At 43.4% G+C, this 124,936-nt stretch overlaps 6 protein-coding genes across 17 annotated transcripts; 5 read left to right on the top strand and 1 right to left on the bottom strand.

The window, feature by feature from the left end:
• The first annotated feature begins 5,754 nt into the window (after positions 1 to 5,754).
• pip5k1ba (phosphatidylinositol-4-phosphate 5-kinase, type I, beta a) lies at positions 5,755 to 19,827 on the top strand. 3 transcript variants are annotated; one of them, XM_045691451.1, is made up of 15 exons: positions 5,800 to 5,926; positions 9,504 to 9,560; positions 9,927 to 9,954; positions 10,971 to 11,101; positions 11,481 to 11,598; positions 11,807 to 11,959; positions 14,074 to 14,370; positions 15,124 to 15,317; positions 15,462 to 15,542; positions 15,628 to 15,676; positions 15,751 to 15,835; positions 15,944 to 16,081; positions 16,208 to 16,331; positions 16,524 to 16,611; positions 18,664 to 19,827. In XM_045691451.1, exons 4-15 carry the CDS (start codon positions 11,061 to 11,063, stop codon positions 18,676 to 18,678), a joined length of 1,383 nt encoding a protein of 460 aa, XP_045547407.1. In that variant the 5' UTR covers positions 5,800 to 5,926; positions 9,504 to 9,560; positions 9,927 to 9,954; positions 10,971 to 11,060; the 3' UTR covers positions 18,679 to 19,827. The 3 variants fall into 3 exon arrangements, with proteins under 3 accessions (XP_013990382.1, XP_045547404.1, XP_045547407.1); XM_014134907.2 differs by lacking the exon at positions 9,927 to 9,954 and having other exon boundaries at positions 5,755 to 5,926; XM_045691448.1 differs by lacking the exon at positions 9,927 to 9,954 and having other exon boundaries at positions 5,787 to 5,926; positions 18,659 to 19,827.
• A 4,850-nt stretch (positions 19,828 to 24,677) lies between these two features.
• Positions 24,678 to 62,802, top strand: LOC106566671 (tight junction protein ZO-2). Of its 5 annotated transcripts, none has more exons than XM_045691440.1 (25): positions 24,678 to 24,943; positions 34,432 to 34,570; positions 36,319 to 38,561; positions 41,812 to 41,865; positions 46,298 to 46,422; positions 46,542 to 46,644; positions 46,812 to 47,553; positions 47,697 to 47,800; positions 47,961 to 48,114; positions 48,784 to 48,895; positions 49,066 to 49,208; positions 52,330 to 52,414; positions 52,589 to 52,739; positions 52,920 to 53,028; positions 53,137 to 53,356; positions 53,470 to 53,651; positions 53,889 to 53,984; positions 54,205 to 54,284; positions 54,765 to 54,975; positions 55,851 to 55,951; positions 58,426 to 58,653; positions 60,783 to 60,884; positions 60,992 to 61,282; positions 61,484 to 61,569; positions 61,731 to 62,802. In XM_045691440.1, exons 3-25 carry the CDS (start codon positions 38,502 to 38,504, stop codon positions 61,897 to 61,899), a joined length of 3,708 nt encoding a protein of 1,235 aa, XP_045547396.1. In that variant the 5' UTR covers positions 24,678 to 24,943; positions 34,432 to 34,570; positions 36,319 to 38,501; the 3' UTR covers positions 61,900 to 62,802. The 5 variants fall into 5 exon arrangements, with proteins under 5 accessions (XP_045547396.1, XP_013990421.2, XP_013990414.2 ...); XM_045691442.1 differs by lacking the exon at positions 24,678 to 24,943 and adding an exon at positions 32,923 to 33,187; XM_014134946.2 differs by lacking the exon at positions 36,319 to 38,561.
• LOC106566682 (amyloid-beta A4 precursor protein-binding family A member 1-like) lies at positions 62,537 to 71,231 on the bottom strand. Of its 2 annotated transcripts, none has more exons than XM_014134956.2 (13): positions 70,754 to 71,231; positions 67,995 to 69,974; positions 67,466 to 67,669; positions 66,702 to 66,741; positions 66,347 to 66,492; positions 65,828 to 65,860; positions 65,615 to 65,698; positions 65,166 to 65,381; positions 64,839 to 65,018; positions 64,350 to 64,562; positions 63,948 to 64,067; positions 63,697 to 63,837; positions 62,537 to 63,471 (listed from the first exon to the last, which is right to left on the bottom strand). In XM_014134956.2, exons 2-13 carry the CDS (start codon positions 69,903 to 69,905, stop codon positions 63,400 to 63,402), a joined length of 3,360 nt encoding a protein of 1,119 aa, XP_013990431.2. In that variant the 5' UTR covers positions 69,906 to 69,974; positions 70,754 to 71,231; the 3' UTR covers positions 62,537 to 63,399. The 2 variants fall into 2 exon arrangements, with proteins under 2 accessions (XP_013990431.2, XP_013990435.2); XM_014134960.2 differs by having other exon boundaries at positions 65,166 to 65,378; positions 70,754 to 71,230.
• Positions 71,232 to 80,752: 9,521 nt separating this feature from the next.
• On the top strand, positions 80,753 to 90,567 carry LOC106566689 (MAM domain-containing protein 2-like). Its single transcript, XM_014134978.2, has 14 exons — positions 80,753 to 81,061; positions 81,168 to 81,278; positions 82,978 to 83,273; positions 83,834 to 83,918; positions 84,320 to 84,457; positions 84,841 to 85,124; positions 85,283 to 85,376; positions 85,550 to 85,696; positions 85,945 to 86,210; positions 89,058 to 89,154; positions 89,257 to 89,412; positions 89,527 to 89,780; positions 89,950 to 90,034; positions 90,146 to 90,567. Exons 1-14 carry the CDS (start codon positions 81,031 to 81,033, stop codon positions 90,196 to 90,198), a joined length of 2,097 nt encoding a protein of 698 aa, XP_013990453.1. The 5' UTR covers positions 80,753 to 81,030; the 3' UTR covers positions 90,199 to 90,567.
• Positions 90,568 to 91,141: 574 nt separating this feature from the next.
• smc5 (structural maintenance of chromosomes 5) lies at positions 91,142 to 115,092 on the top strand. 5 transcript variants are annotated; one of them, XM_014134992.2, is made up of 24 exons: positions 91,142 to 91,377; positions 104,905 to 105,046; positions 105,233 to 105,285; positions 105,377 to 105,539; positions 105,668 to 105,802; positions 105,917 to 106,057; positions 107,970 to 108,131; positions 108,538 to 108,609; positions 108,724 to 108,979; positions 109,122 to 109,276; positions 110,334 to 110,447; positions 110,624 to 110,718; positions 110,834 to 110,966; positions 111,115 to 111,288; positions 111,600 to 111,769; positions 112,166 to 112,289; positions 112,401 to 112,523; positions 112,618 to 112,746; positions 112,847 to 112,942; positions 113,022 to 113,126; positions 113,443 to 113,562; positions 114,203 to 114,382; positions 114,476 to 114,571; positions 114,641 to 115,092. In XM_014134992.2, the coding sequence occupies exons 1-24, from the start codon at positions 91,223 to 91,225 to the stop codon at positions 114,770 to 114,772; spliced, it is 3,225 nt and encodes a 1,074-aa protein (XP_013990467.1). In that variant the 5' UTR covers positions 91,142 to 91,222; the 3' UTR covers positions 114,773 to 115,092. The 5 variants fall into 5 exon arrangements, 3 of the variants coding, with proteins under 3 accessions (XP_013990467.1, XP_045547389.1, XP_045547387.1); XM_045691433.1 differs by having other exon boundaries at positions 91,156 to 91,377; positions 105,201 to 105,285; XM_045691431.1 differs by lacking the exon at positions 91,142 to 91,377 and adding an exon at positions 101,922 to 102,171.
• Positions 115,093 to 115,887: 795 nt separating this feature from the next.
• Positions 115,888 to 123,126, top strand: zfand5b (zinc finger, AN1-type domain 5b). Its single transcript, NM_001141628.1, is given in 6 exon segments — positions 115,888 to 115,984; positions 121,634 to 121,806; positions 121,941 to 122,040; positions 122,223 to 122,320; positions 122,458 to 122,586; positions 122,741 to 123,126. Coding segments are annotated over 5 exon segments (630 nt in total). The 5' UTR covers positions 115,888 to 115,984; positions 121,634 to 121,652; the 3' UTR covers positions 122,890 to 123,126.
• Positions 123,127 to 124,936: the final 1,810 nt, after the last annotated feature.

The following is a 124,936-nucleotide window of genomic DNA, read 5'->3' as shown; positions in this document are numbered from 1 at the left end:
CATTTTAATGAGGGAAATAAGTATTTGATCCCCTCTCAATCAGAAAGATTTCTGGCTCCCAGGTGTCTTTTATATAGGTAACGAGCTGAGATTAGGAGCACACTCTTAAAGGGAGTGCTCCTAATCTCAGTTTGATACCTGTATAAAAGACACCTGTCCACTGAATCAATCAATCAATCAGATTCCAAACTCTCCACCATGGCCAAGACCAAAGAGCTCTCCAAGGATGTCAGGGACAAGATTGTAGACCTACACAAGGCTGGAATGGGCTACAAGACCATCGCCAAGCAGCTTGGTGAGAAGGTGACAACATTTGGTGCGATTATTCGCAAATGGAAGAAACACAAAAGAACTGTCAATATCCCTCGGCCTGGGGCTCCATGCAAGATCTCACCTCGTGCAGTTGCAATGATCATGAGAACGGTGAGGAATCAGCCCAGAACTACACGGGAGGATCTTGTCAATGATCACAAGGCAGCTGGGACCATAGTCACCAAGAAAACAATTGGTAACACACTACGCCGTGAAGGACTGAAATCCTGCAGCGCCCGCAAGGTCCCCCTGCTCAAAAATACATATACATGCCCGTCTGAAGTTTGCCAATGAACATCTGAATGACTCAGAGGACAACTGGTGAAAGTGTTGTGCTCAGATGAGACCAAAATGGAGCTCTTTGACATCAACTCAACTCACCGTGTTTGGAGGAGGAGGAATGCTGCCTATGACCTCAAGAACACCATCTTCACCATCAAACATGGAGGTGGAAACATTATGCTTTGGGGGTGTTTTTCTGCTAAGGGGACAGGACAACTTCACCGCATCATTTGACGGGGCCATGTACTGTCAAATCTTGGCTGAGAACCTCCTTCCCTCAGCCAGGGCATTGAAAATGGGTCGTGGATGGGTATTCCAGTATGACAATGACCCAAAACACACGGCCAAGGCAACAAAGGAGTGGCTCAAGAAGAAGCACATTAAGGTCCTGGAGTGGCCTAGCCAGTCTCCAGACCTTAATACAATAGAAAATCTGTGGAGGGAGCTGAAGGTTTGAGTTGCCAAACATCAGCCTCGAAACATTAATGACTTCGAGAAGATCTGCAAAGAGGAGTGGGACAAAATCCCTCCTGAGATGTGTGCAAACCTGGTGGCCAACTACAAGAAACGTCTGACCTCTGTGATTTCCAACAAGGGTTTTGCCACCAAGTACTAAGTCATGTTTTGCAGAGGGGTCAAATACTTATTTCCCTCATTAAAATGCAAATCATTTGATAACATTTTTGACATGCGTTTTTCTGGATTTGTTTGTTGTTATTCTGTCTCTCACTGTTCAAATGAACCTACTATTAAAATTATAGACTGATAATTTCTTTGTAAGTGGGCAAACGTACAAAATCAGCAGGGGATCAAATACTTTTTCCCCCCACTGTATATATATTTGAGATTCTTCAAAGTAGCCACCCTCTGCCTTGATTACAGCTTTGCACACTCTTGGCATTCTCTCAACCAGCTTCATTAGGTAGTCACCTGGAATGCATTTCAATTAACAGGTATGCCTTGTTAAAAGTTAATTTGTGGAATTTCTTTCCTTAATGTGTTTGAGCCAATCAGTTGTGTTGTGACAAGGTAGGGTTGGTATACAGAAGATAGCCCTATTTGGTAAAAGACCATCTCCATATTATGGCAAGAACAGCTCAAACAAGCAAAGAGAAACAACAGTCCATCATTACTTTAAGACATGAAGGTCAGACATTTCCGAAAATGTCAAGAACTTAACGTTTCTTCAAGTGCAGTTGCAAAAACCGTGATGCGTTATGATGAAACTGGCTCTCATGAGGACCGCCACAGGAAAGGAAGAGTTACCTCTGCTGCAAAGGATAAGTTCATTAGAGTTAACTGCACCTCAGATTGCAGCCCAAATATATGCTTCACAGAGTTCGAGTAACAGACACATCTCAACATCAACTGTTCAGAGTAGACTGCGTGAATCAGGCCTTCATGGTTGAATTGCTGCAAAGAAACCACTACTAAAGGACACCAATAAGAAGAAGAGACTTGCATGGGCCAAGAAACATGAGCAATAGACATTACACCGGTGGACATCTGTCATTTGGTCTGTTGAGTCCAAATTTGAGATTTTTGGTTCCAACTGCTGTGTCTTTGTGAAACGCAGAGTAGGTGAATGGATGATCTCTGCATGTGTGGTTCCCATCATAAAATATGCTGCTGGTGAGTCTCTGATCCACCTCTAGGCAGACGACACCATTCTGTATACTTCTGGCCCTTCTTTGGACACTGTGTTAACAACCCTCCAGACAAGCTTCAATGCCATACAACTCTCCTTCCGTGGCCTCCAACTGCTCCTAAATACAAGCTCTTCAACCGATCACTGCCTGCACCTGTCCGCCTGTCCAGCATCACTACTCTGGACGGTTCTGACTTAGAATATGTGGACAACTACAAATACCTAGGTGTCTGGTTAGACTGTAAACTCTCCTTCCAGACTCACATCAAACATCTCCAATCCAAAGTTAAATCTAGAATTGGCTTCCTATTTCACAACAAAGCATCCTTCACTTATGCTGCCAAACATACCCTCGTAAAACTGACCATCCTACCGATCCTCGACTTCGGCGATGTCATTTACAAAATAGCCTCCAATACCCTACTCAACAAACTGGATGCAGTCTATCACAGTGCCATCCGTTTTGTCACCAAAGCCCCATATACTACCCACCACTGCGACCTGTACGCTCTCGTTGGCTGGCCTTCGCTTCATACTCGTCGCCAAACCCACTGGCTCCAGGTCATCTACAAGACCCTGCTAGGTAAAGTCCCCCCTTATCTCCACTCACTGGTCACCATAGCAGCACCCACCTGTAGCACACGCTCCAGCAGGTATATCTCTCTGGTCACCCACAAAGCCAATTCCTCCTTTGGCCGTCTCTCCTTCCAGTTCTCTGCTGCCAATGACTGGAACAAACTACAAAAATCTCTGAAACTGGAAACACTTATCTCCCTCACTAGCTTTAAGCACCAGCTGTCAGAGCAGCTCACAGATCACTGCACCTGTACATAGCCCATCTATAATTAGCCCAAACAACTACCTCTTCCCCTACAGTATTTATTTATTTTGCTCCTTTGCACCCCATTATTAATTTCTACTTTGCACTTTCTTCTACTACAAATCTACCATTCCAGTGTTTTACTTGCTATATTGTATTTACTTTGCCACCATGGCCTTTTTTGCCTTTACCTCTCTTATCTCACCTCATTTGCTCACATTGTATATAGACTTATTTTTCTACTGTATTATTGACTGTATGCTTGTTTTACTCCATGTGTAACTCTGTGTTGTTGTATGTTGTCAAACTGCTTTGCTTTATCTTGGCCAGGTCGCAATTGTAAATGAGAACTTGTTCTCAACTTGCCTACCTGGTTAAATAAAGGTGAAATAAATAAATAAAATAATAAATAAAGCATGGAGGAGGAGGTGTGATGGTGCTTTGCTGGTGACACTGTCAATGATTAATTTAGAATTCAAGGCACACTTAACCAGCATGGCTACCACAGCATTCTGCAGCGATATGCCATCCCATCTGGTTTGCGCTTAGTGGGACTATCATTTGTTTTACAACAGGGCAATGACCCAAAACACACCTCCAGGCTGTGTTAGGGCTATTTGACCAAGAATGAGAGTGATGGAGTGCTGCATCAGATGACCTGGCATCCACAATTACCCGACCTCAACCCAATTGAGATGGTTTGGGACGAGTTGGACCGCAGAGTGAAGGAAAAGCAGCCAACAACTGCTCAGCATATTTGGGAACTCCTTCAAGACTGTTGGAAAAGCAATCCTCATGAAGCTGGATGAGAGAATGCCAAGAGTGTGCAAAGCTGTCATCAAGGCAAAGGGTGACTACTTTGAAGAATCTCAAAATATATATATATATATATATATATTTTGATTTAGAACTTTTTGGTTACTACATGATTCCATATGTGTTATTTCATAGTTTTGATGTCTTCACTATTATTCTACAATGTAGAAAACAGTAAAAAATAAAGAAAAACCCTTGAATGAGTAGGTGTGTCCAAACGTTTGACTGGTACTGTATATATACACACTGCCATTCAAAAGTTTGGAGTCACTTAGAAATGTCCTTGTTTTTGATAGCCAAGCATATTTTTTGTCCATTAAAATAACATCAAATTGATCCGAAATACAGTGTAGACATTGTTAATGTTGTAAAGGACTATTGTAGCTAGAAACTGATAATTTTTTATGGAATATCTACACAGGCGTACAGAGGCCCATTATCAGCAACCATCACTCCTGTGTTCCAATGGCACGTTGTGTTAGCTAATCCAAGTTTATAATTTTACTGTACAAATACATTATATTAGAGTAGGTTTGTTTCATCTCGTCTTTTTCCCAGTATAAGTTTGTCTCGTCTAATAGCCCACTATGGTACACTCAGAGTCCGATCCTATTCCTTAGTGTAGCATGTAGTGTGACCTGGTCACTCTCCCTCACACATGTAATATGAGCCTGTCCATAATCAGAGCACTTTCTCTCAGCAGCTCCATTCCCTGCCCTCTGCCCCCTTGGATCCTACCGTTAATCCAATAATCACACTATCACATTGACTTATCAAAACCATTGCCGTCTTTCCTGATAGATGTCGCTGCATTTGGCAGCGGAGAAAAGACCAAGCTGAATTGTTATACTCAGAAAATAATTCTAGACTTACCATTGATTTGTCTATTAGCACTTTGTTTCCTGATAATTATTCCCTTATAGGTAAATAACATCTGGATTGCATGTTCACTGTTTCCGTCTTTGCAGCCGAATGCCACAGGAAGAAGGGGTGGTAAGAGACTGAAGCTTTTCACTCCTCTATAAATCAGGTTTTATGAGTTGACATTGTGTAATTTGTGTGTTACTCTTACTTCACAACAATTCAAAGAGCGGTTTGTTGATATGTCCCCCAGTGACACAAAGCAGCTCTTCAGTACTGCTGTGTGTGTTGGAAGCCATTCTCTCTCTTGCTCTCTCTGGTGGAACATTTAGGTGGAACACTTCTTAGGTGTCAGTATGCAAATTAAATACTGTAGTATTTACTATAGTTAAAAAGTGTTGTGTTTTTGCAGATTGTAGTGTTTTTGCGGACATTACTGTAGTATTTACTACAGTGTTGTTTTGCAGATTATACTGTAGTATTTACTATAGTATTCTACAGTATACTACAACATTCTATAGTAAGTACTACACATGTTAGAGATATTACAGTGTGTAGTATAGTATTCTACAGTATACTACAGAATTCTATCGTAAGTAGCCAACTGTCGTATTATATTGTAAAACGTATTGTATCTCATGTCGGGATGCTGAGCTTTAGAGTATAGTAGGCCTAGGTTATTATGATTCTGAACCAATTGCACCCCCTACTGACTAGACTACACCTATACAACTCACAGTTCTGAACAAAGAATGATAATGGTTCATGGCTAATTATAGGCTACAGTCATCTCCCGGTCATAACCAATACAAACAATATAGTAGTCTAATATTTAAACACTGTTGGTTTGTGCATTTACTAAATAACAACTCATAATATGCCTACTGGTTGCAGGCTATTTGACTTCAATTCCATGGGAGTACCGGAATGCATTTAACTATAGGTTAAGTGTTTCAATTTATTTGTTCATTAGAGAACAGTTTCGAATATGTAGGCAGCAACCTCCGGGTTGTAGGCCTAGGCGACATAAAGGTACGTGACAGTAGGCGGAGAATGGCACGGAAGCACAGAGGATGCTCGCACGTCACTGATTACCACAAGCCTTCAGACGAGCCAGAAACGATGAAGCCTGGTTGCAAAGTTACCTGTCTTTGTATTTTCATTTGACAACGGCGATAATATTCAAGGTAAGGACAAACATATTTTATAAGCGAAAAGACTGTGTTGTCTTCTTGTCACCAATTTCTTTTGCCAACTTGTCACCACCTGAAGATGTCGGTCATATTGTTGGTGCCGCCACCTGCCGACGTTTTGGGCGTCAATGGAATACGCTACCTTTTTTTGTTTCATAAAACAACTATTTTCTTGACAGTCGAAGTTCGCACTCAATCACTTCTCTTTTGCAGTTGTTGGTAACGCCTATTCAAGCAGTCTTAGTAGGATTTTACTTGCTCATTGTAAGGCAAGCTATTGATGACACAAGAAGCTGACTTGCTTATGCCGCGTTCAAAACAACTGTGAACTCGGAAATCTCCGAATTCTGACCTCAGTTTGATCAAGACAACTGTGAACTCTGGAAAAAAACGAGCTCGGGAACTTGGCCTGCTTTCTAGAGCTCCGACCTGAAGATCACTGACGTAATGATTTCACCTCGTTTTCTTTCAGAGTTCCCAGTTGTCTTGAAAGCACCATTAGCCCTAGCAACAGGCAGAAATACATCTGGTTTGTCACTTCCCCATAACCTAACAGAAGGAACTAACTACACGTTGTAGAAGAACGTAGGCTACCTACGATTGTTCACCTGTTCATGCATCATTATGACCGCTATGAATATGATTAGCCTGTGCTAAAAGTATACACAATTCAGTAACAGGAGTTGTTGACCTGCTTATGATATTATTTAATAACAGGACATGATGCCTATACTATTTGGGCTCTGTGACTGCCTTTCAGCATTCAGGCATAAGATATACAGTAAACCAGATATTTCTATGAACTTCTACTTGATTAGAATAGTCCCCATGGACAGCTCTTAATAGGATTGCTTTCAGAGATTTCTTTGTTCAAATTTGGCAGGGTTCCTCCCTCTGGTTAATCTGCTCTCCTGCCACCTATCCTACAATTCATCCAGTCCATTGTTTGCTTAGGTGATCTCGTGCCTTATTTGCGTAATTTATTCTCTGTTCTCGCCCTCTCCACACACCAAATATTAACTTTGGAAAATGTTTATTGCATCCCCTCTCCGCCACTCATAAAGAGACATTGTACCACGTGGCTGACTTGGTAGAGCATGGTGCTTGCAATGCCAGGGTTGTGGGTTTGATTCCCATGTGGGACCAGTACGAAAATGGAAAATGTATGCACTCACTACTGTAAGTCGCTCTGGATAAGAGCATCTGCTGAATGTGTGTGTACCGTATGACTATAGCATGGTCAACAAATCTTCAGCTCAGATAACAGAACCCCAGTACTAGCATTATACATCAACTCCTGAATGGCATTCAATCTAAAGTCTGACCAAGCACCACTTTTCTTTACATCATTGTTTTTGATGGGGAGAGCCTTTCACGACTGGTCAACTCTTAACACTCAACTTATTCTAAGTAGAATAGCAATGACTGATCAAAAGTTGCATGTGTTTACTCACGTTATGCTGTACATAATGTAATCCAGAGACAGGGTCATGAAGAGCAATTTGAAGGCAAAACAGGAAAACTACCACACTAACTGATACCCCAAGCCCTTACCATAACCCCAACACTCAAACCCTAAATCTGACTATAGGTCCCACTGTAGTCCTGCTTCTGCATTGACATGATTTGGTTCTGACACATTATTTTATACATTTAACAAGTTAACCAGTTTGAACTGAAACCCCATCATAATGAAATGTTATCTAACACCATTCACAGTACGTGAGTCCAGTACAGTGACAAACAAGCAGGGAACGTGAGCTATAATAAACACATACCCACAAGGAAAAGTCATCTATTCAACATTGGTTCAGCGTAATTTCATTGAAATGACATGGAAACAACATTGATTCAACCAGTGTGTGCCCGGTGGGTATGAAACAGTCTGATTTAGCTCTGATCACAATGATTGTTTGAGAATGCAATCTCATCAGACCTCTCCAAAGAATAAAACCCTTCGCACACAGTTTTGCACTTTGAAGCAGGTCCATTGGATGCATATTTGATGATGGGCCCCAGTCAACTTATGAACACTGAGATGCTTGCTTGAGGCAGTCACTTATGTTAGCTCCTTGAGAATGTGAGTGGTTCATGGGTTGGTATGAGGCTAGCAGATGAATAGCATTCACATTGAAAACATGATAAAGCAGCACAATATATATATTTTTTCATTTTTCTCAACACAATGTGGGTGTGTAAAATAATTGCTTTCCAAGATTGAGAGCCATACGTACCTCTCTGCACAGTGCTGTGTTGTGAGGAACTGTGGGGCAGAAAGGGTCTATAACTCTATTCTGCTGACTTGACCCCTCAACACAACCCTTGATCCCAATTAAGGAGGATTGAAAAACCAGTGGAGGCTAAATCTCCCCCAGGGACATTCCAAGAAGTCTGAAATTCACAATTTAAAGTCTCTGCCTATATGTCGACAACTAGAACCTTAAAATCATGATTAGGCCCATATAACAATGGGTCTCATGTCCACTTCACTAAGCAACTTTACCTCTGGAGCTACTTGTTGTTTTGTTTCTTTGGGCAGAGGTAGCCTAATTTAAAGAGCTTTGAATTTCAGACTTCTTCTTGGAATGTCCCTGGAGGTGATTTAGCCTCCACTGGTTTTTCAATCCTCCTTAATTGGGATCAAGGGTTGTGTTGAGGGGTCCAGTCAGCAGAGTAGAGTTATAGAGCCTTTCTGCCCCACAGTTCCTCACAACACAGCACTACCCATAGAGGTACGTATGTCTCTCTCGCATTCTAGACTACAAGATGGCATAGGTATTGGACACTAGCAGAAACTATGGAAAATACGCAGAAGACATTGGAGTATACTGTGTGGCTGGGAATGGAAGATTGTTTGTTATGGAAGAAGCCTTTCAGAGCTGAATAATATTCTCACAGGGAAGCCTCAGATGGATTTAGTTCAGGTGTACTTCTTTCCACTATTGATGTTGGCGTTAGGAGATATTTCAGATTTTTGGTCACCTGAGTACTCTTGACTTTGTTTGTTTATATTTGCTACAGTAATATGCAGAAACCTTCATTTTTGTCGATGGTGATTAGAAAGATAAACTTCAGTGCAAGTGGGATAGTAGATACAAACATCTATATGTTAGCTATGGTGGTATACAGTGCTCAGAATGTTCTGGACTTGACTATCTCCTCTAGGAATTGTGTAACTGGGATATGCAGTAATTGCAAAATATTTTCTGTAGATGCAACCCTCATATCACACGATTTTATTGTGTCATGGAATAGGAACTCTCCTGTTTCCCGTTTTTCTGCTTAACAAAAGAAGCAGAATGGTGGCCTAGGGAGTTTTTCCCTCACTGTGCAATGGCCTCTTAGGCGGCATTGCTTGCTCTTTAGAATTTTAGGCTGGATATCTGGAAAGCAATTTGTGACAACTTCTGAATAAAATAAATTAGATTTTTATCATACATTTGATTGGTGGGTAATAACGACATACCAGAACCATGATTATAATACATCTATTAGTAGATCATGTTAGAGGGTGAAAAGGTGTATACTTGAACTTGCTTGTAAATTAATCTATATTCTTTCTATCCAAAAGATGGCAACAACAACCACTGAAAGTGGAGGAACCAGTGGGTCAAAAGATTACAAAAAGGTATGGAGTCTTTGGGCCCCGATAGTTTATTTATACTGCATGGCACACATGTACAAATTCTGTATCAAGTCCTTCTGAGAATGAACATGGTCCCATTGGTGAACTGAGCTTCAAGAAGGATAACTGCTATTCCTCTGAAATATTGGTCAATTCTTTGTCCTCATGAGACTAGAGATGGTGGAGTGTTATATAACGGTGCTCAGTCTGTTTGTGCTTGCTGATGAAATCAAATGTGCTTTGTAAACAGCATGTAGACTAACAGTGAAATGCTTACTCCGGGCCCTTCCCAACAATGCAGAGAGAAAAATAAAGTTAATACGAGGAATAGATGCACAATGAGTAACGATAACTTTGTTATATACACAGGGTACCAGTACCAAGTCGATCTGCAGAGGTAGATATGTATAGTACATGGATGGGGATAACGTGGCTAGGAAACAGGATAAATAATAAGCAGCAGTGTATGTGATGAGTCAGAAGAGTTGGCGCAATGGGGGGTCAATGCCGATAGTCCAGTCCAGGTAGCTATTTAGCAATCTTATGGCTAGAAGCTGTTCAGGGTCCTGTTGGATCCAGAGCAGCCGACGACGTGACTAGGTAGATCATCCACTGTGTTGAGGCATGCTGACTGCCCTACAGATTGTTTTTGACTTTCCATTGGTTCAGGATGAACAACTCAGTGTCCTTGTGGTTAGTGTCCACCCTGAGATTGGAAGTTGGTTTATAATGGGTAAGGTTCCAGATGAAACCATAACCATCATATTTCTGTATATCTGATGTCGGGACCACCTTCAGCTTTAACTGATTTGGGCTTTTCCATCCTATACCAATGTAGGTAGCCAAACACCTCTGTAGCATGAGGCAGCTTGAAGTACAAGTACACCCCCTGGACAGGACGCTAATCTATCGCAGGGCCTTACCCCGAATCTATCTCCCTAATGCGGAGTGCCAAGCAGATACGCAACAGGTCCCATTTTTACAGTCTTTGGTATGACTCTGCCAGGGATCATACTTCCAATCACATGGCGGACACTAACCACAAGGCCACTGAGTTGTTTATCCTGAACTGATGGAAAGGCAGAAACAATCTTCAGGGCAGTCAGCGTGCCTTGTGTGACTCAACGTAGTGGCTGATCTACCTAATCATGTTATCCGCCGCTCTAGAACCAACAGAACCCTGAACAGCTTCTAGCCCCAAGCCATAAGACTGCTAAATAGTTAACCAAATAGCTACCTGGACTATCTACATTGACTCCCCCTTCCATTGCACCAACTCTTTTGACTGATCACACACTCTGCTGCTACTGCTTAATATCTATCCTGGTTTATATGTACTGTATCTACCTCAATTACCTCTGCACATTGGACTTTTCACTGGTACCCTGTGAGAACATGTCTGTGTGGTCCCAGCCCACAGCAGCTGCCCTGAAAGGAGCCATCCAGCTGGGCATTGGGTATGCTGTGGGGAACCTGACATCCAAGCCTGACAGAGATGTACTCATGCAGGACTTCTACATGGTGGAGAGTGTCTTCCTACCCAGGTACAGTACACAGCACTGGCATCACTCAGCAGGGTTCTACACATCACTAGTCAGTGACACTAATACAGCACAAACCCTGTAAAAGAAGCATATCTACACCGCATTGGTCAAATTTTCCCATTGACACAGAAGTCCCTTCCACTACAAGTGTTAACTACAACATTTAGCGCGACCCTCTAAGCGTCACTGAAAGACGCACGTCTGTTGTGGCATCTGTTAGGCACTGCATATCACCCAACTGATGCTTAGTGTACACTTCAATAGCTTCCTTGCGTCACTCAGTCAATATTCTCTGTTGAAAATGTACATATTTTCAGTCCTAAATGAGTGTTTGTATATAGGTGTTGTTGTACTAACACTAATCTGTTTGTGCCGTCAGTGAGGGGAGCAACATGACACCAGCGCACCACTTCCCAGACTTCCGTCTCAAAACCTACGCCCCTCTCGCCTTCCGCTACTTCCGAGAGCTCTTTGGCATCAAAGCAGATGACTACCTGGTTAGTGTGGAAAGCCCTTTACAGAAAACACTCCTACATACCATGTTCTTCACTGATAATGCAGCATACAGTCATGTAGCAATTCACACCGTTAGTTGTCCATGATGTATCAATAAGAGCACAATTTTGTTTTATTCGTTTGATACTTCTTTATTGCATTCCTGTCTATATGAATGCGTGCTAATAGCTCATCCTGTATGAATTCCAGTACTCCATCTGTAACGAACCTCTGCTTGAGCTGTCCAACCCCGGGGCCAGCAGTTCCTGGTTCTACCTGACCAGCGACGATGAGTTCATCATTAAGACTGTGCAGCATAAAGAGGCTGAATTCCTGCAGAAACTCCTTCCTGGTTACTACATGGTGAGCCTCTCCCTTTACACAAACACCATAAATGGGGCAATTCTTATCATCTCTAGTACTTTCAGAAAATTCCAATTCATAGATTGTAAAGTATTATTTAAAGAGACATTCCGGAACATCTTTTTTAAACCTCACTCTTTGGGCAATTTGTAGTTCATACATGCATAATATGAGAAGAATTACTGTCTTCAATTAGCCATGAAATCCATAGTTTGAAAGCAACTGTTTTCTGGAAGTTGTGTGGCGCTATTTTGAGTACTGCAAGCTTGGCCCACATGGGCCAGTCCCTTAGCAATTCGATTTCCAGCCAATGAGCTTCAGCCCCTCACCATTTGAGTGACAGCAACCAAGATGCATATCGAGGAGTTGCACAGTGAAAGGAGGCTGGCTCAGGCCTGCCGAGCGTTATCCAATGAGGTTGCAGGGCAGGCTCAACGGCTTAGTGACACAGCAGATAGAAAGAGGGCAGTGACGTACTGCACATACAGTGCCTTCGGAAAGTATTCAGACCCCTTTTCCACATTTTGTTAGGTTACAGCCTTATTCTAAAATGTATTAAATAGATTCTCATTAATCTACACACAATACCCCATAATGACAAAGCAAAAACAGGTTTAGAACTTTTTTGCTAATTTATTAAAATAAACATTACATTTACATAAGTATTCAGACCCTTTACTCAGTACTTTGAAACATCTTTGGCAGTGATTACAGCTTCGAGTCTTCTTGGGTATGACGCTACAAGCTTGGCACACCTGTATTTGGGGAGTTTCTCCCTTCTCTGCAGATCCTCTCTAGCTCTGTCAGGTTAGATGGGAGTGTTGCTGCACAACTATTTTCAGGTCTCTCCAGAGATGTTCGATCGGGTTCAAGTCTGGGCTCTGGCTGGGCCACTCAAGGACATTGAGACTTGTCCCGACGCCAATCCTGCGTTGCTTTGGCTGTGTACTTAGGGTTGTTGTCCTGTTGGAAGGTGAACCGTCGCCCCATTCTGAGGTCCTGAGCGCTCTGGAGCAGGTTTTCAACAAGGATCTGTAGTTTGCTCTGTTCATCTTTGCCTCGATCCTGACTAGTCTCCCAGTCCTTGCCGCTGAAAGATGCTTGGCATTCAGGCCAAAAGTTCAATCTTGGTTACATCAGACCAGAGAATCTTGCTTCTCATGGTCTGAGATTCTTCAGGTGCCTTTTGGCGAACTCCAGACGGACTCCTCTGCCTTTTTATTGAGGAGTGGCTTCCGTCTGGCCACTCTATCATAAAGGCCTGATTGGTGAGATGGTTGTCCTTCTGGAAGGTTCTCCCATCTCCACAGAGGAACTCTGTCAGAGTGACCATCGGGTTCTTGGTCACCTCCCTGACCGAGGCCCTTCTCCCCCGATTGCTCAGTTTGGCCGGCAGCCAGCTCTAGGAAGAGTCTTGGTGGTTCCAAACGTCTTCCATTGAAGAGTGATTTAAATAAGCTGTGTTCTTGGGGACCTACAATGCTGCATACATTTTTTTTGGTACCCTTCCCCAGATCTATGCCTCAACACAATCCTGTCTCGGAGCTCTAAGGACAATTCCTTCGACCTCAAGGCTTGGTTTTTGCTCAGACATGCACTGCCAACTGTGGGACCTTATATAGACAGGTGTGTGCCTTTCCAAATCATGTCCAATCAATTGAATTTACCACAGGTGGACTCCAAGTTGTAGAAACTTCTCAAGGATGATCAATGGAAACCGGATGCACCTGAGCTCAATTTGCAGTCTCATAGCAAAGGGTCTGAATACTTATGTAAATAAGGTATTTATACATATGCCAAAACATTCTAAACCTGTTTTCGCTTTGTCATTATGGGGTATTGTGTGTAGATTGCTGATGGTTTTTTATGTAATCCATTTTAGAATAAGGATGTAACAAAATGTGGAAAAAGTAAAGGGGTCTGAATACTTTCTGAAGGCACTGTATATGACGTAGTATGCAATTTTCGGAGACCCGTTTTGGCTCGTGAGCGCTACTTTCAGAACTACTTGCTAAAGATTATGCAAATTTTCCAGAAAGTCTCTTTATTTAAGTGTTAGTAACACACTTGATCATATCCTCATATGAACATTTATCTGTTTTTCCCTCTGTCAGAATCTGAATCAGAACCCGAGGACACTGCTACCTAAGTTCTACGGCCTGTACTGCATCCAGTGTGCCGGGGTCAACATCCGTCTGGTGGTGATGAACAACGTGTTACCCAGGGCCCTTAAGATGCACTACAAATACGACCTGAAAGGCTCCACCTACAAACGGCACGCCTCGCGCAAGGAGCGCGCCAAGTCCTCGCCCACCTTCAAAGACCTGGACTTCCAGGAGACGCTCGAGGGCCTGCACTTTGATGGCGACACGTACAGTGCCTTGATGAAGACTCTGCAGAGGGATTGCAGGGTGAGGCCACTCACAGTAGATTCACTTACATATTGGTATTGCATATTCAAAACAGGAAGGCTAGTCAAATTGGTGTTGTGACAGGAAAATAGTAGTTCCTTCAGTAGCATTTGGTTGGCTATATCGCTGACGTCATTGAACTTTGAACCCCCATTGTCGATTAATATTATGAAAGGATGACGGACCTCTTCTGCATCACCTTAAGCTCTTCTGAATGACCTCATTAGTACTGTATGTTGTTTGATTACTGGGAAAGCACAGTAGACCCCTCAACAGGGATTACTTTCAAGAACAGCCCAGAGCAGAACACCTGACTCATTACAAGGCTTAGGAACTGGACTGCGGCAGAATAACAGTCACCCAACACAATGTGGTATGTAGGCAGCAACACAGTATAAGCCTACAGTAAATGTGTTTGGTAACGCAGGCACTGAAAAGGCCTTTGTTTAGAGGAGTTACAGCTTCACATCAGTGTTTGGTCAGAAGGCTGGAGGTTTGAGTGTGTTTGGTTTGATAATCCAGCTCTTGCTTTTACAGCTTTCAGCATGGGTGGTTTTCAAAGGTCACGTGGAGATGCCAATTAAGAGGATTGTTTATTAATTAAGTGGGAACAAAATGTGCTCATGTTTGTGCTTTGTTCACATTGTAGGACCAGGAATCCTTGGCCAGAAGCATGTGTACTGCATGTGTTGCGGCTCTTTTATGTTCCTGTCATATTCATGTGTGTGGATTGTGTGGTTATGTCTCGGTCAGGTCCTGGAAAGCTTTAAGATCATGGACTACAGTCTCCTGCTAGGGGTGCATGTTCTGGACAAGAGTCTGGAAAGGGGGTCCAGGGGGGACAGTAAGCGCCTCAACGGCCAGAGGGTCCTCTACTCCACCGCCCTGGAGTCCATCCAAGGGGAAGGGGATGGCAAGGTTGCAGAGCCAGTGGCAGACGATGACACGTGAGCGAACATTCACCTTAATAAGGCCCTTTAACCAATGACATGTCATTGTAAACGTTAGTACATTGTATTATTCACACCATGATCCAGTCATACAGTGCATAGCAGCTGTGAGATGTAAATGTATTTTTGATAAATTATCAGAATGGGTGGAATTCCAGCAAAACACAAAGATGAGAAGCTGCTGATCTTCTTGGGGATCATTGACATCCTACAGTCCTACAGGTAAGAGCTTTTCATGGAACCACTGTTGGCACTGCCATCAAGAAAAACATATCTATGTAACGTAACATCTGTGCTTCTTTTCAAGGTTAATTAAGAAGATGGAACACTCCTGGAAGGCCCTTGTACACGATGGGGTAGGGTAGTGTGCATGTGTGATTGTGTTCATATTCCATTTGTCATAGTGGCCTGACACCTGTTTGTGTTTCAGGACACAGTGTCAGTTCACAGGCCCGGTTTCTATGCAGACAGATTTCTTAATTTCATGGGTGGCACTGTATTCAAAAAGATTCATCGTAAGTGACTTTGACTCACACACACTGAACTGGTTGCCTCATGTCCTTTTATATCATATTTTCCCATTCATTTGCTTAGTCATTTCACTAATGCTCTCTCTCCCTCAGCTCTAAGAGGAGCATCCTCCAAGAGGAAGAGGAGCTCCATCCATGCGATGAGGTCAGCCTCCCAAGAGGTGCTGTCCCCCCAAAAGGAGGAGAAGGATGAGAGGAAGGCCCAAAGCATGGAATGCCTGGACAGACCATGTAGTCACCCTTTATAAACTACACAACCCACAATCTATTGGGCCTGTACATAAACACACATCATGCAATCTCTGCTTTATCCTTTCTTTATGCTTTTTTTTTGTATTTCTCTGTTTTGTTCAACAGTAATAAGTTCCTCCAAGCACCCTGACCTAGTTACGCTCCCTAAAAGTTTAAAGCAGGCTGTTTCCTTCTCCTCCTCCGCTCTTCAGACTATCAAGAAAGACCTCGAGGAGCACCTGGAGAATAGGTACAGTGTCAACTGCTCATACAGTGTTTACACCTTCAATACCCTGATTGTACACTGCCCCACTTCATATAGACCTTAACCACCTTAGCACCCATATACAGTACCTTTCAAGGCTCATCCCTTGATGGAATCAACCGTTTGTTCTGTAAGACAGTGATGGAGTTATTGTTTCTCTTCCCACTGTCTCCCCAGTGCCTCTTGTACGATTGTGGCCCTGGATGACACTGTCCCCTTTCCCCCTACCCAGGGCAGCCCAGACTCTGTACATGATGTCTACTTGGTGGGTGTACAAGATACAATATGTATTTAGTTAGAAGTCAGAAATTGCTTAATAGAATATATATTTTTCCATTCTCTATAACATCACCGCTTGTTTTGTCTCTGATATCATAAATATTCCATGCCCTTTGAAGTCACTCATGGGCCCAGTCGGTATTAGAACGTTGTGACCCTGTCCACCTGTGGGGAAAATAACCTGTGGTTACCTAGGTTCTCATTGGCTCACAGGAAAAACACTTTCCTTGTCTGCTTGTTTTAGTCAATTACAAAACTACATTAAGAAAAGTACAACACGTCTAAAGATTACGGAGCAGGCAAAATGTTGAAAAGTAGCGTTCTCACTTCTTAGAGAAACGGAATATTGTAAGGCTTCCCTCATGCCCCTTTTCATGAGGATGCTAGCAGCCACTTGAGTGAGTGCTAGCTTACTACCGACCGGAACATTAAGCTAGCCAAGACCAACAACAGAAACAAACAGACTATACAGATACAAGTAGTGAGTGGAGCATTGCGAACCATAGGTCGGGATTTTTGATTTGGCTACATGTACAATTGTGGCCAAAAGTTTTGAGAATGACACAAATATTAATTTTCACAAAGTCTGCTGCCTCAGTTTGTATGATGGCAATTTGCATATACGCCAGAATGTTATGAAGAGTGATCAGATGAATTGCAATTAATTGCAAAGTCCCTCTTTGCCATGCAAATGAACTGAATACCCCAAAAACATTTCTACTGCATTTCAGCCCTGCCACAAAAGGACCAGCTGACATCATGTCAGTGATTCTCTTGTTAACACAGGTGTTAGTGTTGACGAGGACAAGGCTAGAGATCACTCTGTCATGCTGACTGAGTTTGAATAACAGACTGGAAGCTTCAAAAGGAGGGTGGTGCTTGGAATCAATGTTCTTCCTCTGTCAATCATGGTTACCTGCAAGGAAAAATGTGCCGTCATCATTGCATTGCACAAAAAGGGCTTCACAGGCAAGGATATTGCTGCCAGTAAGATTGCACCTAAATCAACCATTTATCGGATCATCAAGAACTTCAAGGAGAGAGGTTCAATTGTTGCAAAGAAGGATTCAGGCTGCCCAAGAAAGTTGAACAAGCGCCAGGACCGTCTCCTGAAGTTGATTCAGCTGCGGGATCGGGGCACCACCAGTACAGAGCTTGCTCAGGAATGGCAGCAGGCAGGTGTGAGTGCATCTGCACGCACAGTGAGGCAAAGACTTTTGGAGGATGGCCTGGTGTCAAGAAGGGCAGCAAAGAAGCCACTTCTCTCCAGGAAAAACATCAGGGACAGACTGATATTCTGCAAAAGGTACAGGGATTGGACTGCTGAGGACTGGGGTAAAGTCATTTTCTCTGATGAATCCCCTTTCCGATTGTTTGGGGCATCCGGAGAAGACAAGGTGAGCGCTACCATCATTGTCAATAAAAGCCTTTGACACTTATGAAATGCTTGTAATTATACTTCAGTATTCCATAGTAACATCTGACATATCTAAAGACACTGAAGCAGCAAACTTTGTGGAAATTAATTTCTCATTCTCAAAACGTTTGGCCGCAACTGTACATTGAAGAACTTTGCGGCATGCTTCGTTAAGCTCTTGCCAATAATCTAATCTCTGACGCAAGCTAAATTACATGCTGTTTGATTAGCTATCTTAAAATACATGATCAATTGATGTTTACTGATCGTAAAAAGCATGCATAACTCTGATAGATAAATCTGCTCAATTGGAATAACAAATGTGTAGTTCAATAGGTAGCAAAAACCCAAAAAATTAAACGGCACATGGTTGTCAATGGTTTTAGCGAAGCTGGGGGTCTCCTTGCCCCCCAGCAGCCAAATCTAAAGCTCTGCACCGTGACGTTTATTGATAACCTATTTCCTGTAAATGTCTTTTTTTTTCACTGACATCAGCATGACTTTTGTTCTTCTCTGACCAATCCTGTGTGAAATCACTACCAAACAAATAATCTATGAAGTCATCACCAACAATGCTCCTCTGTTACATCACTGATACTCAACCTCTGCGTTCTAGTGAAGACTGGTGAAGACTGAAGTCCCATCCAACAGCACCACAAAATAGACGATGACCTCTAAGCATCAACTGCACAACAAATGCTATCATGACAGCACTCCTTTACAAACTGTCCTGCCTTTTTAATGTCGTGACCTGCACTATGAAGCTGCTTTCTCCTGCTACAGTACACTTTGCTGCTACTGTAACAGAGACAGCCCTAAGGTTTTCAGATGGAGACTACTAGCAACAGTCACATAGGCTGTTACAAAGGCAGCCCAATTCTGATCTTTTTTTCACTAATTGGTCTTTTGACCAATCAGGTCAGCTCTGAACAATATCTGATGTGAATAGATCTTGATGTGATTGATCAAAAGACTAATAGAAAAAATATCAGAATTGGGCTGTTTGTGTAAACGCAGCCCTTGTGGAGCATGTCAAATCACTTATATTCATTGCTTCTCTAGCAGAGCTCTGTTTGTATGCACATCCATGTGATTGATTCTTTTAATATTGACATCACTAACAATATAGTTCAAATCTCTGAGGCTGGATCCCTGAAAGATAAAATCCATCAAATATTTTTATTTGAAGCATACAAAAAGTATATACATGCACAAAGAGACACTTTTTTTTTGCATAAGATTGCATTAAGATAAATAATCTAAAATGGTACCAGAAAATACTGCATTGGGCAAATGCTTTATTTACATGACATACCTCTGAGTCCTCAGAAATCAAGTCACTTCAGAATCAGTGCAACAGGCCAATCAATGTTCAATGACTTGGTCAAGATTTTAAAACAATGCCATGGTGAAGGAATACCATCCAAGGCTTATGTCATGTAGCTAATGATTTGTGAATATGCCATATCAATTGTCTTCCTTTCATGATCACACATTTCATGTAGCTGTTGTCCTATTAATGATCAGTCATGATTATACATTCTTTGTGAAATGATGTATTTAAGATAATTAAATGTACAGTTGGCCTAATGTATATTGTAATAAATGTTATATTTATAGAAAATACTAATTGGTTGAGTTTATACACCAATTTTGTTTCTGATGCTAAATTATTGGCAAAAGATCTAATCTGATTGATCAAAAAATTTTAGGCAAAAAAATCTGAATTGGACTGCCTGTCTGGATGCAGCCAAAGTAAAATAAAATCAGATTGTATGCAATAGCGTTATGTTTTCATCTCTAAATTCTTCAGCCCTAAGAGGGCAACATAATCATTTCCATAAATGATCAGTAGGTGGCATAATGTGAATAGAATTACTAATCTATTTCTTCCAGGATTGTTATGAATAGATGCAAATGCTATCAGAATTCCATATAGAAGAGGCTTTTTCAGTAAAAACTGAACATAGAAAGTAACTGAGTTTTTAAAAGACAACTGCTTCTGCAATAAGTTGATCAACTGTTTACAGCCTCAATCTGATTACTTATTTGAAATAATCATAAATCTTTGATTGGAAAAATGTTGGTGGAAGTCAGTTGAGTGTTGTGCAATATAACCCATAGGGTAGTATTTTCCAAATGGTGAGTGAGATGGGCCACGGTGGTCAGGACCCCTGGTGATTCACAGCCAAGTCCTCCTGGGTCACGGCTTAAGACTGGGCTGTTTTGGCTTAAAACATTGTTTTGATTATCTGGAGATGTACAGGCAAATTCAAAAGGTTTTAGGTGGATCACAGTTTGGAGACCACTAAACCTACACATCAGGTAATCTCGCTATTACTCTCCTATGGATATTGTTGGACATAATGCTGTCAATGTACCCTGTTTAAATACAATCAAGCCATGCATACAGTGGCGTCATGCCCATGGGGGGCACAAGCGTACATGCCCCTCAGATTTCTCCTGTTTTTGCATTTTTCAATGTTAAATTAATTACTAAACTACAGTGCATTTAAGGCCATGTTTTATCATAATTATTGATAGAAATTTGTGCGGTTTAAAAAAAATTTTTTTTTTTTTTGTGGTTGTGTAGTAAATAGGATGCTATGATATGCCTGTATTATGATCCCATGTACTGTGTTGCAATTTGGATGTAGTATCCTAGGTATGTTAGTGCAGTAGTAGCGGTGCGTGAGTAAAATCAATGGGGAAGCCAAGCCAAGACAGAAAGCCATATTACGGAAGTTAAGTCGGAAGTTTACATACACTTAGGTTGGAGTCATTAAAACTCGTTTTTCAACCTCTCACAAATGTATTGTTAACAAACTATGGTTTTGGCAAGTCGGTTAGGACATCTCCTTTTGGCATGACAAGTAATTTTTCCAACAATTGTTTACAGACAGATTATTTCACTTACACTTCATTGTATCACAATTCCAGTGGGTCAGAAGTTTACATAAAGTTGACTGTGCCTTTAAAAAACTTGGAAAATTCCAGAAAATTATGTCATGGTTTTAGAAGCTTCCGATAGGCTAATTGACATCATTTGAATCAATTGGACATGTACCTGTGGATGTATTTCAAGGCCTACCTTTAAACTTAGTGCCTCTTTGCTTGACATCATGGGAAAATCTAAAGAAATCAGCCAAGACCTCAGAAAAACAATTGTAGACCTCCACAAGTCTGGTTCATTCTTGGGAGCAATTTCCAAATGCCTGAAGGTACCACGTTCATCTGTACAAACAATATTACGCAAGTATAAACGCCATGGGATCACGCAGCCGTCATACCGCTCAGGAAGGAGACGCGTTCTGTGTCCTAGAGATGAACGTACATTGGTGCGGAAAGTGCAAATCAATCCCAGAAGAACAGCAAAGGACCTTGTGAAGATGCTGGAGGAAACGGGTACAAAAGTATCTATATCCACAGTAAAACGAGTCCTATATCGACATAACCTGACTCAGCAAGGAAGAAGCCACTGCTCCAAAACCGCCATAAAAAAGCCAGACTATGGTTTGCAACTGTACATGGGAACAAAGATCATACTTTTTTGGAGAAATGTCCTCTGGTCTGATGAAACAAAAATAGATCTGTTTGGCCATAATGACCATTGTTATGTTTGGAGGAAAAAGGGGGAGGCTTGCATGCTGAAAAACACCATCCCAACCGTGAAGCATGGGGGTGGCAGCATCATGTTGTGGGGGTGCTTTGCTGCAGGAGGGACTGGTGCGCTTCACAAAATAGATGGCATCATGAGGAGGAAGATTATGTGGATATATTGAAGCAACATCTCAAGACATCAGTCAGGAAGTTAAAGCTTGGTCGCAAATGGGTCTTCCAAATGGACAATGACCCCAAGCATACTTCCAAAGTTGTGGCAAAATGGCTTAAGGACAACAAAGTCAAGGTATTGGAGTCAAAGTGCTGACCTCAATCCTATAGAAATTTGTGGGCAGAACTGAAAAGGTGTGTGCGAGCAAGGAGGCCTACAAACCTGACTCAGTTACACCAGCTCTGTCAGGAGGAATGGGCCAAAATTCACCCAAGTTATTGTGGGAAGCTTGTGGAAGGCTACTCTAAACGTTTGACCCAAGTTAAACAATTTAAAGGCAATGCTACCAAATACTAATTGAGTGTATGTAAACTTCTGACCCACTGGGAATGTGATGAAAGAAATAAAAGCAGAAAAATCATCATCTGTACTATTATTCTGACATTTCACATTCATAAAATAAAGTGGTGATCCTAACTGACCTAAGACATGGAATTACTAGGCATTACTGACATTACTAAGATTAAATGTCAGAAATTGTGAAAAACTGAGTTTAAATGTATTTGGCTAAGGTATGTAAACTTCCAACTTCAACTGTATGTGTTGTGATAATTGCGTTGTTTGCTCTATAATGTTAGTTCATATGCCTTGCCACTGTGAGATATATATATATATATAAGGTCGAGACAATAAGATGGTGTCAGAATAAATTCAACCACACCTTTGTTTCATCACAAAACTGCAGAGCAACATTGTCCGGTGGAGTCTACAAAGCATATTGTAATTAAACAGTTACATGACCTACAGCATGGTCAATCAAGTTAATATTTCCAACATTTTTGGACTACAAAACAACTTTTGATTTAGAACACCGGAGAGTTAACGCAAGTCACAATAAAAAGAAGCTGCCTCCACTATTCCAGCACCATTTCAACATCGTCAAATCACCTATGCTTACTCTAATACAGTAACAACTAAAATATTCCACAAACAATTTAGTCCAATCAACGTAAGCTAAATATCGTGTGGCTGTCCATGGGACTGATTTATGTGCGTGTAAGTAGAAAAAACATGTTGACTCACCCTACTAGGTGAGAAACACCAATGCCATCCTCCTCTCTGTCATGTTGCCGAAACGGTCTATGACTCTGTCATACAGTACACACTTTTAGTTTTTGTTGTCCTAGGCTACCTGGCTAAAATGCTCGCTCGCCTAACTTCCTTTCATGGGCAACGATTAGCCAGCTAGTTAACATTAGCCTACTACATCTAGCTACATTTTGAACTGTCATCCTCTCAGGCCAGAGGCACAATGTATGAATATATGGTTGGATCAGAATCGCCATTATAATCTTTGGCCAGTATGGAGAATTAAGTAAAATCACAAGTCCAAATCCCCATCTCCACCCATGGCTAATTTAGGAAAGGGCTCATTTTAGCTAGGTAGCTAGCCACTGGAGGACCACAACACAACTAGATAAAACATTTGAATTGTTGTTTGTCAATGAAGTTTGGTTTGATGTGAAGCTAAATCCAAACTTTTGACACTTTTCACAGTTGATCACTCAGTTTAGCTCAACACTGATTGGCTATTATTGTATAATTATTTTTTATCAAGGGAGGCCAAATGCTTGCTGGCTTCCCTTACATTCAATGCTACGGGCGGCAACAATATAATTATATTTTTGTCCAGACAGCATCAAAAAGATGGGCTACACATAATGGAGACAGAGGGGTGCTGTTTTGTTCGCTTGGATGCTTTCTCCGGTGAGATACATTCAGCCTCTTGCTAATTGAAGGAAAATTATGAAACACAGAGAGACGAAAGATAAATTTGATCTTTTTTTCCTGGCAAATTGTTTGGGGAATCCTGGCTTCTCTTAGCATCCTGGAATACACACCATTGTAGGACAATATATTGAGATGTGTGATTTACAAAAGTCAGAATGACATCCTTAACAGTTAAAGAGGTATGTTTAGATAACATATGCAGAGAAATATACACATTTTTTGTACATAGAATGGCACAATGATTATGGCTCTAGATTGCAGGAAAAGGCTGTTTCATCCTTACATACTTTGTACCCCCTCTAAAATAATGGGTGCATTACAACCCTGCATTCATGATTTTCATATGCATTAAAGCAAAAGCTGACATCTTGGGAACATAGCGTGCTGTATGCATTGTTTCAACTTACCTGTGCATTACTTGATTCTCGACAACCCAAGTCAATGACTCGAGTAACAAAATAATAGTACAAGTCCTAACACATCCAGCTCAGGATGTGATTCAATTGAAGCCCTTATAACAATTGTCATGCTCATTTAGCAAACTGAACTGTGTGCTATTTAAGCCATACATAGGCCTTCTGTCTGATAGACATTGGATATGCCACAGGGTCCTCCTCTTACATGACAAGTGAAACCAACTAGGCAGGTATTCAAATTGTAGCCTACTGATAAAAGGTAGGGGTTGGAGTGTGCTCATGGTTAAGTAAAATTGGTTGTGGAGGATGTTTCCTTTTATGTTCCACTTCCCAGACATGATTCATACAGTTTTAGTGTGGATTACTTTGAATTCAAAGGAGTGAGTAGTAGAGATGAGCGAATAGGCATTCCCCCACCTCACAAATATTTATGAGCTGACATTAAGTTTCTGTACAATTCACTGGAGAGTGGACATCAAACGGAAAGTGGGCCATAAGTAAACATTTGTGGTGTGACTCGTTCCCTTGGTCGAAACTAGGGTGTAATCATTACTCAAAACACAAAAACAAGCGTTTATATTGGTCATGTTCAGCAAACAGGGCGAGACCTACCTGAATCTGTCAAATAGAAACGCTAGTTTTCGTTGCAAAACAGAACGTTTTGCAACTGTTTGGTGTAAGGATTACACCCCTGAACTCACCCACCTACGCTCACGTGGAAGCTTACGGTAGCGTGTGCGACTCACCTTCAGTTTCAACGCCACGCCCATACCTGCAGAAACCAGGAAATATAAAGCTTTGATGGAAGACGAACTGCTTATTTTGTTACTTCAAAACTCACATTCTGTTGGTGGACTATCATATTCGGTATTTAATTGTGCATTTCCATAGCAAACTATCAAATATCCAGAACTTCCATTAGGTAAGTCAAACTTGTGTCGAACTTCGAAACTGACATGTCCTTTTGTAACCTAGCCTACTGTCTGCTTGCTTCTTTTGCCTTATTTGGGCATTGACCATTCTTTGCAGTAGCCTCTGTTGCGCTTATTCAGTAGCCTTCTCATGCGCTTAATTCATAAGGAAAACAAAGCTTCTGAAAATAGAGTACAGTTATAAGTGACCAGGCTTGGGCGGCTTCAGAGTTTGTCCTTTGTTGCCCACAGCGAAGTGCTATGCTGTAACGATTTGGTCTACATTCTGAGACCTCAATGTTGTTGACCCCTCCCTCCCTAATAGTTGATGTATTTATCCATTCTGGCTTTTCTGTTTGGGCAACCAAAACCTATTTAATCTTTAAATCATGTGTAATTTATGACCTTTTGGGGTTCACAACAAAGCTGTGAAACCTTTTTGTTGTTGTTGACATAATCAAATAACTCAAGCATAGATTGGTAACTTTAAAAAAAAAACATTGAGGACATGAGTGACTTTGGTAAAAATAATGCCACTGCTATAGGTGGCGCTGTTTATAGGCAGTCTTGCATAAACCCTTAACTTAAAACTTCGTATGTCGGTGTCTTTGCTCGTGCGGAACAAATTTGCCAAATAATTTCCCCATAAGGTCCGTCATCGTTTCCATCTTGGGAAACGTTTGAAAAAACCTCTCATTAATCATTAGCCTAAATAACAACACATTTGGTATTGATAAATGAAACATCTGATTTCAGACATTACCGTGATGAACCATGTTAAGTTTAGCATAGTTTACTTTTTTTTAAAGATATCAATCAAATTTTTTTGCCAATGTAACACTAATGCTTACATTTTTTATTTATTTATATTTTCTGGTGGAGTAAAAGTCAGATTCACTCCAGATTTGGTTTTTGGGCTCATCACAATAGTCCCTAAAGAGTTTCCGAAAATAAAGTTGATGCATTCAAAGATGGCAATGCTGTGAAGCGATGCTCCCCATCCAACCTGACAGAGCTTGAGAGGATCTGCATAGAAGAAATGGGAGAAACTCCCCCAAATATAGGTGTGCCAAGCTTGTAGTGTCATACCCAAGAAGACTCTAGGCTGTAATTGCTGCCAAAGGTCCTTCAATAAGGTACTGAGTTAAGGGTCTGAATAGTTATGTGAATGTGATATTTCAGTTTTTTATTTTGAATACATTTTCAAACATTTCTAAAAACCTGTTTTTGCTTTGACCATTATGAGGTATTATGTGTAGATTTATGAAGGGAGACATGTCAAAGGAAAAATGATGACCCCCCTTAGAATCCCTAACTTAAATTGCAAGTCCTGAAAAGTGTGAGGAACTAGGTCTTATACTGTGAGAATTGTCTAGACACATTTTTGCATTTGATGCGGTTTGATTTGAGTATCAGAATGTGCTGGTGGAGTTCTGGTAAGGATGCTTTAGATGAAAAAAGGGTTGGATCACATCCAACTACGTGAATAATTTTAATTGGCTGAGACAGAATTTGTTACTGGATATAATTTATCTGCTCAGCTGGCTGTCCTCAGCATTGTTGCTAATTAGGCCAGGTTGGCCTATGTGAAAGCATTTTAGACCATGGTCTAAGCAAAAGTTATAAGCACAAGTATAGTCCCATGATTTCATTCTGGTACCATCATTCTGTTACCGGGTGTTGATCCACTTCACTTACTGTAGTTCAATAACGAAAATAGATTTTTTTCAAAAGTGTCATTATAGCTGACGTCCCATTCTTTCTGCAGACATCTTTCAATCTTAATTCGGGGGTAATGTATTGTGTCATTTAGGAGTCAATTTAATTGTAAATAAGAATATATGTTTCTAAACACTTCTATATTGATGTGGATACTACCATGATTACGGTAATATCTTGAATGAATCATGAATAATGATGAGTGGGAAAGTTCCAAGACATGCTAACCTTACCTTTTATTGGTAATGGTTAGAGGTTAGCATGTCTTTGGGTTATGGTCTTTGACCCTTTGACTTTCTCATTCATCATTATTCACGAGTTAAGGATTATCCACAATCATGGTAGCATCCACATGAATGTAAAAATGTTTAGAAACCTTCTGTTCTTATTTATAATAAAAGTGACTCCAAAATTACACAATACATTATTTACCTTAAATATCTATTGGGCACAAAATAATCAGAAACGCAACCAAAACAAACTGCAAATGCATTCAACTTTGTAGTCAAAAGCTTGATGTAGTCATTACGTGCTAGGAGTATGGGACCAAACCAACTTTTAATTATTTTATTTCTAAGAATCTTTGGGGGTGTCAGTAATGTTGACTACCTTTTTTGGGGAAAAAAAATGTAATGTCTTTATTGAACACACCGTGTAAACCTTCACAGTGCAGGTTGGGAAAAGTATGTGAACCCTTGGATTTAATAACTGGTTGACCCTCCTTTGGCAGCAATACACTCAACCAAACGTTTTCTGTAGTTGCAGATCAGACCTGCACAATGGTCAGGAGGAATTTTGGACCATTCCTCTTTACAAAACTGTTTCAGTTCCACAATATTCTTGGGATGTCTGGTGTGAACTGCTCTCTTGAGGTCATGCCACAGCATCTCAAATCAGGATGAGGTCAGGACTCTGACTGGGCCACTCCAGAAGCTGTGTCTTTCTTCTGTTGAAGCCATTTTGTTGTTGTTTTACTTCTGTGTTTTGGGTTGTTGTCCTGTTGCGTCACTTAACTTCTGTTGCACTTGAATTGGCGGACAAATAGCCTTACATTCTCCTGAAAAATGTCTTGATAAACTTTGGAATAAATTTTTCCGTTGATGATAGCAAGCTCTCCAGGCTGTGAGGCAGCAAAGCAGCCCCAAACCATGATGCTCCCTCCACCATAGTTTACAGTTGGGATGAGGTTTTGATGTTGTTGTGCTGTGCCTTTTTTTTCTCCACACATAGTGTTGTGTGTTGCTTCCAAACAACTTTAGTTTCATCTGTCCACAGAATATTTTGCCAGTAGCGCTGTGGAACATCCAGGTGTTCTTTTGCGAACTTCAGACGTGCAGCAATGTTTTTTTTGGACAGCAGGGTCTTCTTCCATGGTGTCCTCCCATGAACACCATTCTTGTTTAGTGTTTTATGTGTTGTAGACTCGTCAGAGATGTTAGCATGTTCCTGAGATTTCTGGATTTTCTTTAGCTGACACTAGGATTCTTCTTAACCTCATTGAGCATTCTGCGCTGTGCTCTTGCAGTCATCTTTGCAGGACGTCCACTCCTAGGGAGAGTAGCAACAGTGCTGAACTTTCTCCATAGACATTTTGTCTTACCGCGGACTGACTTTTTTTAGAGATACTTTTGTAACCCTTTCCAACTTTATGCAAGGCAACAATTCTTAATCTTAGGTCTTCTGCGATCTCTCTTGTTTGAGGCATGATTCACATCAGCAATGCTTCTCAAATTGAGGGTTTTTTATTGGGCAAGGCAGCTCTAACCAACATCTCCAATCTCGTCTCATTGATTGGACTCCAGGTTAGCTGACTCCTGACTCCAATTAGCTTTTGGAGAAGTCATTAGCCTAGGAGTTCACATACTTTTTCCAACCTACACTGTGAATGTTTAAATGATGTGCTCAATATAGACAAGAAAAATACAATGTGTTATTAGTTTAAGCACAGTATGTTTGTCTATTGTTGTGACTTAGATGAAGACCAGATCAAATTTGGTCACATTCATGTAGAAATCCAGGTAATTCCAAAGGGTTCATATACTTTTTCTTTGCACGTTGTATATATGTAGGTACACAGTACCAGTCAAAAGTTTGGATACACCTACTTGAGAGAATGCAAAGGGTGGCTACTTTGAAGAATCTCAAATATAAAATATATTTTGATTTCTTTAACACTTTTTTTTTGGTTACTACATGATACCATATGTGTTATTTCATAGATTTGATGTCTTCACTATTCTTTTACAATGTATAAAATAGTCAAATAAAAACCCTTGAATGAGTAGGTGTGTCCAAACTTTTGACTGGTCATGTATAGAAGACAGAAGTTTTAAGGGGGGAATGTCCACCAAAGCTGTTTCCAGAGAATTGAATGTTCATTTATCTAACATACTTTTTGGGAATTTGGCAGAGCGTCCAAGACAACGTGCAACCACTCCAGCCCAGGACCTCCACGTCTGGCTTTTTCACCTGCGGGATCATCTGAGACCGAAGAATTTCTGCACAAACTGTCAAAAACTGTCTTGGGAAGCTCACCTGCGTGCTCGTCATCCTCACCAGGCTCTTGACCTGACTGCAGTTTTGGCGTCGGAACTGACTTCAGTAGGCAAATGCTCCCTTCGATGGTCACTGGCATGCTGGAGAAGTGTGCTCTTCACGGATGAAACCGGGAAGATGGCAGACAGCGTGTATGGTGTCGTCTGGGTGATGTCAACGTTGTGAACAAGAGTGCCCCATTGTGGAGGTGGGGTATGGGCAGGCATAAGCTATGGACAAAGAAAACAATTGCATTTCATAAATGGCAATTTGAATGCACAGAGATACCATGACGAGATCCTGATGCACATTGTCATGGCATTCATCTGCCGCCATCACCTCATGTTTCAGCATGATAATGCACGGCCCCATGTCACAAGGCTCTGTACACAATTCCTGGAAGCAGAAAATGTCCCAGTTCTTCCATGGCCTGCATACTCACTAGACATGTCACCCATAGAGCACGTTTGGAATGCTCTGGAACAACGTGTATGCCAGTGTATTTCTGCCAATATCCAGCAACTTTGCACAGACATTGAAGAGGAGTGAGACAACATTCCACAGACCACAATCAACAGCCTGATCAACTCTATATGAAGGAGCTGCATCGCGCTGCATTAGGCAAATGGTGGTCACACCAGATACTGAGTGGTTTTCTGATCCATGCCCCTACTTTTAAGGTACAGTATCTCTGACCAACAGGTGCATATCTGTATTCCCAGTCATGTGAAATCCAGAGATTAGGGCTTGATGAATTTATTTCAATTGACTGATTTCCTTCTATGAACCATACGTCAGTAAAACGTTTGACATTGTTGCGTGCTGGGTCTTATATTTTTGTTCAGTGTATTTCCACACTGAGGTTGAAATAATATTGTGAAATGTATGATGATGCCCTTTTAATGGAAGAGCTGTTTTGGTGGGATTTAATTTTGGCCTGCCTGCTAAATTTGTTAATAGACCAATAAGAAAGATGCAGTATTTCCAAACCTGCCAATAACAGCTAGTGTTCAGTTTTCCCCTCCCCACTCAGACCATTCCCAAACAGTCCTACCAAACAGTCAGTTCTTGCTTGAGAAATTGGTCTTTGCTAAGAAGCTATTTTTGAACATTTTAATTTAAAATAATCACATTAAGGCACTTAATTGTTACCCAGAAACGATTTGATATTTAGATTTTTTTTTTTAATTAAAAAAAAGAACCACACCCGCATTGGAGTAGGGTCCTAGAAAATCTGCGTTGCGGCAAAAGAGGACGTAATCATGGAATCCAGATATTTAAACGTAATTCAACAGTATTCAAAAATGTATTGAGCTTAGTAGGAAATCAAACAAGTTCAATACATTTATTTGTGAGTGACATGGCTCTCCGTCTGGCATACTGTGTGCATTCCATAGGGACAATGCATAATCAAGTGAAAGCCGAGCGAGAAAAATACAACAATAATTCTACAAGTGGTAATTGGTGAGAGACAGGGTCGCAATAAAACAGACTGCTTACGTAAAGCCATAAAGACAATCAAAACATGACATAAAACAACTTGCAAACAGACTGGCTACCGATTTTAGAAACCACCACCAGTAGTGGAAAAAGTATCCAATTGTCATACTTGAGTAAAAGTATAGATATGTTAATAGAAAATGACTCAAGTGAAAGTCAGCCAGTAAAATACTACTTGAGTAAAATTATTTGGTTTACTTTTTTTTGTTTACTTATGATACCTAAGTATATTTAATTGCTAAAATATACTTAATTCCTTTTCTGGTTTTGAAAATTTACGGATAGCCAGGCGACACTCCAACACTAGGAGATTATTTACAAACTAAGCATTTGTGTTTAGTGAGTCTGTCAGATCAGAGGCAGTAGGGATGACCAGTGATGTTCTCTTGATAAGAGTGTGAATTTGACTTTTCCTGTCCTGCTAAGCATTCAAAATGTAACGAGTACTTTTGGGTGTCATGGAAAATGTATGGAGTAAAAAGTACAATATTTTCTTTAGGAATGTAGTGAAGTAAAAGTAGTCAAAAATATAAATAGTAAAGTACAGATAACCAAGCATCTTTTATCCTTTTCGCTTATCTGAGCATGTGGCACTCACGCTTGTGGTAGGCATTCGGATGTGGGTATTTTATTATGTTCCCCATTAGCTGCTTCCAAGGCAGCCGCTACTCTTCCTGGGGTCCAAACAGGTAGGCCTACCTGTCCTCCTGATCCAAGTGATCTTTTTTATATTGAGGGTGGTTTGGGTACTTTGCTGGCTTCTGATGTTCATTCATCTCATTGTTATTTTTTGGAACATGCAGAATAGAATGTGACTAAAACGTTAACTAGTATAAATAAATGTAGCAACCCAAACACTCATCACCACAAGAGACTTTGAATCACAATGCGCTGGTCAAATTGCATCACTTTGCAGCTTAGGAGATGAGCTGTTTTGATTTGAGGGAAATGTTATTTGATGTAAAACATATTCTCATTCCCCCTGTTGTGGTGTCACTGCTTTTCAGATGTCAATAAAGGCTTATCTTAAACCAGTTTAATGCTGAATTCAGTGATTACATCATGTAGAAGACATATTGTGATATTTGGGACAGCATGGTGGAGGGGTTAGTGTGTGTGTAGTAATGTGCCATGACACGGGTCCAGCTGGTGAGATTTACAGTAAAAGACTGAACGAGGCCACAGGATTAATGCTTTTGTTCTGCTGACATCCATGCTCAGCAAGAGAGAAGTGAGACACTTGTGCGCATGTGCCACCGACTACATGGATTAATACTAGAAATGTATTTGATGAGATTACTATAAAGTTTTTGATTCTATGGGACCATGCCTTGTTTATTAAGATGTTCTGTGAGGTAGTGAGGGTTTTAGATTAGAATCCTAGTCATCAGTCAGCACAGTGGAAGGATCCTACATGCTCTTTGTCCTGTATGCCCTTTAGGCAGTGCCTGCTGCCTGGATGATGCACAATGCATAGCCATTAAAGTTATTCCATTCTGTAGTGTTTTTGTTACCTAACTGGGTATAAATAGTCTGTTACTTATGGGCTTGCTGCTGGTTTGGGGCCCTTAGAGTGCCAAGGGATTTCTGTGCCCTGCTCTTTCGCAGTGAAATCTCCTGCTCTCATGGTCCAGACATATAGAGAGCAGTAATCCAGACATGCAAACTGCTGGGATATAATTCCTATCCAGAGGTTTGTATTGGCTGGCAGCTCTCCAGCTGCATTTATTTCTTTATTTCCCCCCTCACGGGACATGGCTGCATGCTGTCAGTGGGTGACAGGGAATGTGAATGTTGAAGTGAATAAAGAAGTGAATGGTCTGCTAGATGGAGAATAGTTTTGGGGATGGGAGAGGGTATGGTGTGATGATGGAAAGTTTAGTGTGTGAGATGATGATGGGGGGGCTCTGGGTTTTAATGGGGACTAAACCTACATAGGGATTTTGGGAAAATGGGGCGGTGTACATACATGATCTGTCAGGGCTTCGTACCACAATTATCCCGGCGGCAGCAGCAGTGTTTTCATTAGTGTAATGTTTAGAGATCTCCAGAGTTATGTAACAGTGACGCGCTGTCATCCCCTCTGGGCCTGCCCACCGCCAGTAGCATGACTGTTGTCCATTTCGTTTCTCTGAGGGGAAAAACCATCTGTCAGAGCCGACGGTAGGGGACACAGGGCTCGTGATTGCGAACCTAGTAGCAAGTGGGCAGGGCTCAGTGGGTTCAGTGTAGTGTGTATGATGGCAGTGAGCACAGTGGTGGCAGAGAGGGTTAGAAGTCAGGGCTTCCTTTCAGAATATTGCGGAGGGAAGTGAGATGTTAGTGGAGCCGTTGTGAGTAGCATGGGGTGTATGTAATGCAGTTGTAAGTGGAGAAACAGCCGAGGGCTCAAATATGAAGTTTAAGAAGTTCATTACCATCATGCAGGCGGCCATGGGGATTGTCCCCCTCAACAAACGAGAGCTCCTACCACCTGGGAGGAAACTATGGAGACCCCCAGGGTGAGTTAAGCAGAGGTGTAAATATGAGCTTGTATGCATAAAATGAATGTTTGTCTACTGTCTGTATGTAGCTTTTGGTGTATTCAAGTACAAGCATCTACTGTACCTCTTCAATATTTGAATCTTTTGCACAAGTATTCAAAATGTTGCCAATATCGCTGGGTGAATCACAACCATGATTTGGAATATATGTTTCTGCTTTGCTCACCAGATGGTACTAGCCTACATGCTACAGCATGAGCATGTCTGTTGCCATTAGTTACTGCTCAGGTCATAGATGCCGCATTTTGATTGTGACTCTGCTATTGGAGCACAGCAGATTAATGAATGTAGCAGAGATCCTTCTGTGAGTAGCATGGCTCTCCTTAGCTGGACCAATCCAGCATACAGTCACTCACTGGATCCATTATCAGATCCACTGTGGAACCATTCTTTAGTCCATGGCTGCTACTGTATTTATTGTTGCAAATAAAATTTGCAGTGTATTGCCACTCAAGCGGTTACTAAGTTGTCAAGGAAGGTTTTTTGTTTGTGTGTATATTTATGTGACCCCCCCTCACTCACTGTGAGGTTGACGTTGTGGATCAATTATTCAGTATACACAACATTGCTCTTAGTAATTCTCCCAAGGTACATGAATTCCATTTTGGACATGAATGTGATCTAAGTTTGGAGATGTCCTAATTGTGTGGGTCTCATGCTGACAGAAGCTTGTCTATCGCTTCCCTGCTCAGCTATAATACGGCTAGGGTAGGGGATTGGGGAGTTCATTGGAAAGGAAAAGTCAAACAACACAAGCTGAGCATTTGGTCAAAGATCACGACAAGGTCAATCACTTTATTTAGTACTATTCTGACATGAGGTCAAATGGCTGCGGAGTAAATGTTTGGCTCAAGCGCAAACAGATTACAGCTGCATTGAGGCCTTAAGTTTGTGTGTGCGCATGCCTGTGCATCAGACTGTGCCTTTACATGTGTGTGTTTGTATGGTTGTGACCAGGGCAAGGCTTTGTTTTGTTACGGATTGGTGTTTGAACCAATACCTTTCACTCTTTTAATGTTTCACTTCAATGGCCCGTCAGTGTTTTAATTCTCTAATGTGGAATGAAATTCATTTCATACAGTTTCTACTCTTTTCACCTGAGATTTTACATAGGTTACCAATAACAATTCTTTATACAAAGTTGAACTCTATTCCTAATGTTGAGTAATGGTCATCTAAAGCCCTGCTGTCTCTCCCAACAGGGACACACCCAGTACTGACCAGTCCAACACTGACCTGTTCAGGTCCAGCTGCTCCTGGGATAGGTTCTACTGGACCAAGGAAGCCCAGTACCTGTGTCTCCGTCGACTCTCTGCACGCAGCTACTCTGCTATTCTGAGGGTACCTCATCCTTTCTGCTTACTTTGTACATGTGTTCTTTACCCATCCTATTCTGCCCTAACACTGTGAGCATGTGTGGTTGGACGTATGATTTATATGGTGCCGTGTGATCTAGTCTTTAGGCAAAACCATTCTGGATTTCCTGTTTATGTTTTAAGTCAGTTGGAAAAGCTCTGATGGTTATCTATTTCCTTAGGTCTTCCTTCAGGTATTCATGTTCCCCATTCACAAAGTGTATGTATCCAAGGCCTTTGTCCCATTGCCCTATTTGGAAGTTGCTGGTTCTCTCCCCTCCCCCAATGCAAATTTAACCAGGAAGACAGGACTCATCCATAGAAGCGGTTCAAAGAGAACTCCGAGTGAGAGATTCAGGCCAACCATCACAACACGTATTGTTGTGCTACGCTGAACAAAAATATAAACGTAACATGTAAAGTGTTGGTCCCATGTTTCATGAGCTGAAATATATCTCCCAGAGATTTTCCATACACACAAAAAGCTTATTTCTCTCAAATTTTGTGCGCAAATTTGTTTACATCCCTATTAGTGAGCATTTCTCCTTTGCCAAGATAATCCATCCACCTGACAGGTGTGACATATCAAGAAGCTGATTAAACAACATGATCATTACACAGGTGCACCAACTGGGGAGCCAGGCCCAGCCAATCGGAATGAGTTTTTCACCACAAAAGGGCATTATTATAGACAGAAATACTCCTCAGCATCCCTCCCACCTCTCATCAGACAAAAGCCGGATGTGGAGGTTCTGGGCTGGCGTGGTTACACGTGGTCTGTGATTGTTAAGCCGGTTGGATGTACTGCAAAATTCTCTAAAATAGAAGTTGGAGGCAGCTTATGGTAGAGAAATTAACAAAATTCTCTGGCAACAGCTTTGGTGGACTTTCCTGCAGTCAACATGCCAATTGCTAGCTCCCTCAACTTGAGACATCTGTGGCATTGTGGTGTGTGACAAACTGCACATTTTGTAGCGGCCTTTTATTGTCCCCAGCACACACAAGGTGCACCTGTGTAACGATCATGCTGTTTAATCAGCTTCTTGATATATGCCACACCTGTCAGGTGGATGGATTATCTTGGCAAAGGAGAAAAGCTTACGTCTTGGTAAAATATCCCTTACACAGCCTGGAATGTGTGTTGGCTCATTGTCCTGTTGAAAAACAAATGATAGACCCACTAAGCCCAAACCAGATCGTATGGCGTATTGCTGCAGAATGCTGTGGTAGCCGTGCTGGTTAAGTGTGCCTTGAATTCTAACTAAATCACAGTGTCACCAGCAAAGCACCCCCACACCATAACACCTTCTCCATGGTTTCCCACACACGCGGAGATCATCCATTCACCCACACTGCGTCTCACAGAGACACGGCGGTTGGAACCAAAAATCTCCAATTTGAACTCTAGACTAAAGGACAAATTTCCTCTGGTCTAATGTCCATTGCGTGTGTTTCTAGCCACAAGCAAGTCTCTTCTTCTTATTGCTGTCTTTTTAGTAGTGTTTTCTTTGCAGCAATTCGACCATGAAGGCCTGACGTGTCTGAACTCTGTGATGCATTTGTTTGGCCTGAAATTTCTGAGGCTGGTAACTCTAATGAACTAATGTAAATCCTAGGTCTTCCTTTCCTGTGGCGGTCCTCATAGCGCCTGATGATTTTTGCGACTGTACTTGAAGAAATGTTCAGTTCTTAATTTTCTGGATTGACTGACCTGTAAATTGAAATGCTTTCCAGGTGACTACCTCATGAAGCTGGTTTAGAGAATGCCAAGAGTGTGCAAAGCTGTCATCAAGGCAAAGGGTGGCTACTTTGAAGAATCTCAAGTATATTTTGATTTGTTTAACACTTTTTTTTGGTTACTACATGATTCAATATGTGTTATTTCATAGTTTTGATGTCTTCACTATTATCCTACAATGTAGAAAATAGGAAAAATAAAGAAACGCTGGAATGATTAGGTGTTCCAAAACTTTTGGCCGGTTGTGTGTGCGTGCCTGCGTGTGTGCGCTATGCAGAAATCGCTCCGCCATTTCCTGGTTGCTAAAATTTGAATAGTTCACCTAATTTCAGGTTGTGACAAAACAAGCAAGTATAGTGTAGTGCAGCCAAACTCAACTGGCGGTCCGAGTCCAGACCCAGAGAACAGTCAATCCGGATGGGACAACATATTGCATTTTGTTATATAAAAGTCAATACATTCTTTTTTTGACAGCTTTTAAAAAATCTACCGGCGCAGCGGCCTCTTAAACTCGGCAACCTCTCACTCTCTCTCTCTCTATTGAAGCAACGCTCACCTCTACTAGTGCCTACTAATCCGATCGCGTGGTTATGTGCAAATACAAGAGGCCACGTCTTACACAATCACATTAATTCAAATATCCTTTGCAGAACCTTGGGACAAGCAGGCAGAAAGAAGCAGATTTTACCGCAGTTCAACTGTAAATATGACAGAAGGAGCTTTGTTACCAGTATCTTTGTTTAATATGGCTTGTTAAATAAAAAATAAAGTTAAACCATGTATTCAAAGACGAGTGGACGGAACAGTATTCATTCATTCTCCCTGCAACTAGCACAAAACCAATGTGTCTGTAGCTCTTGTGAAAAGTGTCAATGTTAAGTGCCATTATCACACCAGGCATAGTAAATTCGATCAGATGTGTCCCCTGAACACAGAGGTGAGAAAAAACAAGATTAACTTACTCAAATCCCACACCAAAGTCCTTGTCAATTCCCTGGCAGCCCAACAACGTGCAATGGAGTGTTCACTGAGGATAGCTTGGGTTTTGGGGGAAAAAAACTTTTTCAGATGCTGAGATGGTAAAAGAATGCATGTGTGAAGTTGCTGACACCTTGCTTGAAGGTAAACTAAAAGATGAGCTCATGGAAAAGATGAAACTGATCCCACTGTCAGATTCCACAGCAATGAGGAAAACTGAAATATTAGCTGAAGATATAACTTAACAACTTGAGGCCATTCAGAGTTAAATGCATGGTGCATTCTGTAGTGGGATCTGTTTGATCTTTTCCATGAGCTCATCTTTTAGTTTACCTTCAAGCAAAGGTGTTTGCATAGATAATTATGCAACCACTTTTGTTCTTCAGCATGTTTACAATCGAAATGAGTTGTAATTCAAATTCTTAGTCTAATTTAATGTACAGACCTGTTTATTACTATGCTGTACCACAGCGCCAATAAAGGACAATATCCATCAGGACATTTGCCACCAAGGACATTTGTCACTGGACCTTCTGAAATAGTAGTTGAGTACCCCTGGTGTAAAGCATCATTGTAGCATCTAAACCATTGTGAAATGACTTTTCCATAACAACAAATATTGTATTTTCAGCTGTTTGAAGCTTGTGTACAAAACTGAAAGTAAAAAACGAAACTTAAGCATGTGAAACATGCACACATAGAAGAGATACCACTTCTTGACTTGCTTTCTATAATGACAGATCTATACCTCATAATTCTATGTGAATGTGGTTGCTTTAAGTAATCTGGAAGGATCCATTTTGCCCGAAAATTTACAGCATTCCAAGCAAAAATGAATGCGTGTTTTATATTTTTTTTGTAAAGGTAAAATGTACATTTTGAGCATTTCTATCAGTTATTTGATTTTTTTGTTGTAGCAATGGACTGCAATTCCTCTACATATTTGTCGAGATGAAAATATCGAGACCACTTAGGTTACCCCATCTTGAATTGGTACATCCTAATACTGTCGTCCCTTTCAGGGGCTCTCTAACTGACTCAATTTGCTGGGTTGTTTTACTGATTATTTAAAAAAACATGGGGGCATTTTAAAAAATATATTGGATGCATGTTACTTTGCATGTTACTATTAACAATGGTCGTTGCCTAATTTCCTTTGTTTGAATCACAAGAAAAGTGGTCTCCGGTTTGAAAGTGCATAATGCCCGTAAATGGAGGGAGACTCTTCAGTCTTAGTAGATATGAGACACATTATTTCAAAGTAAGTAAAACTAACGATTCTAAGGTCCATTTAGAAATTATTCCATATTGTTTAATTATCTTGTTGCAATGTTAATTTCGCTGACACACACTAGAGCACAAATGTTTTACAAAGTTTCAAGTCTGTCACGGGACCCTTACTGGAATGTTTCCACCTGCTGCTGCTAACGTTACATAGTATCACGAAGGAATGAGTTCACTCGTAGCAACCATTGAAAGGCTGTGCCTGTCAACTTTTGCAAGCCACGTTGTGATATTCCGTAAGAAGTGAAGATATTACTTAATATGGTGTTTGAAGTCATTGCACAATGGGCAGTCAAAGTTATAATTCAGTAATAATTCATTCACGATTGCGTCTGAGCAAGTGTGGCAATATTTGGGAGTCATTATCCCCCCCCCAAAAAAAATCCTACTAGTGGTTTTAATGGATTGCTGTTGGTAGAAGTTACCTACCCTGAGGTGATGTACAGTGTAGTTATGATCCTTTTTTAATGTTCCAGTGTATTTAATAGACAGTGCGTAGTCACTCCATGTAATGTGGCTGTACTGCAAGTAGAGGGCGTACTACAACAAAACAATCTAGAGTGGATTAGACTGATGGCTAGGATGGCTACCCTTCAGATAAAACCACATTACTTCTCTGCCATAATGGGAACTATAGATTTTCATTGCCGGAGTTCTAGCTGTCATGTGTGTAGATTAGTTTCTTTTAGTATGGTTGGTTGCCTTGCTTGTGCTGTCTTTGCAGTGTGTGTGTCTGTGTGTTTATGATTGAGAGCGCTGCATGCACTTAAAGGATCTGTTCTTCTAAGCCACATCCCATGAGGTTAGCTCAGTGTTATTTCAGCCATTTCAATGTAGAAATGCTCAATCTCATCAGAGAAACTGTGTTCTCGCGTAATACTCACAGGAAGCCAAGACTCAGCCACCGGACCTGCCAGTGAACTAAATGACATCACACAGCAGAAAAACGCAATTTGACTCACTGTGCCACTGGGCTTGCCTGTTCCCTGTTCTCATCACTGTTCAGGAGAGACAGACGTACAGTAGGAGCAAGCAGACTATACGCACTTGATTCTCTCTGTGCCTACATACTCAATACCACTGTCCTACCACTAGGGTGTAGCACCACTCTCACCGCCAGATGGTCAGGCAAATGAAGGGAAGAAATTGTTATGAGTGGTTTTAAGAAGCTGTACTGTGGGAGATGAAATATGTGTGTGGTAAATGTTGGTATTATAGGTGAGCTCCTGTCCTGTAAAATGTTCCCTCGCTGATCCACAAGCTGGATACTTTTTCCATAATGCTGGCTACTTCAGATATTTGAGAACGCACTGTTGCGCTGCCCAACATTCCATGTCTCTGCTTGGAGGTATACACTCTACAGACCCCCAGACTCCCACGCTCTGGTCTGCTAACTGCTATCCACACAGATTCCAACTTTCTAATCTCTTTTTTTTTATCATGGTGGATTTTGCAATATCCTCCATCACGTGTGTGGCAATATCCTGATTCCTCACACTTAATCACAAGTGATTTACAATGTAGTTCTACTAGTCTGTAGAACAACTGTGTGTCAATATATGCTCATTCTATATTGAGTCATAGCAATAGTCCAGGGGTTTATTCACTAGGAACCAAACACAAAGCACTAGCCTGTACTTTCCCAATAAGAAACATTCATTTTTGCGGCAAAAGGTTTTCTGTTGCACAACGTTTTGCTACAGTTTGCTAGTGTGCACTAATGAATACACTCCCTGACCACTCCTTATCTGTCCTGTCAGTCCAAACTTCTAAAAGTGGATTATGATCTGTCCCCTCTGTCAGCCAGAGTGATGCCCCCATTTCTAAAAGCCTGGGCTGGAGATGTCAGCAGCACAGGGATTCGGCTCCACTTAAGTAAAAAAAAAAAAGTACTTCTTAAGACCTGCGCTCTCAGATTGGCTGTGTGTGCCCCCATGTGTGTTTTTTTTTAAGTATGTGGTTAAAGCGTTTGATTTTCTGTATGTGTGAGTATTTGGGTTAAATGCATACACACACACACACAACTGCATACTTATTTGTATGTGTGTGTGCGATTAGGTCAGTGCGTTATTTTGTGTGTGTATTTTAATCATCAGCATGGTCGTGTGCGATTGTGTTTACACAGTCTGTGGATGGTGGGATTTGCGCTGAATGTAGGCCAGCAGAATCCAGCTTACGTCAAAGCTAGGCAGGCAGACCAAAACAGGGTGTTGCAGTTACCGCTGGTGCTGCTGTAGAAATGGAGGAGGTAGAGTCGTAGCAGCCAGAGCAGCGCATCAGTGGAGGTAGAGGCGCAGAGGAGGAACCATGAAGACTGTCCTTCACCTGCACAGGAAATGGATCCACACCTACAAGGCCACCCCCATCCTCAAGGGGCTTGTGAGTGACTCCAGCTTGGCTCTAGATAGTTAAGACAGGTGGTCTTTGGGTGGAAAGGTAAGCAGGTAGACAGGCAGTTGGGACAAGTGTTTCATGATGTGTGTAGTAGTTTCAGTGAGTGAAGTTGGTAAATGTGTCAGTGGTTATTTTGGTAGAGTTTTCTGTTTTCAACTGGTGGTATGGGTTCTGTGTTGTAAGGCTGAGGGTGTGTGGAATCAGTAGTCCATGTGTGATGCTGGTTAGTAGACTGACAACTCACGCTAAATTCTTCCGCTGCTCTGTCGTTCGCTACATATTTTAGTCAGAGACTGCCATCATTGAAGTTGTTTGTGCTACGGGGGGGCCTTGTACAAAAATAATCAGTGATAGGATCATCTCTAACCAAGTATCAAAGTCAATGACACATTTTCAAACTGCCACTTTACCCACGTGTGTTCTGGCTCTGGCTTTCTGGACAAATCGGACGGCCCCTAATGTGTTCACATTCTGTGACGGGTCGGGGAGGTACTCCAATCTAGACTCATTATGGAGAAGGAACTCTTCCGTGGGCGTAGCGTTTGGCGGGAGAAAGGAGTCTGGTTAGCCAGGCAAAGTGATGGGTTGGTGTGTACTGTACTATGTGCTCAGAGAGCATGTGTTGGAAACATAAGAGTTTGTTTGTGCCAGGTATAGTACTGTTAACCTTTGTGTTGTTGGCTATATGAGATTTGGAGTAAGATGTTTTGATGTATTCTATTGGCATGGTCATTAAAGATTAATCTGACACTGTATGTCTTGTTGAAATGAGAAACAAATGGTTAATATATCCTGTTCTAACCCTCATTGTGGAATGTGCCCTTCTCCCATAGAGCCCAGTCATGGAGGAAACCATGTGGGAGCAGTATACTGTGACACTGCAGAGGGTGAGTCTAGCTTTGCAATACACACACCACACTGGATTACTACAGAATACAATATATTGCTTGCCGTTACTGCAACCATAACATCCTTTACTCCAACCATATCACATTTCAGTGCATAACATTACCCTTCTTGTAGGGTTATAACCAAACCAGATATTAATTATAATTGCCATCTACAGCTACAACACCAGATTACAATGCAATATACTGTGGATCCTTTTAAGCTCTGTTTCTTTCAGAACATGTGCTATGCTATCAACCCCCAGTGGTACGTACAGTGCCGTCGAGGGTACGCCACAAACATTTTTATTTTTTAAATCTTCACATTTTCAAACAGTCCATTTATATTTTCCAACGGGGCTATACATTTGGGTGAGGTTTTCTCGCCTGAGTAGCCTCGTTACACTGCCAAAATGAAACCATCTAGTGTTCAGCAAAATCGCAACACAATGTCAAATACAGGTAGCCTAGTCAAATAATTAACATCCAATCATATTAACTGTTAAATGTCTCCCACACCTCTCGAGTCGCGTGCGCAAGCGTTGCAAAATAAATGTAAACATGCGTGTTATTCAATTATTGCACCTACACTGCTTGCGCGCCAACAAGCGTCTGCTTTGCCAAGCGCTAATATAGAAGTCAGTTCTATTTGTGACCCTGAACGCGGTGCAAGTCCTGCCTCTCCCATCTCCTCATTGGTTTATAGAAGCAGATACCCACGTGCCATCTCCTCGTTGGTATACCCACGTGGGTGATTGAAAGATGAACTGAGTTGGGTCGGTCGTCGTGATAACTATGAAAGTTCAATGCCAATCGCCATGAAGGTCCAAAGAAGAAAAGGCTTGGAAGGAGGAGAGAACTAGAAATGATTCGGTTGACCGTTTTATGTGTGGATTAATTGTCGGAGTAGAGTACCTTGTGCATTTCAGGTAAAATAACAACTCAATGTTTATATCCCAGGACAAATTAGCTAGAAACAGCAAGCTAGCTAAATAGGATAAATTAGCTAGCAACTGCAAGCCAGCTAGCTAAATTGCCATAAATATTTAATACTTTTTGACCTGTCCTCAAATTAATATAATTGGTTCAGAATTTGTTTTGAAATTTCAACCTGCATGTCGTGAACGCATTTGGTGTGGGGGGACAAAATCAATTGGCGCACGTGCGGCCGGTTTAGGTACGGTGTTACTCTCTCGCGAATATTCCACAAACGGTCCGTATGTAGCCAAACGTAGCTGCTGCTCATTCCGTTTGCTCGAAAATGAACAAAGGGTTAAAAAAAAGTAAAGCCCGCGTCCATAGAGACATATACCAGCTCTACTGGTAGTACTGCTACTACCAGCTGCTACTACCAGCAGTACTACACCTGCACCTGTCGACGACACAAGTTGTTCTGCTTCCACGAGCACATCCAATGCTAGCATCAGTAATTCTACATTTGTTGTTAGCCCAGCTAGCATGGACACTGACAGTTGTGAATCTGATGCAGCTGAAGAGCACCGAACAACAGACAGGGCCGTTGGACCATCGAAGAAGCGCAAATATGATGAGAACTACATTGATTTGGGGTCTTCTTATATTGGGAGTAGTGCCTTTCCTCAGCCACAGTGTGTTATATGTGCAAAAGTCTCACAACTCGATGAAACCTTCACTCTTGCACAGACATTTTAGAAACAAAACATACCAATTTGAAAAATAAGCTGCAGGAGTTTTTGGAGCGAGAATTAAGACTTTCGAGTAGTAAGACCTATAAAAGCAACAGATACCATTAATAAGAAGGGGCTAGAAGCATCTTATATGGTGAGCTACCGAGTGGCTAGGACAGGCAGGCCCCATACTATTGTGGAGGACGTAATTCTTCCTGCTGCCGCAGATATAGCTGGTACAATGCTGGGGGAAAACGCCAAAAAACTATACAGACAATATCTTCATCAAACAACACTGTTTCACGATGCATCAGTGACATGGCAGGAGATGTTTTGAAACAATTACTGCTTTGCATACAAGCCAGTGAATTCTATGCATTTACAGCTGGATGAGTCAACAGATGTGGCACAGCTCCTGGTATATGTCCGTTTACATTTATGGGGGTTTAACTAAGAAACACATCCTCTTCTGAAAACCAGGACATCATGAGAGGATATTTTTAAAGTACTGGACAGCTTTGTGACATCAAATGGACTTTTAGTGGTCAAGATGTTTTGATATCGTGTCTCGTGTGGCTCAGTTGGTAGAGCATGGTGTTTGCAACGCCAGGGTTGTGGGTTCGATTCCCACAGGGGACCAGTACGGAGAAAAAAATGTATGAAATCTATGCATTCACTACTGTAAGTCGCTCTGGATAAGAGCGTCTGCTAAATGACTAAAATGTAATGTAAAAAATTTAAATGTATCTGCACTGATGGCACAAAAGCCATGCCAGGGAGACATAGTGGAGTGGTAACTGGCATGCAAGCAGTTGCTCCCGACGCCACTTGAGTACACTGCAGCATCCATCGAGAGGCTCTTGCTCCAAGGGAATGCCTGACAGCTTGAAAGACGTTTTGGACAATCCAGTGAAAATGGTTAACTTTGTTAAAGCAAGGCCCCTGAACTCTTGTGTATTTTCTGCACTATGCAATGATATGGGCAGCGACCATGTAACGCTTTTACAACATACAGAAGTGCGCTGTTTATCAAGGGGCAAAGTATTGACACATTTTTTAAATTGAGAGACGAGCTTAAAGTTATTTACTGATCATAATCTTCACTTGCCTGACCACTTGCATGATGAGTTTCTCACACGACTGGCCTATTTGGGTGAAGGTTTTTTTCTCACCTGAATGATCTGAATCTAGGATTACAGGGACTCTCTGCAACTATATTCAATGTGTGGGACAAATTTGAGGCTATGATGAAGAAGTTGGAGCTCTTCTCTGTCTGCATTAACAAGGAAAACACACAGGTCTTTCCATCATTGTATGATTTTTTTTGTGTGCAAATGAACTCAAGCTTACGGACAATGTCAAATGTGATATAGCAAACCACCTGAGTGAGTTGGGTACGTAATTAAGCAGGTACTTTCCTGAAACGGATGACCCAAACAACTGGATTCATTATCCCTTTCATGCCCTGCCTCCAGTCCACTTACCGATATCTGAACAAGAGCCTCATTGAAATTGCAAGAAGCGGTTCTGTGAAAATGTAATTTAATCAGAAGCCACTGCCAGATTTCTGGATTAGGCTGCGCTCAGAGTATCCTGCCTTGGCAAAAAAATGCGTTGTTAAGACACTGATGCCCTTTGCAACCACGTACCTATGTGAGAGTGGATTCTCGGCCCTCACTAGCATGAAAATGAAATACAGGCACAGACTGTGGATAATGATTTAAGACTGAGACTCTCTCCAATACAACCCAACATTGCAGAGTTATGTGCATCCTTTCAAGCACATCCTTCTCATAAACCTGTGGTGAGTTGTTCACAATTTTGATGAACAAATAAGGTTTTATATGTAAAATGTTATATGTAAGATTTGTACCCATGTCCTATAAGAGTTCTTTGTCACTCACAACCTGGCTTGTGGGAAAACTCACACTCATTCTTATGTTTAATAAATGTATCGTGTGTGTGGCAGGCTTACAATGATGGCAAAAAAACATTTGAGAGAACGCTGCCCCTGGTGCTAGAGGGGGTACGCAGCTGGAGGTTGAATGTTTAAAGGGGTACGGGACTATAAGAAGTTTGGAAACCACTGATCTAGAACATGTTCATCCATCTACAGCACACATTCCATGCATGCAGCACATCTGCCCAGCACTGTTAATCGTGTGGAGCTCACACTCATTGTCTCATAGCCTCACTCTATGCTCTGGCTATGAAGCTGCTTTTAACAAATAGATTTTGTTCACCACCATATCACTGACCCTTCCAAGGCCAGATGTCATATGCGCTTTCTAGACTCTCTTTCTTCATCCGTCCTTCTACATCTCCTTAGTCCCAGTTTCTCTCACGCTCCTCTTTCCAATTTACCCTTCCTCTTGTCCTCTTTCTTTAGCTTACCATATCACTCGCTCTCTAACAATCCATTGCCTCCATTGTCCCTGTCTCTCTCTCTCTATCTGGTGTTGAAAGACATTGGAGTGGAGCAATTCTCAGAAGAAAAAAAAAGAATTGTACAGATGGGAGAGTGAGGGGGGTGGGGTGGAGTCCTAGAGGACCATCAAATCTTTGCTCCAATCTCATCTGGGCAGCGCAGGGGCAGGTACACCACTCAGACAACAAGGACAGGGACAGAAGGGTACACACACACAAAGTAAACTTAGACGTACTTAAAATAATTAGTGTGAGTGAATATAACCTGAACCGACTAGGAAACAGGCGCTTGCATGAACAAAAATCTAATCAAAACACCCATACAAACACATCTCTAATACATGTCCTCTCCACTGCAGGACCCCAAGATGGGTTTTGGTATTGCAGTGTCCGGTGGGCGGGACAACCCCAACGAGGAAAACGGGGAGATGTCCATAGTAGTGTCTGACGTGCTTCAGGGAGGGCCCGCCGATGGCCTGCTATTGTACGTACCTCCTGTCAATCAATCATAATGATGCATCATGTGTTCAGTCATTTTGAATCTACAGTTTGAATATCTCAGTGGAATTTTTTTCTCCCTCATATGTTAATTGTGTTTTGTAGTGAGAATGACCGGGTGGTGCAGGTGAACGCTACTCCCATGGATGGTGTGCCACACTCCTTCGCTGTACAGACCCTCAGAAAGTGTGGAAAAGTAGCCAAAATTGTGAGTATAATATTTGACATCCGTTTTATTATGGTGGCAAAAGATGAAGATGCTTGCGATTTTACATTTAGGATTTGAGTATAGGAGTTTGGGATCTGAGGGTTGGATAAGTGTCAATGATTCCTGACTGTTCAGTTAGTGCATTATGTGGTCTTTGGTTTTGACAGACGGTCAAGAGGCCCAGGAAGGTTCCGGTCAACCTGCTGAAACACGGCCCTTCCCCTGACGACCGTGTCTTCAGCAACAATGATTATGACCAGGACCGCCACAGTGTGTACAGTGGACGCAGCGGTCATCAAGATCGCGACCACAGCCAGGAGAGGGGAGGTTACACAGACGCTGGCTACCAGGGACAGGGCTTTGACCGGGATTACGGTCGAGATGACCGGGGAAGGAGTATGGAGAGGGACCTTGATCCAGAGAGGCAGTACAGACGTGACGGCAGCAAAGGTCGGACTCTGGACCGCGAACGTAGCCCTGACCGCCGCTACAAAAGTGACCGCACTCTTGACCGTGACCACAGCCCCAATCTGCGTTACCGTAGTGATCTTACTCTCGACCGCGAGCCCAGCCCAGACCGCCGCTACCGCAGTGAGCGGGCCCTTGACCGCGACCCCAGCCCTGACAGGCGTTTCCGTAGCGAACGCACTCTGGACTGCACTAACAGCCCTGACTTGCGATACAGAGCCAGTCACGGTCGTGACCGCAGCTTTGAGCGGAACCACAAACATGTTCCTAGTGACCGCGACCAGAGGAAGGAGCAGATGAAGAGGAGTGGGAGCAGGGAACGTCTGGATCGTTCACCCTCCCCCGCCTCCATGCCAATCCCCATGTCCCGCCCTCCTCGGGAGCCGGAGCCCCTGGAGAAACCCGTTAGTGTGCTGCTACTGAAGAACAGGCCCAACGAAGGTCAGAAGAGGTCTATATGAAACATTACATTTTATTGATCTCTTGCTCCTCCATTTCTGTTGACTCTACCTACCCTCTCCTCCAAGACTGCCTGTGTTTAAATGTTTACTTCGTTTTTATGTTGACGTGTGTTTGTGTTGTAGAGTATGGTCTGCATCTGGGTAGTCAGCTGTTCATTAAGGAGATGACCAGCACAGGTCTGGCCTGCAGGGATGGCAACCTCCAGGAGGGAGACATCATACTGAAGGTAGGAAGGGCCTCACACACAGACACACCACCGTTTCATCTCTGCCCTGGGGGAAGTATTGTTTCAGTGCTGCCTCTTCAAAAATGATGTGTAAAGTTGTCTAAAGGCATGACAGGTGGCTACAGATGTGAATGTGCTTTGACATCTCACCCTGTGTCAGATCAATGGTACGGTGACAGAGAACCTGTCTCTGAGTGATGCAGGGAAGCTGATCGAGAAGTCTCGTGGGAAGCTGCAGCTGGTGGTGCAGAGAGACAGAAGACAGGTCCTCGTCAGGATTCCTCCCCTGGCAGACAGTGACTCTGAGCTTGATGGTGAGAGACCCTCCACTCTGTCTCTGTGGCAGCAGCTCCTTTTCACTTTTTATGTGGACAGATTCAGAACTGTCCCAGTGCTTTTTTCTTTCATTGACCTTCTGTATAATCTGCTGATTTGAACATGTACGTTTTCTGCTGTCTATTGTTCTGTCCCTGTCTGATTTTATTGAAATGTCTGTTTAGTTTTTGTTTCATTCTCACAAAAAGCACTTTCCACCTTTTTGGGATAATCCTTTATTTATTTGTTACTTTACTCACCATCCACACGATCATTGGTATAGAGATGTCACATGCCCCAGAGACTTCTCACCCAGAATGTTCCATTCAGGGATGTAGTGTGGGAGCGCTTGCCATGGGAATATAATACCCCTCATAGTCCACCTATTGAATATGACAGAATTGTATTATCTTATGGTCTGACATGTAGCATATGTGCTGTCTAAGATTGGAGCTGCAGCTAGGTCATTGAGTACAGGAGTGCATGTCTGTGTGTCAGCCACTGCCACAGTGTAACTGTGTGAGATTTGCTGTGTCTGTTTCACTCTACTTAGAATGTTTCTTGGGTAAAAAGTTGAGTTGGTGTTTCACTGAGGCTGTATGTATGAAACATGACTTGGGTGATCTGTCTGAAGATGAACTAGATGTTGGTGATATTTTGTGTTCCAGATATCTCGGAGATCGAGTCGTACCGCTCCTACTCGCCACAGGATGACCGACGGGCCCCCACCTCAGACCTGTCTTCCCATTCCTCCAATGAGAGGCTCCGAGACAAACCCAGGTAAACCGTCACCCTCTGGTCCCACCTGCACTATGGATCACTCTTATGTAACAAGTTCAGATATTTACAGAATGAGTGTTTTTACTCCATCACTATGAGAAAAGTCTACTTTGACTGTAGCTGTGCTGTAGAGTTTGAGAACCATAGGATTCTGTGTGCGTTAACATCAGGGAGGACCCACCAAGCAGGCTGGCTAAGATGGGCGCCATGCCAACACCGTTCGCCATGCCGGCACGAGTATCAGATAGAGTTATGGAGGACACGCCCCCTCTGCCAGCAGAGAGGAAGGAGTCCCGCCCAGAAACGCCCCCAGGTAACTACAATGCCTTTAAACAAATGAATACGATAGATACAAATTTTATCACATTTACCTGTTATTATATAACCAGCATCGGGTAACTTACACCTTGGGCTGTACCTTATTACCGGCAGTCATGTCATAACTGCAGTTAATTCCACGTGACCATTGAGTCACGGTAGTCTCCTTTTATGCACTCTGGACATGCGTTGGTAGTACCAAACTTGTTAATGGCCATCAGGTCACTTATGGTACTCAGGACTCTACTGTCCCTCTAACATTTTACATTTTAGTCATTTAGCAGACTCTCTTATCCAGAGCGACTTACAGTAGTGAATGCATACATTTTTTTTCTCCGTACTGGTCCCCCATGGGAATCAAACCCACAACCCTGGTGTTGCAAACACCATGCTCTACCAACTGAGCTACACGGGACTAACCACTCTGACATCAATGCAAATGTATTATTATGCATCCTGGATGGGCTGGTTATTGTCTACTATGCTCCAAACATTCTATTAATGAGTCTGTGAAAGAACTTATCGACCTAGGCCAGTGGTCACCAACCTTTTCTGAGTAAAGATCACTTTCGCAGCCAAAAAGCAAGCCGAGATCTAACTCTTACATTTTTTTTAAACATCACTTAAAAAAATTTAACATTAACCTAATAAAAACAGTTCTGTAGGAATTCCATTTGTGCTGTAGGCAGGCCTAGTACATTATCACAGAATATTGGCGATATGCCTGGCCTGCCAATATTGTTCTTCTCAGACCTTATTATATTTCAAAACTCAAGCTTTGATAACAAAATAGATCAGTTGGTGTAGCTCTGATTGAAATAATTAGCATTTTTATTTTACTGGACTGATGGTACCTGCATTTGATGGTCATGGTGCTTTCAAGACACCTGGGAACTGGGTAAAATCACAACGTCCGTGATGTTCAAGTCGGAAAATCGGGGCTCTAGAAAGGTGCCAGAGTTTCTGCCTTGGAATTCCAAGTTGGATGACTGCTCAAAACGGTTTTGCCCAGGCAATCCAACTTTTTTCACAGTTCCCAGTTGTCTTGAACGTACTGAAGTCGGGAGATGTCCGAGTTTCCAGTTGTTTTGAACATGGCATTAGTCTCTGCAGAGGGAGGGAGAGAGCAGCAAAGGGTCAGCCTCTCAAAGTCCCTGCTCTCATTCCTTTCCTCTGGTGAGACTGACCAGAGAGAGGGGATACAGTCTTCCACCTGATGGCGAAACTCGAGTCGCACTGCATCTGCCTCATGCACAAATTCATGTTGTTCCTATGACCAGAGAAAGTTAAATATCCCTTGATATTAAAATGGACACGACAAGCTGCTAATAATACAAACGCAGGGCTATCACTACACTTGGCTACTCATTCATTTCTGCTGCGGAGCAAGTGGGAGGGAGAAGGCCTTTTATGTTTTGTAATAAAGACTGTGTTGACAGTGCCAAGTAAAACATTTAACATTAACTCATTCATAAAAACAGCAGCTCTTTGCTATATTCTTTGAAGTCTCTCTCTGGTCATGGTTTTACGTTATGAAATCTCACATAGGCTAGTATCAAACTTGTAGGCGCTGTGATTTGAGCGTGTTTGTTTCAGACAAATAAAATGGTTCAAAATGGGGACACTTTTCCAACCCGGTGCGCAGGGCTTCTGAATCAACTGCACCTACCGCTAACAGTGCAATATGAAAAAGAAAAAAGGAGCGCAAGCATTTATCGTTGGCTTTTCTACAGCGATGTTTGGTGATCGACTAGGAATGCCTTGAAGATCCACCAGGTCTGTGCAGGGCAACAGTTAGCCTACAATTATAGTATATTTCATTTGGAGTAGCCTAGTAATAGGGCATTCTTTTATATTTTCATAATTCAATTAATAATGATCTTTTTAGCTACAGAATATCTCACCACTGTGCGTTAACATCGCTCTCTTTAATTCCTTTCTCCACCTCAAAGTTGAATTATGTTTCATTGTGGAAACATGTTAGGCCTACTAGGGGGAAAGGGGGATACCTAGTCAGTTGTACAACTGAATGCCTTCAACTGAAATGTGTCTTCTGCATTTAACCCAACCCCTCTGAATCAGAGAGGTGCGGGTGGGGGCTGCCTAATCGACGTCCGTTTTCGGCGCCTGGGGAACAGTGGGTTAACTGCCTTGCTCATGGGCAGAACGATAAATGGAGTAGCCTACCTGCATGATTGAACGAACCGGTGGGAAAGCGGTCTCTGTTGGCTATTTTGTGCATTACATGTAATTTTTTCCCCCTGCCACTCTTCCTGCCCATTTGATAATGGGCTGTTCTAAATCGAAACTCATTTTACAAGACAAGATTAAATTGAGAATAGTCTGATGGGTGAAAATATGACCTCTTGATGTGAGAACAGCATGTGCAGCCTGAAGCAAGGAACAGAGTGCAATTTCTTTCTTTTTTATGTTATCAAATCATCAATCGCTTGTAGTTGCATCATGCAGCCCATATGTTTTGATTTCTAAGACATTAAGGTTTGTATCCTTCACAACTAAATTAGCAAAATAACTATAAATCTAGGGTATAGGACCTGTTTCAAGTGATCACTTTTACACTTCATATGCTCACTCGCTCCAGAATGGGAAAAATATCCTTTCTATTTTATTCAGCACAGTTCAATTATACTCTTCTTACTATAAAATCATATCAAATAATCACACTGGACTGATAGCATATCTTGTCTGCTAAATGAACAAGCCTATGGCATGGTGCATAGCCAGATAACATACAGTAGGCCAACTCATTCTGTTCTTCTGAAATACATGTTCATCATATCAAAATGTTTCTTCATACCTGCATAAAATAAGTAATGGATTTGGGATGGTGTATATTACATTTTATTTAGATTTGTTTTTTATGTAGATGTTCATAAAACACATCCGTGGCTTGTATGAGTGGAGGCTTGGCGACGCTCAACATCTTTATGTTAATTACCGGTGAATTACCGAGAGACTGGCTGGCAGTCTTTTGCATGACAATAACCGGCGAAAAAATTTAATGACCGTCACAGCCCTACTTACACCTCCATCATAGTAATGCTAAAAGAAGCACACAATCACTGATCTGTCTCACTAGGATTTTCTTTTTACAGCACCGGTAGTCAATGTTGCCCCAAAAGTCCACGCTGCCCCAAAGCTGCCACTGAGGCCAAGCATAGAGGACCAGGACATATACGGGTGAGTCATCGACTTTACATGCACAGTGTGTTGGTTCCTCATCTACAGAGAATGTGTCTAGGGTGCAGATTCTGTTAACTCAACAGTGTAGTATACTCTAAAGTAGATTATGTATAGAAATGTACAAATGTTATTAACTTGTCATTTGTCTGAAATGTATTATGTGTTGTCCAGCCCCAACACGGGGATGGTGCGTTTCCAGAAGGGAGATAGCGTGGGGCTGAGGCTGGCGGGAGGAAACGATGTGGGAATCTTCATTGCAGGCATTCAGGAGGACAGCCCTGCAGAACAGGAGGGCCTTCGCACCGGGGACCAGATCATGAAGGTAGGGGAAGGGTTAACTCTTAGTCTAATGTCATTGTTTGATCTGTGTCACTATATGAATAGCATGTCTTTGTCTGATTTATGTTTGTGTGTCTCCTGTGTGTCATGTTTGAAACCCCTTAGGTCTGTTCATGAGTGCTTTACGTGATAGATCTAATGTTATGTCTGTCTGTTTGTCCAGGTGAATAACATGGACTTCAGGGGCATAGTGCGTGAGGATGCTGTCCTGTACTTGCTGGAGATTCCAAAGGGAGATGATGTCACCATCCTGGCTCAGAGCAAACCTGATGGTGAGAAACGCCTTCACTCTATAGATTTAAGGCAAGTCTGTCATATTATTTCAGGTCATATTGCAGGTGAAGTAATTTGAGGTTTGTGGTGTGTGTTGTCTGTTCTAGTCTATAAGGACATCCTGGCATCGGGTAGGGGGGACTCTTTCTTCATCAGGACCCACTTTGAGTATGAGAAAGAGGTTCCCCAGAGCCTGCCCTTCTTCCGGGGGGAGATCTTCAAGGTGACGGACACACTCTATGACGGCAAGCTTGGTAACTGGCTGGCCATCCGCACTGACAAAGACAACCAGCTGCTGGAGAAGGGCATCATCCCCAATAAGAGCAGGTGTGTGTGTGTGTGTGTGTGCTAGTATGTGTGTCAAGGATTATGTGTGTGTGCGCGTGCAATGATTGGTAGTTGGTGCCAATTTATGATGCATGGCGTTCTCTGCTTCTCAGGGCCGAACAAATGTCAAATGTGCAGAACGCCCAGAGAGGAACAGCCAATGACAGAGGAGACTTCTGGAGGTTGAGAGGTCAAAGAGCGGTGAAGAAGGACCTCCGTAAGAGCAGAGAGGACCTGACTGCCATCTCTGTCACCACACGCTTCCCTGCCTATGAGAGGGTGGTCTTACGAGAAGGTAGGTCACCCAAGGCAGAAGACTCCTATCTCCTGTTGTGGTGTGGTCTAAGAGCCACTTGACTGCATAGAACAGAGTAAGATCAAAAAGGACATATCAGAACACTAAACCTTCGTTTGAACTTCAACTGAATGTTTCTGAAATGATTCTTAATTTTCCCATAATGGTCTGCACTAGACCGCAAGTAGAAGTCTATTCCAGATGTGAGATACTAACTGTGTCTGTGTTGATCCTCAGCTGGCTTCAGGAGACCAGTGGTTGTGTTTGGGCCCATCGCAGACGCAGTCAATGAGAAACTGGGAAACGACCTGCCTGAAGAGTTTGTCATAGCCAGTAAGTATGGTGCCTCTAACTTCTGCTTTTGACTGAATTTGCATCATGTATTTACGTTAGGTGCGCTCTATTTTAGCATTTTTTATTTCAATGCAAATTTCTCCCCCTTCGCTGACCAGGCAAGCTAAATTGAGCTCTGCCTTATTGCTTCTATGAGCGTGTGTTTATGTGTGTGTCTGGTTTTGGTGAGAAGCTGATGTGTTTTTGTTTGCCCACACAGAGACTGAGCCCAAGGATGCAGGCACAGAGAAGTCCTCCGGTGTGGTGAGACTCAATACCATTCGACAGATCATAGAACAGGTGAAGACAACCACCAGCATCTTCATCCTAATCATTACTACTATGATTATTATTATTTGACCATGCTGGTCATTTATGAACATTTGAACATCTAGGCCATGTGCTGTTATAATCTCCACCCGGCACAGCCAGAAGAGGACTGGCCACCCCTCATAGCCTGGTTCCTCTCTAGGTTTCTTCCTAGGTTTTGGCCTTTCTAGGGAGTTATTCCTAGCCACCGTGCTTCTACACCTGCATTGCTTGCTGTTTGGGGTTTTAGGCTGGGTTTCTGTACAGCACTTTGTGATATCAGCTGATGTAAGAAGGGCTGTATAAATAAATTTGATTTGATCATTACCATCCTCTTCATCACCATAGTAATATTCCTCATTCTTTTGAACACGGCAATTCTCATTTCCATCATACTCCACCTCACCTTACTCTTTCACTCTCATCTTTTCCAGCCTCCCCTCACATTGACCCTCTTCCTTGTCTCCCCAGGACCGCCATGCCCTGCTGGATGTAACTCCCAAGGCGGTGGACACCCTGAATTACACCCAGTGGTACCCCATCGTGGTGTTCCTCAACCCGGACAGCAAGGGTGGCGTCAAGACCATGAGGAACCGCCTGGTGCCCGGCTCCAGCCGCAGTGCCCGCAAACTCTACGAGCAGGCGGTCAAACTGAGGAAGACCTGTTCTCACCTCTTCACTGGTCAGTCACACACACACCACTGGCAGTCGGTGCCGTTTGAGATTAGGGAGGATTTTTACATTTTATTTGTTATGAGTGTGGTGTTTCTTTTATAGCATATTAGATGAAAGGCATTCATATTCCATTAATCCAGCTCAATGTAACAGTGATAGGTTTAGGCTACTACATGATACTCTAATTTTCCTTATACCCAGCATGAGGTTGCTACAACCTAGCCTATGAATGAAAGTTTACAACGTAGGTGCACAGGTCGAGAGAAAATTGGAGTAATCAAGGTGACAGACAGTGAAACATTCAATACCGCATTGCACACTCTTGCCTTCATCTAACTGATGAGTGGTGTCATCATTAGTCAAAACAGTTGCAAAACGAGTTTCTATTTGACAAATTCAGGTAGGTCCCTCTGTTTCTTTCCGTATGCTTCCGTTTAAAAAAAATGTTTCGCAACGGAATCGGTGGAATGAATAAACCCACACACACAGTTCAATTTTGTAGCAGCCACATACAGCATCATCACTTTACTCGTTGTATAATTCCTTCTCGCATATACGCGCTATCCTCATCTCACATTTTCCCTCCACTTGTGGACTTCTGTGCACACCACAACAGCTGCCTGTGACCAGGTGCAAAAACCTCTTCAAGCCAAACCCTCATACCATAACGTTACACTGCCTACATCGTTGTCACTATATTAACTTTATAGTCAACAAACTATAACTAATGCGTTAGTAAACACACAATCCAATTCATGTGTACAATTATACAGTACAGTGTACAGCAAGCAGTATTGCAGTTACACTGGTGGTCCTCGGTGGCAGTGTTGGATAGCCAGGGTGGCTACTGTGCCAATCTTTCTGCTTTGTTTCCATGCACAGCGACCATTGACCTGAACTCAGCCAATGACGGGTGGTACGGGAGTGTGAAGGACTCTATCCGGGCACAGCAGGAGCGGGCCGTGTGGGTCTGTGAGGGCAAGGTAAGCTCTGTTTATGCTTAGTAAATGTATACAATATATACAGTGCATTCGGAAAGTATTCAGACCCCCTTCCCTTTTTTACAAATTTTGTTACGTTAGTCTTATTCAAAAATTGGTTGAATTCATTTTTTTCCTCATAAATCTACACACAATACCCCATAATGTCGAAGTGAAAAATGTTTTTAGAAATTTTTGGCAATAAAATAAAAAACTGATTAATTACATAAGTATTCAGACCCTATGCAATGGGACTCAAAATTGCAGTCAGGTGCATCCTGTTTCCATTAATCATCCTTGATGTTTCTACAACTTGAATGGACATGATTTGGAAAGGCACACACCTGTCTATCTAATGTCCAACAGTCGACAGTGCATGTCAAAGCAAAAATCAAGCCATGAGGTTCAAGGAATTGTTTGTAGAGCTCCGAGACAGGATTGTGTCGAGGCACAGATCTGGGGAAGGGTACAAAAACATTTCTGCAGCATTGAAGGTCCACAAGAACAGTGGCTGCCATCATTCTTAAATGGAAGACGTTTGGAACCACCAAGACTCTTTCTAGAGCTGGCCACCCGGCAAAACTGAGTAATTGGAGGAGAAGGGCCTTGGTCAGGGAGGTGACCAAGAACCCGATGGTCACTCTGACAGAGCTCCAGAGTTCCTTTGTGGAGGTGGGATAACCTTGCAGAAGGACAACCATCTCTGCAGCACTCTGCCAATCAGGCCTTCATGGTAGAGTGGTCAGACAGAAGCCACTCCTCAGTAAAAAGCACACGACAGCCTGCTTTAAGTTTGCCAAAAGGCACTTAAATGACTGACCATGAGAAACAAGATTCTCTGGTCTAATGAAACCAAGATTGAACTCTCCTGAATGCCAAGCGTCACATCTGGAGGAAACCGAGTAACATTCTTACGGTGAAGCATAGTGGTGGCAGCATTATGCTGGGGGGATGTTTTTCAGTGGGAGGGACTGGGAGACTAGTCAGGATCGAGGGAAAGATGAACTGAGCAAAGTACAGAGAGATCCTTGATGAAAACCTGCTCCAGAGCGCTCAGGACCTCAGACTGGGGCGAAGGTTCATCTTCGAACAGGGCAACGACCCTAAGCACACAGCCAAGACAATGCAGGAGTGGCTTCGGGACAGGTCTCAATGTCCTTGAGTGGCCCAGACTTGAACCTGAAAATAGCTGTGCAGCGATGCTCCCCATCCAACCTCATAGAGCTTGAGAGGATCTGCAGAGACGAATGGGAGAAACTCCCCAAATACAGTTGTGCCAAGCTTGTAGCATCATACCCAAGAAGACTCGAGGCTGTAATCACTACCAAAGGTTCTTCTTCAAAGTACTGAGTAAAGGGTCTGAATACTTAAATGTGATATTTCAGTTTAAATTAGCAAAAATGTACTACCCTGAGACAAGGCTGAGTATAGCCCACGAAGATCTCCCCCACGTCACGAACCCGAGGGGCGCGCCAACCCGGACAGGAAGATCACGTCAGTGACTCAACCCACTCAAGTGACGCAACCCTCCTAGGGACGGGATGGAAGAGCACTAGTAAGCCAGTGACTCAGCCCCTGTAATAGGTTTAGAGGCAGAGAATCCTTGTGGAGAGAAGGGAACCGGCCAGGCAGAGACAGCAAGGGCAGTTCGTTGCTCCAGTGCCTTTCTGTTCACCTTCACACCCCTGGGCCAGACTACACTCAATCTTAAGACCTACTGAAGAGATGAGTCTTCAATGAAGACTTAAAGGTTGAGACAGAGTCTGCGTCTCTCACATGGATAGGCAGACATTTCATAAAAATGGAGCTCTATAGCTCCTCCAGCTGTTTGATTAGAAATTTTAAGGACAATAAGGAGGCCTGCGTCTTGTGACCGTAGCGTACGTGTAGGTATGTACAGCAGGACCAAATCGGAGAGATGGGTAGGAGCAAGCCCATGTAATGCTTTGTAGGTTAGCAGTAAAACCTTGAAATCAGCCCTAGTCTTTCTTTACAGGAAGCCAGTGTAGAGAGGCTAGCACTGGAGTAATATGATCAAATTTCTTGGTTCTAGTCAAGATTCTAGCAGCCGTGTTTAGCACTAACTGAAGTTTATTTTGTGCTCTGTCCGGGTAGCCGGAAAGTAGAGCATTGCAGTAGTCTAATCTAGAAGTGACAAAAGCATGGATGAACTTTTTTGCAATGTTATGAAGATAAAAAAAAAAGCTGTCCTTGAAATGGTCTTGATATGTTCGTCAAAAGAGATCATGGTCCAGAGTAACGCCGAAGTCTTTCAGTTTTATTTGTGATGACTGTACAACCATCAAGGTTAATTGTCAGATTCAACAGAAGTTCTTTGTTTCTTGAGACCTAGAACTAGCATCTCTGTTTTGTCCGAGTTTAAAAGTGAAACATTTGCCGCCATTCACTTCCTTATGTCTGAAACACAAGCTTCTGAAACACCAACCTGCATCTCTCTGTCTCTTTGTGTTTCTCAGTTGGACGCCTCGGAGGAGGACCTGGATATCCATGACGACCGAATGTCATACCTGTCAGCGATGAGCGCTGACTACCTGAGCATGGACAGCCGGCTGACCAGCGACTACGAAGACATGGCCGATGAGGGCGGTGCTTACACCGACAACGAGCTGGACGAGCCAATGGACGAGCCCCATCAGCTGGTGTCGGCAATCAGCCGCTCCTCAGAGCCCGTACTTATAGAGGAGGTGGGCTTTACTGCTGTCAATTACTATCACGCTCATTCAGTGTCAAGAGAGAGAATGGCATTTCTCTGTCCAACCTCCCTGTTAAAGGTGCACTGTACAGAAATTGCTCTGCCATTTTCTGGTTGCTAAAATTCTAATAGTTTGCTTATTTCAGTTTGTGACATAAGTACCATCAAAAATGCTGTGAATCTTATTCATTACCAAAACATTGCATTTTCAACTGTTTGAAGCTGGTGTACAAAACTGAAAGTAAAAGACGAAAAAACTAAACTTAAGACCTGGAAGCATAGAAATAGCGCACATAGAACAGATCTACCACATTTTGACTTGCTTTCAATAAGAGTGACAGACCTATAACTGGTATTTCTATGTGAATATGGACGGATCGGCCAAAAAATTCCATATTGACAGATTATTGGAGTATACTTAACGCGACAATCTCCCATTGTCAGTCAAAAATCTTGACTAGTTGTGTTGAACTAGTCTGTTTTTGTTGACATACAGTGGGGGGAAAAAAGCATTTGATCCCCTGCTGATTTTGTACGTTTGCCCACTGTCAAATAAATGATCAGTCTAATTTTAATGGTAGGTTTATTTGAACAGTGAGAGACAGAATAACAACAAAAAAATCCAGAAAAACACATGTCAAAAATGTTATAAAAGGATTTGCATTTTAATGAGGGAAATAAGTATTTGACCCCTCTGCAAAACATGACTTAGTACTTGGTGGCAAAACCCTTGTTGGCAATCACAGAGGTCAGACGTTTCTTGTAGTTGGCCACCAGGTTTGCACACATCTCAGGAGGGATTTTGTCCCACTCCTCTTTGCAGGTCTTCTCCAAGTCATTAAGGTTTCGAGGCTGGAGTTTGGCAACTCGAACCTTCAGCTCCCTCCACAGATTTTCTATGGGATTAAGGTCTGGAGACTGGCTAGGCCACTCCAGGACCTTAATGTGCTTCTTCTTGAGCCACTCCTTTGTTGCCTTGGCCGGGTGTTTTGGGTCATTGTCATGCTGGAATACCCATCCACGACCCATTTTCAATGACCTGGCTGAGGGAAGGAGGTTCTCACCCAAGATTTGACGGTACATGGCCCCGTCCATCGTCCCTTTAATGCGGTGAAGTTGTCCTGTCCCATTAGCAGAAAAACACCCCCAAAGCATAATGTTTCCACCTCCATGTTTGACGGTGGGGATGGTAATCTTTGGGGTCATAGGCAGCATTCCTCCTCCTCCAAACACGGCGAGTTGAGTTGATGCCAAAGAGCTCCATTTTGGTCTCATCTGACCACAACACTTTCACCCAGTTGTCCTCTGAATCATTCAGATGTTCATTGGCAAACTTCAGACAGGCATGTATATGTGCTTTCTTGTGCAGGGGGACCTTGCGGGCGCTGCAGGATTTCAGTCCTTCACGGCGTAGTGTGTTACCAATTGTTTTCTTTGTGACTATGGTCCCAGCTGCCTTGAGATCATTGACAAGATCCTCCCGTGTAGTTCTGGGCTGATTCCTCACCGTTCTCATGATCATTGCAACTCCACGAGGTGAGATCTTGCATGGAGCCCCAGGCTGAGGGAGATTGACAGTTATTTTGTGTTTCTGTTGTCACCTTCTCACCAAGCTGCTTGGTGATGGTCTTGTAGCCCATTCCAGCCTTGTGTAGGTCTACAATCTTGTCCCTGACATCCTTGGAGAGCTCTTTGGTCTTGGCCATGGTGGAGAATTTGGAATCTGATTGATTGATTGATTGCTTCTGTGGACAGGTGTCTTTTATACAGGTAACAAACTGAGATTAGGAGCACTCCCTTTAAGAGTGTGCTCCTAATCTCAGCTCGTTGCCTGTATAAAAGAGACCTGGGAGACAGAAATCTTTCTGATTGAGAGGGGGTCAAATACTTATTTCCCTCATTAAAATGCAAATCAATTTAACATTTTTGACGCGTTTTTCTGGATTTTTTGTTGTTGTTATTCTGTCTCTCACTGTTCAAATAAACCTACCATTAAAATTATAGACTTACCATTTCTTTGTCAGTGGGCAAACGTACAAAATCAGCAGGGGATCAAATACTTTTTTCCCTCACTGTGCGTATGTATATCTGTTGACATATGTACATCCTTCCCCTCTCCAGAGAGCCCATCCTGCCCCCATACCTCGTATGAGGCGATCAGGGAGCAGAGAGGTGCTGAGAGACCCCAGTCCACCCCCCTCCTTCGTCCCTGAGCCCCCCAAGGTGAGACCCCTTGAAGCCCACCATCACCTCTCAATCCCCTGAAGCCTAACTCTGACCCACATCTTGCACTTAAGACTTACTAAGGTTACTATCCTCTCCTATTGCAGCAGGTGAGGGTGCAGTCTCGCGGGGGCTACGACTCCCACTCCAGTAGCACCATTAGCAGCGACACTGCCGGGGGGCCCAAGCCAACCCCACCTCCAGTTGCCCTCAAGCCCACTGTGGCCCTTAAGCCCACTCTGAGGGCACTCAACCAGTCATCTGAGGACCACGCTGTCCCGGAGGGAGAGGACCCGGCCAACCGCTCCTTCATGGGCAAGGTGAAGGCCTTCGAAAAGATGGACCACCTGGCCAGAGCCCAGAGGATGCTGGAGCTCCAGGAGGCCGAGCAAGCACGGGTCAGTACTACTGATAGTGGAAACTAAGTATAGATAGTAATGCTTCATAAACAAACTAATGGAGCTACAGCACCATGCATTCTGAGTAATCATGTCATTTTTCTGGTCAACTTTGCATTGCATGTACCCAAAGGTATATTCAAGTGTGGATGTTGCCTTCTTAGATTGTAATGTATGTAATATCCTGATCTCTGACTGTAGCTGGAAATAGCCCAGAAGCATCCAGACATCTATGCAGTCCCAGTGAAACTACCAAAGCCCAACCACAACCGCCCACAGCCAATAGGGTAAGTTCGTATATGAACCTTGTCTGTCACCACACAAATTAGCATTTTAACTTAACTTTCCACTGCCTGTCATAGTTTTTTATTTTTTAATGTTTACAGACTTGATGCACAACAATCAGAATGAATGAAAATGTCTCTCTCTCTCGCTCTCCTGTGTCCAGCTCCAGCTCCAACCCCAACCCGGAGCCCCAGACCCCATCCTCCAGGCCTCCGTACTCTGAGAGCAGGGGTCACTATGACGACGAGGAAGAGTACCGCAGACAGCTGGCCGACCAGACCAGACGAGGCTACTACAGTAACCCCCAGAAATACAAAGACACTGAGCTGTAGGACAGACAGACCCACCTATCGCACCCTTCCGTTCTCACCCAATCAGCGAGGCCCTCACTGTGCTCACTCAAACAGCCTAGTGTTATGGTTGCCTATCTGAATCTTTGGCCCGACCTAGTGGCAGGAGGATATATCCCGTTCCTTGTGACCACTAACCAAGTATGTGTCCTTACCTTGACTATTTGTTTGCCACACTATGTGGATGGTGACTCGGCATTTTAACCTCCCAACCTCACAATGTCTACCCTGATGGGTAGTGTTTGATCTTCACCCTCAACCCCTCAGTCATATCTGCCCAAACCAATGGAGTCTGAGTACCCTGTCTTTTTTTTATGTATAAACCTTACATTTGTGTATATATTTATCTTTATACATCTTAAGCATTCTTTGTTACATTAATACAAATGTATTTGGACGGACAGAATATTCTGTCTACTGCTGCTCTATGGTCTGCTAGTGGTGGAGAATCTAGCCTTTATCCTTTTAAATCATGCATTGCATACCCTTTTGATTTACTCTACACTTGGACATTTTGTCTCCATAAATACTAGAGATCAGCACATACAAAGTGCCTTTAGCTCTGAAAGTGTAACAGTGTCAGATCACTGAAAGAACAAACAAGCAGTCAACACTTGGCTCTCAGAGGTGATGGGCAAAACATGCCAGTTTACTTCTCTGGATTAGCTGCATACATACAACCTGAGACGATCACATTTTTATGGCATATACAGTATATACGTTTTTCTTTTTTTACCATGGTGTATAGGAGAGTGACTCTTACTGTCTTTAACATGTCTGTTGCTTTGCTCTACGTGTCTGTGTTCCTCAGGCTGCTGAAATCGACTGTAGGGAGTTTAACTTTCTCAAACAAATACACATAAATAAATAACTTTTTAACTTTCACTTGAGTCTTAGTTCATTCTATAAATAAAGGTGACAGTGCTGTGTGTACGTCTAACGCTGGCTCAAGCAGGATGGCTTCTGGGAGTTAATTCAACCAGGTGCAAATTATAGCATAGCAGCAACATCTAACATCTAAGGACATTGCCTTTGCAGAGTTACATATTTGTACATGCAAGCCTGAATTTAAGTGTTGTTTTTTTCTTGTCCAATGACAAGCTCACATTTGTTTCTATGCCCCCATGGAGACTGTTTGTATGTGTAGTATTATAGTACATTCATAGGACCCTGAAAGACCAAATGTATTCCTTGCTCTTTGTTTTTCTTAAATATGCACATTAAATTCAGTTCTTTGGTTATTGATCAAACATCACATATATACTCTGTCTGGTAAATTAATCTGTGCCTTCAGCGATGCACTTGTCATTCATATGTATAATGAAAATAGATTCAGATTAAGGCAAGTCAGTGCTGAGAAATGGGGGAAAAAAACATTTCAAGCATTTCAGTGAGTGTGAAAATTAATGAATACATGGTTAATAAATAAATGCAAGTAATTAAATAAAATGGAAGTAAATCCTCTTAATGTGGACAGCATTTTCAGATGTAGACTGGCTGTTCCTGGGCAGTCAGCAGACGGTACATGGCTGCAGGCATAGTCTTCATGTGGATCTGCAGCACAAAGAAATCACAGGTTGCATGATCAGACATGCTACACAGCCGGGCATGAGGCTTCCTACCGTTCTCAACTCAATAAAATCCCATTAATTCATTGTAGCACCATTTACAGATTAAATAAGGATTATTTCAACTCATTACTAAAGTGTCTGAGTTCAAATAGATTGACCCTCAACCCTGGACTGTAGTACATTCTAGCTGTTAAGTGTCTTCTCATACCTCTCCCACTGCATTAGACAGGATGTCAACAATCTTCTCATGAGGCGTAGCCACCACACTCTGGCCGTTGATCTCAATGATGCGATGACCGACGCGGACCCCCCCTCTCTCAGCAATGCCCCCCCTCATCAGGCTGCAGATCTGTAGAGGAGAGGGACACAAACAGCTGATAAAGAAAACTACAATTATGTTTAAAAATATATATATATATAGGGGACATCTGTATTGGTTTCTATTGTCATGGTACCCACAATCCCATTCTGTACGCTGAAGCCCAGCTGGTATCTGAGGTCTGGTCTGCGGATCAGCACCATGGTGACAGGGGGACACCTGACGATGTTCAACTTGATCCTGCAATGGGCCTTCAGACCCTGGAGAGTAGAGATGGACATTAAGGGGAGGATTGTAAACAGGAGTTAACAGCCAAGACGAGGGAAAGACATGCAGATGCTTGCAGAACTGCCTCGTCAAGCAGTCAGTCAATTGTTTGCAATGTGTGCCGGCTTGCATAGGGGCAGACTAGATTAAGGTTGACAACCATGTATCTGCATTTTCAGCAGAAATGCACAGTTGGGCTCCAGTGACACAGAAAGGGAGAGGATACCGTGGAAAAAGACTTCAGGAAACACAAAAAGAGAGAAGGAAAAACACACCTTAATGATACTCTGGCAGGTGGAGAGGGGCAGTCCAACCAGACTTGTTCCATTGATGGTCATAATCTGGTCACCAATGTTGAGTCGACCAGACTTCTCTGCTGGCCCAGAATGCATCATGCTAGCAATGATGACGGTGGGCAGGATAGAGCCCCAGCCTGACTCCACTATGACCACCCCCAGCATCTCTCCCTTGTGCTTCTCGATGTTAACCTGAGGTAGGATACACAGAACAGTAAGACATACCACTACTTACACAATTATGGTCAATGCAACTATGTTCACTTGAATGCCTTCATGGTTGTAGTTAGCATTCTGACTGCAATAAGGACGGAATTTGTGCATCTATTTGTTACATTAACAAGAAAGGTTGCGTGTATTATAGGTCTACCTTGTACTGTATTAAAAGTAATTGACATATCCACTATAGATCTAAAATCCCATATCAATCAAGCACAACACTGGCCTGCCACCTAGTGGTTGACTCACATCTCTGCAGTTCTCTGACTTGGAGAAGTGGATGAGGTCATCGTTGTACATGTCCTGAGTGTTGAGCAGGTCGCTGTACTCCCTCTGACTCAAGTCCTCTGGGTCGATTCCATTGGCCCGCAGGAACTCCTGATATGCCACACTGAATGCCTGGCCAATGGACTGAGCTATGAGCTGGGCCTGGACAGAGAGAAGGAGAGGCATCATACATGCCTGATGAATACAAAAATATGCACATATCACATATGTCACACAATTTCTACATCGACACACTTGTGTCTGAGTCAAACGGATAATTTGTAAACACACATACACGCACACACTTACATCCTCTGACTCAAACACGTGGCAGATCATCCTGTACTGGGGAAGGTCGTCACGGACAGGGCTGTTGGTGTGGTCAGAGTGGTCAGTGGTTTGGTTCAAGTTTTCCTGAGCGCTCCTGGAGCGCACCATCTTCCCCCTGGCCATCAGCACCACCATGTTGCCTATATCAGCAATGTAGGAGATGGTCCTCAGAGGCAGGTCCATCATGGACTCCTGCTAGGAACACAGGATAAGGACATGGTTATGTGGCTGTAGAGGGAAAGAGAGGTGTTTGGCAGTATAGTATGTGGGTGTAGTTTAGGTGTGTGTGGTAGCAGTGACTACTGGTGAGAGGTAAATTTGATAACTTGTAGTGTTGGATTTACTAATACTATAGATTGTTTGGTACCTGCAACATAGTGTTTGCTATCCTTGAGTCCATGTAAAGGTGAATAGTATACAGTATTTACCTGAGTGTCTGCGTTCAGCACTTTGATCCTCTGTGTAGACATGAAGAGATCCACTTCAGTGGAGGAAGGAACCTCATCCTCAGTCTGCACATTTAGGGAGAGAGGAGAGCAGCATTTCAACAACATGAGACTTTAATCACAACAATAACAGACAAGACTTAGTTCTAATAATAAAAAGACACAGAACAAACAGCCGTAACACTGTCACTGTACCTTCTTTCTGTGTTTAGCTTGCTTTTGGGCGGTCTGCCGTATGGAATAGCAAAAGCAATAGACCGAGAGAGATAGAGAGAATCAGAGAGAGCGTTCAAAACAGTGCTTAGTAAAGAACAGTAAGATGGGGCATGTGTGATGTTAGCTGTCTATCACATCCGACAAAAGTTATTGGTCCAGAGGTTATAAGGCAAACATCCTCAAAAGTTGCCCCTTTATCAATGTGATATGAGCACACCTCAAGAAACAGACTGCATGTGTTAACAACATACACTAAGTGGCAGGTGCCCTAGGCATTCTTCAATGCTTGTTTATGGACATGAAATAATGTTATTTGGCAGATCTATCAATAACTATTCAGTAAAAATGTAATGCACATAATTATATGAATCTAAGGACATGAGAATTATTATCTATGAAAATCTTACCTCCTTGTTAGTGGTCATTTAAAAGATTGAAAAAGGAAAATGAGGGAAGAGAATTGGGTCCTAGTTGATATGACCCCCATGTGACTCTCACCCTGACACGGCTCATAGCCTCCTGGGCCTGCTGCATGCGGGCACTCTTAGTGGGTGTCCTCTCTGACAGCAGGTGGGTGGAGCCCAGGTAGCTGGCTGCAAAGATGATGCCATCGATCAGGTCCTCTGGGTCACATGGCCCTGGGACTATAGACAAGACGGTCATTGAGGCTGGGTACAATCAATAGTCATCATAAATTACAATGTCTGTACATCAGATTTGAGTGAAAACATACCACTGATCCTGACTTGTTCCATAATGTAATTTGAATTCCTTCATACCAGAGCAAAGCTTTGTCTCCAAGAATACACTCCTTCACCTGTCTAACTAATAATCCCCCAACTGAGACACTCACCTTCCACATATGAGGGAAAGAAGGGCATACTCCTCCGGATCTGAAATATGAATATTACTGTTATACATCAGTAATGGTGATGACAGTAACTATAGAATAGCACTTCCTTAAACCTCAGTCATCTCTTTTCAGAGCTCTGCAGAGTGGTCACTAGCTGGCACAGCCACAAAGTCATAAAATCTGACTTAAACCTAACCTAACCTTAACCCTAACCTTAACCACACTGCTAACCCCAATGTCTAACCTTAAAGGTGACACTTTGGGATTTTGGCAATGAAGCCTTTTATCTACTTTCCCAGAGTCAGATGAACTCGTGGATACCATTTTTATGTCTCTGTGTCCAGTACGAAGGAAGTTAGAGGCAGCTTCTCAGGCCAATGCTAACTAGCAATAGCGCGATGACTGGAAGTCTATGGGTATCTGCGAGCATGCAGACTTCCAGCCATTGTGCTAATTCTACTTCGAAATTGCACTAGCGCTAGTTAGCAACTTCCTTAAAACTGCACACAGGGACATAAAAATGGTATCCACGAGTTCATCTAACTCTGGGGAAGTAGATAAAGGGCTTCATTGCCAACATCCCAAAGTATCCCATTAACCTTAAATTAAGAACAAAAAGTGATTTTTGTTTTCATGAATTTTTACAATATAGCCAATTTTGACTTTGCAGCTGGCCTAAGGAGAAATCGCTCGGTTCTGCCTCCAGTACAAGACTCATGATAAAACGTCAACCGCATTTGAAACAGTGCACAGCAGTCACTTACCTCCTCAATCGATGGAGGCCTAGGCGGTTCCTTCTGCTCTCTATGCTCCCTGTGCTGTACCTGGTGTGTTCTGGAGGACTCTGCCCTCACAGGACAGACAGGCTCTGGGACTTGCGCCAGAACTTGGGCTGGTGATGGGACTGGAACACAGACAGGGACTGGAACTGTGTCGCGAACTGGAACTTGGGTATAGTGTGAAGGTGACTGAGAGACGGGCAGTAGGAAAGATTAAGAAATACATAGAGAAAACTTCAGTTAATGATATTATTGATGTTTTCTGGTGGCACATTTAAACAGATCTGAGTAAATAACATTATTGCCACTGTGTTGTTCCCTATAATTTTTGTTGTTGTAAGATTTTATTTTAAACAATACAAAACATACACATACAAACAACTACATCACACCTGGCCAGACCCCATGCTCACACACCCATAGAGGTGTTCACTATTATCAATGATGCAATGATCACTGACACAACTCAACTATGTAAACACTTCATAGTGATCCAGAGCTGCCTCATACTCACACTCACGTTGCCTCCCGGTGGCTGCTGTGGGGAATACTCCTCTTCGGTAGGACTGACTTCCTGTCTCATCACCCACACAGGCTCTATGGGCTGGTCAGGAGTGTAGGGCGATCTCACCGTCTTAGTCTTCACCTCCTCTATGGCCTCTCGGATGTCCCTGATGGCCAGAGAGATGGCATTCCCTGATCCCCTGACACTGTCCTCTGAAAGGCCTTCTGCTGGAAGCCTGAGCTCCCTCCTGGCCTGCTCATCCTGTAACTCGCCTGAACTAGGCTGCCCAGAGCTGAGACACTCTGACTGGGTTTCACCCTGAACGTACCTGGGAGGTGGCCCCAGGCTTTGAGAGCTGGAGCTTTCTTTAAGGCTGTCGCCCTCCCCATCAGATGTAGTGTCATCGTAGTGGTGCAGTCTTGAGCCAACTGAGCGACCCTGCCAAGGGGGGCTGGTCTGTGGTAACCCCACATCCCTACCTGGCCAGGAGGCATGGGGTTGTGGATCAGTGGGGGGCTCAGTGCTTGGAGCTCCTTTATAAACATGCTCCCTCTGTCTACAACTATATGGCTCTGGGTAGGGTTCTGCATATGGCTCATCAGGGTCGGCCTCAGATCTCCTGTGGAGCTCTTTGTCTAAGTCTGGATAATTCATCAATTTCAAGGGTTCAGGGAAAGACTGGGGGTAGGATTTTGCGTAGGGCTCTGTGTAGGATTCTGTGATGGATTCTGACTGTGGGTAGGACTCATTATAAAATTCTGCATAGGTCTTTGGATACGAGTCTGTGAAGGTGAAGGATTCAGAATGGGACAGTGGAGAATCAGTGCAGCTCTCATCGTCAGGCATTATGTCAGTGTCGTGGGTGGGGCTTGGGCTAAACTCATCACTACATTGGTCCGAGAGCTCAGACTGAAGTGGAGGGGGCGAGAATGGAGATGGAGAGGAAGGTGCTGATTGGCGAGGAGGTGGGCTCAGGGACGGAGCCTCCATGCTTAGAGAGGCAGCACTATCAGTGTCAGAACAGTGGCCATTTGTTCCATCTTCCTGGTTGTCCTCTCCCAAATCCCTCTCTCTTTTGTCCTCTTCTCCCAGACTCGTCTCTTTTAGGTCCCCTTCTCCATGGCCCCCATGCTCCTGGTTCCACTCTAGGTCTGTCTGGATGTCAAATCCACTCTGAGCACTAACAGACTGAGTTATGGATGAGCTGCACCCTTCCTCCTCCTTCTCCTCATCCTCCTGAGGCTGGGGAGACTCTCTGTTGGTAAGGGGTGGTGGCAGCTCTTGAGGAGGGATATCAGATGCAGGGGGACATGGTGTGTGGTGTGTTGGCGTAAGAGTACCAGCAGTAAGGTCAGGTGCTCCACTGTCCTGTGTGTGGTGGGGTGGAGGGGAGTGCAGGGGGTGCCGCTGCTTCATTGCTGCTGGACCAGTCCTGTCACTCTGCTCAGTCAGAGAAGCGTCAGATGACCATTGATGTGGAAATGGCGGGTCGTGGATCTCTTCGAAGTCTCTCGGCGTCTGTCTCCGTCTGTGAACTCTGACCCTGGGCTCCCCCTGGCGGCGGTAGTGGGCCACGCCAGGGCGGGGCGGCTGGGTGTGGCGAGGAGGCTCCATAGCCACTCTCTCCCCCTGCCTGGACAGGCCCTGCCCTGAGGGTGAACGCCTATGGTGCCGTGGGGGGCCGCGGCCCGAGCCTTGGTGCGGAATAGAGGGATGATGATGGTGGTTGTGATGAAGATAAGGATCCTGCCCGTCTTGACCGAGCATTTGGCAGGGTCTCCAACTTCTCCGGACAGGGACCCCCTCTCCTCCGCCTCCTCCTGCTGTGCCATTGGGCTGCCTGTTTCTGGGAGCAGCTGGAGACTTCTGCTCCTCCCCCACAGCATCACCTAGCCCCTCCCCCTGCTGCTTGTGGCTCATCGCTCTGCTGTAATCTGTTTACATATAGAACATGGTCCTTCTCCAAAGAAACACCAATCACAGCACTGCCTGCAGAGAGACAGGAAATTCATGAGAACAGATAGGTCATAGTTCAGGGGTCTGGATGAAACAGCAGGGTATTTCTGTCTGTAATAAAGCCCCTTTGTGGGGATAACCTCATTATGATTGCTGGGCCTGGCTCCCCAGTGGGTGGGCCTATGCCCTCCCAGGCCCACCCATTGCTGCGCTCCTGCACAGTCATGTGAAATCCATAGATTAGGGCCTCATGCATTTACTTCAATTGACTGATTTCCTTATATGAACTGTAACTCAGTAAAATCTTTGAAATTGTTGCATGTTACGTTCATATTTTTGTTCCGTATTAGTTATAGGCCGATGTGCAATAACGTGGCTTTTCAACCCGCGATATGTCCAGAGTCCGGACAGAACAGTCACTATTCTATGGGATGAGAAAGCGCTCTCCCGATTCTGTCATCCTGTGTCACAGACCAAAAGGAAAGCAAACAGTAATTTTGGCGCTCGATCCTGTGGTTAAATAATACATTTTTGTTATTGACAACTGCACTACGAATGGACTGTCGTCATATTTAAAAAACAGGCACCTGTCTGAATGTCCGACGACGATGAAAGGTTATACAATGTGACACATCTCTAATGAAATTATCCATCTGCCAGCTGCTTTTCGTGGTCAAATAATCGGCGCCACCGGTAGACTACCTTAATCCATTCCATTTCAATCTATATACTACAGACGGAATGCGGTCGACATGCCAGTCGCTGTCATGTTAATCGTTGCCCTATATTCTGGATGATAAATATAATCTTACCTGTTCGTCAGTAGGAATGGGTTGGTCGCGTAACAATCCGTTTCACCATTTTTGCTGGTCCCTCTGTCCCTTCAGACAATTTGCATGGATTAGGCCTGAGCGGTCAACTCCTCCTGATCGTGACATCAGAGCGGATTACCGACGCACAAAGCGCCTTTAAAAGACTGCTGTGTTTCAACATAATATTTACGGGGCTGCACCGGCCGTATTCCGCCTCTTCGTAGGCAACGCTGCTGTATGCTCTGCACCACTTTTTCGTGAGCGCAGTGAGATATCAGAGCCCGCCAATTCTACCCCTGGGGCTGAGAAACACCTGTGTAAACTAAACAGAATATCCACACCACGGTGTCAACCACACAAAACAAGCTATTCAAGGACACTCGCTCCCTGCATTTTATCAGAATATACTAGGCTATATATAGGCTGTGGGCTACGTTATCTAGGGAGAACATTATTCCCTAGAACGCACTCCCACCTCAGTCACATGACTCTCTTCACCGTAACAGAGCTGTCGTGTTACCGTGACAACATGTGACTGAAGATACTGATGTGAGTAGTAACCATGGTAATGGTATCCAATCTTTGATCCTCACCCCTCCCCAAGTAGCGGTGTGTGGGTAAAATCATTGGGGAAGCCAAGCCAGGAAAAATGTGCCATATTACAACCTATGCTTTGTGATCATTGCATGTTTGCTCTATAACCTGTTAGTTCATATGCCTTGACACCGTGATATTTAGGGCTAAGGCTGAGAGACAATAACAAGATGCAGAATAAATTCAACCACACCTGTGTTTCATCACAAAACCAGAGAGCAACCTCTGTCTGGTGAAGTCCGCAAAGCATATTGTATGTTACAAACAGTTACATGACCTACAGCATTGTCAAGCAAGTTCATTTTTCTGTCATTTTCAAGACTACTAAACGTGATTTAGAATCACTAGTTAACGCAAGTCACAAAGAAAACAAGAGATCTCTCCACTATTCCAGCTAGCACCATTTAAACGTTAACATTTCAACCTCATCAAATTACCAATACTTAGTCTATTACAGTGACAACTAAAATATACCTAAAACAATTTAGTTCAATCAACATAAGCGAAATATGATGTGGCTGTCCATGCTACTGATTTCTGTGTGTGTGTATGTGTGAGCGCTGAAAAACTTGCTGACTCACCCTACTTGTAGAGAAACGCCAATGCCATCCTCCTCTCTTTCATTTTGCCTAAACGGTCTATGACTCTGTCATCCAGTACATGCTTTTAGTTTTTGTTGTCCTAGGCTACCTGGCTAAAATGCTTGATCGCTAGCCTAACTTCCTTTGATGGGCAACGATGAGCCTGCAAGTTAACATTAGCCTTCTACATCTAGCTACATATTGAACTTCCATCCTCTCAGGCCATGGGCACAATGTATGAAATAATGGTTGGATCAGAATCGCCTGTACTGGCCAGTAGTGAGAATTAAATCAAACCACAAGTCCAAATCCCTATCTCCATCCATGGCTAATTTAGGAAAGGGCCAATTTTAGCTACCTAGCTAGCCACTGGAGGAGAAAAACCTTGAGATGCAACAATAATATTTTTTTCTGTAAATGGAGTTAGGCTTTTGATGTGATGTGATTGGTGTGAAGCCAAATCCAAACTGCCTTCCCTTGACACTTTTTTTGGGGGGGTGTGCCAGGACCATTGAAATGTGAGCTCACTCAGCTGATTGGTTCTTATTTAATTGTCAAACAAATTCAAGGGAGGCCAAAAGCTGGCTGGCTTCCCTTGCATTCAATGCTACAGGCGGCAACAATATCATACTCTTTTTGACCAGACAGCATCAGAAGACCCTCAATATTTATTGGAGAGGAGCATCAAGCTCATCATCTTGCATATTCACCACCCTGTGAAGTTCATCATAACTTATTTCATCTGTAGCCTAATAAATTGCATTGTTTCCCGAATCGTAGTGGGAGGACCACACAACATATCATCGTGTGACTCCAAGTTTACTTCGATATGATGGTTATTATATCAATATTTGCTCATAAAGGCATTTCCACCATCATTTCTCACATCGTTCATTTTACCGACACCAAATTATCCCACCATGTCAAACGAACAAATTGTCTGTCGGCATTTATACAACTGTCCAGGCATTTCATGTTTTTCAGCCCAGTCATTACTTTTTTCATGTGTCAGGTAATTCATCTGCATGAATGGTTAAATGGAAACTTGGGCTCCTAAGTGGCGCATCGGTCTAAGGCACTGCTTCTCAGTGCTAGAGGTGTCACTACAGACCCTGGTTGGATCCCAGGCTGTATCACAACCAGCTGTGATTGGGAGTCCCATAGGGAGGCGCACAATTGGTACAGCGTCGTCTGGGTTTGGATTTGGTCAGGGTAGGCCGTCATTGTAAATAAAAATGTGTTCTTAACTGACATGACTGGCTAAGAGTATGCTTAAAACCCATCTCTGAAAATATCATTCATAAATGTTTGATCAGGCTCATTACAGTGTTGTCACGCAAAACCCATGGGCCACATGCAATACCTCCAGAATTGTTCATGCAGTAGCCTTCTTCCAGGCTTAAACTACACTGAAGAAAGCAAGGGATGGATGGTGTAGTATTGCCTGGGCTGGGCTGCAGGTGGCACTGTCCAATAGCTGAACTGTTCTTAATCTTCTGATATGAGCTGACCAACCACATGGTATCAGTCTCCTGTGTTAATATAATATATACTGCATGGCTTAAACCATTTCCATAACAGTCCACTCCCATAAGCAATGTGTGACATTTGAATATATATTCAAAGTTAATGTCCTATCTCTTGCATTATTACAGTAATAATATTATTACTCAGATGATCTTTGGTGCAGTTCAAAAACAGGGAGTTCATACAAACTCACACTTGTAACTTCTGGTTGAGAGACAAATGATTTTGTGATTCTGTCGTTGATGATTGTTCTGAAAGGGGGGACTAGCTATTATCCATCTAGGCCCCTGATGAGGCCCTCTGGGCTGGGCAGACCCCGCGGATAGGTGGGGCCCAGAAGGATCAGTCCTCTGGCACCTTGCCACATTCTGAACAGAACACGTCAGGGTATCAGCTTACACACAACTGCACTGTGTCGACCCAAACTAGGCTACAGATGTCATTTTTTTAAACCACACGTGGGTGTTAATGAAACCATTGTCCCAATGTTTACAAGGTGCTTGAGAAATGGCATTCTGTTATTTATACTGTTTTTGTTGATTGTCATTTCATGACAATTGTGGTAGTTTCGGTAAAAATGGATTTCTGTATAGCATGTTGGTTCAGTTCTCTCAATGCTTGGCCTTACACTAGAAATGACCCCACTCTTCTCTCTTAGCAAATTAAATGCATTGATTGCTCAAGTCTGGCCCTCCTTCACATAATCAAGTGTATATACTGTAATATTTCACCCAGAACGGATTCCATCTGTTTTTCTCTCATAGCATTTCCCTGCACCTTCATGAAAGAGGGAAAGACAGACCAGGCAGTTAAAGTACATATGGAGAACAAATGTGGGATAACATGTGTCTTATAACTAGCATCAGACCCTCTCTGCACAATCCATCACCCTGAAGCATCTTTACTTTTACCTCCCTCTGACATTCATTTGCTTCAGTTCTGAAGAAAATGACAAAATATAACAGAGAACCATGTTATTAAAAAAGCCACTCTAAATCTGGCTGTCCTCTTGTGATTTACTTCTGATACTTTTTACACATAATTCCTTCCAATCAGGCCACTTTTTCAGCTACAAAGTTTCCATGTGTGTGTGTGTGTGTTTAAACAGCAAGGAATTAAGGGCTAGTTCATGATGTTCATTTTTGCATGTCATGGACATGTACACAAACCTACAACATGCATTACAGACCGGCCAGGCAAAAGGAATTGTCAGGTGTCAGTGTGCAGCGGGTAGGACGGAGTCAGGCGTAGGACACAGAACTGAGTAAAAAAACATACTTTACTTGAAAAACCACAAAATAATTCCACGCTGGGAAAATACTCCAGCTCACAGAAATAGCGAACACATAACAACGAACAAACACGCACAAAACCATGTGGGAACCAGAGGGTTAAATAGGGAATAAATAATAATGTAATTGAAACCAGGTGTGTACAATCAAGACAAAACAAATGGACAATGAAACGTAGATTGGTGGCGGCTAGAAAGCCGGTGACGTCGACCGCCGAACGCCGCCCGAACAAGGAGAGGCACCAACTTCGGCGGAAGTCGTGACAGTACCCCCCCGACGCGCGGCTCCAGCAGTGCGCTGACACCGGCCTCGGGGACGACCCGGAGGACGAGGCGCAGGACGATCCGGGTGGAGATGGTGAAATTCCTGCAGTAAGGAAGGGTCCAGGATGTCCTCCACCGGCACCCAGCATCTCTTCTCCGGACCGTACCCCTCCCACTCCACAAGGTATTGAAGGCCCCTCGCCCGACGCCTTGAGTCCATGATGGCTCGAACAGTATACGCCGGGGCCCCCTCGATGTCCAGAGGGGGCGGAGGAACCTCCCGCACCTCAGACTCCTGGAGTGGACCAGCCACCACCGGCCAGAGGAGAGACACATGGAACGAGGGGGTAATACGGTAATCAGGGGGGAGCTGTAACCTATAACAAACCTCGTTCAGTCTCCTCAGGACTTTAAATGGCCCCACAAACCGTGGACCCAGCGGCAGGGCAGGCGAAGGAGCAGGTTTCGGGTCGAGAGCCAGACCCGGTCCCCCGGTGCATACACCGGGGCCTCACTGCGGTGGCGGTCGGCGCTCACCTTCTGCCGCCTGATGGCCCATTGCAGGTGCACATGGGCAGCGTCCCATGTCTCCTCCGAGCGCCGAAACCATTCATCCACCGCAGGTGCCTCGATCTGGCTCTGATGCCACGGTGCCAGGACTGGCTGATAACCTAGTACACACTGAAAAGGAGATAGGTTAGTGGCGGAGGGAGTTTTGGGCCATCTCTGCCCTGGGGATGAAAGCCGCCCACTCCCCCGGCCGGTCCTGGCAATAGGACCGCAGAAACCTACCCACATCCTGGTTTACTCTTTCCACCTACCCATTACTCTCGGGGTGAAAACCTGATGTGAGGCTGACCGAGACCCCCAGGCGTTCCATAAACGCCCTCCAGACCTTAGACGTGAACTGGGGACCCCGATCAGAATCTATATCCTCAGGCACCCCGTAGTGCCGGAAGACGTGGGTGAACAGGGCCTCCGCAGTCTGTAGAGCCGTAGGGAGACCGGGCAAAGGGAGGAGACGGCAGGACTTAGAAAACCGATCATCAACGACCAGGATCGTGGTGTTGCCCTGTGACGGAGGAAGATCCGTCACGAAATCCACCGATTGTAATTTCCCTCTGGGCAGGTGTCTAGGTGCCTTGCACTGGGCGCACACCGAGCAGGAGGAAACATAAACCCTCACGTCCTTAGCTAAAGTGGGCCACCAGTACTTCCCACTAAGACAGCGCACTGTCCGACCGATGCCAGGATGACCAGAGGAGGGTGACGTGTGGCCCAACAGATCAAACGATCGCGGACATCAGACGGAACGTACAGACGCCCAACTGGACACTGGGTGGGAGTGGGCTCTGTATTTAACGCCCGCTCGATGTCCGCGTCCACCTCCCATACCACCGTTGCCACCAGGCAAGAAGCCGGAAGAATGGAAGTGGGATCCGTGGACCGCTCCTCTGTGTCATACATCCGGGAAAGTGCGTCTGCCTTAGCATTCTGGGAACCTGGTCTGTAAGGTCGGGTGAAAATAAAACGTGTGAAAAACATGGCCCACCTTGCCTGGCGAGGGTTCAGTGTCCTCGCGGCCCGGATGTGCTCCAGATTACGGTGGTCAGTCCATATGAGGAAAGGGTGTTTAGCCCCCTCAAGCCAATGCCTCCACGCCTTCAGAGCCTTAATGACAGCCAACAGCTCCTGGTCCCCCACATCATAGTTTCGCTCCGCCGGGCTGAGCTTCTTCGAAAAGAAAGCACAGGGGTGGAGCTTTGGTGGCGTACCCGAGCACTGAGACAGCACAGCACCTATCCCAGCCTTGGACGCGTCCATCTCCACTATAAATGCCAGGGAGGGATCAGGATGAGCCAGCACGGGAGCCGAGGTAAACAGAGCCTTCAGGTGACCAAAAGCCCTGTCCGCCCCAGCTGACCACTGCAGTCGCACCAGTCCCCCCTTCAGCAATGAGGTAATGGGAGCCGCTACCTGACCAAAGCCCGGATAAACCTCCGGTAGTAGTTGGCAAACCCTAAGAACCTGCACCTCCTTTACCGTGGTTGGAGTCGGCCAATTACGCACGGCTGAAATGCGGTCATTTTCCATCTCCACCCCTGACGTGGAAAGGCGGTACCCTAGCAAGGAGACGGACTGTTGGAAGAACAGACATTTCTCAGCCTTGACATACAGGTCATGCTCCAACAGTCGACCAAGCACCCTGCGCACCAGGGACACATGCTCGGCGCGTGTAGCGGAGTATATCAGAATGTCATCTATATACACCACTACGCCCTGCCCGTGCAGGTCCCTGAAAATCTCGTCTACAAAGGATTGGAAGACTTATGGAGCCTTCATCAACCCGTACGGCATGACGAGGTACTCATAGTGCCCAGAGGTGGTACTAAATGCCGTCTTCCACTCATCCCCCTCCCGGACACGCACCAGGTTGTCAGCGCACCTGAGATCCAATTTTGTGAAGAAGCACACCCCGTGCAATGACTCTGTCACACTGGCTATGAGAGGCAGTGGGTAACTGTACTTCACAGTGATCTGATTTATACCTCAATAGTCAATACACGGGTGTAAACCTCCATCCTTCTTCACAAAAAAGAAACTCGAGGAGGCAGGTGAAGTGGAAGGCCGAATGTATCCCCGCCCCAGAGATTCGGATACATATGTTTCCATAGCCGCCGTCTCCTCCTGTGACAGAGGATACACGTGACTCCTGGGAAGTGCTGCGTCTACCAGGAGATTTATCGCACAATCCCCCCGTCGATGGGGTGGTAGTTGAGTCGCCTTCTTCTTACAGAAGGCGAGAGCCAAATCGGCATATTCAGGGAGGATTCCATAGTTGCACCTATGGAAACACCTACACACCTCCCTGAGTACTGATGTGACCATCCCTTGAGAGCCCTCTGTTGCCACGAAATAGTGGGGTCATGATAGGCCAACCAGGGAAGGCCCAACACCACTGGAAACGCAGGAAAATCAATCAGGAAGAGACTAATTCTCTCCTCATGACCCTCCTGCGTTATCATACATAGTGGAGCTGTGGCCTCCCTAATCAGCCCCGACCCTAAAGGCCGACTATCTAAGGCATGTACAGGGAAGGGCACATCAACAGGAACAATAGGGATCCCTAATCTAAGTGCAAATGAACGGTCAATAAAGTTCCCAGCTGCGCCTGAATCTACTAGCGCCTTATGCTGGGAATGCGGGGAAAACTCCGGAAATTCTATACACACACACATGTGCGCAACAGGGAGCTCTGGGTGAGTCGAGTGCCTACTCACCTGGGATAATCCACCAGTGCCCTGCCTGCTGCCTCGACTCCCTGGGGAACCTCCCCAGCACCGACCAGCAGTGTGCCCTCTGCGGCCACATGTGGTGCAGGAAACGGCCCCCCCTCCGGTCACCCTCAGAGCAGCACCTCGGAGGTGCTGGGGGATGGAATGGACGGGCCCCGATCCGGACATCCGCTGGTGGCCAACAGGTTATCCAGCCGGATGGATAAATCCACCAGCTGGTCGAGGGTAAGGGTGGTGTCCCTACATGCCAGCTCACGACGTATGTCCTCACGTAGACTGTACCGGTAATGGTCGATCAGGGCCCTTTCATTCCATCCTGCGCTGGCTGCCAGGGTCCTGAAGTCCAGTGCAAAGTCCTGTGCGCTCCTCATCCCCTGTCTAAGATGGAACAAACGTTCCCCCGCCGCTCTCCCCTCAGGTGGATGATCGAAGACCGGGTGAAATCCTCATAGTGGACCAACGCTGCGCCTTCTCTCCCCCATACGGCGTTGGCCCACTCAAGTGCTCTCCCCGACAAACGGGAGATGAGGGCGTACACGCTCTCATGTCCCGAGGGAGCCGGGTGGACAGTCGCCGGGTAGAGCTCCAACTGAAGCAGGAACCCCTGGCACCCGGCAGCCATCCCATCATGGATGCGCTCGGGAGCGAGAGCCGAATCCCACTGGGTCCAGGTGACGGAGGGGTGGACAGCGGTGTGGGTTGGGGTGAAGTGGATGGGGGTGTGGGAAAACCCCCTCTCTCCCATTGCTCCATGGTGTGCAGCACGCGATCCATGGCTGTGCCAAGATTTTGGAGCATGGTCACATGCTGCTGGACGCGCTCCTCCACCGGTAACGGAGGACTGGGTGTACCTGCAGACTCCATATTTAGGTGCGTGTTTCTGTCAAGTGTCAGTGTGCAGCAGGTAGGACGGAGTCAGGCGCAGGACACAGAACTGAGTAAAAAAATGTATCACAAAATAATTCCACGCAGGGAAAATACTCCAGCTCACAGAAATAGCGAACACATAACAATGAATAAAACCATGTGGGAACCAGAGGGTTAAATAGGGAATAAATAATAATGTAATTGAAACCAGGTGTGTACAATCAAGACAAAACAAATAGAAAAAGAAACGTAGATCGGTGGCAGCTAGAAAGCCGGTGACGTCGACCGCCGAACGCCGCCCGAACAAGGAGAGACACCAACTTCGGCGGAAGTCGTGACTGGAATAGCAGCTTACAAAAGTTTCAGCTTTTATTGCTAGCATGTCTTACTTGCTGAAATTGTTTTGTATTTTGTATTATTATTATGTTGTTTCCAGTAGACAAGTTGCGAGCCATAACTGAACATCATGTTCTTGTGAACTGAGAGCCAGTGCTTGACGTTCTGGAGAACCCAGCCTAGAACAGCTGGAGTTGAGGTTACTTGGGGACTGACTGGTCAAGAAATACCCTGGGGTAAACACACCGATGTTGATAGGCTATGTTATTCATCAATACAATTGCAGTGATGACCAGCATTTTAAGAGACAAATTAAAATAGTAAATAAAAATAATTGCCATTATACTGAACAAAAATATAAACGCAACATGTAAAGTGTTGGTCCCATGTTTCATGAGCTGAAATAAAAGATCCCAGAAATGTTCCATTCACACAAAAAGCTTATTTCTCTAAAATGCACAAATTTGTTTACATTTCTCCTTCAAGCTAATCCAGCCACCTGTCAGGTGTGGCATATCAAGAAGCTGATTAAACAGCATGATCATTGCACAGGTGCACCTTGTGCTTGGGACAATAAAAGGCCCCACTAAAATGTGCATTTTTGACACAACACAATGCCACAGATGTCTCAAATCTTGAGGGAACATGCAACTGGTATGCTGACTGCAGGAATGTCCAACAGAGTTGTTGCCGGAGAATTAAATGTTCATCTACATCTACAATAAGCCGCCTCCAAAATCGTTTTAGAGAATTTGTCAGAACATCCAACCGGCCTCACAACCACAGACCACGTGTAACCATGCCAGCTCAGGATCTCCACCTCCGGCTTCTTCGCCTGCGGGATCGTCTGAGGATGGGGAGGGGTGGTGCTGAGGAGTATTTCTGTCTGTAGTAAAGCACTTTTGTGGGGAAAAACACATTTTTATTGGCTGGGCCTGGCTCCCCAGTGGGTGGGCCTGGCTCCCAAGTGGGTGGGCCTATGCCCTCCCAGGCACACCCATTTCTGCGCCCCTGCCCAGTCATGTGAAATCGATAGATTAGGGTCTAATGAATTTATTTAAATTGATTGATTTGCTTCTATGAATTGTAACTCAGTAAAACCTTTGAAAGTGTTGCATTTATATTTTTGTTCAGTATAAATACAAAAGAAGTATACCTCAAAGGCTACTTCCCACAATGTAAATTAAGACAAAATCTTGGGGAATCTGAGGTGAGGGAAGTGAGAGAGAGTTCTGGAGCTCTGTAAGAGTCTGGTTCAGATTATTACAAGTCTCCCTCCCTCCCACTCTCCTCCTCACAGCACTGCTGTCTGGACAGAGTCTTCTTATCTGAGACTGTACAGTGTGCTGGCAGTTTGTGAGCTTGAGAGATTGATATTGATTGACAGACACAGACACACAGGACCAGACAGAGAAATACGGACAGTGTGGACCTCGGGCTGGCTTTGATTTTGGTCGTGCATTAGTTTGAAGGTACTTCCGCTTGTCTCCTGGTTTTGGATTTTTTACATTTAAGACTGCAATGCTTCCATTCTACCTCTTCACCCTGTTTGGTGAGTATAGAAAACAAATGTACAGTGAATATGTGCATGTTTTTATACATGCAGTGGCGCTTGTTTTAGTGTCTGTATGATTCATCCATCTTCTCTCTTCTCCCAGCCACAGTCCAAGCCCAGATCCAGCACTTGCCAGGCTCCTGTAGCTTTGAGTCCAGCACCTGTGGATACACATCAGACCCAAACTTTTTAAGCTGGACGCTCAACAAAGATGGTAGGAGACTTTGAAAAAGGTTGAAGACTATCCCCTTTAATAACACTGACAAGTGCCTATAATACAGTAGCTTCCCACTACGCACAGACCTCAATTCAACGTCTATTCCACATTGATTCAACTACATTTTATTGAAATTACATGGAAACTACGTTGATTCAACCAGCATGTGCCCAGTGGGTTATCCCCCTTAATTAAAGTGCTTGAAATACTTGTTGCTTATTGAAAACATGAGAAGACTGTCCTCTCTTCTATACAGAGTAGTGCCTGTAGTAGTGTCTGTAGTAGTGCCTGTAGTAGTGCCTGTAGTAGTGTCTGTAGTAGTGTCTGTAGTAGTGTCTGTAGTAGTGTCTGTAGTAGTGCCTGTAGTAGTGTCTATAGTAGTGCCTGTAGTAGTGTCTGTAGTAGTGTCTGTAGTAGTGCCTGTAGTAGTGTCTGTAGTAGTGTCTGTAGTAGTGCCTGTAGTAGTGCCTGTAGTAGTGTCTATAGTAGTGCCTGTAGTAGTGCCTGTAGTAGTGCCTGTAGTAGTGTCTATAGTAGTGCCTGTAGTAGTGTCTGTAGTAGTGCCTGTAGTAGTGTCTGTAGTAGTGCCTGTAGTAGTGTCTGTAGTAGTGCCTGTAGTAGTGTCTGTAGTAGTGTCTGTAGTAGTGCCTGTAGTAGTGTCTGTAGTAGTGTCTGTAGTAGTGCCTGTAGTAGTGTCTGTAGTAGTGTCTGTAGTAGTGCCTGTAGTAGTGCCTGTAGTAGTGCCTGTAGTAGTGTCTGTAGTAGTGTCTGTAGTAGTGCCTGTAGTAGTGCCTGTAGTAGTGTCTGTAGTAGTGTCTGTAGTAGTGCCTGTAGTAGTGCCTGTAGTAGTGCCTGTAGTAGTGTCTATAGTAGTGCCTGTAGTAGTGCCTGTAGTAGTGCCTGTAGTAGTGTCTATAGTAGTGCCTGTAGTAGTGTCTGTAGTAGTGTCTGTAGTAGTGCCTGTAGTAGTGCCTGTAGTAGTGCCTGTAGTAGTGTCTGTAGTAGTGTCTGTAGTAGTGCCTGTAGTAGTGTCTGTAGTAGTGTCTGTAGTAGTGCCTGTAGTAGTGTCTGTAGTAGTGCCTGTAGTAGTGTCTGTAGTAGTGTCTGTAGTAGGTCTAGTTGTACTAGTTGTTGTACTTGTTGATGTGGTTTATGCAGTTGTTGCTCTGATGTAGAGAAAGTGGGGAGAGAGAGAGCCATCTGGACTGCGTTTCCAGCACACATCTGGAAACAGTGAAATAACAGATTTAGGCATTCACAGCTCTCAGATGTGGTTCTTAGTAGTACTATTATATCCCAGAATGATCAAAGGACACATAAGAATGCAGATTAGATTTTTTTATGACACCTGCTATATGTAATCATTATGTTTGCCTTAATTAAGACAGGGACTACTATATGTAATCATTATGTTTGCCTTAAGACAGGGACTACTATATGGTAACTGTAAGCAGAATGTGTCTCTTCCTGTTTTTGTCTATTACTTGTGTCCTGTTGTGGCAGACCGTCCACCCTCCTTCCTCTTCATCATCTGGTTCCTCTCTTCCTTTTTTCATCCATCCTTCCCTGCCACTGTCACCCTAGGCATCCTTTGAAAAAAAGCCTAATGACAATGGATTAAGTAGGTCCTGTTATACTCTCTTCCTCTCTTTCTGTTTTCATAGAACATCTAGTCAATCTGTTTCTCTGTTCTCAGGGTCTTTCATCTCAGTGGACCCAGGCCTAGAGGACCAGGATGGGCAGGAAGACATGTCAGAGGGAGAGGAGAGGTCAGAGGGGGTGGGCAGAGCAGTTCTGCTGGGCCCATCCATGGAGCAGGAGGACTGGAGCTGTCTGAGGCTGGTGTACCAACTTTCCGGATCAGGCTTTCTGCAGGTCCAACAGCGCAGAGAGGGCGAGAGCTTCGACCGGGCCCTGTGGAGCACCCAGACTGCCTCCGACAGCTGGCTCATCTCCAGCATTGACCTCCAGAACAGCACCGAGCCGTACAGGGTAAACAACACACCCTCAGGAACATGGGAGGCACATACACACTGTTAAAATGTATGGGCTAATATAAACACTGCCACACTTAGGTGGAGGAATGGGGCCTTGAAAATATTCTAAAGAGCCCCCCAAAAGATAAACATAGATAAGTCCAAACATGAAATGACATGCATGTACTGTATCTGCTGTTCAATCTCCGGTCTGGTCTGATAACTGCTGCTATGTTTTGCATGTGACATCTTAAAGGTGCTTCCTGCTGCACTCAACCCGACTGGTTTGATAGAAATAAGGGAGCATGATAGAAACATGCACTGCACACAGGCAGTCAGGCACGAGCATTACAGTAACTAACCATGCACTTGACCTTGAACCTGCCTGGGGGGACCTGCCTTAGCTACACTCACTTGGGAGCTGGGAACTGTGCCATTAGCCTATGGTGGTATAGTCTATATGTCGTACATTCCCACCCAACATAATGGGGCACAGACATACTGTACAATACCTTCATATCCCCTCCTCATTCATTACCGATTGAGGGCTATTACTGAACATCTGTTTCCCATCAGATTGCCATTGACGGCAGACCTGGTGAGAACAAAGGCAGTAGTGTGGCCATCTTTGAGATACGCATCAACCCTGGATACTGCTTAGGTCAGTGAGTCACACCCATATCATATACCCTCGAGATTTGTAAGACTTTGAAAGTGACTGACATCATGCACAAACACACACAGGTACGTATGAATGCACACACACACGCATGATGACAACATAATGACTCATTCCGTATCACTTTTCATCCAACAAAACATGTTCATTATGTGACGATAACATTACAATAGTCACATTTATATTTTATCTAGTGTATATGAAATGTTGATGATATATAATGTATGTGCTTTCCTCTTTTACTCCTTTTATCATCTGCCTGTTTAACTTGCTCTATTTACTATAATAAAATATAACAAGAAGGTTTTAATGAGAGAGGGCCCTCGGTCCGCTTCCTCACAGTGAAGTGTTGTATTCATGGTTTACTGTCCTGTTGTCTCAAGAGTGTGACTACGAGGAGTCCCACCTTTGTGGCTACAGAAACCAGTGGAACACCAATGTCAACTGGTACAGGGGAGGAGGAGCTGCCCGGGACACTCAGAGCAACATACCTTACGTCCACACACAGCACAACGGAGCAGGTGAAGCCTTAGCAACTCACACATTTAAATGCTAGTCGATGTATAGCAGATATCGCAGCTCAACACTCAAAAAGAATATACAACTGCTCAACACAGGCCACAAGCAAATGACACAGCCAAAATGAACAAGAACCACACAAATAACTCAATACAGTATTAACATTCAACAGAACAACGGCATTTCGTACATTCAGCAGGAGACACTCAACTGGCCTCCTGCTAAGTTCACAAATACATTTTTAGTTTTTTCATATGGCAGCAGAATGCCAAAATATTGTAGCTTGAGGAAGTACAATGGACAATAGAATCTAGGAAGTTTGGTTGGTATCATCCATAATGGCTTCAAGTTGAAAATCAAAGCTGCCATTGCCCTCCCCTCCCAGGTCACTACATGTATGTGGATTCTGTGTACGCCAAGACATTCCAGGAGGTAGCCAAACTGGTGTCTGCTATGACAACGGTGCCCATGTCGGGCTGCCTAAGCTTCCAGTACCAGCGGGGTGAGGAGCGAGGGAACCTGTTCTCTGTCTACACCAGGGACCAGGCAGGCCAGTACCAGGAGCTGTGGAGAGCAGACCCAGAGGACCAGAACCTCAATGACTGGACTGCTACCACCTTGGAGTGGATACCTGTGCAGGTGGACATCAAGGCCCCGTTCCCTCTGCAGGTCAGTGGGGTGCAGATGTTTTCACAAGGAGTGCACATTGGATTTACATTCTGATTGAATACTTTGTACAGTGAGCAGCATGTTCACTTCTTCATGTGTTGGTCTGATCTGCGGATGTTCGATGAGTGTGATTGTATGTGTACACCTGCTCTCTCCAGGTGGTGTTTGAAGTCACGTTCAACAGCCCCAGAGGGGGTCACGTGGCACTCGATGATATTGCCTTCTCTCCTGAGTTCTGTAGTGCAGAGACAGGTGGGTCTGGTTGGTCCCTCTCCTCCTGTTTCCATCACACAGTAGATTTACATTTTACTTTACATTAACTCTCATGACTGATATGGATGGAGTTAAAAGGTAAAAGAGGAGAAAAGCATTATGTTAAAGAGTATTGGGCTGCAGCGTCCTAATGTGTCCCATCTGTGCTACAGAGCCAACATTTGATCCCTCCATTGCCAACTGTGACTTTGAGGTGGGTTTCTGCCACTACACCCAGGATCAGATGGAAGGATCCCCATGGAAGAGAGTGTCAGTCAAGCCCAACATCTACAGGACTGGGGACCACACAACAGGGGCAGGTCAGAGATGATACAATGTTGATCACACAAAGATACGAGAAGCGCAATGAGTAAACAAGAGATTGTTTCTCTAGCTGCTCCTGCTGACCATTTGCAATGCATTCAATTTGACTTTGGTAAAAACCTGAAGCGTTTCAGGTGTCAGAAAGACCAGTGCCTGGTGCAAAGTGAAAATGTTCCATGGCAAAACGATAGACAGGAAACAGAGCTGCCAAAGACAATAATAAGAGTTATTTCTCTCCCCACAGGGTCCTTTCTTCTAGCTCACTCTCGGCTGAGTCCACGTGCTGGCTATATTAGCCGCCTGCTCGGGCCTCCTCTGCCCGGCAACATGAAGTACTGTCTGAGGTTCCACTACTCTCTCCGTGGATTCCAACAGACAGACCAGGCTCTCACCGTTTACCTTCAGGATCAGAGTGGAATCACACAGGACAGGATATGGACCCAGAACGACAAGTCCAGAGGTGTTTGGATAGCAACGGACATCACCTTCCAGAGTCCACAGGCTGCAAAGGTAAAATGTATTAAAATATATTAACCCCCTAATGCACACATTTTGGTGGTTTTGGTTCCATCTTATTTTTTGGAAGATTTAGGCTTTCTGATAATGTATCAATATAAGAATTTAAAAAAAACTTTTACCCCCCCACACCCAGAAACGCTGTGCCATAAGGGTACTAAAACACCAAGGAAAATCGGATATTTTCAGAACACTTACATTTCATTGCCTCTCTAACCTGATTCTGGAGTCCATTATTCCTGGCTGTCACTTAGGTGACAGCCCCCCCCCTCCCCCACACTGTCAGATGGTATGATTCTAACACTTCGATTAGGCTACTTTCACTGATAGAATGTCCCTGTGTCCATTACCTGTGAATATCAGTAGATATGTTGGCAAAAACATTGACCAAGGCCATAATTTTACATAACTTTATTGAGCATGATATTGCCCTGAAAATTAGCCTAACTGCACAACGTTGCAAATGTTTTGAATATATAACAACAAAATATGTTCAAAACCTATCAAATATGCTAATTTAGAGGTCCCTACACAAGGACATATGTTTTTATTGTCAAGTTCTCTCTATTTAAACATGCAAAATAATGAAATGTATTGCTCACACCATGCACTCACATCGCACTGCTTCCTGAAAGAAGGCCCCTGCCCCAATTGAGACATCACACCAACTTCTGCATCTCATTGGAACTTTTGCAGACATGATATCACATATTGTCATGAATTTGAAAATAATGCCTGAGGGCAATGATGTGCAATAGAGGGTTAATTAACCCCAGTAGAGGGTTAATTCCCTCTTTAGTTAGTCAGTTGTTTTCATTCCTCGTCACAATTGATATCCTGTGCATGCCCTGCCTATAATGTTTTATATGTACAGTGGGGGAAAAAGTATTTGATCCCCTGCTGATTTTGTACGTTTGCCACCTTACAAAGAAATGATCAGTCTATAATTTTAATGGTAGGTTTATTGGAACAGTGAGAGACAGAATAACAACAAAAAAATCCTGAAAAACTCATGTCAAAAATGTTATAAAATGATTTCCATTTTAATGAGGGAAATAAGTATTTGACCCCTCTGCAAAACATTACTTAGTACTTGGTGGCAAAACCCTTGTTGGCAATCACAGAGGTCAGACGTTTCTTGTAGTTGGCCACCAGGTTTGCTCACATCTCAGGAGGGATTTTGTCCCACTCCTCTTTGCAAATCTTCTCCAAGTCATTAAGGTTTCGAGGCTGACGTTTGGCAACTCGAACCTTCAGCTCCCTCCACAGATTTTCTATGGGATTAAGGTCTGGAGACTGGCTAGGCCACTCCAGGACCTTAATGTGCTTCTTCTTGAGCCACTCCTTTGTTGCCTTGGCCGTGTGTTTTGGGTCATTGTCATGCTGGAATACCCATCCACGACCCATTTTCAATGCCCTGGCTGAGGGAAGGAGGTTCTCACCCAAGATTTGACAGTATATGGCCCCATCAAATGATGCGGTGAAGTTGTCCTGTCCCCTTAGCAGAAAAACACCCCCAAAGCATAATGTTTCCACCTCCATGTTTGACGGTGGAAATGGTGTTCTTGGGGTCATAGGCAGCATTCCTCCTCCTCCAAACACGGCGAGTTGAGTTGATGCCAAAGAGCTCCATTTTGGTCTCATCTAACCACAACACTTTCACCAGTTGTCCTCTGAATCATTCAGATGTTCATTGGCAAACTTCAGACGGGCATGTATATGTATTCTTGAGCAGGGGGACCTTGCGGGCGCTGCAGGATTTCAGTCCTTCACGGCGTAGTGTGTTACCAATTGTTTTCTTGGTGACAATGGTCCCAGCTGCCTTCAGATCATTGACAAGATCCTCCCGTGTAGTTCTGGGCTGATTCCTCACCGTTCTCATGATCATTGCAACCCCACGAGGTGAGATCTAGCATGGAGCCCCAGGCCGAGGGGTATTGACAATTCTTTTGTGTTTCTTCCATTTGCGAATAATCGCACCAAATGTTGTCACCTTCTCACCAAGCTGCTTGGCGATGGTCTTGTAGCCCATTCCAGCCTTGTGTAAGTCTATAATCTTGTCCCTGACATCCTTGGAGAGCTCTTTGGTCTTGGCCATGGTGGAGAGTTTGGAATCTGATTGACTGATTGCTTCTGTGGAAATGTGTCTTTTTTACAGGTAACAAGCTGCGGTTAGGAGCACTCCCTTTAAGAGTGTGCTCCTAATCTCAGCTCGTTACCTGTATAAAAGACACCTGGGAGACAGAAATCTTTCTGATTGAGAGGGGGTCAAATACTTATTTCCCTCATTAAAATGCAAATCAATTTATAACATTTTTTACATGCATTTTTCTGGATTGTTTTGTTGTTATTCTGTCTCTCACTGTTCAAATAAACCTACCATTAAAATTATAGACTGATCATTTCTTTATCAGTGGGAAAACGTACAAAATCAGCAGGGGATCAAATACTTTTTCCCCCACTGTAACTGAAACTGTTGTGTTGGGGGCTTTGAAGTTTGTTCAGCCTTACATAGCTCATATCTTTGACATATTTTTTATTCTGAGTCCTTTGGTTTGGCTCCAGCTTTGTAAGCAGCAGCAGTTAGACAACAAGGTTTAATACGTTTCACATAAAATGAAACAGGATGCCGAAGTCAGTAGTCAGAGATTCTCCTCACTGGTTTTTCTTTGGAAACTCTTTTGCCCTGATAAAACATGCATTATTTGTTCAAAATCTAAACATTACCCTATCACAGTTAATTAAATAGGTGTAACTCTGTCTGTAAATGCATTATGCAGTTTTCAGAAGCCATGTCCTCTGAGAATGTATGTTGTTGAAGACTTTGCCCCTGCTGTCCAGGTGGTGTTTGTCAGCACATGTACAAACTTCTGGGACTGTGGTTCAGTTGCTCTGGATGACATCAGTGTGAGCCTCGGGGACTGTGATCTTACAGCAGGTAACTTCACGCTCACTGATGCCCACAGGATCTCTGGGAGTTATAGTGTCTCTGTGATAAACACATTGTCCCTTGAGAGTAATTGTGGGTGTCCATCTGCAGGTTTACTCCTGTCTGTCAATGGGCACTGTAACTTTGAGATGGGTCACTGTGGGTATATTCAAGACAAGGAGGGTGATATGGGTGACTGGGTCCTGGTGAGAGGGCCTACCCCTACCTCCTACACCGGGCCGAAGGGAGATCACACCACAGGAGTCGGTGAGTATCCAATGCCCTATAACATTCCTTAAAAAGAGTAATTGTGACATCATTGTAGTCTGTTTCCATGTTATACTGTGATAGTTGGAATTTGACCCTGTGAAACTCTGTTAGGGTACTACATGCACATTGAGGCGTCTAACATGCTGCCTGGTCAGAATGCCCGGTTACTCTCCAGTCCTCTGAGGGGGTCCAGTGGTCCTCAGTGCCTACGTTTCTTCTACCAGATGTACGGCTCAGGCACAGGTGAGCTTAGCATCCATCTGAGACAGGATGGAAAGGATGTGTTGCTATGGAAACACACTGGAGAGCAGAGCATCACCTGGCTGAAAGCAACTGTGGAATACCAGAGTGACCAACAGCATCAGGCAAGTGGTGAAAAACTTCACTTCTCCTCTACCCACCAACCCCAAATTACAACAATATATTCAGGCAACGATTTGAAGAATTAAAGCACCCAGTCCTATTCACATGTGCTCAGGCTAAATACGTTTTTACTGAGCATCATTTGTTGTCCTTTTTCTCCTATTGATCTAGGTTGTTTTTGAGGCCATCAGGGGTTCCTCAATAAGGAGTGACATAGCCATCGATGACATTGTGTTTGAAAGTGGACCATGCCCAGGTATCTGTTGCCCTATTAATGTTATACAACCTCTACAAACATGGATTGTGTTGAATTGTTTTGCTTTGTGCAATCTTTCAACTCATGGCTCATTTTATTTTTCATCCACAGATATTGAAGTCAAAATGACCCATTCCCCAGGAAACTCAAATGACATTGAGTGAAGGAGCAGAGGACAGGAAGAGTGCTGAATAAAATGCATGCATCAATACTATGCTGCACATACGGACAAAAATGTACACAAACATATTTTTACATTTTATTTTGCCGGTGTACTAATAGCACCGAATCGTTTTGCACATATTGAGGTCAAACATAAATGCCTCGAATTGAGTAAAAGAGATTCTGCATTTACAACCAATCAAATGATATCACTGTACACATTTTTAATTATCAGTCACACCTGACCCTACTTGCTCTTTGTAGAGAAACTGGTAGTAGTCAGTCAACATTTTCCAAGCAATAGAGGCTGTGTTGTATTCAAAATAATATGCATTAGATTAATGCTGAAATAAAGACGGATGCTTATTCAACATGCGTGTCCTTGTCTTGATCTTATTTATTACATTTTTTATTTAACTAGGCAAGTCAGTTAAGAACAAATTCTTATTTACAATGACGGCCCACAAAAAGGCAAAAGGACAGGGGCTGGGATAAACATTTTTTTAAATAAAATATAAATATAGGACAAAACACACATCATGACAAAAGAGACAACACTACATAAAGAGAGACCTAATAAAACAACATAGCAAGGCAGCAACACATGACAACACAGCATGGTAGCAACACAACATGACAACACTACGTGATCAGCAATAACAAAGCATGCTTTTGTCTTATGACTTTGTCATAATTTTTAAAGGTCTACAAGAGTATTGGCACATTTTATAGAACTATAGCTAATATTTTAAGAATATTTGGTATTGGTGCACCTCTTACTGTATTCTGACTGCCACTATCTGGAAGACAGAGATACTTCATTACTGTAATGAACTCTCTTTGCTGTAGGCATGAAACATAGGGCGTTACTGACACCTAGTGGACATGAGCTGCATGTTGTTTTCTTGGTGAACTACGCTACACGTGACCCACCTTGTCCAATCATCAATCGACAACCGTCCATACTGGGCGCGCGAATTCCACTGAAAGACTGCTAGCACATCTTCAAAGTTTAAAGTCAGCATCATGGCTTCTGCGGGCAAGAAAAAACGAATAAGTAACGTAACGAACACACAACCTTCAAATAATGGAGCAGGTTCGTCCTCTGGTACCGTTGGAGATGGCCAGGTGTCTGGATTTGTCGAAGGATCCATAATTCGCATCACAATGCAAAACTTCCTGTAAGTCAACTCAACTGTAACATGTTTCCAAACACGCTAGCTAGGTAGCTAGCTAGCAAAAAGCTAGCTAGCTATTACGGCGTGATAGCAATTTACGTTAGATAGCAGCGTCTATGAATGGGGGTACTATGTGCTAACTAACGTTACCTTTAGCGCCAATTGACTCGTATCTTCTGGCCGTGAGAGTCGTAGATCCCCGACGCCCGCGCTAATTAAACGCGTTAACACGCATTGCTTACGGTATGTTTCATATCGTCGAGAAATCATTTCCCCAAAAAACAAAGTTACAGGGTTAGGGTTCCGACACGGCCATATTTCCATGTTAAAGCTCCTGTTTACGGAAAATAGGTCGGAAGATAGTTGACAACCTGTTTGACGCGACGATGGTGTTGTCGAATTCAAATCTCTAACGTTAATATCTAAACCGATATGACACTAATATCGATACATAAGCAAATCAACTTGTTGTTAGTTACACAACACACGTTTTCGTAATGAGCCGTCCATTACCGAGAACCTCACCGGATTTTAACAGGGTCGTTAACAATTGAATTTTTAAATCGTGGTATTTGTTGCGCCTTCCTAGCTCAAATTCTAGACGTCGGATTAAAAGGAGACTAGAGTAGGCTGGGCACGACATTTTTAACAAAGCGTTCTTTTATACTAGTTCATTGCATCTGCCATGGAGCCCAGTTTCATAATATTACCGTAATGTCCCAACTGCTTGCCGTAGTTTCGAAGTAATCGCGAAAAAGCAGGCCATATTTTAGGATATTTTTCACCCTGTCAACTCTTATTAGTTCTATTGAGCGCGGTGGCACCAACACTCATTCCGAACATTCTATTCCGAGACAATTGTTCTGCGTCACAATGCCGGTTTCGCTATTGTTAACAATTACATTTACCCACATAAACCTTGAAGCTTTACCTCAGGTAACTATAAAGTGGAACTGACAGCATTTTGCAGCTTTTAATCTTATTAAAATCTCTTCATCTACTCCCCCAGGAAGAATATTACACTTTAAAAAGCGACAGTCATTTTCAGACATTTTTGGAATATTTGGTAATTTTGTATACTAAGGCATTTGTGAAAATTCTATAGCAATATAGAGTGGGAAAGCAACCTTGCGTTTGGCCAATTAATAGACACTGCCATAAATAAAAATATCTGTCTTGGCCAGGACTGATCAGAGCTGCAGTAGGCCTTTATGCAAACAAGCTATTTGCCACACAGGCCTGCCATCATTCACTTTGAAGTGGACTGTGTGTTTACAGGCAGTTGCAACAATGTGACTTTAGATCATTAGAAAGCATTCGCCAAAATACACAATGTATTTCTGCCGATCTGTCAATACCATGGGAGTCCTCTTACATTTGTGAACTTTAGTCCTATTGATCAAACAACCATGAAAAGGTAGGCTCTCTCCCTCAGTTATGCACATCAACAAGATAAGTAACTAATGCTAGCCAGAGCAAGATGTGATGATTAACTCTAACAAAGGAACATTAGCTAAACCCTCTCAATTTTTTGCAGCTAGTTGGCCAGCAAAATTTCACTGATAAACAATGGGGATTTCTAGCCTACTCGTCCTTCTGCAGCTTGCCTGCCAATGCATCCTTGTCCCAACCAACCACCGAAGCTGATTGGTTAAAGTTCAAGCTAGCCACTTCCAGACACAAATGAGCGAACACCTCACTCTGACCATTTTACCTGCCCTAGCAGAGCTGGTTAGCTAGGCTGTTTACATCTTATCTAGAGCGTTCATGACTAATATTTTTTGTGCCTACGTTTACTGACACCAGTCATATTCAGCGGGTGTTGCACGTTTGTAAATTCATATGTTATTCTGCGCTCTGGCACACTCAGACAAGAGTGCTCTGAAATCGGAGTAGATAGCCAGAGTGAATTTGTGAAGGCAAGAGATATGCTAATTGGATAATGTTCAAGTTCTTGCTTGCTAACCAAATGACACCTGCATCTTGCTGTGTTTAGCCACCAAAAAATATGAGGGGGGGGAAATTCTGTCACTCACCCCAGTCCTCCAATTACATGATATCCTCGTAGCAGCTAGCTATCTAGCTAACGTTAGGCTCTGTGTTTTTAGCTTGCTACATAAATGGGTGCGCTAGCCTATTAGCAACGTTATGACTGACTTGTGATCATTACCCTTGCTAGTTTGATTGTATTGACATTCCCAGCCTTAGTTACATCTGTCAGTTTTTGTCCAAAATATCGAGTCATTGACACTGAAACGGTGCATCCCGAATGGAGGCAGTAAACAATGTACCAGGCCAGCTGTGATATACAACCTGCTAGTAATATTTTCCTTGACTACTAACAAATGTATTTGAGTTACACTACATTGCAAACCGGATGCATGTTTTGGATTTGTTTTTATATTGTACAGGCTTTTTTCTTTTCACCCTGCCATTTAGGTTAGTATTGTGGAGTAGCTACAACGTTGAGCCATCCTCAGTTTTCTTCTATCACATCCATTGAACTCTGTAACTGTTTTACAGTCACCATTGATCTCGTGGTGAAATCCCTGAGCAGTTTCCTTCCTCTCTGGCAACTGAGTTAGGAACGATGCCTGTATCTTTCTAGTGACTGGGTATATTGATACACCATCCAAAGTGTAATTAATAACTTTACCATGTTCAAAGGGATATTCAATGTCTGCTTTTATATTTATTTTACCCATCTACCAATAGGTGCCCTTCCTTACGATGCATTGGAAAACCTTCCTGGTCTTTGTGGTTTAATCTGTGTTTGTAATTTACTGCTCGACGGAGGGACCTTACAGATAATTGTCTTTATGGTACAGAGATGACATTTACGTCATTTAGCAGACGTTCTTACCCAGAGCGACTTACAAATTGGTGCATTCACCTTATGATAACCAGTGGAACAACCACTTTACAGTAGTACATCTAGAAGGATTACTTTATCCTATCCCAGGTATTCCTTAAAGAGGTGGGGTTTCAGGTGTCTCCGGAAGGTGGTGATTGACTCCGCTGTCCTGGCGTCGTGCGGGAAATGGTTCCACGGTTGGGGTGCCAGAGCAGCGAACTGTTTTGACTGGGCTGAGCGGGAACTGTGCTTCCGCAGAGGTAGGGAGGCGAGCAGGCCAGAGGTGGATGAACGCAGTGCCCTTCTTTGGGTGTAGGGACTGATCAGAGCCTGAAGGTACGGAGGTGAACTTATTTAGGCTTGCCATAAAAGGGGTTGAATACTTATTGACTCGACATTTATGCTTTTCATTTTTAATTCATTAAAAACAATTCAACTTTGACATTATGGGGTTTGGTGTGTAGGCCAGTGACACTAAATCTAAATTTTAAATTCAGGCTGTACCACAACAAAATGTGGAAAAAGGGGTATGAATACTTTCTGAAGGCGCTGTGTGTGTATACTTTTGGTCATGTAGTGTATGTGGACACCTGCTCATCGGACATCTTATTCTAAAATCATGGGCAATAATATAGCAGCAAGGGGGGGACCAACTCTATAACAGCCTTCCAAGAAGAGTGGAGGCTTTCTTTCCACTAGATGTTGGAACATTGCTGCTTGGACTTGCTTCCATTCAGCCAGAAGCATTCGTGAGGTTGGGCAATTAGGGACATTGTCATGCTGAAACAGGAAAGGGCCTTCCCCAAACTGTTGCAACAGTTAGAAGCACAGGATTGTCTAGAATGTCATTGTATGCTGTAGCGTTAAGATTTCACTTCACTGGAACAAAGGGCCCTATACCGAACCATGAAAAACAGTCTTAGACCGTTATTCCTCCTCCACCAAACTTTACAGTTGGCACTATACATTGGGGCAAGTAGCATTCTCCTGGCATCCACCAAACCCAGATTAGTCCGTTAGACTGCTAAAGAACGTGTTTCCACTGCTCCAGAGTCCAATGGCGGTGAGCTTTACACCACTCCAGCCAACGCTTAGCATTCCGCATGTTGGTCTTAGGCTGCTCGGCAATGGAAACCCATTTCATGAAGCTCCCAACGAACAGTTCTTGTGCTGTCGTTGCTTCCAGAGGAAGTTTGGAACTCTGTAGTAAGTGTTGTAACTAGTGGTGCAACTGCTCACAAAACTCACGTTAAGGATCGCATCCCGATTTTAAGTAACGGATCGGATCATTTTTTTCAGGATCATCAAAGAAAAAAGGGGGACAACTTTTGCATTCCATTTATTACTTAAAGAACACTTAAAGCAAGGAACTTTAAAGTGTTTCAGTAAAATCTTAAAATAAAATATTCAATACTCAATTGTTAAATTAAAGTGCAATATGAGGCATGATACCTTCTTCCTTTGAACAATAATGAATGAAAAAATTGCCTGTCAACATCATCCAAAAAAAGTAAAGTAAGCAAAGCAGACCTGAGCTTAACTTCAAATTATTTTTCAAAAAGATGAGGATGTCTACATTTTCTGGGGAGAGTGTAGAGCCCCTTTGCAATCACTATGTCCCCTGCTGTGGAGAACACCCTCTCGCTAGGATCTGAAGTGCCAGGCACAGCCAGGTAGCGTCTTTGCCATCATGACAATGTTAGGGTATTTACACTCATTGCTTTTCCACCATGCCAGTGGATCACCATCCACTGGAATGCCGCTTGCTGCCTTGTAGGATGCCACCTCCTCTTTGATGGTGTTGGCAAACATCTTGCCTGTGTTCTTGCTTGCAAAGGTCTCCCCGAAAAGCCCCTTCATGGCCAAATTATTTTGTGGATAATGATGCCTCTGATTCGGCTCCTGTCGGCTCTGTGGCTTGACCCTGCAGAAAAAATGACTCGCTCTATTAAACTATTTATTGTCATATTTCATAGAACTATAATTGTGGCAATAACATTTTATAAAAGCCATTATTATTCCAAATCCAAAATGGGTGACTAATAGCATAGACTAAGATTAGACTGCAGTATATTTATTATTTAAGTAATTCACTTTTATTTTTTTACCTCGGTGGCCACAATCTCAGTGGTGAGATCACTGTATGTCCTCCGGTGTAGGGCAGGGTCTAGGTGAGACAGGGACTTGAACCTTGGATCCAGTGCAGTACATCTATGAAGGTAGTCCTGTACATTAGGGGGTATCTGGGGTTCAGGTCCTCTCTAATGGTAGCCTTGACATCTCTAGTGATGGTGCTGTCTTCCTCACTTGGGACCATGGATTGTAGAATCCTTGTTTTCAGAGGTTAGGATCATGGACACAGATGGTGCAGTTTCAGTGCTCAATTTGGATATTTTCCTGTTCATAAAGCTCTGGCACGATCTTCATACTGAGGTGGGTGCGCGAGGGGATTTCCTAGCGTGGCTCAAGCACTTTCACCATATTTTTAAACCCTTTGTTTTCCACAACAGAGCCTCATGTCTGCAGCATAAAACATCCCGATTAGATTTGGTGATGTCTTCAGTCTGATCTGATTCTGCAGCAAAGGGCTGCTGAAATGCTGCGGTGAGAAGTTGTTGTCTCTTGGCTGAGTTGGCTCCCATCACTGACACACCAGGGTGATGATGCTTTAAATGAGTGTCCATGCTCGATGTATTTCCATGATTTATACGGCTTTCTTGTGGCGCAATGCCTACACGCCGTAATGGTGTTTGTCTACCACCCTTCTTCCGTCATGTTTGACAGGGAAGCCAAAATGCTCCCATACATGAGACTTAAATGAAGCAGGAGGCTTTTCCATTTCTTCAGCTCCTCCACCTTTTTTTCTTAGCTTTTTGCAATGCGAGCAGGATTGATTCGGTGGGATTCAACATGCCCCTTTCACGTGAACAGTAAACAACTGCTTTTTAAAAACAATCAAATCAGGCTTCAGAGTAAAACACAGCACGCATCTGTCTTGTGTGTCTTTTCACTGCAACTCTGCATCGGGATTTAGGGAATTGTTACTTTAAAAAAGTAACAGCGGCAGTAAAACTATTTCACACTATGATGGTTAAACTTTGCAATTGATCCGCGGTTCACATGCGTGCCGAACCGTGTGGGGTGATCCGTACGGATCAACATCGGTCCGTTACACCACTAGTTGTAACTGAGGACAGACTATATTTACGTGCCTCAGCACTTGGCGGTCCCATTCTCTGAGCTTGTGTGGCCGATCCATTGTTGCTCCTAGACTTTCCACTTCACAATAACAGCACTTACAGTTGACCAGGGCAGCTCTAGCAGGGTAGAAATGTGATGAACTGACTTGTTGGAAAGGTGGCATCATATGGCGGTGCCACGTTGAAAGTTACGGAGCTCTTCAGTACGGCTATTCTACTGCCAATGTTTTGTCTATGGAGATTGCGTGGCTGTGCACAATTTAATACACCTGTCAGCAATGGGTGTGGCTGAAATAGCCGAATCCATAAGTTTGAAGTGGTGTCTACATACTTTTGGCCATGTATTGTGTGCGTGTATATACCAGTAAAGCCTGTAGCCATGGTATACTGGCCATATACCACACCTCCTCGGGCCTTATTGCTTAATTATCCCTCTGAAGAGTATGAATTAGGCTGTTTTGAGAAGGATTTGAATCCTAAGCAACTACACATAGTTAGAAGTACAATACCAACATAGCTACTGTAGTAGGTCAAAGCTGTGTGCTGGAAAATCTTGTTAGAGCATTGGTGGAATTGGCATGGTGGTGCTCGTTGTCGTGACTTTTAACATTAATCTGAAGACTTATCTAATCAACTATGGATAATTGTTACCCTTTTATTTTTTTTATTAATCAGGTAAAAATTAACTAATTAGAATCTGGGGCAACACGAGAGCGGTTCTTTAGTTACCGTCTCCCAGATGATTTATTAAACTCAAAGGTATTTTACCTATCACATCTATAAACAGTCAACTTATTTATCATAACCTCGTATCATATCATTCTGAAAAGTCGTAACCTTGCATCTGCAAAAACCGGAGCCTTACTTATGATTCAGTAGTACACATTGGTTTAATTATTTATTTACTAGCTAACTAAATGGTAACACAAGATTAACATACACACTTAATACGTTAACAGGTCCCTAGCGGACTGATGACAATATGGCTGCTTGTTACAAAAGACATGGAGAGGGCGAGACACTTAACTTTGGTACATTTTAGAAACTACCCTCACTTACAGCACTCCTATACTTTACACACGAACCGCCGCCCACTTGGAGTAAGAAATCATGAATGTATTTACGTGAAAATTAGAGGTCGATCGATTGTGATTTTTTTTCAACGCTGATACCGATTTATTGGAGGGCCAAAAAAAAAGCCGCTGCCGATTTTAAATCAGCCGTTTTTTTATTTTATTTTTGTTTTTTTAATTATTTGTAATAATGACAATTACAACAATACTGACTGAACACTTATTTTAACTTAATACAATACATCAATAAAATCAATTTGGCCTCAAATAAATAATGAAACATGTTCAATTTGGTTTAAATAATGCAAAAACAAAGTGTTGGAGAAGAAAGTAAAATTGCAATATGTGCCATGTAAGAAAGCTAACGTTTAAGTTCCTTGCTCAGAGCATGAGAACATATGAAATCTGGTGGTTCCTTTTAACATGAGTCTTCAATATTCCCAGGTAAGAAGTTTTAGGTTGTAGTTATTATGGGAATTATAGGACTATTTCTCTCTATACGATTTGTATTTCATATACCTTTGACTATTGTATGTTCTTATAGGCACTTTAGTATTGCCAGTGTAACAGTATAGCTTCCGTTCCTCTCCTCGCTCCTACCTGTGCTCGAACCAGGAACACATCGACAACAGCCACCCTCGAAGCAGAGTTACCCATGCAGAGCAAGGGGAAAAACTACTCCAAGTCTCAGAGCGAGTGACGTTTGAAACGCTATTAGCGCGCACCCGGGCTAACTAGCTAGCCATTTCACATCGGTTACACGAGCCCAATCTTGGGAGTTGACAGGCTTGAAGTCATAAACAGCAAAATGCATTGCGAAGGGCTGCTGGCAAACGCACAAAAGTGCTGTTTGAATGAACGCTTACGAGCCTGCTGCTGCCTACCATCGCTCAGTCAGACTGCTCTATCAAATCATAGACTTAATTATAACATAATAACACACAGAAATACGAGCCTTAGGTCATTAATATGGTCGAATTCCAGAAACTATCATCTCGAAAACAAATCGTTTTTCCTGTCAGTGAAATATGGAACCGTTCCGTATTTTATCTAGCGGGTGGCATCCCTAAGTCTAAATATTCCTGTTACATTGCACAACCTTCAATGTTATGTCATAATTACGTAAAATTCTGGCAAATTAGTTCGCAACGAGCCAGGCGGCCCAAACTGTTGCATATACCCTGACTCTGCGTGCAATGAACGCAAAATGACACAATTTCACCTGGTTAATATTGCCTGCTAACCTGGATTTCTTTTAGCTAAATATGCAGGTTTAAAAATATATACTTCTGTGTATTGATTTTAAGAAAGGCATTGATGTCTATGGTTAGGTACAATCGTGCAACGATTGTGCTTTTTTCGCAAATGCGCTTTTGTTAAATCATCCCCCGTTTGGCGAAGTCGGCTGTCTTTGTTAGGAAGAAATAGTCTTCACAGTAAGCAACGAGCCAGGCGGCTCAAACTGCTGCATATACCCTGACTCTGTTTGCAAGAGAAGTGACACATTTTCCCTAGTTAAAAGAAATTCATGTTAGCAGGCAATATTCCTCTAAATATGCAGGTTTAAAAATATATACTTGTGTATCGATGTTTATGGTTGGAGCAACGTGTACCTAAGCGATTATATGCAACGCAGGACAGGCTAGATAAACTAGTAATATCATCAACCATGTGTAGTTGACTAGTGATTATGATTGATTGATTGTTTTTGTATAAGATAAGTTTAATGCTAGCTAGCAACTTACCTTGGCTTCTTACTGCATTCGCGTAACAGGCAGGCTCCTCGTGGAGTGCAATGTAAAGCAGGTGGTTAGAGCGTTGGACTAGTTAACCGTAAGGTTGCAAGATTGAATCCCCGAGCTGATAAGGTAAAAATCTGTTGTTCTGCCCCTGAACAAAGCAGTTAACCCACCGTTCCTAGGCCGTCATTGAAAATAAGAATGCGTTCTTAACTGACTTGTCTAGTTAAATAAAGATTTTTTAAAACATTTTTAAAATAATAATAAATTTCATAAATCGGCGTCCAAAAATACATATTGTTATGAAAACTTGAAATTGGCCATTCCGATTAATCGGTCGACCTCTAGTGGAAAATGCCTTGGTTCGCTGTGTATCTCTCTGAACCGTGCCACCTCTCTGAACCACCTCTCTGAACCGGGCTCTTGATTGTCCAAAAGGGGTCCCCACCCGTCTTCTACTGTTCTCCTCTGCAGTCGTCCGGTGACTTGTCGTGTAGTCCTGAACAGAACTAGAGTTTATTCTACTTAGATTCGCTCCTGACGCTTCTTTTGAAGGTAGGCAGGCCAGCCTGGGCTGATGAGAGTAGCGGAAATACGATGGTTTGAAAAGAGCAGTAGAATGGTCCCCGTGGGTGAGAGGGGGTCTGGATGAAGTTATTTATTGCAAAGCTGATCTGATCTATTTGCATCCTCACAGGACAGTCATGACATCGTGAATTTCCTTTTCTTGGCTTCAGACCAATTCCTATTCTCACTTTAAAAGTATTTTATTTTATTAGCGATCTGCCTGTCACTGTGTAAACGGAAGACTGACACCACAAACCTGTTGTCACTGCAAAATCGGTCTGTGCTATCCGGAACCCTTGACGTATATCCAATATAACTTTACCTTGGTGCAGAACTACTGGCTCTCTAAAGTCGGGTAAATAAGAGTGTCCTGTTGTTTTGTCTCATTTTGAGCAGCTTATTCAACGTTCGGACTTGTATGGAACATATACACGATTTTGCAGACATTAGTTTCGGGCTGTATAAACCAATTCATGATATATTGCAGCCTGATTAATCAGACTAGCTAGCTGGGAGATGTTACTGTTTTGCAGAGACGCCTACTTGGACATGGACAACCGAGTCAAAGATTATAATAAATAATCTGTGACCAAGTCTTGTAACCATCTAGCTAGGTAGCTAAATGTTGCTGAATTTGCATGTGTCCGACAGAGGATGTTGTATTGTTGCCAAGGCTAGTTAAAAATCTTGGTTGTGAGGTGTCCTGTTCTTTCAACCAATCGATTGGTCAAAATGTTGAACCTTATTTCTCCATATATAGACACACCCTGTGTTTGAATAAAATCAACTACAGATGCACTGAGCTTGTCTGATGGTTTAAGCACGCTGTTTGATTAAATAATTAAGACACACAAATGACTGAAGAAAGAACCCGATGGTTACACTGTGTTAAAATAAATGACAGCGAGTGCCTGTGTGACTGGTGCAAGTTCTCTCCTCCCTACTGCAGCGAAAAGGCACCACAGCAAGTGTTTATTGCCCGTGCTGAAGCAACATAATTTCAGCCATTTAGTTTCTTACTTATTTCTGACTAATGTTCTGTTACCGAAATCCCTATTTTGTTTAGGAAAACCTTCCCAGCCCTTGCTCTCTTTACATGAAACATGTAAGCATCGCATGCATGTGACCAATAGGGCCTGACCTATAGCCTATCATAATCACATAAATAAATTGGTTATAACAAACTCCGAACACAGTAACACGTGACAGCAAAATGGATACGGAGGATGTGGAAACTTGAAACTGGCAAATGTTTACTGGTTGCTCAAGAGGAAAAGGAGAAGTCAGATCTGTGGAAGACATTTGCCTTAGTTGTGGAAACTACTGGAGACCAAGAAAAAGGAGGGTATATGAGCAAGCAATGCGTGAGTATTGTGTGCCAAACAGTTGCTGTTAGATTACAGTATAATTTTTTGGGGGACCATTTGGAACAGTAAACAACACCAATAAGTGTACCAGAGAGTCTGTTCTAATGGGGGGAAAATATATCAAAATCCTTTATTACAGCAGGCTAAAAACAGTTGCATGCATTCGTGAATTGCAGTTTATTTGTTTAGGCTAATTATTCAAAGTGACCTTATTTTTGAAACTGAAACGCTTGATTGCATTTCAAAGCATGAATGTGTCGTGTGATGGCATGAACAAATGATTTATTGATACAGTAGTGTGTGTATATGTGTGTGTGTGTGTGTGTGTATGTATGTATGTATATATATACATACACATATGTATGTGTATATATGTGGATGTATATATACATACACACACATATATATGTATGTATGTATGTATATATATATATGTATACAGCTACTCTTCCTCGGGTCCACATGTGACAAACGGGTGCTGTTAGATTACAATATTATTTTTCTTCCTGTTTGGATCAGTGTAAACAACACTAAATATGTAATACCAGTCTGTTCGAATGAGAAATTGTGAAGCCTTAATCACAGCATAGCAAAGATTAAAAACAGCCGACTGTAAAATTGCTTTATCCAACATTTTGCCGTTGCGTGACGCTCGGCGCACATGGAATCAGTAGGCTATTAAACAGGCACCCAAAGCAAGATCTGTCTTATTTCTGTAGATACAGTACCAGTCAAAAGTTTGGACACCTACTCATTCCAGTGTTTTTCATTTTTACTATTTTCTACATTGTAGAATAATAATGAAGACATCAAAACTATGAAATAACACACATGGAATCAGGTAGTAACCAAAAAATCGCTAAACAAATTAAATTGTTTTATATTTGAGATTCTTTGCCTTGATGACAGCTTTACACACTCTTGGCATTCTATCAACCAGCTTCAGGAGGTAGTCACTTGGAATCCATTTCAATTAACAGGTGTGCCTTGTTAAGTTCATTTGTGGAATTTCTTTCCTTAATGTGTTTGAGCCAATCAGTTGTGTGACATGGTAGGGTTGGTATACAGAAGATAGCCCTATTTGGTAAAAGACCAAGTCCATATTATGTCAAGAGCAGCTCAAATAAGCAAAGAGAAATGACAGTTCATTACTTTAAGGCATGAAGGTCAGTTAATCCGGAAAATGTCAAGAACTTTCTGGAAGTGCTGTCGCAAAAACCATCAAACGCTATGATGAAACTGGCTGTCATGAGGAACGCCACAGGAAAAGAAGACCCAGAGTTACCTCAGCTGCAGAGGATAAGTTCATTACAGTTACCAGCCTCAGAAATTGCAGCCCAAATAAGTGCTTCAGAGTTCAAGTAGCACACATCTCAACATCAACTGTTCAGAGGAGACTGCGTGAATCAGGCCTTCATGGTTGAATTGCTGCAAAGAAACCACTACTAAAGGACACCAATAAGAAGAGACTTGCTTGGGCCAAGAAACATGAGCAATGGGTATTATATCGGTGGAAATCTGTCCTTTTGGTGCAAGTCCAAATTTGAGATTTTTGTTTCCAACCGCCGTGTCTTTGTGAGATGCAGAGTAGGTGAACTGACGATCTCTACATGTGTGGTTCCCACTGTGGAGGAGGAGGTGTGGGGTGCTTTGCTGGTTACACTGTCAGTAATTTGATTTAGAATTCACGGCACACTTAACCAGCATGGCTACCACAGCATTCTGTAGCGATACGCCATCCCATCTGGTTTGCGCTTAGTGGTACTATCATTTGTTTTTCAACAGGACAATAACCCAAAACACACCTCCAGGCTGTGTAAGGGTTATTTGACCAAGAATGAGAGTGATGGAGTGCTGCATCAGATGACCTGGCCTCCACAATCACCTGACCTCAACCCAATTGAGATGGTTTGGGATTAGTTGGACCACAGAGTGAAGGAGAAGCAGCCAACAAGTGCTCAGCATATGTGGGAACTCCTTCAAGACTTGGAAAAGCATTCCAGGTGCGGCTGGTTGAGGGAATGTGAAGAGTGCAAAGCTGTCATCAAGGCAAAGAGTGGCTGCTTTGAAGAAGCTAAAATATTTTGATTTGTTTAATACTTTTTTCGTTACGACATTATTCCATATGTGTTATTTCATAGTTTTGATGTCTTCACTATTCTACAATGTAGAACATAGTAAAAATAAAGAAAAACCCTTGAATGAGTAGGTGTCTACTTTTGACTGGTAATATATATGGATGATTTATAAAGCCAGGCACATTAAGAGTTTTGCTATTGATTATAGACCTAATTAAGTTGGTTTCTTTGCCTCGTCTCTGCTGCTGTTGCACCACCCCATTGTTCTCAATCCCAATATGCTGGTTAACTTTGCTATTATGCACATAGCAACATAGGAAAGGCGACAATTCTACAGTGACCATATCCAATGTGTGAGAGCTTATTTGTTATAAAATAATATCTGATTGATTAGTGTTGCACCATTATTTTTACATAATTGAACCATATACAATGTCTAAGTGATGGACTGTGCCATCCCCGTGGCCTCCGCAATGGATTAGTCCACTGAGACGGGTGTGAAATATTTAGACTGCTCGACTAAAGAAAGGCTGTTGGTCAACCGAGATATCGACCAGTCAACTAAATGAAGTCAGCCCTACTAGCTAACATTGGCTAATAAAGTTGCTGTACTTAAGTTAAGCTGACACACTCCCCTCTACTTCCCCCACAGGACCTACGACCACTCCATAGTTTACCCTGGACCAAACCTAAACATGATTGTGGGGGCCAATGGAACTGGCAAGTCCAGTATTGTCTGTGCCATATGTCTGGGTCTGGCAGGAAAGACTGCCATCCTGGGCAGAGGGGACAAGGTAGTTGGCTATTTATTAATAAGTGTCCTAGCTAGCTACACTTAGGATATGTTGTCAAGAGCATGAAACTTTCCTTTGAATGATTTCATTATTGCATATATGGCACACTATATTGACTTGTATTTTTAGTTTTTCTTTTTTTTTTATTGGACAGAACTTATTTTACCTTGGATATATTCTGACTAGGTTGGGCTGTATGTGAAGCGTGGATGCAACAAAGGATCGGTTGAGATTGAACTGTAAGTTTGTTTTAGATTATTCAGAAATGCCAACATGGATTCCCTCTGTCTTTGTATAAAAACATTGAGGGAACCCTACCTGTGTTTTCAGGCACAAGGCCAAGGGGAACCTGGTGATCAATAGAGAGATCCATGTGGAGAATAACCAGTCGACGTGGATGCTTAATGGGAAACACACCAGCCAGAAGACTGTGGAGGAGGAGGTGAAGGCTCTACAGATCCAAGTGAGCAACCTCTGCCAGTTTCTGCCACAGGTGAGTGTAAACTTGGAGGTTGTCTTCCTTGCTCATTTACTTGTTTTTTGTTGTTGTTTTTTTTACTCGATCCGCTCATGTCATACTTCAAATTCTCTGACCACCGTTTGTGCCCTGTGACTTTGCAGGAGAAGGTGGGTGAGTTTGCCAAGATGACCAAGGTTGAGCTGCTTGAGGCCACAGAGAAGTCAGTGGGACCTCCAGAGATGTATGAGTTCCACTGCGAGCTCAAGACCTTCCGCACCAAAGAGAGGGAACTGGAGGTGAGAACAGTTAGTTCTAGCTCTGGATAAATGAAGATGAGTTGTTTTTTCTTTTATAAAGAAGCTTTTGGCTCAGGGAGAGTAAGTTCTAAGGTAAGCTGTTTTGTTTGGTAGAATGTGTGCAAGGAGAAGGCCAGCGCCCTGGAGAAGTTCAAGCAAAGGAACGAACGGAACAAGCACGACGTGGAGCGCTACTATGAGAAGAAGAGACACCTGGACAACATCAAGATGCTGGAGAAGAAGAAACCCTGGGTGGTGAGTGGTCATAGAGAGATCATGTGACACATGGGTCATATTTATTAGTTCACACCAACGTAAACAGTTTATTCACTCTACAACAGGGGTTTCAAACCCATTCCATGTAGGGCCTAGTGTCTGCAGGTTTTAGTTTTTTCCTTTCAATGAAACCCTAGACAAACAGGTTAGGGGAGTTCCTTACTAATTAGTGACCTTAGTTCATCGATCAAGTACAAGGGAGGAGCGAAAACCTGCAGACACTCGGCCCTCCGTGGAATGAGTTTAACGCCTGTGCTTTACAATGTGGCGGAAACGGTTTGTTGCAAAACATTTTGCTACGGTGTGCACTTATGAATACAACCCTATAGTAATTTATAGCTTGTTAAAAGAGCCTGGACATGGATAGGTACTCCACCATTTAACCTGTTAGGGCTAGGGGGCAGTATTGACACGGCTGGATAAAAAAACATACCCGATTTAATCTGGTTACCACTCCTACCCAGTAACTAGAATATGCATATACTTATTACATATGGATAGAAAACACCCTAAATTTTCTAAAACTGTTTGAATGGTGTCTGTGAGTATAACAGAACTCATTTGGCAGGCAAAACCCTGAGACATTTTCTGACAGGAAGTGGATACCTGATGTGTTGTATTACCTTTAAACCTATCCCATTGAAAAACACAGGGGCTGAGGAATATTTTGGCACTTCCTATTGCTTCCACAAGATGTCACCAGCCTTTACAAAGTGTTTTGAGTCTTCTGGAGGGAGATCTGACCGAACAAGAGCCATGGAACGATGATGGCCCATTAGACACCTGGCGCGAGTTCATGTTGGGTACCCTCGTTCCAATACGTTATAAAAGAGTATGCATTCGTCCACCTTGAATATTATTCATGTTCTGGTTAAAAAAGGCCCTAATGATTTATGCTATACAACGTTTGACATGTTTGAACGAACGTAAATATATTTTTTCCCCTCGTTCATGACGAAGTCCGGCTGGCTTAGATCATGTGCTAACAAGACGGAGATTTTTGGACATAAATGATGAGCTTTTTTGAACAAAACTACATTCGTTATGGACCTGTGATACCTGGAAGTGACATCTGATGAAGAGAATCAAAGGTAATGGATTATTTACATAGTATTTTCGATTTTAGATCTCCCCAACATGACGTCTAGTCTGTATCGCAACGCGTATTTTTCTGGGCGCAGTGCTCAGATTATTGCAAAGTGTGATTTCCCAGTAAGGTTATTTTTAAATCTGGCAAGTTGATTGCGTTCAAGAGATGTAAATCTATAATTCTTTAAATGACAATATAATATTTTACCAATGTTTTCTAATTTTAATTATTTAATTTGTGACGCTGACTTGACTGCCGGTTATTGGAGGGAAACGATTTCCTCAACATCAATGCCATAGTAAAACGCTGTTTTTGGATATAAATATGAACTTGATAGAACTAAAAATGCATGCATTGTCTAACATAATGTCCTAGGAGTGTCATCTGATGGAGATTGTAAAAGGTTAGTGCATCATTTTAGCTGGTTTTATGGTTTTGGTGACCCTGTCTTTGAATTGACAAAACATTACACACAACTCTTGTAAATGTACTGTCCTAACATACTCTAAATTTATGCTTTCGCCGTAAAACCTTTTTGAAATCGTAAAACGTGGTTAGATTAAGGAGATGTTTATCTTTCAAAGGGTGTAAAATAGTTGTATGTTTGAAAAATTTGAATTTTGACATTTATTTGGATTCAAATTTGCCGCTCTTGAAATGCACCTGCTGTTGATGGAGTGCACCACGGGTGGCACGCTAGCGTCCCACCTAGCCCATAGAGGTTAAAAACAAAATGCATATGTAAGTATGTTATGTCAGCATTCATGTTAACAATCTTTGACAACCCTCTGTCCTTTCCAGGAGTATGAGACAGCCCGTAAGGAGCTGGAGGGGGTGAAGAAGTCAAGGGAGGACGCCAAGAAGCAGCTGAAAACCGTGAGGGAGTCCCAGGCCCCCATGCTAAAGAAGATCCAGCACATCGACAGTCAGCTGAGGCCCATCGAGAACCAGATGAAGGACAAGGTCAGAGACTGGCTTCCTGGGCTTTGTAACTGGGATGGATGGATGGAGGGAGAGGGAGGTCCATTTAGCTCCAGGGTCGCAGCTTATGCCTTTTGAGACTGGGCCCTGGGGAAAGAATGTGTTATATTTACTTGGTGGGTGATACTGCAAAGACATTTGGGAACCACGGTGTTGTCTAGCCTATAGACAACACAGTGTGGGGTGGCAGGTAGTCTAGTTGTTAGAGCGTTGGGCCAGTAACCGAAAGGTTGCTGGATCAAATCCCTGAGCTGACTGTTCTGCCCCTGAACAAGGCAGTTAGCTTACCAGGGAACAGTGGGTTGTCATTGTATAAAAGAATGTGTTCTTAACTGTCTTGCCTAGTTAAATAGACTGGTGGTGGTGATGCATCCTTGTTGTGTTCCAGACGGTCAGCATCAGGGAGGCCTCTCAGAAGTGTAAACAGAAACAGGACCAGCTGGACCGGAAGCACAGAGAGGTCTGGCACTTTTCTTCTTCTTCAAAATCTATCTATTTCTGCCTTATTGATACCAATGGAAATAGAATGATGTTTTAAAAATGAAATAAGTTTGATCCTCCCCTATCCCTCTAGATTGAGGATATCAAGCAGGCCTTCAGCCTGAAGCAGACGGAGGCGGCGGACCGCCAGAAGCGAATCAGCAACACCCGGCGCATGATTGACGACCTGAGGGCGGAGCTGGCCAACATAGGCGACCAATCAGACGTGACGCCGCAGATCAATGCGGTGAATGCGGAGCTGAGGCGCATCCAGGAAGAGAAAGCAAAGATGGAGGGAGAAAAGGCCGACATGCGTAGAGAGAAGGACAACTTGAACGGAGAGTGTAGACGTAAGACACACACCCACACACAGGGTCTGGGGAGTCCTGGGTCTCAAACTGTCTTGGCACAGAGGCTCACTGCACCATTTTAACCATGGTGGAGCGTTACATGTACCATTTGACTTAGCTTAATTCTTCTTGTTTCCTGTAGTGTTGAAGAACAGGCTGAGGAGTCTGGATGACATGATGAAAATCAAGGAGGAGAAGCTGAGAGGGCGCTCCAAGGACACCTACGCTGCCATCCAGTGGCTGAGGCAGAACAAACACATCTTCAGTGGCAATGTCTATGAACCTATGATGCTAGTGGTGAGAGCACGCTATAGGGATTGTCAACGCTATAGGGATAGTCAAGGCTATATGGGCCTAATTCTCTCCATATACTTTGAAGTGTCATTGTCAAGCACCCCTCCTACTTTTCTTTGTTGTTACGTGGAGACCTATCTGAACTTTGAAGTTTTCTTTGATACGTTATCAACTAACGCTTCATTCTACACCCCAATATCCTAAAATGGCCACAGTAGAGTACCACAGTATGAGCCTAGCAGTCCAAGGAAATGGTTCCAATTGTTTTTTCCACAATACATTTTTCCCATAGGGTATTTTAGAAACACTTAAAATAAGGCCTGTGTTTCATGCAGGCTTAGCCTGGTGTGATGTTTTGATAACTGGAAATCTCTCTTGGACAAGGGGACTTTTATCAATATATTCGCCAGTATTTACACCCCCCGAAAATGAAATGCTAATGTGGCTATCATAAAGATCTACAAATGCCATGATGACCTGGACAAGACTGCTGAATTGAGGCAACTATAAGAATCTCTAGATGACGTATTTGTTGGCTAAATGTAGTAATTAATACATTGGCTACATTTCTTTAAATGGACAATTCTGTGGAGTTTTTTTTTTTAATTGACACTACCTGTTAGCAAAGGTGTCAGCTAGATGTGATTTGCAGGGATTTGTAGTCTTGCATGATGTCTACTTTGATGCTAATTACCATTTTTGAATCTAAGTAAATAGAGCCAAATATATTGATTAGTAACCTTGACCGAGAGATTTCCATGGTTATCGAAACGTCTCGCCGTGGTAAGCCTGCATGAAACACAGCCCTTATTTTAAGTGTTTCTAAAATTCCCTATGTGAAAAATGATTGGAACCATTCCCCATTTGACTGCATTGTTTTAAGGGTATTACGACACCTCCACTGTGGGGCTCAATTCCTGGTGCTCTTTTTATTTGATTCGATTTTTTTCATTTTAATGAAAAGACTACTTGGTTCGAAGAACCGTATGTATGGCTGATATGTAAACATCATTTGAAAGCCCATATGTAGCCTTTGAAAGAAATGTTCTGCTCTTTTCAGATTAGTGTCCGCAACCCTCACCATGCCAAGTACGTGGAGAACCACATTCCATTCAATGACCTGCGAGCCTTTGTCTTCCAGAAGAGGGAAGACATGGAGAAGTTTATGATGGAGGTGAGGCGGACCTGCTGATAAAGAATAGGAAAAGTAATACTCAGTCATTGCACTGTATGTTATGATATAGGACCCTGAGTTTTTCTATGTGACCCACCTAACCAGGCCATAGTTATAGGCTCTAATTAAAGTAATAAGTGCGTCAGTAAGAGTTCTGATGATGGATTTGTCCTCAGGTGCGTGACAGCCAGAACCTGAGGGTGAATTCAGTCTTCGCTCCTGAGGAATCCTGCGCCACCCGGGCTCCCTCCCGACCCATCGAGTCTCTGAAGTGAGTAGTCCTCTCGTACTGTCAAAAGATGGAATGTAAATGTATCAACCCTATACCTAACCCTTTCAGTTGTATTGAATGTGTAAGATGCATTTTTGTCTTTTCTTGTCTGTAGGCGTTTTGGGTTCTTTGCGTACCTGCGAGAGCTCTTTGATGCTCCAGAAGAGGTTATGAGCTACCTCTGCAACCAGTACAAGGTGCACGACGTTCCCGTGGGAACGGACCAAACCAAAGCCATGATCAAGACGGTACGTTTTATACCCTAGAGTGCCTGAGAGGATGGAGAGTCATAAATGTCAACGAAATACTTCATTTTCATAGCTTATTTGATTTCTGAACAGACTGGAATCGAAAGTAAGCTGATCCAAACTCTAATCCTTCGACCATATGTCTCAGGTGATTGAGGAGCCCTACCTGAAGGTGCTTTACACAGCTGAGGAGAAGTACTCTCTGAAGAAGTCCTTTTACTCAGGCAAGACTAGCACCAGTAACTCTGCCGTGCGGCCCTCCCAGTACCTCACCATGGCCGTGGACGCCGAGGAGAAACGGCAGCTGGAGGAGCAGATCAGGGTGAGGCCAGAGACACCTGTCAAGCATTCACCACAGGCACCTCCCCCACTTGGAGAAAAAAGTTTCCAATAAGCGATGAATTTGAAACGACACCTTTACACTAGCAATAAACTACATTTGGTGTTTTACACCGGAGGGGAACTTTCCAAGAGTTTGACTTAACACCTTAGAGATATCAGACACTCATAGCCACACAATGATGTAAGTTGACATGCATAACCTGCAGTGATGTAGTAATAACCAGATGTTTAGCAAAGCACTGATATAACACTACAGCTTGGAAATGAAGTGTAACCGTTGGCTATGCATAGACGGCTGAAAAGAGCATGCAGGCCATCGATGTCCAGATGAGCGCCATGCAGGAACGTACTGCCAAGCTGGATCACTGTGACAATGAGCTACGGGCCCAGAAGAAGGGGCTCTCAGAGATGAAGGGTAAAAAGAGACAGTTGGAACAGAAGATCAGTACCAAGCAGGACAGGTGGGTGGCACACACACACACAGGCCGTGTCCGAATACCCATACTTATGTGGGGGGGATAACATTTAATATACTGAACAAAAATATAAATGCAAATCTAAATTTCAATGATTTTACTGAGTTACAGTTCATATAAGGAAATCAGTCAATTTAAATAAATTAGGCCCTAATCTATGGATTTCACATGACTGTCAGGTGCGCAGCCAATCAGAATGATTGTTTCAGAATTATATTTTATTACAGACAGATGCTCCCAGTTTCATTAGCTGTCGGGTGGCTTGTCTTAGACGATCCCGCCGGTGAAGAAGCTGGATGTGGAAGTCCTAGGCTGGGGTGGTTACACGTGGTCTGCTGCTGTTGTTTTCGCATCTTGCACACCATTTCCTCTTGTGTTTAGTCTTCGGCAGATGGAGCAGGGGGGCATTGACCTACAGAAGGCTGAGGAGGAGACCAAGGCCCAGATCTCAGCAGTCAACTCCCAGAAGGTGGCCATTGTGGCTGAGTTCATGGCCCACATGAAGGTACAGTCACAGGTTAATGCTGAAGGCTCCAGATACACAGAACCTGGGTGGTGTATACTGACTGCCTTAAGTCTCTCTTTATCATTCTCTCGCTTTTCCCTCTGTCTCTAGCTGAGGGCTAAGTTGAGTATGGAGAAGGTTTACATGGCTCTAGAGACCGTGGGCATGACAGCAGAGAAGACCAAGCTGGAGACTGACTGCAGGGAGGGCTCGGCTGAGCTCAGGGTCCTAGAGGTCAGGTCACGCTCGTGCACACGCATACAATTTCACACACTGTAAGTTGTAATCTGTACTCACTGTGTGTGTGTTTCTTCTTCTCCCCTCTCAGCAAGCGTGTGCCATGCTGGAGCAGCGCAAGGCCCGTCTGTTGGAGATGTGTAAGGGCCTGATGAGGAGGGCCAGGGAGATCTGCAACATGGACCCTGGGGAGAGTGCTGTACCCCCAGACCTACACACGGTCAGTATTGTACTGCACAACTCCACACGGAGTCCTCCATTCATTCTACCAGTTTTAATGCATTCATTAATTTGTGAATTTCTTCATTTGTGTTCTGTAGGCCTTCAGCCAGCTGCCCGACACTATGGATGAGATAGACGCCATGTTGAATGAGGAGAGGTCCAGGGCAGACTGCTTCACTGGCCTCAGTGAGAATGTAAGTCGGAAGGCTCCTCAAAGCGTGTGCACGTATTGATTCTGCCTCACCATGTAACACCCCCCCCCTTCTTCCCCAGGTGGTGGATGAGTACAACAGGAGAGAGCAGGAGATCAAGAACCTGGAGAAAGAGCTGGATGAGAAGAGCAATGCCCTGAAAACCTACAGACAGAACATATCAGAGGTACTCTAATGACGGATTAGTCCAGTGAATCAGTCTGTGCCAATTCTATCATTTCAATGCTTTAAAAAAAAATGTCCTTCTGAAAATGCCTAGCAAATCGGTGTTTGATAGTGCATGTTTGAATTCATTACGCCAATTCTGTTGCTAAATGGAAACCAATGGAACCAAGCGGGGAAGGACTTGAATTTATCCAAAAGAAACTCTTGTTTTTAAAACCTTCCGTTTTGCAATTGTTTGGACTAATGATTACACCCTAGGTTTGATGCCTTCTACAGGGATGTTTCCCTCCTGAAGACTTCTCTCTGTGTGTTTACAGGCAAAGGAGCGCTGGCTGAATCCTCTGAAGCAACTTGTAGAGCAGATCAATGATAAGTTCAGTGATTTCTTCCGCTCCATGCAGTGTGCCGGGGAGGTGGACCTGCATTCAGAGAACGAGGTAAGGCACGCCAAACACCTGGACTAAGGGGGAGGTGGACCTGCATTCAGAGAACGAGGTAAGGCACGCCAAACACCTGGACTAAGGGGGAGGTGCCAGAGTGTCTTAGATGTTTGTGGGAGCTCTAGTAGCAGTCACATAGGGTTGTCACCATACCAGTGTTAACTCGAAATGACACAACAACAAGGTTCCAGTTTAACAACGTTTACTAAACCGAATTAGCACACTACATGGTTGCCATTGCACTCAGGCCGGGTTCATCAACAACGAGACCCTGCCGCACTAATAACAGAGTGATAGCCCCGTAGTAACAGAAATAGGATACTTAACATGAACTTTAACAACCAGTATCGTGATACTCAGGGGTATCGTGGCAAAGAAACAAAACATGAAGTGGATTGAATTTCCTGAGGAAAACAGTCCTAATGTTGGAAACAAACAGCCATATGTTGTCACCCAGAATCACGTATCTTTTCCAAGATATAGCACACAATATTTTACATACAGTAGTTTATTTTTTTTAAGGACTAAATAGTTTAGTCTCCTTTCTTTCCCTTTTTGCCAAGGAAAATCCAGTATCATGACAACCCTAAAAGTAGTAAGTCTGTCTGTCTGTCTTACTGGTGTCTGCTCCCTGCAGGAGGAGTATGATAAATACGGGATCCGTATCCGGGTGAAATTCCGTAGCAGCACGCAGCTCCATGAGCTCACAGCACACCACCAGAGTGGAGGGGAGCGCAGTGTCTCCACAATGCTCTACCTCATGGCCCTGCAAGAGCTCAACCGCTGTCCCTTCCGAGTGGTGGACGAGATCAACCAGGTATGTAACACACCAACTGCTGCCTGGTTAAGTGGTAAAATCACATGCACATCCAGACTTCACACAGGCTTTATTTCTTCCTATTCTATCCAGGGTATGGACCCAGTCAATGAAAGGAGAGTCTTTGACATTGTTGTACGGACAGCCTGCAAGGAGACAACCTCCCAGTACTTCTTCATCACACCCAAGGTAAGTGTCACTGCAGAGGTGGTGACTTACTAGTGATTGTTGTGGGTTAATGTTTGTGTTTTTCTCCAGCTCCTTCAGAACCTCCAGTATGCAGATGAGATGACCGTCCTGTGTGTCCATAACGGACCTTACATGCTGCCTCCCAACAAATGGGACGAGAAGGCCTTCACCAGGCGCTGCGTCCGCCGCAAGGGCAAATAGTGAAATGACCAGTTCATCATTTTCTGAGCTCTCATTTTTGGTTTGACAGAAAAGATTTGTTGACACAATCATCATTTTTTGGGGGGGTTGTGTATTGTTCCCCCTACACATTTGCACAAATTATTTAGGGTTTTTATATACACTGTTTAAATAAATAGATACTTTGTAAATACTGTTCAATATGCATTGTTCAAATGTTTTCTTTGAGATTGGAATGACTCCAAGAATAGTTGCATGTCAATTGTAAAGATGCAAGTGCTGTTCTATTTTGGGTTGAGCAAATGAATAGTGGATTAAATGTTCTTGATGTGAAGCGGTCAGCAGGGCATGAGACTTATTTTTTTTAGCTAATGGTCTTTGCCTAGTTCTTAGGACATCATCAGTGTGAAATCAACAAGATTCCCCCCCTCCCATTCTATCAATGGTCCTTTGTCTAAAGGTATCTAATTTGATCAATCAAAGACCATTGAGGGCAACAAAATACTTTTTCGCTCATCACCTCGAAATGTGATCACACAATTGTACGAAAGAGCTGACAACTTCCTATGCAAATGGAACAAGGTGTAACAGAGTACCATTTGATTTGTTTAACCCTTATCTTTAATGTTTCTGAGCTTAATTGTTTTGTTCAACATTTCAAAATGATGATCAATGACAGGAGTGATATTCAGTCTGCATAGATGAGCCTTCTTTTTTTTTTTTTTTTTTTGCTACCCAAGATTACTTCTATTTACTGGCGTTCTAGTAAGCTATTGTGCAAAGTAAACAAGTTATTACTCAAGTGACTTAATTTACTCCTGTTGTGTGTTGTTGGGGCACCATGTCCAAGCCAACGAATGAGTGTTGACTACTCAAATTCACAGCTTTCCAAAACATCCGCAATAATTATTCAAAATGGTTACATTGTAGCTAACACTTCGCTTATGTGTTGCATACTGGTTACATATCAGCGACGACCGAAACTAGGTGCCCCCTACACTCCTGTCTACCAATCAGAGGGACGCTATTTTCCATGACGTATGTTACCACTCGTACTAAAGAAGGCAAAAAAAAAACAAAAAAACAAGCGGAAAACAGTCAGTAGCTACGGTAGCGGGCGTACTTTTAGACGGAGCCCTTAGTATCTCAGGAAGGGGAACGGAGAGTCTGCCAGGACTTTTGGTACAGCGAACGACTAACTAACGTTACAGAGCAAAAACACTAGTTCTGAAGGTAAGTTAAACGCCTTTAAAAAATATTTGCCAGCCAACTAGCCTGCGCGTTATGAAAAGCAAAGTATTGTTGATGTTTAACGAACGTTACTGGCTGTTGAGTGTCTTTGAAAGAGGGTATCGATAACGGTAGCTAACCAGCTAGTTTTAAACACATTTAAGAACCTTAACTAGCTATACAGGTCCGTCAAAGCTATTTAAACCTAGTTTAATTACTTTACGATTACACAATGAGGGTCAATAGGTAGCTAAATACAGACAACTACTTTTTTCAAAATAAATGAGGGGTTAAATTATGCTAGCTAACGTTAGCTAGCTGTATTTGAGGGGATCAAACTTTTTTGTTATTACATAGAAGCCTTAATTTCACCGCGGAAACCAATTGTTAGCAAGTAGGACTAATCGTCCAAAGGCTTCTCATGAGCCAGCGCCGGCCTAAAACGGCAACTATCTGATTCCGTATGCGTCGTCGATGGTTAGCTAAGCTAGCTTGAGTGTGATGTGGTTCAACTCGAGGCCACCTGCTCAACCTTCGAATATTTTACATGGTTAACGTACCTAAAGTCTGTTCAAATTGACATCCATTTTATGTGACGGTCGCTACAGATGCTTTGGTATACGTCAATTATTGGAAGAACTACATTTGTTCATGTTGAATTGACAAAACAGGAACAAAAGGAAAAGACAAAGCGCTAACCTTAGCTAACGGTAATCATCGTGACTTGGATGAACCACATTTCAAACTAGTTATCTTGCTGGATCATAGTAATAATTACTGCTGTATGATCATTTGTAGTTAGCTGAACAGCTATCACGACGTTGTTTGCTAGTACAGTGATGCTAGGCTAACTTAGTTAGATGTCGGAATTACAATCTTCACTAGCTACGTAGCCTAGCGTGACTCAGTGGATTTAAAGAGCAGTCGAGGCCTCTACTCTAGCTCTACTGGTACTGCACCGTCTCTCGTTCCCCGGAATTGTTGTCCCAGCCAGTCTGTGGGGGATTTATTAAATAGATATTAATATATCCATTGTAGTTTTGTATAACATTGTCAGTTGATTAATTGGGGCCTCATCAGTATTGCAGACAGCACATGTGATTTTGATAAGGGATGGGACTGTTGGTGTTGGCTTATAATATAGCTACCTAGCAACACATGGGTAATTTTATATATATAAAAGCCACCGCTCTTGTCAATACAATTCAAGGCGTGTGTGTGGCAGTAGTTTGCAGCTTGTATGTAAACATTGCAACATTTACCATATCTCAGTCAAACCGTGAGCGCCCTTCACACGTTTCGGTAGAAATAAATTACGAACGGACCCGTCTCACTGTGAGCAGGCGCTAAGGTTTGGTGACGTAACCAAACTTTAGTGGGGCTTCCAGGGTTGCCTATAAATAGCATAGCGAGGTCGTGTGAGTGCGCTTTTGAGATCAGCCTGTCACATTGCACCCTTGTGACAGGCGAAAGCTAATACCCCGTCCATGCGAGTTTGGGACAGCAAAGAACACTGCAGTCAGCAGGCATACACGTGATGGGGCGATTGAAGTGCCTTTCTGGGGGAAACCTCTGACGCATTTCGCTAGAAAGCGTGGCATGGACTTGTGAATCTCCCTGCGTGGCGCCCCTCGGTTCCTAGAAGACTGATACAAGTGCCTCAGCACTTGCTTTTCGTTTTCTTCCATGAACAGACTAGTTGGCTACGGTTAAGCTAATGGAAAGTGGCTACTTCATTTGGGGTATTTATCAACCTGCCTTAAGACTGTCTTACTGTACAACTATCCCAGTTGTTTGTAGCTGATCAGAACGCTCTGGGTTGGGAGAAGGTTCGCATACCACTCTGTTCATCTCTCGACGTGATAGTGAGTGATGCAACCAGAAGGATTGGTTGCTTCTTGCCAATGATTGAACACTGTTTGCACATCCCGCCATCTGTTTAGACCCCTGTCTTGTCTGTTGACCTTGTTTTGACGATAACCAGGCAGGCAGCCACACATTTACTGTGGTGCTATCAAGGTTCAAATTCTAACTAGGTCTAAACCCCAACTGATAAACATAGTGTTGAAAAAGTTAACAGATGGTGCTGAAATGGATGTTGTAAAAAAATAAATAAATAAACTACGTAGCCTATTAAAACCCTGGGATTATCAAATCTCTGCTTTAGAGAACTTTCAATGTGTCTCCAAATAAACCTACTGTGACATACAGGGTGAGCGAGTTGCGTTGAACCCATAGAGGACCCTAGTGCCCAAAAGCCTGCTTTAGCATGGGCAGCGCCATTGAGGACTGTCACCATTTTAAGTAGTTAACTGAAGGAAATTACACTGAATTATACTCATGGGGAAACATTCCATAACTACAGATGGCGGTAAATCGGCATCCTTTACTTAATAAGGGTTGGGCGATACTACGATGTAATTGGAAATCAACAATGTTTGATGACATCGTGATGTGACGGAAGCAAGTTTAATTTTTAACAGACGCTAGTTTAGCTTGTTTTAACATGGCTGGCACAGCTGGAGTCGGGCATCGCACAACAGGCAACATGCCACATTACCTACCTATTCTTATTTGCCATGTCTATTTTAATGAATCTATATGGTGCCAAAAGCTGTGCAGAATGTCAGAACATTTCTCTCGCCTCTTCAATGTCGGATGATCATAGGCCTTTTGCAGCTGACACTTCATTGTCTGGCTTGTTTTAAAAGCTTACTTTCCCTTTTTGTCCCAATCATCATTCTATTTGAGTGTGACTTGTTGGCTTAAGCATATAGCCTACTCTTTCATGATCAACCTTCAAATGAATCTAAGAAGCCAGTAACCGAGTCTCAAAGTTTTATGTTTATGAATAGCCTAAATAAAAACATGGTACAGTAATATTGACAGAGCGAGAACCTTCTATTACAAAATGGATTAATCAAATGAGAAATTTAAGCAAACCATATGCATTTCTGGCCTTCACCTGACCAAAGCTTTAGGAAAAACTAATTGTGTGCTGCTGGAAAATCCCTCTTTGCAAACCAAACAGTCAATAATATAGGCCTGCACCAGGCTACTGTCAATAGAACTTCCAGTACATGTTACTTGTACAAGTTAAACATATAACCAAATGTTTATATTATTGTCGAAGGGTTTATTCATAGCCTTGAATTGAGCAAAGAGCATTGCGTAAGCTCCCACAGCAGCGCTTTCGATAAGTGGGAATAAAACCCGTCTGCCTATTTTTATTTTAGCCATATCTTACGAAAAGGTTTCTGACAAGGAACACAAGCATGTTCACTTTTTCTGACTTTAACCACCTAGTCGATTGACGCACCGGTGCGGACTACCAAATTCTCTGAAATGACATTGGTGACAGCTTATGGTAGAGAAATGAACATTCAATTCTCTGGCAACGGCTCTGGTTCACATTCCTGCAGTCAACATGCCAGTTGCACACTCCCTCAACTTGAGACATCGGTGGCATTGTGTTGTCACACAACTGCACATTTTAGAGTGGCCTTTAATTGTCCCCAGCAAAAGGTGCACCTGTGTAATGATCATGCTGTTTAATCAGCTTCTTGATATGCCACACCTGTCAGGTTGATGGATTATCTTGAAACAAGGGACCAACACTTTACATGTTACGTTTTATATTTTTGTTCAGTGTGTCTGTCTAGAACTTTCTTGTATCTCCTAGATGTAAGCTAAACACTTAAACCTTGTGATTTGTTTTTTGACTGCTTTGCCATTTATGAATGTGTCATTCAATGCATTTCTCTGGGCTATAGTACTAGGCCAAATTCAATATTTTATTTATACCCAAAGGGCTCCTAAAGATGTAATTGCTAAATGATCCATAATATGACCATCTTAAAACAATAAATAATAGACTGATTGTGGAGTGTTGAGTGAGTCTGAGCTCATCGCGCAGTTCTCTTCTCGGCTAGCTTTTTGGAGAACACGCCATTGATAGCTCGACGGACACCAAATGCTCTGTCGGTGTTGGCCTTTTCCTGCTGAAGAGAATTGTTTGTAACATTGAGATTATGGCCGAAACAGTTCAGCCATGGCCATTCCAACGACGTTAGCGCCATTATCAGTTGTGATACAGGATTCCAGACATCGCCCAACCCTACTTTATAACTGTTCAAACAAGACTCTAGGTGGCAGTGTGCATGCACCCTTTCAGGTTGTTTGCCAACATAGTAGTAGTCTTAGTTCAAAGTGAAAAGGAACATGCTCCTGATGAGGTAGCGGATGGTCTCCTGAGGGATCTCCTCCCAGACCTGGACTAAAGCATCCGCCAACTCCTGGACAGTCTGTGGTGCAACGTGGCGTTGGTGGATGGAGAGAGACATGATGTCCCAGATGTGCTCAATTGGATTCAGGTCTGGGGAACGGGCGGGCCAGTCCATAGCATCAATGCCTTCCTCTTGCAAGAACTGCTGACACACTCCAGCCACATGAGGTCTAGCATTGTCTTGCATTAGGAGGAACCCAGGGCCAACCGCACCAGCATATGGTCTCACAAGGGGTCTGAGGATCTCATCTCGGTACCTAATGGCAGTCAGGCTACCTCTGGCGAGCACATGGAGGGCTGTGTGGCCCCCCAAAGAAATGCCACCCCACACCATGACTGACCCACCGCCAAACCGCTCATGCTGGAGGATGTTGCAGGCAGCAGAACGTTCTCCACGGCGTCTCCAGACTCTGTCACGTCTGTCACATGTGCTCAGTGTGAACCCGCTTTCATCTGTGAAGAGCACAGGGCGCCAGTGGCGAATTTGGCAATCTTGGTGTTCTTTGGCAAATGCCAAATGTCCTGCACGGTGTTGGGCTGTAAGCACAACCCCCACCTGTGGACGTCGGGCCCTCATACCACCCTGCTGGTCCTGCTGCTGGGTTGTTGCCCTCCTACGGCCTCCTCCACGTCTCCTGATGTACTGGCCTGTCTCCTGGTAGCGCCTCCATGCTCTGGACACTACGCTGACAGACACAGCAAACCTTCTTGCCACAGCTCGCATTGATGTGCCATCCTTGATGAGCTGCACTACCTGAGCCACTTGTGTGGGTTGTAGACTCCGTCACATGCTACCACTAGAGTGAAAGCACCGCCAGCATTCAAAAGTGACCAAAACATCAGCCAGGAAGCATAGGAACTGAGAAGTGGTCTGTGGTCACCACCTGCAGAACCACTCCTTTATTGGGGGTGTCTTGCCAATTGCCTATCATTTCCACCTGTTGTCTATTCCATTTGCACAACAGCATGTGAAATTAATTGTCAGTGTTGCTTCCTAAGTGGACAGTTTGATTTCACACAAGTGTGATTGACTTGGAGTTACATTGTGTTGTTTAAGTGTTCCCTTTATTTTTTTGAGTAGTGTATTTATTTATTTTATTGTTTATTTTTATTTTTTTATGGCGGCAAGCAGCTCAATGCTGCAGTGATTACAGGACTGCCCTGAGAATGCTGGAGTAGTCATGTTGCTTCTTAGGTTGTGGGTTCAGTATCCTCTATTGGCAGAGGTTGCATTAGCGTTCAGAAATCTGCATTTTCAAAACTCGAAACCATAAAAAAAACTTTTGACCGGCATTTTATATTGAAAGTCTCGTTTTTTTAAAATGTATTCCCATTTTCTAATCAGTCTCTATTTTCATTATGTCCAGGACAATTCAATCAGCAGAGATGGCACAGGAGACCAATCAGAGCCAAGCGCCCATGCTTTGTGCCACCGGCTGTGGTTTCTTTGGAAACCCCAGGACCAGTGGCATGTGCTCTGTCTGCTATAAGGACCACCTGACCAGACAGAACAATGGAGTGAGCCCCCTGAGTGCAATGGGTAAGATCTGCCGTTCTTCCATAATTGGTTTTGTTAATCTTTATCTGTTTGAGAAGCAGATGCCTTAAAACTCCATGTTTTTGCAGTCAGTGGATTTTCTCTTAGTGAATCTGATTATGTATTGTCTCATTTAGGTGGCAGTGTGTCCAGTAGCCCCACAATGGAGACCTCGACCATCCAGAGAATTGAGGCCTCCTTGAATAATGCTGCTGAAGCTGAGGCCGAAGCTGCCAGGTGAGGGTCTATTGCTACTCTGAAATGGAGACCATGGAAACCATTCTTTAAGACCAAGTCTCACCAAATGACTCACTTCTCTCGCACCACGTTTGTTATATCATTACATTTCAATAAGATGGCAAGTATGAAGTGGAGGATTTTTTTAGCCTATAGCACCTGTTCTCTTTCTCTCACTGTAGTGGGGCAGCAGCTCTTCCTGTTACCCAACAGATGACTGAGATGAGCATTTCCTGTGAAGAGGAAGGAGCGTCGCCTAAAGCAGAGCTTGCAGAACCTGGTGCGTATCTAATTCATATGGGTGTTCAGTGCCTCATTGGGGGGGTCACGTGAGTGGCTACAGGCCTGTGATGGGAGGTGGTTGTGAATAGTCTCTGGGCTCTCTGTTTTGAGGTCTTATTCTTCTGGTCTTTCCAGTGGTCACTCAGCCCACCGCCTCAGCTTCCCCTCCCAGTGCTGCCGGCAGTGACGAATCCAAATCACCCGACCCCGCCAAACCGAAAAAGAACAGGTGCTTCATGTGCCGCAAGAAGGTTGGCCTTACAGGTGAGGAACATTGTTTCTTATTCAGTCAGACCTCAGTCAAGAAGACTGTGGCTTATGTGCCTCTCTATGATTGAGTATAGGATTCACTGTGCAGAGGTGATATGACCTGGGTCTATTAGTGTGACTGACTCACTGTGCCTTTTTGCTCTGTCAGGTTTTGACTGCCGCTGTGGGAACCTGTTCTGTGGACTCCACCGTTATTCAGACAAGCACAACTGCCCGTATGACTACAAAGCCGACGCCGCCGCCAAGATCCGCAAGGAGAACCCTGTGGTGGTGGCCGACAAGATCCAGAGAATATAAGACCTTCTCTCACTTTGACCTTGAACACTTGGAGTGAATGGGAGAAAAAAAAGGACTCGCGCTTGACCTGCGTTCTAAAGGACTAGTTTTTTTTTTTTAACAGTATGGGGGGAATCCAGTTGTCTGCAATGCATGAACGATCACATTTTTCTTCTGTTTTCTGTCTGCCTGAGCTTACGATTTTAGAAAAAATTAAAGACAAAAGAAGAACAAAAAGAATCTTGAAAAAAAAAAAAAAATTCAGCAGACTAGGACACTTTTCCAGGGACGCCTGGACCTGGCTTAATTCTTAGTGTTTTTTGGAATCTGATTGTTGTCAAGTAGGCGGTCTGATGTGTTGTGGTTGTCATGAGTTTACTACTTTGACTCTCTGTATTTATGAGATTTTTCGGAGGAGAGGGGGGATGTTGTAGCCTATGAGACTGTTACAGCCCCGACCGGATCAGTCCATTTATATGTACTACCAGACATGTTTGTTTCTGTGCTGTATGGGGCCTCAATTCAGGGGAGACCCCCCAAGCACATTCTCTATTGTGAGATCAGATGTGAAGAAGTGACTTTAACAAATGAAGTCTTTTATTTTTTATCACCGGTATGAATGGTGAAAGCAGCACTGACACTTGGAGGATGGATGTGTTCTGTTCCAACCCTATAGGTTCTCATCAGATTCATCTGAATCAAACAGAATATCAGTGTAGTCATACAAGCCTGCTCCACTGGTTCATTCTTCCTGCAATGTGTGCTGCACTAAAAACCATTGCTTAGGTTTACTTGTATCCGTTAAAGATGGGTTTTCGAAAAAGTATTTAGGTCTGATGCTGTGATGTAATGTGTATTTGAAGGGGAAACTTGGCGCTGCCTTTGTCTGGCTGGATGGGAGACTGGCAGAAGACCGTTCACTTCCTGCAATTGAGATCGGGTCTCATGACCCCAAACTGTTCTCATGTGACAGTGCTGATGCCCATTCTGTGATCTTTTTGGAGGATATGGGATGTTTTGCTTGGGTTGTTGTATCAATGACAAATAGCCTAAATTAACCAGATTGCTGAGGTTGGAAGGGTTAGGTCCACTAATCTTTTGATCAATATTTCCCAGAAAATGTGTGATATATTTCTGATTTATATTGTGTAGTGCGGATCACATGCTATGTATTAAACACACGTCTGATGTATGCCATTTCCTGGATGGATGGATGGTGGCTGAGTATTGTGTGTGAAAGTACTTCCTCAGTAGTCAGAACTGATCCAGTGGACTTTTTTTATTTTAATTTTTTTTAATCTTTTTTTTTGGTCTGGCTGCTCAGCTCTAGTCTCTCAGTAGGGCTGTGAGATTTCACCTTTTCATTTTAACCCTTTTTAGTTATGCAAGTTTGTACAAACCATCTTTATATTTATGTACCGCACATATAATCTTGTTACCCAACATTACAGCAAAATTGTACCATGTAAATAAAATTATGTACAGAGATATAGAATCATGTACTCTGGCAATTTATTTAACTCAAATCGTGGCTTGAGTTACCTGTCTAACAGAACGCAGGGTGTTCTTTTAACTTCCTGTTGAATGAGGAAAGTTCGGTTTGTTTTGAGTCTCAACTGTTCTATTGAAAAAGTTTGGTTACTAGCTAGCTACCTTTGTTTTTTGGGGTCCCACAATGCGGTTGGCGCCAGCAGCGGTCTCAGCAACTATCTGTCCAGGGATCCTGCCAACCAAGGATCTGAGGAGCTGCTTGGCGTAGCAGCTGGCCTAGCTGCCTATCAAGCTAATGGGGTTTTCTGGACTTGAACGCAGCCTGCGACGCGATTGTCCCGGGTTTGTGTCTGTCTAGATCCCTGCTGTTTCAATCTTCCTTGTGACCTGCCCTTTCTGGAACTGTGAGGAGTAACAGCGTAGCCTACATTACTACCATGACAAAGACCAAAGCCAGTGGGAGTACCGTTGAGGACCGTGATGTCTATCACTGGTGAATGATCATTTCAATTAACAAAAATAGTTCTACAACCAGTTGTTACAAGAAAATGGCTTCAAGTGTTTTCCAAATACTGGT

This window comes from Salmo salar, chromosome ssa01 (assembly GCF_905237065.1).
Source record: "Salmo salar chromosome ssa01, Ssal_v3.1, whole genome shotgun sequence".
NCBI lineage: Eukaryota > Metazoa > Chordata > Actinopteri > Salmoniformes > Salmonidae > Salmo > Salmo salar.
Note: the sequence above shows the minus strand (reverse complement) of the source record. Positions and strands in the feature narration are given on the sequence as shown.

Excerpts from the sequence above, each read along its gene's own strand:
- pip5k1ba (XM_014134907.2), top strand. The coding sequence starts at position 9,504 with ATGGCAACAACAACCACTGAAAGTGGAGGAACCAGTGGGTCAAAAGAT. Across the intron at positions 11,960-14,073 it reads TCCTTCCTGGTTACTACATG|AATCTGAATCAGAACCCGAG; the intron begins GTGAGCCTCTCC and ends TCCCTCTGTCAG. Across the intron at positions 15,318-15,461 it reads CCAGTGGCAGACGATGACAC|AATGGGTGGAATTCCAGCAA; the intron begins GTGAGCGAACAT and ends ATAAATTATCAG.
- LOC106566671 (XM_014134930.2), top strand. The coding sequence starts at position 33,081 with ATGAAGTTTAAGAAGTTCATTACCATCATGCAGGCGGCCATGGGGATT. Across the intron at positions 46,423-46,541 it reads CCCGCCGATGGCCTGCTATT|TGAGAATGACCGGGTGGTGC; the intron begins GTACGTACCTCC and ends TGTGTTTTGTAG. Across the intron at positions 53,029-53,136 it reads GGCTCAGAGCAAACCTGATG|TCTATAAGGACATCCTGGCA; the intron begins GTGAGAAACGCC and ends TGTCTGTTCTAG.
- LOC106566682 (XM_014134956.2), bottom strand. The coding sequence starts at position 69,905 with ATGAGCCACAAGCAGCAGGGGGAGGGGCTAGGTGATGCTGTGGGGGAG. Across the intron at positions 65,861-66,346 it reads AGGCTATGAGCCGTGTCAGG|ACCGCCCAAAAGCAAGCTAA; the intron begins GTGAGAGTCACA and ends TCCATACGGCAG. Across the intron at positions 65,019-65,165 it reads ACGTGTTTGAGTCAGAGGAT|GCCCAGCTCATAGCTCAGTC; the intron begins GTAAGTGTGTGC and ends CTCTCTGTCCAG.
- LOC106566689 (XM_014134978.2), top strand. The coding sequence starts at position 81,031 with ATGCTTCCATTCTACCTCTTCACCCTGTTTG. Across the intron at positions 83,919-84,319 it reads CAACCCTGGATACTGCTTAG|AGTGTGACTACGAGGAGTCC; the intron begins GTCAGTGAGTCA and ends TGTTGTCTCAAG. Across the intron at positions 89,413-89,526 it reads AGATCACACCACAGGAGTCG|GGTACTACATGCACATTGAG; the intron begins GTGAGTATCCAA and ends AAACTCTGTTAG.
- smc5 (XM_014134992.2), top strand. The coding sequence starts at position 91,223 with ATGGCTTCTGCGGGCAAGAAAAAACGAATAAGTAACGTAACGAACACA. Across the intron at positions 109,277-110,333 it reads ATGAACCTATGATGCTAGTG|ATTAGTGTCCGCAACCCTCA; the intron begins GTGAGAGCACGC and ends TGCTCTTTTCAG. Across the intron at positions 114,383-114,475 it reads TGGTGGACGAGATCAACCAG|GGTATGGACCCAGTCAATGA; the intron begins GTATGTAACACA and ends TATTCTATCCAG.